Source organism: Nuphar pumila, chromosome 12 (assembly GCF_984573655.1).
Source record: "Nuphar pumila chromosome 12, dmNupPumi1.hap1.1, whole genome shotgun sequence".
Lineage (NCBI taxonomy): Eukaryota > Viridiplantae > Streptophyta > Magnoliopsida > Nymphaeales > Nymphaeaceae > Nuphar > Nuphar pumila.
In genome coordinates, this window is record NC_143260.1 from 19842825 (window position 1) to 19987003 (window position 144179).

At 36.9% G+C, this 144179-nt stretch overlaps 2 protein-coding genes across 3 annotated transcripts; both read right to left on the reverse strand.

Annotated features, from left to right (window-relative positions):
* Window positions 1-5207: 5207 nt before the first annotated feature.
* On the reverse strand, window positions 5208-20857 carry LOC149820222 (mitochondrial-processing peptidase subunit alpha-like). The gene is made up of 13 exons (XM_089983872.1): window positions 20698-20857; window positions 15665-15919; window positions 15271-15567; window positions 15020-15187; window positions 14776-14943; window positions 14594-14674; window positions 14379-14445; window positions 14080-14177; window positions 7751-7823; window positions 7597-7667; window positions 7473-7522; window positions 5508-5620; window positions 5208-5420 (listed from the first exon to the last, which is right to left on the reverse strand). Exons 1-13 carry the CDS (start codon window positions 20734-20736, stop codon window positions 5371-5373), a joined length of 1530 nt encoding a protein of 509 aa, XP_089839998.1. The 5' UTR covers window positions 20737-20857; the 3' UTR covers window positions 5208-5370.
* A 23630-nt stretch (window positions 20858-44487) lies between these two features.
* On the reverse strand, window positions 44488-113015 carry HAG2 (histone acetyltransferase of the GNAT family 2). Of its 2 annotated transcripts, XM_089982945.1 has the most exons (10): window positions 112892-113015; window positions 92350-92391; window positions 87292-87398; window positions 49580-49648; window positions 49163-49201; window positions 49004-49080; window positions 48831-48927; window positions 45786-45873; window positions 45516-45676; window positions 44488-45346 (listed from the first exon to the last, which is right to left on the reverse strand). In XM_089982945.1, the coding sequence occupies exons 1-10, from the start codon at window positions 112959-112961 to the stop codon at window positions 44666-44668; spliced, it is 1431 nt and encodes a 476-aa protein (XP_089839071.1). In that variant the 5' UTR covers window positions 112962-113015; the 3' UTR covers window positions 44488-44665. The 2 variants fall into 2 exon arrangements, with proteins under 2 accessions (XP_089839071.1, XP_089839072.1); XM_089982946.1 differs by lacking the exons at window positions 45516-45676; window positions 45786-45873.
* Between the last annotated feature and the right edge of the window lie 31164 nt (window positions 113016-144179).

The window sequence follows — 144179 nt, forward strand, 5'->3', positions numbered from 1 at the left end:
AATTAAATCTAAGATCACCATAATGATCTACATTTTAAGGGCTATCAAATTAACTATTTAAATGTCTAATTTGGTTGAGTCTTCATGTCTGTAGGTCTCTCGAAAGGTCACCCTATCACCAAACCCCATATAGAATTTCATGTGTGGATTCCAAGTGGCACTTTTCTTTTTATTTTATTAATTAAATATTTAATTATAAAAATTCCAACATATCTAATTAAAAAACCTATAAGGCTGAAAGGATAAAGTTTGGGATGAGGAAGGATACTTATATGGAAAGGGATTCGTTTAAAAATATTAAATAGAAAGGAGGAGAACCCTCCCGCCATATGAATTTGGCAATCTCCCTCTTTTTCCTTTTTCTACCTCAAGTTCTCATAGGTTCAAACCTTCATTAAAGGAGCTTAGAGGTCTATATCTAGTGTGATCGTCATTAAATCTGCAGTAAAAGAAAGAAAGGTTTCGTAATAGTGAAGGAAGTTACACATCCAACATCTAGCAATTTTTCAATAGTGTTCATCTACCCGATTTTCAAGGTAAGATTTACGTGGGCTTTTGCATTATGCATGCACCAAGCATGCATATACATGATAGGATATATTTTATTTGTATATTCACATTTGAGTTAGCCCTAAATCATCTGGGATTGATATCATATGGTCTAAATTTTTTATAAATCCTTTTTAGGTTTTTTACAAAAATCAGTTTTGAAGAAAACCTCATAAAACTGGTTTTATTTGGGGAAAACACGTTGGATCTATTTAGGGATAGTTCTTGTATGTTTTACTTTTTGAAATCAGCCTCTAAACTATTCTGAAACAGATATCATAATGTTTTGAGATTTATAAAACTTTAAAAGGGGGTTTTAGAAAAATCATTTTTGAGAAAACCTCAAATAAAACCTGTTTTGAAAGAAATTTATACTAAATGCATTTATTATGATTTCAAATATTATTTGGGTTTTCAATCAACCCCTAAACTATGTTAGAACTGATAATATATGGTTTGAGGTTTTTGTAAGGCCTTGAAATGATTTTTACAAAAATTATTTTCGGAAAAACCCTGATAACCCACATTATTTTGTTGAAATCCATGTTCGATGATATTTTATGTAGAACCATTTAACATTTAGATTAATTGATGGTTAAATGCAATGTGTTTCGTGATTATAACCCGCCCGAGATGTTTAACCAAAAATCCAAAATGTTTAATTGATTTCAAATTTAGAATTTTTGTTGTGTTTTTTAACATAATTAAAATATATTTTTGTTAATTGGATTCCCTTTTTTTAAACTTTATTTTTTAGAAGCTATTAAACACCAATGCGTGTGCAAGGCTGACTCTTTAGAGCTTAATTCAGTTAAGGCAATGTCATTGATGAGTCATTTTAGTTAATGATTCTTTTATGTAATGTGTTCAATCGATTTGATAATGGTGGTTTTATACTGGATATGGTACTAAAAGGCTAAGACATGCTCGTGCTTGCACTCAGGCGAAGGTGGTCTAGTGCTTGGTATTGTTGAAGCATATCTATTGGTAAAGCCGTTGCATTATTATATATTAGAAATAAAAAATTTTGTTACTGATGAATCATCGAAAAGAGTCACCAAAAATTTTTTTTGAGGGAAGAACGTTGGAGACCATTGGTTAGGGACCATAAAAAAACCTAGTTTATATGAAAATAACTTTGAAATATGAAGCACTACTTTTAAAAAAATAAAGAGTTGCATTTAATGCTCGTATAGGCATCTGCAAATGAGTTAGAAGTTTCGAATGTACAAAGCATATTCACGAAGACAAATGTGAAGGTCAGAATGGCATCTGCCCTCGATGGTCGCACTTTATTTGTGGAAGTAGTACCGTATTTTCTAAAGTCATATCAGAGTGTGGATGACGAGAACATTTACAACATGTATATGCAAATGTCGCCACATTTTCAGACCTCCTTGATGATCAGTTACTTAAAGGAGCTCCGCATGGCAGCTCATGCATGTCCCCGGGTAGGTCGGCCCCTTCCACTTCCTCTTCTTGGTTATTTTTCGAGTAGATATGTCTTTTTTCTGATTTTTTGTTGTTCTTGTGGTTTTGCTATTGGGACGCCCACAAGGGAGAGGACAACTCCGGATTTGTTATAATTACTCAAGCTTGAGATCACCACACATTTGTGGACCTCCTTAATGAAGAAGATTTGCATAGTTTCCTGTGAATGTCGTATTATATATGTGAATGCCACCACATTTGCGGACCTAATTGAGGATCAACTATTTAAAATACCTTTGCATGGTCGTACTATATATGTGAATGTCGTCAGAAATTTGTGAATCTACTTAGGATGAAAACCAGCTAGGTTCACAAATTTGGTTATGCAAAATTTGTGAGATTCGTGAAATTATCGTGTTTCTATTTTTTAGTGAGGTTGTGCACTTTCCTTAGCGCACTTGCATAGATTCGTGAAATTATCGTGTTTCTATTTTTCAGTGAGGTTGTGTACTTTCCTTAGCGCACCTACGTATAGTGAGAAGCATAAAAATGTTCTAAAAAAGTTGGGCATCCACGATTGTAGACATTGCACAAATTTTGCAAATTATAGAGCATTTCAGAAACCGTATCATTGACAGTACCGTCATTTATGTATATTTTTTCCTGCATCACTCTTTTTATATGACACATAGACATGCTGGAAGGACATGAGACATCCTGCAGTTTTCCACTAAAAACAATACATGGACGTGACGTGACACGGGAGTAAATTTGGATAACCCTGTGACATGGCTTTGTATATATATTTTATGCATATGTATATTTTATGCATACTTTCTTATATTTTATACTAAAAATATATATATATATATATTTTGTCTATTCGATCTCCCCCTAAACAACGCCATATACCGTGTTCGGGCTTGACTTGTTTAAGCTACACGAGCTGCACATGGCTTGGCTCGCCAACTATACGAACTGATCACTAAGGAGTTCTTGACGAGCCAAGTCATAAGCTGCTCGGTTTGTTTACCAGCCCCAGTTGTGGGAGAGAATGACTCGGTAGTTTTTCTTTTTACAGCAAGGAGGAATGGCTCAATGGCTTTTGCAAATTTGTTTGCATCTACATTGATTCTCAAAACCAGTGTCAGAGCATCTAAATCAACAACAAATGCTTGTGACTAAACTTACTATTAGAATCATGACTGCATCTAACATCTAACGTTTCATAACATCGCAACATCCCAATCAAACTTGTGCCACAAAGCTGGTCGGAGAAAATGATAATGCACGAAAGTATCCACATTTTGAATCCGGTCTTCCTTTCTTCAGAATGACAAAACCCTAGTGCTTAATAGAAAGCTGAAAAGAACATGGTAGGTGGGTTAGGTGCACCTCTCACCCAGTGATAAGTCATGCCCCACCGAATGAAAAAGTAGTGGGGCTGCCTTCCCGCGTATGTGCTTGATTTCCAATGGAGAATTTTTCTTTATCAATAATATATCTGGAAAAATGCAATTCGTCTGCCAGGGTGCACCTTGCCTTTTTTTGGTAGCTTTTTTATGCATATTCAGCATCATTGGTCATAACTTGAAAGAGATTTGAGAGGTAGGTCCGTTTACAGGTGAGGGTCATAAGGGCCTCTATGAGTACCATAAGCTATTGATTATGATACACAACTTTTGTTGTTCACACATCACATGTGCTGGATTTCTCATAGTTGGTGTTGCTGCACATGCAGCCATTTTTATGGTAAGAAGCTATGATCCAACTACTCGATACAACAATTTATTAGATCATGTTCTTAGACATCTCAATTGGGGGCGTGTATATTTTTAGGCTTTCACAAATTTGGCTTATATATTCATAATGATACTATGAGCACTTTGGGGCATCCCCAATAGTTGTTTTCAGATAATACTATACAATTATAACCTATCTTTGCTTCATGGATACAAAACACTAACGCTTTAGCACCTGGCGCAATAGCTCCTGTGCAACAATAGGCACTAGCTTGACTTGGGGGGTGGTGATTTAGTAGCAGTAGGCAACAAAGTAGCTTTGTTACCTATTCTATTGAGAACTGCAGACTAATGTATGGTACATCACATTCATGCATTTAAGATTCATGTGACTGTGTTGATATTACGAAAAGGTGTCATATTTGCTTGCCAGCAGTTCTCGTTTGATACCTTTTCAAGCAAATATTGGTTTTGGTTTTCCTTGTGACAAACCCAAAAGAGGGAGAACAAGTCAAAGTTAGCCTGGGATCATGTCTTCCTAGGTCTATTATGGATGTACAATGCTCTTTCTATAGTAATATTTCATTTCTACTAAAAAATGCAATCAAATAAAAGTAGTATAAGTTATCAAGGAGTAGTAACTCCGCTCATGAAGAGAAACTTTGGCCAGAGTTCCATTACCTTAAAAAAAGATAGGTGGCTACGAGATTCTCTTATTAGTAGGGGGCACAATCCTCTCAAATAATCAAAGTCTTATGGCTCTTTATTATCCACATGGTCTTTTTTTTTCTTAAGTGCTCATTTTGTGTGATCCTTCTGTTTTGCCTTTTTATTTAAAGATCGTGGTTATTGGCAATCACTCATTGAATCCATTGTCTAAGCTCATAACAAATAAAAAGTTGTTTTTTGCTACTCACTGTTAGCCTTGAACATTGTACATGGAGGTGTTGTGGTAGAGGATAATGGATAAGAAGATTTTAAAGGCATCATGGCATTAATCTTTCCAAGGCTTAGCTCAAGACCCAACTACTCGTCATATTTAGTTTGGTATTGCTACTGCACATGACAAAGAGAGTCATGATGTCTCTCAGAACATTATTGCTTATTATTGCCACTTCGGGCAGTTAGCAATAATCTTTGTGGACTTTCCACAATCTTTTTCACGTGGCTTGGCGGCAAGGAAGTATGGAGTCATGGGTACATAACCCCCCATGTAAGACCCATTACTCAACCTATTTGGAATCCTCATTTTGGTCAACCAGCTGTATAAGCTTTTACTGGAGGGGGTGCTCTCTCGGCCAGTGAATATTGCTTATTCCGGTCTTTTTTCTCAGTGGTGGTACACAATCTGCTTGCGTACCAACGAAGATCTGTCTACTGGAGCACTTTTTCTATTATTATTTTCTGCCATATCCGTCGTAGCACGATCCAAGCAGTGGACTAAAGATGGAGCGAGCAATAAAAGATTCAGACCAATGTTGCAACTCTATAGAAAGTTTGGCCAAGAATCACCAATTTAAAATTGCTACCAATAATGTGATAATTTATTTCTTTAGCAGCCAAGGCCATCAACAGAGGTACCAAAAATACAACTCTCCCAAAATTGCACAAAAAGGATTTCTTCCGAATTCATCAACTCCTAATCTTGCTAAGCCCGGAACTTGCTACTCAGAGCATCGTAACTGGGGACATTGATGACTGCAAAATGATTTTACAGAATCAGAAAAAATAATGAACAAGCATAAATGTATAGAAGAGCAGATAAATGTTCAGTTCAGTAATTACCATCTCCCCATGAGGCCATTGTCAGAGGCGATGAGACGATCTTTTCAGCAAGGATGGAGATATCTTTCAAGCTAATTGCATCAACAGCCTTAAGAAAATGCTCTACGGGCTTCCTGCAATGAAGTCATGAAGTTCTTGTTTATTAAGTGTAATTTCCATAAATTAACAGTTGAACCATCAAACCAAGCGCATAGGCAGCCATGACCCAAGCTGCTGATAACACATGTAATTGAGATGACTTTGACTCAAATAAGTGAGCAAGCAAGAGCACACTCATGGATGTGTGTGTGCATGCATGTGTTTCCACAGTCCAGACCTGACTACAAAACTTCAGTTGTTTCTTTTGAATCAGTTAAAAGCACAAGCATAATATAGGATTTTCACTAGATTGAACATAAAAAAAAAACTCAATTTTGGGATACAAATGATAATTCCGAGGTTGTTGCAAGGCCATGACAATTTTCACACACATACATATGGGGCATGTCTGCAATGCCCTGTGAATGTGATTCTTGGATCCTGTGATTGTAAATCACAATCACCATACTTTCTCAAGGTTAGTGAAACATGAAAAAATACAAGTTGTGATTGTGATTGCCTGCTGTGATTGTTTTCACCTGTTTTTGCCGTGAATCTTGTGAAAGTTGATCACAAGGTTGACTTTGTCACCAACAATCACAGCATCTACCTTCTCACCTCTGACCAAAGCAAACATGCCGAAGATGTCTAATACAAACTCTGAAAGCTCTGTTATATTCTCATAAGGTTATGTTTTATTTATCCAGCCAGTGAGAGCTGGGTTCATGTTAAACCGGAAGCACATTGATCCCATCCTCTAGCTCTAATACCATGAAATGATGAGTACAATTTGAAAGAGGAAAACATGATTCTTATTATCTACTAAGATATCAATAACAAGGCAGAACCAAAAGCATTAGCATAGAGACAACTTATAGATGTGAAGCGGCAAGATTTCTAGAATAACTATGTCAAAGGCATTAAGCACACATTGAGCAGACTACTCAACAGGTGATTGCACGACTAAATTGTGCTCTCACAAATAGAAAAATATATATATATGAAGTGTGCAGCTATCACCAAAAAGAGAAACAAAAAGAAAAGCAGTATCCTTAATCCTTAAGGGAGCCCAACACTGCATACAAGACGGGTGATTATCTGTGACAACCCATTGTGATGCATGATTGCCAACATCTATAAGAAAAGCACAAAAACTAAATTGTCAGAGAATACACTACAATCAGTATGAAATTGGTCATCATCTGTAAACACTCAATACATTGAAAAAACTTCTAATGTACTATTCTCTCTAAGGGTGCAAGCGGATCAGGTTTTGGTCAGACGGCCTATCCAAATCTGACATTTTATTTCTGGATACAGATTCTTAACATAAAATCCAAAAGAGTATTTGGACTTTACAGATTCAGATTGGATTCAGATAAACGTTGTAGGTTGGATCTGTGCTAGGATTCAACCAATTTGTTTGCACATTTTACATGTAAAACATTGATTCAATCTTCTTTTACGGCATCTAGTATCACCTAATTCGGATCTGGATTCAAGTTTCAATCATTGGATCTTGATCTGGACTTGTATTATGATGTACCATACAAAACAGACTCAGATTTGGATCAGGCAGTATCTGGCATGTATCAGATCCATTTGCAACCCTATTTATCTTTCAAATCTACAAAATGGAAAAGCATAAAAATAATGATGAATAGATGCAAATATTTTCCCCCAACTTCTGCCCAAAATAAGCCAAACGAAATCAAAATTTTCTGGAAGTAATTAGAATTGCATTTCTTGAACCTGTTAATAAATGACAATAAACTCATAAAGCAGTATTACAAAAAGCATAAAGCAAAAGGATCATGAGTTCAAGAAAGTATTGAAGACACTAAATATGTGGAAGTAAAGACACAAGAAATCAAACAATGATCTCACCTTTCTCCGTATGTCAAGATCTGGCGACCAATATCTTCAGCAACTATCATCTATTAAAGAAGGGAGTATAAGTACATTTGTAAATTGGCAAGGGAAAAGGAGGTGTGATTAGTAGAACACATACCCTTGATTCCAGGTTCATCAAAACTGCAGACTTTGTGGAGGTTTTGGCACGATCAAGCTGCACCTGATCAACTGTCAAAAGAAAAATCAAATAGTAGTATAAACATGCAATTACTAGGTCCCCAAGGAACAATTCTTTGTGAAGTTTCACATACCTTCTCCAGGAGTTGCTATTGCTAACAACTCTCTTGCAGCTAAATCAACAGCCTTGGATACAAAACCTGAACTCTGTATGAGAGAAAAGAAGAGTTCAAAACCTGAATTATGACAAATTTCAAGAAACTAAAATCATGTACTGACGTTCAGGAAGAAGAAAACTTTGCAAAATGATTTTTGTAAATACCGAGTAACAGCTATAATTGCCATAGACATAATGACAGCCAGGGAATACCATGCATATGTAATGAAACCAAGTGTTCCCCACACACCTCAAACAAGAGGCCAACACAGCCCACACAAAGGGAAAAAACACAATAGCCACTTAGGGGCTTAGAGAAACACACAACACTTAAAAAATATAATCTTTATTTCATACACAATGCACACAAAATGCATAGCATTACAAGAGGTTGAACCCCCATATTTATAAGCTAAAAGGGGAGTGACAGGCTCCCCAAAATATAGCTGTTGGGGCTCTCCAACCGCTAGAAATCTAGCTTTTGGGAGCTCCAACAGCTATATTCCTGTTATATTGTCAAGAACAGAAATGCCCTTGACAATATAATATTTTACAAATAAAAACAAAACAGCCCCTAATGGGAGACACCTATTACAGAAAAGTACAATGGTTTAAAAGACTAAAATACCTCTAAAGGGTAATACATATTACAACCATATATATATATATATATATATATATAAAACCCATATTTTAACACCCCCCTAAAACCAAAGTTGTCAGTCGAGGAAGCGAGAGCGGGAAGTGATACGAGAAGCGGAAGTGGAAGCGGAAAGCGAGGCACTTTCAAATTCAAAATTTTAGGAAGCAGGAAGCATGGGACGACTTAGAAGTGAATCAAGAATCGTCTCGAAAGCGACCAAGGAAGCGAAACGAAAATGACCTAGGAAGCAAGGGAGAAGCAAAAAAAAAAAGGAAAAAATGAAAAATAAAAATACAAAAAAAATGAAAAAAAGAGGAGAAGCAAGGGGGAGGGCGCTTCCCAATGCGTTTTGGAAGCACGAAGTTTCATTCTTCCAAAATGCGCTTCGGGGAAGCGCGCTTCCCCACTTGGCTAGGCGTTTCTGGAAACTCTGCATCAAACTCACAAAATGTCAACCGAGAGTTTGACAAGAAAGTGAAATCTGGGAGATGGTAGCACCTTAGTGAAAAACTCTGTCAATTGATACTCAGATGGTTCATATGGTAGAGTGATCGTTTTCTTCAGGAACTCTTTGCGGACACAATGGCAATTAATTTCGATGTGCTCCGTTCGCTTATGAAATGTATTGTTTCTCACGATATAGACATTGCTCTTGTTATCACAACATAATCTTGAGGGTGCATATATAAAAAACCCCAAGTCTTTGAGTAATTGTCGCAATCGCACCAACTACAGCAGACAAGGCAGGCTCAAGCCATCAGGTCATTAAAGGTACTTTGGACATCACTAACTTTTCAGGTCGAGTATTGTTTGATTCTGGTATGGTACATTCTTTTGTGTTGAAGTCTTTTACTTAATTGCTGGACATTTCAGCAGTCGAGATGGATTGTTGTGTGGCGATAGCCACACCCTTAGGAGCAAAGATGTATTGTGCGTTGCATATCCCCAGAATTGCGGTGTCGATCGAGGGTCTGGTGTTCCCTGCGAACCTCATCCTTCTCAAAATGATGGGCTTCGATGTCATTCTCAAGACGAATTAGCTTTGTGAGTACTTTGCTAGTTTGGAGTGTCGCGGGCACAAAATCTTGTTGGAGAGACCTGGTCAGCCCCTAGTCGAGTTTTGTGCGTTTTGGCCCCTCCAACGAGAGTAGGGTGATCTCTTCATTGAAAGCTTCGATGTTCGTGTGTTGCGGAGGTCAGACGTTCCTCACTAGTGTGGTTGCATTGAACCACGAGAAAGCATTGATGCACGACATAGAAGTTGTTCGAGAGTTCATGGACGTCTTCCCCGAGGATTTTTCGGGTTTACTGCCATCGAGAGACGTAGAGTTCTCGATAGATCTGGTGTCCGATACAACTCTCATATCTAAAGCACCATACAGCATGGCGTATGTTGAGGATTTGCCTGGTTTACTGCCATCGAGAGACATGGAGTTCTCGATAGATCTAGTGTTTGATACAACTCTCATATCTAAAGCACCATACAGTATGGCGTCTGCCGAGCTAGCAGAGTTGAAGAAGCAATTAAAAGAGCTTTTGGAGCAAGGTTTCATCCGATTGAGTGTTTCATCATTGAGTACTACTGTTCTTTTTGTCAAGAAGAATGATGGATCACTACGATTGTGCATGGACTATAGGATGCTCAATCAAGTGACGATTAAGAATAAGTACCCGTTGCTGAGAATTGAGGATTTGTTCGATGAGCTAAAGATGGTCAAAGTGTTTTCAAAGATAGTATATTGTATATAAATATAAATATAAATATATATACATTATGTAGAATGTATTTAGGATATTTTTGTACATTGTAAAATGTTTTTTTGTATTTTTTATTTTTTATTTTTTATTTTAGTATAGGGGTTGTTTGGTCATTTCGACCAACTAGCTGTTGGGCTCTCCCTATCTCCCACTCTTGTGTATATATATATAGAAAGTCCCTTTAGCATGCATAATTTGTGTATTTTATTATCAATAAAATTAATTATTTTAATTGTGTTTGTGAGTGCCCTTAGTGGCTTGTGATTGTGTTTTTTCCCTTTAGTGGCTCTTGTGTACTTACCTCTTTGGTGGTGTTGAGCTATTGCTCCTTTTGAAGAGCATTTCATTAAATGGTATCATATTCATTGGCTCTTAATCCTTGGAGTTGGCTAAGTGTTTGTGATCCGCTTCATACCAGTTTGTACCGCAAGATATCATGTTTAAAGGTGGTCGCAGTGCTTCCTCTTTGTTCTACATCACTTTTGGTGGCCTTCTTTACTTAATTGTTTCATCCATTTTTGCAACGAATCGAAGCATATCAAACCTTTTTGTCTCAAAAGAATAAGGGATGAAAGGAGTGTTGCCTCCATAGGAGTATCCTTACCTAGCGGTGCACCGCCTTTAGACTCACCCAATACCTCCTTAGCCACCTTTCTCATGCCACCCGCTATCTTATTCCACATAGATTCTGAATCCTCCTCGAGACACCAATCAACTTCCTTAACTACCCGCTCTACAAACATTCCTTGTTTAGCTCCTTTTAGTGCCCACCACTTAATTCTAGGATCTATCCTATGTCTATCCCTTTTGCGGCATTGTCTAACTCTAAGATCTAAAATTAAGACTCTATGTTGTGTAGCTACACTTTCTCCCGGTATAACCTTACAATCGATGCAACAACCCCTATCTCTCTTTCTAAATAGGAAAAAATCTATCTGACTCGTATTAACCCCACTTTTAAATGTTACTAGGTGAGACTCCCTCTTCCTAAACCAAGTGTTTGCTAAGATCATATCACAGGACAAACCAAAATCTAAAATCCTTTCTCCACTATCGTTTCTTTCTCCTATACCATAGCCTTCATGGATACTCTCAAATCCATCCCTACTAATGCCTACATGCCCATTAAGGTCACCGCCGATGAAAAGCCTTTCTCCATAAGATATCCCTTGTACTACTCCATCTAAATCTTCCCAAAATTGACGCTTAGTGGAATCATCTAAACCAACTTGAGGTGCATAAACACTAATAATATTAATAATATCTGTACCTAATACTAATTTAATAAGTAAAATCCTATCACCCTTCCTACGGACCTCAACTACATTATCTATAAACTCACGACTCATAACAATCCTTACTTCATTCCTATTCCTATTTATTCCTGTATACCAAATCTTATATCCCCAAGGTTCTATCACTTTTGCTTTATCACCTACCCATTTGGTCTCTTGTAGACATAAAATATCAATCTTTCTCCTACACATAACATCTACTAACTCTACCAACTTACCAGTTAAAGACCCTATGTTCCAAGTTCAGAAAAACTCCTAGTTCAGAAAAACTAAGAACAGTCATTCTTGCAGAGAAAAAAAATAGAATTGAAGACTTGTTAGAGACTCAAAAATTTGCATTCTATGTCGATTGTTTCTGATGGGTGGATTGATATACAAAGGCGACCATTGATAAACTTCATTGCTTACTCACTTAATGGGCAATCTTTTTGAAGACTGTTGATGCATCTGGAGAGTATAAAGATGCTGAATATTTAAAGAGATTATTTGTCGAAGTGATAAAAGAAGTGGGTGAAGAAAGTGTGGTGCAAATCATTACTGACAATGCTCAAGTTTGCAGTCGTGCAGGAATGAATTTGGCAAGTGAAGATACATATTCACATATTTTTTGGACTCCTTATGCAGCACACAGTTTAAATTTGGCACTTAAGAGTATATGCAATCCATCAAAAGATGATGCACATGCACATGAAATGTGCTTATGGATTGAGGAAATAAAGCATGATGTTCGAAATATTAGAAATTTTGTTGTAAACCATCATCATGCCCTTTCTATATTTAATAGGCATTCTGATCTCAAGTTACTGAAAGTTGCTGAAACTCGTTTTGCTTCTCTCATTGTTATGATAAAAAGAATTAAACAACTCAAGAATGCATTGATGATGATGGTGGTTGATCAAGATTGGGATTTTTATCGTATTGAAGATGATGTCAAGGCTCAAGCTATCAAAAAATGCATCTGTGATGATTTTTTGTGGGATAAAATTACATATTTTGTTGAATTTACAGAGACTACTTGGAAAATGTTGAGAGAAGTTGACAGAGATGTACCCATGCTTCATAGAATTTATGAAATGTGGGACAATATGATTGAAAAAGTTCAAAGTATCATTTTTAAACATGAGAAGAAAGATATTGCACTTGATGATTCAGAATTGTACAATCATGTACATTCAGTTTTAGTGAGAAGATGGGATAAAAGCAATACACCTTTGCATTGCATGGCACACTCTCTCAATCCAAAATACTATGCAAAAAAAATGGTTGACAGCATGTGTTGGTCGTGTTTCTCCAAATGAAGATCTTGAGATATCAAGAAATAGAATGATATATTTGGGAAGACTTTTTAATGATCCTCACATGTTTAAGGTTGTAAATAGTGAGTTTGGCAAGTTTTCTACTAGGAGATTTGATTCTTTAGCAGCACATGTGGCAAGGGATGAGGAAGATCCCCTTAATTGGTGGGCAACATATGGATCATAGACACCAAATCTGCAACGTCTTGCAATGAAGTTGTTATCCCAACCTGCTACATCATCTTGTTGTGAAAGAAATTGGAGTTCATATGCTCAAATTCACAACATTAAAAGAAACAAACTCACTAGTAAAAGAGCAGAGGATTTGGTTTATATTCACTCAAATCTACGATTAATTTCTCGCCGCACCAAAGAAGAGTATAGGCACTTTTTTTTCTTTGTATTCAAAATTAGTATTTAAATATTTATATTCAAAGTTTTAAGTTAGATACTAATATAGTCATTTTTTGATGCAGTTGTGGACCATCCAAGAATTGGAATGTAAATCCAGAAGATTTTGACTTGGAGGGAGAACATAATTTACATACTCTCAATATGGACTACCTCGATCCTGTTCTTCTCTCTAATTCAGACGATGAAGCAGATTTATGATAAGTTTTATTGTTTATCACACTCACAAGCTTCTTTATGTGTTATATTTTGGTAAGTTTGTGTTGTTAAGAATTGCTTTTTTATTTTTGCTTTAAAATTTACAATCTTTGTGTTAATTTATTGTTATATATATAATTATATATATTAAAAATATATATATCTTTTAATATATATATATAGCCGAGTCCCCGTGTCCAAATTTTTTGGAATTGCGCCGCACCCGTGTCGCACCCGCACCCATGTGACATAGGTAAAGACAATCTTTTATGCACCTCAAAGATGGACAAAAATGATCCAACATAACAGGCGATGGGTCAGGTCTGTGGATAACACCAGATCTGAAACCGGTCTGACCTGTATCCAAGTACAAGTACCAGTGTCTGCCAGTTGACACAGATACGCACCTTTCCAGAAGTATGCATATTACATGGCCAAAGACATAGATGAGGCACATTTCCAATAAATCAGCAATTAAAATTCTTGGAAGCACAAAGCATTCACCATCCATTAAGAAAACTAGAAAAAAAAGGAAGAAACTATATATTTATATATATATAGAGAGAGAGAGAGATGAAAAGTTCAAGCAAAAAACCTTCACTTTCTCATCAAAGTAAAATCCTAAGATATAGAAGCAATACAACAAGTTCAGGAAGTATCAAGAGTTTATCTATCCAATACCATCATGTCATAGGAAGTCACATACCGTGGTTGCATGAATACCAAAAATGCCAGTATTATTGTAAATACTGTTGAAGGCAGAAAATGACTGAATTTGCTGGAACTGATTTAAGATCCGGAGATCTGTACAGCACATAAAGTAAAAGAATCAATTCATCTAGATTCTAGACAGATATACAATACATAAAAAATGGGAAAGGTGCAGGTAAGAGAATTAAATAAATAGAAAAGTTAGAACATTAATCTTGTGATTCCACAACTTGCACAAAAGATATGGATGAGAGCCAGACATGAAAATTTTAAGATGTAAAGTATGCAACTTACAGAGCCGAGAATGCATCCCTTTCCCAGGTCCGCCAGCAGAGAAAGAACCCCCTCCTCCCATAAGCATCTGAAAGAAGAAGATCAAACTTGTAGACATCATTAACTCTAATCCTCATAAATGATGAAAGTGCAAGTAAACAAAAGGAAGCAGAATGATCATCGTAGAAGCCGAAAATGAAGAAACATCCTGGAAGGACAAGCGCAGGCTGCAGCACCTGAAGCACTGTTAATGTGATGGCTTCCTTCTCCCTATGCCATCCACCAGGAACTTCAAAAGCAAGAGCAACATGGGTGTTCTGCTTCCAAACATGCAATACAAAATGAGTATAATTGAAGCAAAATTAAGAACGGATGAAACAGTTTGCAAACAATAGATATCCAAATAAATGATACACACCAGTGAATCTGCTTGACACCGAAAATCACCTCCAACATACACAGACTTTGGAGCCTCAGGTGGAGGAACCTTTGGCATATCAGACAAAAGAGGTTCTGCAACTGCTAGCAATTCCTCATGGTCCACACCAGATGCTGCCAACACCATCCGTGGAGCAGTATAATTTTCCTACATGTTCAGTATAAACTGATGATTCCACGATTCAGGCATAAAGGAAGCAAATTTATCAAGGAAACAATCTTACATAAACAAAATCCTCCAAAATTGAACTATTCAATCTGTTTATTGCAGATTCAGAAGCCAATAGAGGATTTGCCAAAGCACCAGAATACCCAGCTGAATGAATTGCCTCCAATAGCAAACCCTGCGGGTTGTTAGAAATTTCTGCAATCTCTGCCTTCACCTTCTGCAACTGCAGCATGAAACACAATACCACAATAACTCATTGGACTATAATACCTAAGAACAGGGTTCCACAAATACTCCAAGATGTACCTGCTCATCAACCTCCCAATCAAGGAACACTGGATTTCTGACACTATCTATTAGCAATTCAACCATCTCAGGTACATAAGTTTTCAGGGCATCATAAGAATATCCCATCTGCTCTCGAGAAGCTGAAGCTGTAACATTGCCCCCTATCGACTCAACCTCCCGAACAGTGCGTAGATGGCTGCGGTTGGTTGTGCTCTTGAAAGCCATCCTTTCTAGGAGGTGTGTAGCCCCAAATGAAATGGGTGTTTCATAAACAGAACCACAATCAACATAGAGGCCAATGGAGGCTGTAGGACTCTGCTTGATAAACCACCAAACAAAAACCAATGCAAGAAAAAAATAAGCCCAATTCGTAGAAAAAAGAAGGAATTAATCAATTTTGCAACAACCATACTGTGGATGTCTCCGAAGTAATCTTGACACCATTTGAGAGAGTGGTTATTTTTGTCTTTCCTGGTTCTACATAATCTGGCAAAGGAGAGGGAAGTGTAACACCAGGAAGAGGAACATTCAGGGGAGGAAGAGGATTTGACCATTCCCCAGTAAGCCAGCTAAAAAGACCTCCTCCAGATGAGGACTTCCTTGCTATGCTGGTACTAGCATATCGCGCTACAGTTGCACCACGAGCCCCTGGACCACCAGCACAGCTCTGGAAATGACCAAAAACTGATGTCAATCACATTAATGATGTTCAAGATGCAAAATTAAAGCAGTAACACAAGAGCGGTGATACTCGTTATACAAAGTTGTTGAAAGCACTGAGCAGATGATCACAAGTAGGGGTGCACACGATCCGGGCTCAAGTGGAGCTCAGGCTCAAAAAACTCGGCTCGAATCTAGCCGAGCTTGAAAGAATGTGTACAAACTCCGCTCGAGTTCAAGCTCGAGCCTGGCACAGCTCAGCTCGCGCCGCACTAACTTATTTAAAAAAAAAAAAATAGTTATGTAGGGAGCGGGATTTGAACTCAAGACCACACACGTACACGGCAAACACGTTACCCACTTAGCTAAAAGCACATTTTACGAATATTAGCCAACAAAAATTATACATATCCTAAAAGTAGTCCCCATCTATGTCACAGGGACTCGGCCAACTAGGTGTCGCACCCGCGTCGACGCGACGCAGATGCGCGTGTGGGTGCGGCACCCGGTGCGGTCAACCTGACCCTGGGTGCAGTCAATGCACCCAGGGTTATTTATGTCCAACTTTTGGACTTTATATATATAATTTTTTATATTTTTTCCGCACCCCCGCACCCGCACCCACACCCATGTGACATAGGTCCCCATATATCTCTATTAGCAGAGCTTAATCGGGCTACTCGAGATTAATCAAGCTCGAACTCCTGATCAAGCTCGGCTCATTTAATTACTCGAACGAGCCTGAGTCGAGTTTAAATGAGTCAAGCCCAAGCCAAGCTCGAGCTGGCTCGGCTCGTTGTGCCCCTAATCACAAGCCCTCATGAGCTGAGATATTGGCTTCAGAGGACATGTAAATCTTGTGGGAAATTTTCAAAGTAGACGAATGGAGAACAAGAAAAGAAAAACTGAAATACCAAAATTTTGAGGGGAAATTAGGAAAACAATTGGAAAGAAAGATAATTATAGCAAATGAGAATCAGCTGAAAAAAAAAACAAAAAATATGCAGAAAAAAAAGTGAAAATTGTTTTGGAAAATTAAAAGAGGTGCCACATGTTCTAGAGAACTTTGGCAGGCCAGGTTACAAGTTATATAGTCAAAAGTACTAGCAGTGCCTAGTCAGTAGAACCCTAAAAAGACTGGTCGAGGACTAGGCGGAACTAGCCGGCACCCCAATTAAAATATAAAAAAGTACACAAAATTTACATAAAAAAATATTTAATTCTTTTACTAATAAGAAGTTTTCATTACACAAGTACAAAATTACACATGCTTTCACAAAATATATTAATATACATAACCAGAATATAGATAAATCTAATTGTACACATGCACAAATATACATACATACATATATATATATATATATATTCATGACATATTCAGTATAATCAACAAAAATATGCTTTCAACTTTTCACAGAAGCACAATAACACATACATATATAAATAACATATTATATAATTCATAATACTAAACATGTTGTCAGGCTTTTATTGAAAAATTCATCAGAAACAAAGTAACACACATAAAGAAAACATAATCAATTAAAATTAATTGTGCATGCTTTCAATGTTTTATAGAAAAATCCCAAAAGCAAAGTAGCACACACACACACACACACACACACATATAAATATAATAACTAAGCATGTTTTCATGATTTCACAGAACAAATCACACAAACACACATACATATATATAATTATATATATATATACAAAAAAATAACAATATATATAAGAATAATAAATGGTTAAACTGCCCCCGTGCCTAGGCGGAGGCAGCTTAGTCGCCGACTAGGCACCTAGTCGGCACAAGTTGGAATTGCAAAGCCTAGGCATTTTACTTACGCCTACACCGACTAGGCGGACTAGTCGGTGCCTAGTCGGGGCTTTTGATTACATAGGTTACAAGCTCTACCTAACCAATGAAAGGTATGGCATCCCAAACTCCAAGAGAGCACCGTGCTCCAACTTTCAAGATGAAGTACTCCAAAGATATTTAGAAGTGAGAGAGCGGAAGATAATGCCATCTTGTAAAGGTCTTATAGTGCAAGTCTGTAGAAATAAATGTAAGACAGTGTTGTATCTGTATATTTAAAGGTAAGAGGGCATCGTATCATCCTGCATCTAGGGAAAGCGATGTTGTATGCAAGTTGTCAAAGTTGAACAGAATTTCAAGCATTTTAGAAATATCCACTTGGAATGAGGAGACTATCAATACTAATGGTAATTTAGAAGAAAATAACAAACTAAATGAGCACGCTGGACAAGTGGACATATGGAGTGTCAAATGAGTAAAATCAACCTTGAAAACATCAAGGTTGCATGTGGTAACATGCATGTCAGAGGGTGTCAAGGAATCGAGGAAGTAGAAGATGGCTCAATTCTGCACCTTTTACCCATTGTATCAATGATAGTTAGAATTTATCATGATAGATTCAAAAAACTGCCTTTTTAATAAATCATGATTTTATGCCAATTGTAATGACTTTAAAGTTTTCATATATAATTTCTGGTCTTTTAGTTTCAAATATGACATGATTTTCCCCATAATTTCCAAGAGAAATTGCAAATCATCATGACATTTTCCCTTGCTGAGAAATCCTGATACCAAGATTCATCTCTAACAGAAAGCCAGAGAATAGAACCTAAAAAGAAATTGCCTCTTCAGCATCTGGCAAAGACCTGTCCACAAACCATAAAAGATATTTTACTGGCAACCTATCATAGTTACAGTGTATTGTTGTCACTTGGTAAGCTGCTGGAGTTTTTCAATCCCTATCATTTTCCCCCCTTCATCCCTTAAAATGGAACAAGAATTGGCCATTTGTAACCAGCTGAACAGCCTCCTTTCCACAAAACTCTTTCCTTGCTACCCACCCTACATGTTCCCAACTGCAGACTAATAAAATCTCTGATATGTATCATCCTCTGGTTCTTTATGTTATATGATGTATATCATCTAACAAACTATGGAACCAATACATCTAAATATCATTGGGTAATCTGTCAAAGAAACTGGTGTAAAGCACTTTGAAGCATAATATGAAAATATAGATCAACCAATCTGTAATTGGAACTTTTGGAAAATTATAGATTATATTCTTGTTGAAAGCATGACTGTAATGTTTCACACAGCTGTTTAGGACCTGAAAGCTATGTCACACAGATAGTCCATTTTGGCTCGTGTATCTTGTCCCCTTATATACTAGTGAATAGTCGTACTGAAAATTTCATAAAAGCGGTCATATCCTTGTATCCACAGCAGTATCCATGTGACATAGCCTGAAAGGAAACCAGAAGAGTGGGAAGAAAGTTCCCAGCAACAAACTTTGTTTGTAAATAATGTTAGCCTTTGAAGATAGCAAAAACAATAGAATGTAAGTGACCAAGGTCACAGGAAAACAGTCACAAGCGATCAAAAACTAGTGGAAAAATCAACAGGCACTGGACCCAGGCGCAAATGTAAAAGGACAAGTTTTACCATAAAGGTCAACTGGCTATTAGACTTTTCATGGGCAAAGCTTGATGATAAAGAACAGGCGGCACATTTAGAGACCAATAATAATACAGCTTGAAACTGACAATGTTTCCATGATTGCAAGAGCATAAAATGGCAATTGATGACAAGAATCCGGTGGATGACTCAATCAATGAACTGTTTCAGAGAGGAGCAAGATTGCAAAGGGGTCATCAAGGGTCAAAAGGCCCCAATAAAACAGGTTATGAAAGTATCCAGCTCAAGATGAATCAAATACTTACCACTTACTCTTTCTTGTACTAGTAGAGTTTTCATTTTTTTCAAAAAGAATTTCTCTCGTCCTAACAGAAGGTTTTATACTCTTTCTTCCACCCTTACATATTAAATTTTCCCCTACCCCTTTCGAGGTTCAGATTTTCTAATTTTCTCTCAATGAATTGTACTATTACTTCTCTTCATCAAAAGTGTTGGAGCTAAACAATGCAAGAGGTTTGCTGAAACAAGAAAATGTCCAATCGCCTATACAACAACTGGATTTCTGCCAAATCCAAAAAGACAAGTCTTTGTAAATAATACACTTCTGCATAACATCTTCAGAAAACCCCCAGATCTGGGAGAAGCAGCTAGAGGACACATTAATAAAAATAAAAATAAAGGATCACCTATCCCCAGTTTCCATAGGTTAATCGGTCACAGGTTGTACCTAATGGTACAGGCCAAAAAAGCAACGATTTTCTTGCCAGCATCAGATCACAAAGATGCCGCCCTTGTAGAAGGGTTAAATTTGTCAACGTTATTCCTCAGATCAGACTATGGTTACAAAAACAAGACAGATAAACGATATATTCCTGACAGAAACGAACCAATCGAATCACCATAATTATCAATCGCGTAGGATCATAAACCAAACAATCGTACGAGCCATAAAGAACCAGAAAATTTTCATAAAATCGATACCTATGGAACGAAAAGAATGAAAAGAAGAAACCAAATCCGATCAAAACCACATAGAATCCATAAACAACAACGACTTGAGAAAAATAAAATGATGAAGAGGAAGAAAGAATTGCAGATTTAGGTCGAATGAACAGAAAACACTTCAACAGAGTGAACCGAAGGCCCTGAACTCCCCGGCAATCGCATGTCAAAATGCGAAAGCCCGAACGACATGGACCGGAACGATTCTTGTTTGGAATAGAATCGTCTTTCGGATGGATGAAGAGAAGAGACGTGAAATAATCGGAAGGAGAACGAGAAGGAAAACAAAGGTTCGTAGGGGTAGAATAACATCTCGCTCTCACCTTCATAGCCCCGAGCCGAGAGGCCGCGCCCCTGTACATGGTCGAAACGGAGACGACGAGCAGAGAAGAGAAAACGCTAGTGGCCGTACGGACGCCTCTCTCTCTCTCTCTCTCTCTCTCTCTCTCTCTCTCTCTCTCTCTGCTTCCACTGTGTGCGTCCCTCGATGGGAGGAATGAGGAGAGTGGAGTGGAAGGGAATCAGTTAGGGGGCGCAAATGGATCAGTATAAGTCGGATCTTTATCTGAAATCCGAAGAATTATTCTCGGATATGGGTCCTACAAAACAAGATCCGGATGTGACTCTTTAACTCTTAAATTTTTGGGTTTAGACTTGTGTGATCGGGTTTTCAGGGTTGGATCGACTGTTTTCTGTCCTACCGATGTTCATACCCTGATCTAGTCCAATTCAGAGTCATAAATCCCGTCACGGGAAAATGTCCTAAGGAAAATACCGTGATATTTCTAAATGCATGTTTTTCTCGAGAGAATCCGAAGAAAATATTGGTTAATATATTATAGATCTACTCAAACAAGATATGTACCACTGTAAGGTATAATGGTATCAAACCACCACATATATATATAAATATATATATATAGAGAGAGAGAGAGAGAGAAAAGGGTAAGTATCTGACGCCTTTGTACCTACTGAGCTTGGATACGGGTTTTCAAGTTGCTTTTAAAAAATCTGACCTACGGATGTGTTCTGCATCATCCATTTACTAGGAAATAAAACTTGAATCATGTATTTTTCAGAAAAATGATTTTTTAAGCATTGAATATTTTTTTAAATTATAGACCGTTGATTTTTGAATTTTATAAAAACTTAACTTGGTGTTGGAATCAGAATCCAAAAGTGAAAATCTTTCCAAAGCTGGGTAGGAATGCAGTAGGCACAAAAAAACGTCAGGCACCTACCCTTTGTATATAATGGATAGGTGTTAAATGATACATGCTAAGTAGGTTTTTTCCTTTTATTTTTAAATTTTGAACGTAAAGATGTGATCTATGTACTTGATTTTATAGGGATCGGCTCTTCAAGTGTTCGATTCCGACACGGAGGTGGGTTTTTATAAGGTTTGAAAAATCAATGGTCCAAAATCTTTGTAAATTTTCAAAGTCTCCAAATATCATTTTTTCATTGAAAACACATGATCTAAGTGTGGATTCCTCATAAATCGACCATGCCCGACACATTTATGCGGTCAAAATTGCAAAAAAACACTAAAATAACAGAAAAAACACCAAAATAGCATAAAAACCATTTAGCATGTATCATTTAACATATTTTATTTAACACTTACCTATTGCTCTATATTTAGAGAGAGAGTAATGGGTAGGTGCTAAATTAGGGGGGGTGTTTTATTTTTAAATTTCAATCATACAAATGTGATCAATGTACTTGATTTTATAGGGATCACCTATTGAAGTGTTCGATTTCGGGTGGGTTTTTATAAAAATTGAAAAAGCAATGGTCCAAAATCTTTGTAAATTTTTTAAGCTCCAAATATCATTTTTTTATCAAAAACACATGATCCAGGTGTGGATTCCTCATAAATTGACCATGCCCAACACATTTATGTGGTCAAAACTGTACTGTATGAGCAACAAAAACTCATCTAGCACGTATCAATTTTGCACCTACCTCTCTCTCTCTCTCTCTCTCTCTCTCTCTCTCTATATATATATATATATATATATATATATATATATAGAGAGAGAGAGAGAGAGAGGGGGGGGGAATGAAAACCTATTCAATAAAAACCCTCCCAAACTTTTTCAAAGATTTTTTCTTTTGTGGTTTTTCAAAATTTTGACCATACAGATGTATTCAGCATAATTGATTTACTATAAATTGACACTTGGATCATGAATTTTGAACATAAAAAATGGCATTTAGAGCCTCAAAATTTTATGAAAATTGTAGGTCATTGATTTTGAAACTTGTAAAAATTTAATCATACATCGGAATCAAATGGTCTAAGAAATGATACCTATAAAAACAAGCATATAAATCAGGACTGTCATACTCTTGAAAAAAACAACAAAAATCCAATAAAACGTCTATTGGAGAGGTTTGAGAGGGTTTTCCATAAGAGAGGTTTTCATTTCCCTCTATATATATAATGGGTTCGTGCTAAACCCATTTAGTGTTAAAAGGCGTGCTAAATGGGTTTTTCAGCTTTTTCGGTGTTTTTATGTGGTTCTGACCCTATAAATGTATTGGGCATGGTCGATTTACTAAGAATCCACACCAGGATCATGTGTTTTTGATGAAAAAATTATGTTTGGAGCTTCAAAAATTTTCAAAGATTTTGGACCATTGGTTTTTCAAACTTTATAAAAACCCACTCGTGTTGGAATGAAATGCTTCAAGAGATGAGCCTTATAAAATCAATTACATGGATCACATCTTTATGGTCAGAACTTAAAAATTAAATGAAAAAAGTCTAAAAAACCTATTTAGCACGCGGTTTAGTGCCATATGGGTTTAGCACCATATATATATATATATATATATATATATATATATATATATATATATATATATATATATATATATATATATATATATATATATATATATATATATGAGTAATGGGCAGGAGCAAATGATAAGTGTTAAATGATATATGCTAAATGAGTTTTTCATGGGTTTTTTGTTTTATTTTTAAATTCTAACCATACATATGTGATCTATGTACTAGATTTTATAGCGATCAGCTCTTGAAGTGTTCGATTCTCACACATGAGTGGGTTTTTAGAAGGTTCAAAATATCAATGGTCCTAGATCTTTGTAAATTTTTGAGGCTCCAAATATCATTTTTTTCATTGAAAACACATGATCCAGGTGTGGATTCCTCACCATACCCAACACATTTATGGGGTCAGAACTATGAAAAAACACCGAAAGGGTAGAAAACTCCTATATGGTACTAAATTGCATGCTAAATAGGTTTTTTGGGCTTTTTTCATTTTACGAGATGTGCACTAGCTGCACCTACACATTTATGGGTTTCATTCCTATATATAAAAAGAGAGACCAAGAGAAATGGGTAGGTGCTAAATTGATACGTGCTAAATGGTTTTTTTTGGCATTTCTATGTTTTTTTTGCAGTTCTGACCCCATAAATGTGGGCATGGTCGATTTACGAGGAATCCACATCTGGATCATGTGTTTTTGATGAAAAAAATGATATTCGAAGCTTTGAAAATTTATAAAGATTTTGGACCGTTGATTTTTCGAACCTTGTAAAAATCCACCCATGTATTGAAATCGAACACTTCAAGAGCTCATCCCCATAAAATCAAGTGCATAGATCACATTTGTACGATTAGAATTTAAAAATAAAGTGGAAAACTCTGAAAAACTCAATTATCAAGTATCATTTCTCACCTACCCATTACTTATATATATATATATATATATGAAAAATACAAAAAAAGTGTAGTGATATTTTGAAAAGATCATGTTTTCCTCAGTATGCTCTCACCTTTTGAAAATATTGTGATTTTATCATAATTACATTTTCAAAGAGTCGACAATATTTATGACTATGATCTAATATGTTATTTTTGCACACAAAACTCTGGTTTCCAACCTAGGTTGTAAACATTGCCGATAGTTTGTAAAATATCATATTTTATCACGATATTTTCAAAAGTTGGTATATGATTAGAAATGGTTATTTACAAAATCAAGCACAACAATCTTTTATAATTCACATTGATGCTTAAAAAATTATGCAATTTATTTTTGTAGAGAGAGAATAAACTTTAATAAGAGCAAAAGTGGTATGGTTGAAAACTTTTTAGATACTAAATGTAACTAAAAAGGAGGATGGTTACCATGGATATGAATTTGGATAGCTAAAGAAAAAACTAAGTTTGATTCTGAATTATAAAGTTTTTAGGCATGAATTTGAATTATTAAGAAAAAAATGGGTTTGTTATGTAATATCGCATATTTTTAAACTTGGTTAAATTTGAGATTTTTGAAAATTTGGCTAAGTATAGAACAAAAATTGTTTGATTCTCGATTTTAAGTTGGTGCTTTGGAGTCTGGGCTTGGCCCAGATTTCAATATCAAAGCCTAAATGAGCCACTTAAAATGTGAGAAAAAGTTTTATTTGTTACCTTTAAATTCGAGCAAAATTCAAGTTATTTTTGGGCAAAATTCAGAATTTGATATTCGTGTAATATGTCTTTGGATGTGTCTCAGAATTCTGAGCCAGCAATATTTTATTTTTCTTGATTCGGGCTATGGTTGTCCCGAAAATTGCATTTTTTTAAAAATTAAGTAGTTTGTAGGTTCAGATCCAGATTTGGATCGAACCAGATCTGATGGATTTGATCCAAATTTATATGGATTTGGACTCTATCTAAGACATGTATTAATTTGGTATTGATCTAGCTCAAGACCCATTTGGATTTTTTAGATGGATTTGGATCTTAGATCTGAATCTATATCCAAATCTATGCCCAACGATTTTTTTAATTTTAAATTCATCAAAAACCTTTAAATCGGGGTTTATTAATATTAAGAAGCCTCCCAAGTAAATCTGGTAATTTTTTAAAGCTTCCATAAATTTATTTAATATTTAACCTTAAATAAATAAATAAATAATTTAATGTAATTCTGAAAACTTATTTTGATACTTGTTTAGGACTCTAAGTAGAGCCCTTAAACCCATGTAAAATCACTTAAGAAGTGTCCTAGTTCAATAAAATAACTGTGTAAGCTTCTAGGTATGTATTTATTAATAAATAAGAATTAATTAATTTTAATAAATTATGAGATTTATTTTTAGAATGTTTAGGACTCTTTATAGAGATCTTGTTCATGCCATAGAAGGTTTAAGAAAGACTTTTACAAACACTTGACTTTGACAAGTCAACACTTGAAGATTTTCAAAAAAATTAAGAAAGTGGGTGAGAGAGAAGAAAGTTTCAACTGGGGCTGCACTCGCTTTTCCCGCCCACCAAGAGACCTATAAATGGATAAAAAAAAAGTGAGAGGAAAGAGAGAGAGAAAGAGAAAAAGAAAGAGGAGAGAGAATGAGATGAAAAGAAAGGAAGAAGGATGAAGAATAGGAGGAGTTTGGGCTCCTCCAACCATCTAAAGACGTTTTTCAACTTTCACTATCATTTTTCTTCAATTTGTTTAGTCATGGTATGGGTTTTCTCTCTTAAATAAAGAGAGAAATTGATATATATTGGATTTTCATACAATAATTTGATGAAAATTCATGAAAAGAGTGTTTAAATTTATGTTTTTGAGAAAAGAAACAAAAAACACGTGGAGGTTGATGTGTAGATCTTCCTCCATGGTTGTGTTGTTAATTACTTTCACTCTTTTATGCAATAAAAATTTTGTAGATGTTAAAACAGAAAGTTTATTGGAAGTAGATATACTTATTTAGATGATTCTCTTGGTGATCTTTGATTTCCATGGATTTGTTTTGATTGTGTCCACCTTTTCAAAATAATAAATTTTGTGCATGCTTCTTTTAGGGTAAAATATAATTTATTTCATGCTAAAATGGTTTGTTATGTGTTGGCGTTATGATGTTATCGATTTTCATCATTGATTATCTTATAAATGTATGTAAATCTAAATGGTTTGGTGTTAAAAGCATGTTTATATTTTTACATTGTGTTATTTCATATGCATGATGCAGGTAATTGAAAGTTTATGCTTATGAGAATGTAAAAAGGCATATAGTAACATGTGTTACTCGAAAATCTATATATGTGTGTTTTGCATGTTGCATACATACGTTGTTTTTTTTTAATCTATATCTATATCTATCTATCTATATATATATATATATATATATATATATATATATATATATATATATATTGATGTATATAGATACATATAAAACAAAGTTTTTGGGCTGGTATGGTCGGCTGACCAGCCGAGCTTGGCTCAGCTGACCAGGCCCAGCCAGACCTGGTCGTAGGTTGAAAGGCTGTTCTGTCGAGCCAATCAAGCCTGTTGGGCCCAACCGAGTGGGCTCGGTTGGGTAGGTTTTGAAAAAAAATGGGTATAAAACAAATTAGTTTTTTTCACTTTTGGGGCTGATTGGCAGCCAGCCCAGGGTGCTGGACTGACTGTCAGTGGATGGTTGTGTGTGTGTTGGCTGCCAGACCCACCCGAATGAGCTCGATTGGGCTGGAGCCAAGCCTAGCCGACTGGGTCGGCTGGTGCCCTTAAGGAAAGGGATTTAAAAAAAAAATATATATATATATATATATATATATAAAAGAATAAAAATAAAAAGTTTTATAAAATTCTTCTAGTTATGACAGGCGGGTGGCCTGTCACACCCAACTGTTTGGGTTCAGTTGTGCTAGGTTTGAACCCCCTGCTGACACGGTCGACTAGGCTCAATAGGCCTACTTCAAGGGGATATATTTTTAGCACTTGGGCTTGTTGAAATCTGGAACTTTAATCTAAACATGCTTGTTACAATTTTCAGAATTTGTTATGTGAATGTTTTTTGATACATGTTAAGATCGGAATTTTTCATATGCATTGTCTTAATAGGACATGTATACGCAATAAGTTATTTTAAGTTTTTTCCCAGTGCGTGTGCACATATAAAAAGAATGTGTTCAGTTATGTAACTTAGTTTTCAGATTTGTTATTCGCATTAGTTTTGCATAAGATAATAACATTGTTGTCATGCGGGCTAAGCATGAAATTTTTACTCATTGGACTTCAGTATGCCATGCTTAATTCCAGGTGTAGTTGCAAAGTTCGATTCAACTGCATGTACATATAGTTAATAGACACGATTTGCTTTCATGCTCACATATTTAATGAGAATGATTCATGGATAAAAGCATGCATTTGACATGAATATGTGTATTAAATTAAATCATGCATTTGATATGAACATGTGCATTAGATGAAGACATGCATTTAATATGATTATATGAACTCATGAGCATGCTTATGAATATTATTGTTACATGCATATAGTTAAACTTGCATTCAAATGAATGAGATTTTTTCACATGCTTGATATATCATGCTTGCTTTGGTTTTCAATGAGATTGATTGTCATATGCATACATAAACTTATAATGTTGTGCGTTTACAATATGTGTTTGTATGATAGAGTATTATCATGCTTGCTTGGTGAATGAAGGCATGTAAGTGGCATGATGGGGTGAACACATGCATATGAATGTCTTGATTCATGCACATCTCTAAGATTGCACATGTGAATGTGCATTTGAAAAAGCACGTGAAATCATTGCATAAATGGTATGATGTTATGATTTTTGCACGGGATGCATCAATGATCGACTAATGGATCATTGTGGGTTGTATGAGCCTTGAGCTTGGATCGCTCTTTTACTTGTTTTTATGTATCGCAAAAACCACAGATTGACATTTTTCTCTATATTGCATTATTCTGCATTTTTCACGAGTTAGAGCTCTGTGATGAGACTCACATTTAGATATACGAAATTGTGATATTAATTTGGCATGTTAAATTATAAATTAATGAAACAATTATTAATAATGACATAAAGAAAAAGAACAGTGTAATATACTTTCTAAGATGTCTCATCGAGAGTACGGGACTCTTGGAGTTGCGATTTTGGGGAAACCGAAAGGATACAAAAACTCTGTGTGCATTGTTATTGCCACTTAATCCGATATTGAGGTTCTTCTCCTGGACACGGTTTTAGAGAGAGCCCACCACTTTGCCTAGGGGTGATGTGTAAACACAGTTGTTGTTTTGGTATACCAAGAAAAGTGACACTTGTGAATGAGTGGTCCCTGATGTCCCCGATATTAGATGGGTGATATAATGTTCTGAAAGTTGTTTCGGTCGAGGGCTATGTTTGAAACCCAGTAATCAAATATAATTGTATGCTAAGCAATCTTGGGAACCTAACTTGACATCAGAGATTTTACCCGTTTGGTGTATCCGCGGGCAACGGTAATAAAAAAAACTTAAATTGTGTGCATGTAATAGGGTCATGCACATGAAAAGAAATATCTAATAAGAGACAATAATTTACTTATATATTGCACTAAAGCTATGCATATTCGTGCTATGCATTAGATCATGCATGTTTACATGTTTCCTTAACTGTTACATGTTAGTGAATGCATAATGTTGTTCTCTAATGCATATTAAATGATTTTATTGCTTAAGTTGTGATTCATGTTATTTATTAAATGTTCTCTCATGCTTATTAATTATCTTTATTACATGAATACTTAATCAAATTTTGAATTTGTCATAATTGTTTACCTCTAAGTTATTGCATGAATTCTTATCTATATTCGTTATGTCCATTTCTTTTATTAGAGGGATTTGTACGCAGAATTTCTCAGATTTTTGACACCCCTACTTTTGTAGTTTTCATAGTCGCACGGGATTAGTGAAGTGACTCGCTTCTGAGAGAGCTACAAGTACCACATATTTACTAGGCAACTTCACAGATGGATATCGTGGCTCTACTTTTCTTTACTCTTTTTCACATTTAATTAGTCATACACTCTGATTTTTTGTATGCAATTGTCTCGAGACTACTATTTCTTAATTAATAAAATTTTGGTTTGCTATGGTGTGGATGATAAATGTAAGATCCCTTGTAGTTGGTTGGTTATCCAATTGTGAGTGGAACTGTAAAGGTCTCGGGTCTCTGAGAATATTTTCGTAATTGATTTTATAAAAAAAATATATATTTTTAAGGGGTATGAGTTGAGGTCATTATAGGTTTGGTATCAGAGTCCACCACAAAATCTTATATTCTATCATCTTTTTATACTAAAAGTCTATGTTGGTAATTGAGCTTTGTCCAAAAATGTCAATAAGTTGTGTCACATGCTTTAAAGCAGTCTCCTTCATCGATAAGGCTATTAAATATTTTTAAGAAAGTATGTGAATTTATTATGTGTTCATAGTTTAAATTTTAATTTTTGCGATATGAATTAAGAAATTTTGATGTGCTTGTATAATTGTACTTATTGTATATGTACGGGATCAATCCCAAGAGGGTTGGACCAATGAGGGTATCACTCAGTACGTTCTAATTTCGTGCACAAAATTCTTTGAAGGGGGCAAGAATGTAATATCACGTTTTTTTAAACTTGGTTAAATTTGAGATTTCCAAAAATTTGGCTAAGTATAGAATAAAAATCGTTTGATTCTTGATTTTAAGCCGATGCTTTGATGTCTGGGCTTGGCCCAAGTCTCATTGTTAAGGCCTAAATGAGCCACTTAAAACGCGAGAAAAAGTTTTATTTTGACCTTTAAATTTAAGCAAAATTTAGGTTATTTTTAGGCAAAATTTAGAATTTGATATTCGTGTAATATGTCCATTAGATGCATCTCAAAATTTTGAGCGCAATGATATTTTATTTTCTGTGTTTCGGGCTACGTTTGGCCCAAAAATTATATTTTTTTCAAAAATTGAGTAGTTTATCAGTTCATATCCAGATTTAGATTAGACCGGATCTGGTGGATTTGATGCAAATTTATATGGATTTAGACTCTATCCAAGCCACATATTAATCTGGTATTGATCTAGCTCATGACCCGTTTGAAATTTTAAGATGGATTTGGATCTGGATGCTGATCCAAATTCATGCCCAATGATTTTTCCAACTTTAAATTGATCAAAAACCATTAAATCAGAGCTTATTAATGTTAAGAAGCCTTTCAAGTTAATTTGGTAAATTCTAAAAGCTTTCAAAATTTTATTTAATATTTAACCTTAACTAATTAATTAATTAATTAATTTAATATAATTCCAAAAAATTATTTTGATACTTTTTTTTAAGTAGAGCCCTTAAACCCATGTAAAATCACTTAAAAAGTGTCTTAGTTCAATAAAATAACTTTTAAAAGCCTCTAGGTATTTCTTTATTAATAATTAATTGAAATTAATTAATTGATCTTAATTCATTAATTAATTAATTTCAAGATTTATTTTTAGAATGTTTAAGACTCTTTATAGAGCCCTTGTTCATTCCTTAGAAGCTTTAAGAAAGACTTTTAAAAACACTTAACTTTGAAAAGTCAATACTTAAAGAGTTTCAAAAAATTTGAGAAAGTGGGTAAGAGAGAAGAGAGTTTCAGCTAGGACTGAACTCTCTTCTCCAGCCCACCTAGAGCCCTATAAATAGATAAAAAAAAGTGAGATGAAAGAGAAAGAGAAAGGAAAAATGAAAGAGGAGAGAATGAGAGGAAAAGAAAGAAATGAGGAAGAAGAGGAGGAGTTTGAGTTTCTCCAACCATCTCTACCCATGTTTTTCAACTTCCACCATAATTTTTCTTCAAATTTTTTTAGTCATGGCATGGGTTTTCTCACTTAAATCATGTGAAAATTTGATATAGATTAGATTTTCATGCAATAATTTGATGAAAATCCATGAAAAGAGTGTTTAAATCTATGTTTTTGTAAAAAAAAAAGAAAACACATGGAGGAGGATGCGTAGATCTTCCTTCATGGTTGTGTTCTTAATTACTTCCACTCTTTTATGCAATAAAAATTCTGTATATGTTAAAACAGAATGTTCATTGAAAGTAGATATACTTATTTAGATGATTCTCTTGGTGATCTTTGATTTCCATGGTTTTGTTTTGATTTTGTCAACCTTTTCAAAACAATAAATTATGTGCATGCTTCTTTTAGGGTAAAATAGAATTTATTTCATGCTAAAATGGCATGTTATGTGTTGGCGTTATGATGTTATCGATTTCCATCGTTGATTATCTTATAAACATATGTAAATCTGAATAGTTTGGTGTTGAAAGCATGTTCATGTTTTTACATTGTGTTATTTCATATGCATGATAAAGGTAATTGAAAGTTTATGCTTATGAGAATGTAAAAAGGCATATAGTAGCATATGTTACTGAAAAAACTTTATATGTGTGTTTTGCATGTTGCATACATATGTTGTTTTTTCTTTTAAATCTATACATATATTTTTATGTATATAGATACATATAAAACAGAGTTTTTGGGTTGGTCTGGTCGGTTGACCAGCCGATCTTCTCGGCTCGCCAGGCCCGGCCAGACCTGGCCGCAGGCTGACACGCTGACCTGTCGGGCCTGCCGAGCCTACTCGGCCCAGCCGAGTGGGCTCGACTGAGTAGGTTTTAAAAAAAAAAGGTATAAAACAATATTTTTTTCACTTTTGGGCCTGACTGGCAGCCAGCCAAGAGTGCTCGGCTGACTGCCAGTCGGTGGCTGTGTGTATGTTGGCTGCCAACCCCAGTCGGCTGAGCTCAAGTGGGCTGGAGCCAAGCCCAACCGACTGGGTCGGTTGGTGCTCTTAAGGAAAGGGGATAAGAATAAAAGTAGAAAGTTTTATAAAATTTCTTCTAGTTGTGACAGGGGGGTGGCCTATCACACCCAGCTGTTTGGGTTCAGCTGGGCTGGGTTTGAACCCCTTGCCGACGGGGTCGGCTATGGTCAATAGGCCTACTTTAAGGGGATATATTTTCAGCACTTGAGGCTTGTTGAAATATGGAACTTTAATATAAACATGCATGTTACAATTTTCAAAATTTGTTATGTGAATGTATTTTAATACATGTTAAGATCAAAAAATTTCATATGCCTTGTCTTAATATGACATGCATACACAATAAGTTGTTTTAAGTTTTTTCCTAGCGCGTGTGCACATATAAAAAGAATGTGTTCAGTTATGTAACTTAGTTTCCAGATTTGTTATTCGCATTAGTTTTGCATAAGATAATAACATTGTTGTTATGCGGGCTAAGCATGAAGTTTTTACCCGTTGGACTTGAGTATGCCATGCTTAATTCTAGGTGTAATTGCAAAGTTTGATTCAACTGTATGTGCATATAGGTGATAGACATGTTTTGCATGCATGCTCACATGTTTAATGAGAATGATTCATGAATAAAAGCATGCATTTGACTTGAATATGTGTATTAAATTAAAGAATACATTTGATATAAACATGTGCATTAGATGAAGCCATGCATTTAACATGATTATATGAACTCATGAGCATGCTTATGAATATTATTGTTACATGCACATAGTTAAACTTGCATTCAAATGAATGAGATTTTTCTACATGCTTGATATATCATGCTTGCTTTGGTTTTTAATGAGATTGACTATCATATGCATACATAAACTTGTAATGTTGTGTGTTTAAAATATGTGCTTATATGATAGAGTGTTCTCATGCTAGATTGGTGAATGAAAGCATGTATCCGGCATGATGGGGTGAACACATGCATATGAATGTCTTGATTCATGCACATCTTTAAGATTGCATATGTGAATGCGCATTTGAAAAAGCATGTGAAATCATTGCATAAATGGCCTGATGTTATGACTTTTGCATGGGATGCATCAATGACCGACTAATGGATCATTGTCGTTTGTGTGAACCTTGAGTTTGAATCACTCATTTACTTGTTTTTATGCATCGCAAAAATTACAGTTTGCATCCATTTGCATTTGCATCAAATTTATACTCATTCAGGATAAGGGATTTTCCTGAGACCCCAGCTAGTTTTTCAAGTCATCATGAGGGCAAAGATTGAAAATCTTTCCTCACAATCATCAAGCGCTTTTAAAACACCAGTCTTTTTCAAATTCAACCTTCGGGTTGAGTATCTTATCAAAACCATTTTCGCAATCAACCTGCAGGTTAACCCTATTCTCTAAATCCAGTTTGCACTGGTCCAACTATCCCAAAATTCAGACTTCGCACTGATCGAGCTTTCAAAATTTAGCTTTCATGTCAATCTTCAAATTTAAGAATTGGTCTAGAAAATCTGAGTTCTGACTCAAACTTTCTTCCCAATCCAATTCGTCTAGTTTTCCTTTGAAAATTTGAGTTTCTACTCAAACCTTCTTTTAAATTCAAGAATTGGTCTAGAAGATCCGAGTTCCGACTGAAATCTTCTTATAAATCCAATTTGTGTAGTTTTCTTTTAAAGACTCGAGTTTCGAATCGAACCTTCCTTCTAAATCCAGTGTTCATGCTAGTACTTTTTCAAATTCCAGTGTTCGTGGTGATACTTCTTCAAAATTCAGTGTTCGTACTGGTACCTTTTCCAAAATCCAATGTTCGTGCTAGTACCTTTTCAAAATCCAGTGTTCGTATGGGTACTTTTTCAAAATCTAGTGTTTGTGCCTTTTTTTCAAAATCCAGTGTTCGTGCTGATACTTTTTCAAATTTCAGTGTTTATTCAGGTACTTTTTCAAAATTCAGTGGTCGTACTAGTACTTTTTTAAAACCAAGTGTTTGTGTTGGCGCTTCTTCAAAATCCGATTTTTATATTGGTCGCTCTTCCAAAATCCAGCTTAAACACAAGTCTTGCATTAGGGTTCAGGCTCAATGCCAATCTTCACACCTGCGAGTCAATCAATCTTTATCAGACCTTTGGGTCACTCAAGTCTATCAAACTGACCTTCAGGTCACCAATTTTGTTAGTCAGACCTCTAGTCACAAATTTTATCAAAATCAATCATTTTTAGACCTTTGAGTCAATCAATTTTTATCAATCACATCTTTGGGACTCCCATTTTATCAAATAGATCTTCGAGCCATCATTTTTTATCAAGAAAACCTTCAGGTTATCAATTCTATTAAAGTCATTATTTTCTAACCTTCAGGTTGCATCCGCCAATCATGGTCATCCAAGATTCAACCTTTGTGTCAAACTCGTTTCCAAATTGGCCCAAATCAATTATCAATCATTTTTCTTACGAGAGACCCTTTCTTATAGAGAGAGTTTAAGGGAAATCATTCTTTTCACATGCAATTATTGTTGGTTCGCTGAACTCCTTTTTAGGGAGAGCTTGAAGGGACTCATGTTTCGCGAACAGTCAACCAAAAGGATGAAGGAAAATCCTCAATATGACCGGTAAAGAAAAAATTCAACGATGTTGAAAAGCCATAAGTGAACTGATATTGATCATAGCTATGGCACATTTCTAAATATTATTCTTCTAGCTATAAAGCAATGAAAATATCCTGAGTGATAAAAAAGAATTCGCTCAATCTCAATTTCAATCTCTCTCTAATCAATCAAGCTACAATCAACTATCTGCAAAAGGGATCTCTCAATCATCGTCAAGTTGAAGACTGATGGATGAGTTAGACTCTTGGGGCCAAAGGAGACTCAAATCATCTCCAAGTTGAAGGAGTATGTGACGTGTCCTTCCAGGGAAAGTTCGAATCATCGTCAAGTTGAAGGTTGAAGCGATGAACCTCCTGACAATCCCTAAAAGATATTTGATCACTGTTATCACCAAGAGATTTACAAAAAGACAATTCTATCAATATAATCCTTGGGACTAAAGAAGACTCGAATCATCTCTGAGTTGAAAGAGTATGTGATGTGCCCTTCTAGGGAAAATCAGAACATCGCCAAGATGAAGGCTGATGTGATGAAATTCTTGTTAAATCTCAAGAGAACTTACTCTTCATATCTTAAAAGAAAGCACAAGATTATCAAGAGACTTCAATCAAAGAGACAACATCATTAATATAATTTTTTAGACTAAAGAAGATTCAAATCATCTCTTAGTTGAAGGAGCATGTGACATGTCCTTCTAGGAAAAATCAGAACATAGCCGAGTTAAAGGCTAATGTGATGAAATTCTCACCAAATCTCAAGAAAACACATTGTCTATGTCAAAAAAGAGTGCAAAAATATCATCATGGGTAAGTCCCAGATATCACATTGTCAGATCTGCCAAAAATCTTCTTTACTTATGTGACATTCTTTTATCAATGTCTTTCTATCCATTGCTTTTATGATACTGAGAAGAAATTTCTTTCTTTTCATATCCAGGAAATGGATAGCTTTCTTGAAGAAACTCAACAACAATAAATTTGATTTTGATTCTAGATTCTACGAAGTTAGCCCAGTTGGAGGTAATAATCTTGGTAGAAGAGGGAATATCTTTTAAACAAATGTGTTTACATTTCAATTATCTTAAATCAACTACAATTTTTATCTTATTGACAATATTTTTGAGTTATTCCGACATGAAGTGAGAGCTTGATGTCCATTTTGTTATATCCTAGCGTTATTATTATCCCTCTTTAGGACTTGATAATAGGAGTTTTCAAGATCCTTTCCTTATTGTTTTGATCTGAGCGTCTGGGCTCTCAGATTCGTACACTTCCCTGTGTTCCCCACTGTCCCACCATAGACAGTTTCCCGTTCAGGATAAGGGTTAAACCTGAATTGTTTTTGCAAAAGGTTATTGTTTTAAAAATCATTGTCTCAGCAATGAGACGCTCCCTTTTCAAGCTTTAAGGAACCTCGTTTTCTTCTTTTTGCAAACCCCTCTTGGATTTATTATGCAAAATCTGAAGGTTCCATCATGGTTTCTTCTTTCGAGGATTCCGTTTCATTTTTCTTGTTCAGGGTAAGGGTTAAACCTGAATTGTTTTGTTTTAAAAGTCATTCAGTCCCAGTAATGAGATACCTAAGATCACTCTTTTCAAGCTTTAGGGATCCCCATTTTCATCCTTTTGCAAACCCCTCTCAAATTTATTGTGCAAAATCTAAACGTTCTATAATAGTTTCTCCTTTTAAAAATTTTGTTTCTCGTTTAGGTCAAGGGTTAAGCCTGAACCTCGTTCTTCCATGAGGTATTTTTTGTCCTATCCAGGTTAAGGGTCAAGCCTGAGCCTCATTTTAATGAAATGAATTTTCTTCTCCGTTCTATTTTCCTCGTTCAGGTCAAGGGTCAAGTCTGAACCTCATTTCGATGAGGTGAATTTTCTTCTCCATTCTATTTTCTCCTTCACGTTAAGGGTCAAGCATGAACCTCGTTCTTCCATTAGGTATTTTTGGTCCCATTCAGGTTAAGGGCTAAGCCTGAGCCTCATTTTGATGAGGTGAATTTTCTTTTTTTATCTATTTTCCTCGTTCAGGTCAAGGGTCAAGCATGAACCTCGTTCTTCCATAAAGTATTTTTCATCTCATCAAGGTTAAAGGCTAAGCCTAAGCCTCATTCCGATGAGATGAATTTTCTTTTTCATTCTCCATTTCATATCTACCATTATCACTAGAGCTAGTTCTTTCACACCTAGTCAGATTCTTCTAACTGAGGGATTTTATAGCCCAAATTTGGTGTGTTTTTCTTTGCCACTAAGCTCGGCTTTCGACCGTCTTAGTAACAAAGAGGGCATCTGTAAACACCCCAAATTTTCACTGTCATTCACAAGCACCTGCCTCCTACCACTGGGACCCACTTTCTGAAGTCTTCAGAAGACCAATTGTTTGACATCTAAACTAGGGCTATTCGTAGCCCAAGTTTTACATCAAAATCCAAAATTTCATCTTGCAATCAAGATTCAATCTCTATTTTGGATCATATTCAATCATCAATTTTTGCTTTCGAACAAAAATGTTTAAATCTTTATCTCTGCCAGGGGTCCGGGACTTCAAATCCCTTATCCAGAGTTTGCCTTTTGCAATCAGTTCATAACATTGTATATCGTTGCATTGCATGGCATTTTTGAGATCCAGCACTCTGGTTTTTTTAAATCTTCATATCCAGAATCGATTTTAAAAGTTTTTTTCAAAATCAATTTCAAATACTTAGGTTTTGAATCAACATTCTGCCATTTGCCAACCCGTGGGATCTTTATTTCAAAATATTTTCTTTAGAAAGCGATCTAGATTCATTTTAAACTCAAATTTTAATTGATCTTAATTCTCATATGAGACCCATCTTGGTGTTGTCGCTTCTGGATCCCTTCTTTCATCCAAATTTCTTAAATTGAATCAGGACACTGTCTTTTTACATTTTGGACATTTTCAAAATTCCATTTTGGTTTTAAATCAGAGGTAGTCCCATCCCTCATCAATTTATTTCATTTTGACCAAAATCCCAAAGTTTCAGTCAGAATAAGACTCTATCACAGAGTTTCAGTCAGACTAGGACTGTATCTCGTATTTTTATTTTTATCTATTTTTAAGAAAAACTTTCAAAATCTTTTATTTTGGCCCAAAATTTTAGACTTTTAGTCGGATCAGGACTCTGTCACAGAGTTTTAGTGAGATTAGGACTCTATCTCGATTTCATCCTTTATTCAAGTTTTTTACTTGTTTTCAAAAACCTTCTCACCTGACTTTCAAAAGAGCTAAAATCTTAGAGTTTCGGTCGAACTAAGACTCTATCAAAGAGTTTCAGTCGGACTATGACTTTGTCTTTCATCTCTATTTTTACTTGTTTTCAACAAAACCTGTCAAAATCTTTCATTTTGGTTAAAATTCTAGAGTTTCAGTTGGACTAGGACTCTATTTCAGAGTTTCAGTCTAATCAGGACTCTATCTTTCATTGTCATTTTTACATATTTTCATGAAAATCTTTCAAAATCTGTAAAAACTTTAGAGTTTCAGTCATATCAGGACTTTGTTCTAGAGTTTCAGTTGGATCAGAATTCTAACCCTGACTTCATTTTTTTTAGAAAATCTTTCAAAAACTTCTTTATTTATCTTTCAAACAATCAAATTTCAAATTTCAGGACTTTATTGTAGAGTTTCAAAATTTTAGGACTCTACCCCAGAATTTTGATCGGTCGAGAACTCTACACTAATTTTACCTTTTTATTTTTATTCTACTTATTTTCCAAAAACAAATTCAGTTCCAAGAGTTTCAAAATTTTGGGACTCTATCCTACAGTCTCAGTCGATTAGGACTCTGACCTTGGTCTAGTATTTTATTCATTTTCACTAATCTTTAAGAAGATCTTTCAAAATCTCTTCGTTTGTCTTTCAAAAACCCAAATTTAAGAGTTTTAAAAATTCACAAATATTTTCCAGAGTTTCAGTTAGTTTATGACTCTATTTTTAAAACTTTTGATTCTCATCTGGTGATTTCAACTCTGTTTCAAAGCCCTTTTCAATCAATATTTTAACTTTTTTAAAACCCTGATGTGGGGCCCACACAGTTAGTGCCGCATCTGGAAGAGTTTCAATCCATTTAGGACTCTGGTTGATTTAGAACCTCAATTTTATTATTAAACTTTCTTTTAAAAATTCTCTTTTTAAAACCCTTTATTTCAAAAACTTGATTTTCAAATCAGTTTCAACTTTCTTCAAGAGGGGCCCACTCTGCAGGGGTGTAAAACCTTAATTTTTAATTTTTATTTCAATTTACAACCTTCATATTCCAAAAAAATACAATTATATATATATATTAGTTAGTTTCCCTTTTGAAGTTTATGAAAAAAATTGTTCTTAACCCCTTTATTCTCAAAGTTCTAAAATTGTTTTCTGAAAAACAAGTGGGGCCCACTTTGGGTGTTACCACATTTGAAAGAGTTAGGATTTAGCTTTGGATTAGTCAGTGTTCTAATTAGGTTAGGAGTTTATAAGAGTCAAATATTTGATTTTAAAACTCCATTTTCACTTTAGATTTTAACTTAGGTTTTTAAACTTTTAAAATGTAGGGTTTTATAAACCAAATGTGGGCCCACAGGGGCTGCCGCCACATTTGAGATTTGTTTTAAACAATTAGGACTCAATTAAGTATAATTAGGAGAGTTGAAAAGTCAAACCAAAATTGTCCCCCCCTCCCTTAATTAACTTAATTAAGGAAATTTTAAACAAACTAGAACTCTTCTAATTAATACTTGAAAAAATATATAGAAAATATAGAGAGAGAGGCTTCCCAGGCGAGGTCGACCCATGCTCTCTCTCTCTCTCCTCTTTCTTGCTCCTTCTCTCTCCTACAACAATCCCTCTCTCAAGTTCCTCGATTGTTGCAGCAGCCTCAAGGTAAAACTTCCAACTCTTTTCAAATTTTTTTAGTTTTATTATTCTATTTGGTAGTTTCACCTTTGTCGCCCCTTGGAAGAGATTCAAGCATTGCTTTCATTCAAGAACCATGAAATCAATTCAAGGAAGTGATCTAATGTTGTGTGAGGTTGATTTTCACTTTTCTAATCCGTTAAATCGTTTAGACTATCATTCTTTATATTTATGTGAAACAAAAGAAGAGATTCACTTGTTTAATGGGACGAATCCCTCTTTTAGAAGCTAAATCAAATTTCAACATGCTTTTTCTTGATTTTTTTTATTATTTCATTATTTTGATATCAGTTTTATTCATTTAAGCATCAAATCTAAATTCATTAGGTTATTTGTTGTTTTTTCTTTATTATTTTTCATGTTTAGATTAAGTTATTAATGCTTTAACGATAAATTGTGCATCTCGATCCCGGGTACACGGGAACCACGTTATTTTATGTTCGCTTTTCTGTCAAAAAATATAATTTTTTAGGGTTGATCCATGCATTTGTCAGTGATTTTCTATAAACAAATCGAATTACTTTGGGTTTTGTAACCCTGTTAAAAAAATCAGAAACCAAACCATGCTTTTTGAACCGTGAAAACATTACGTGGAATCAGGAGCGGCTTGTCAAAATGATATCTCCCTCATCGGAGATCCGATCGACAATTTGTAAGTTGCAATGTGTTTGTTATCATGTCTACTATACTCTGCAAAATTTCCAGATTTTTATATATTTGTTTGCTATTTTTTCTCTGTCAGAAATCAGAATTGGTTTTATAGAGCCCGTTATGCATTGTTTAAACCTTAGATCGACTTGTGTAGATCGTATTTCCCTCACCAAAGATCTGATCGATGATCCGTTAAAAAGAGTATCTTCATGAGTGTGTTTAATTTTTTAACACAGTTTGATATATTTCCCAATACCTGAAACCAGATGTATTTATTTTAACTCGTTACATATAAGCTGGAATCAAGCATATATTGTCAAAATGTTATCTCCCTAACTGAACATGATTTTTCTGATCTATAAAAAGAAATTTTTTTGTTTATCTGTCTAGTATCTCTCTAAAAAGTTTTATAAATTTCTATGGTGGTTTGATACCTGATTTAGGTCTGACACTGTGATAGGGACGTGTCCGCGGGCAAAATTATGTATTTCATGTTTTGTATTTAATTTTCATATCAAAATAATGTCAAAATTTTTATTTTTCAATTATATTTTAACTTTAGGGTTATTAAAAGTATCCATGTTAATTTTTACAGATTTTGAATTTATTTGCTAGGTTATTTAGTTAAATCACAAAAACAGGATGCCCGCGGAGTCCCGATTCAACTGAAATACGGGCAAAAATTGTTATTTTCATGATAATTTGATTTTTTAGAAAAAGTTTATATTTTTAGGGTTTGATCATATTTATAATCATGCTAGGGTGCTTTATACCAGATTTGGTGTTGATTTGAATCTTTTTGATCCTTAAATTAAAAGTTTTACAAAAATCTTTTCTGAAAACCCTGATTTCAAAGTCATAGTCTTGTTTTTAAGGGAATTTTGATCACTTTTTCCAAAATTATGAATTTTAAAGTTATTTATCTTTATTATTTATTAAATTTTATATCATCTTTTATTATGTTTATCTCAAGAAAATATGGGAAAAGGCTTATATCCGGATAAATCCAGCAATTTCTAGATATTGCTAGATAAATCCAGAAAAGTCGACATATCTTCACTAACAAGTTTGCTAGTTTTGTAGGAACATTCAAGACTGTATTTTCTTCATTTTCCTTTATTCTTTATTTTAATTTATTATTGATGTAAATTATAAAAGAATTAGAATAAGAATTTAATTTTCTGCTTAGGTTAGGTTGCATTGCATATAGTTTATTTTTATATAAATGTCAATGTGTGATGAATGATGATTCATGAATATTCGAACTCACCATGGTCTACACGAATGGCATGTGCACTAGCTTCCAAGGAGTTGATAAACTCTATGGGTTTCGTATTTGTAGTCATAGTCAAAATACGAACAAAACCCAGATTTATCATCTTTTTCTAAGCCACAAATGGCCTACACTCTTAGGTATTTTGAGAAATCATAACATATTTTCCAAACTTTTTTAAGTATTTTCTCTTTTTAGAATCAAATGAACTATATTCAATGCATATTCGTAGTCATAGTGAGGAATATGTGCTAGGTTTATTTTATCTAAGTTCTATAAGGCAAAAAAATTCTTTTATCAAAGATTTTTCTCAAATTATTTAAGAAATATTTTTTCAAATTGCATTCATACATCATCTAGGTTAGATTGCATCATGAATGGTTTTCACAGGGTTACACGCCCATCCTTTTTATCAATTCAAGAGTTCAAATCTCAGAAAAATCAATTTTCTCAAAAATCTCCAATGTTTCTTCAGAAATTGATTTTCCTTTTCTTTAGAAATATTTCTCAAATGCAATTCATGATTTTCAAAGTATCTCCTTCTTCCAAGTATTTTTCAATTATTCTAAACAAACATCATGTTTTCAATATGCATTTTCTGAAATTTATCGCACATCCTGATTCTTTATGCATTTAGGAATAAAACATCGATTTAGATAGAAGAGTATAGCAAAGCACATGATTGATCCTTGGTTTGATTACCTTTGGTTATGGTGCCAAGAAGGATTGAACCTCGTACCGACAGGCGAGTCCCATTCTTCAAAATTTTCTCGCATTTTAAAATGGATGTGAGTTATTTAAAAAAAAAATTTAAAGGTCAGTTTGACTTGTAGAAGTAAAATTTTGTAATGATAACAACATCCTAAATTGCAAATTAATAAAACAACTATTAATAATAATATAAAAAAAATTTAGTGTATTGTACTTTCTAAAATGTCTCATTGAGAGTATGAAACTCTTGGAGTTGCAGTTTTAAAAAAACTGAAAGGATAAAAAAACTTTGTGTATTGTTCTTGCCCCTAAACCTGATATTTTGATTCTTCTCCTGACCACGATTTTAGTGAGAGTCAATCACTTTGCCTGGGGGTGGTGTGTAAACACAATTATTGTTTTGGTCTACCAAGAAAAGTGACAATTGTAGATGGGTGGTCCTTGGTGTTCTCCCCATTAGATGAGTGGTCTAATGTTTTGAAGGTTGTTTCGATCGAAGGCTAAGTTTGAAACCCAGTAATAAAATACAATTTTTTTGCTAAGCTACCCTGAGAACCTAACTTGACCTCAGAGATTTTACCTGTTTGGTGTATCCGCGGGCAACGGTAATAAAAAAAGAGAAATTTTAATTGTATGAATTTAATAGGGACATGCACATGAAAATAAATATCTAATAAGAGATAATAATTTACTCATACATTGCACTAAAGTCATGCATATTCGTGTTATACATTAGATCATGCATGTATACTTGTTTTCTTAACTGTTATATGTTAGTGAATGCATAATGTTGTTCCCTAATGCATGTTAAATGATTTTATTGCTTAAGTTGTGATCCATGTTATTTATTAAATGTTCTCTCATGCTTATTAATTATCTCTATTACATAAATACTTAATCAAATTATGAATTTGTCATGATTGTTTACCTCTAAGTTATTGCATGAATTCTTATCTATATTTGTTATGTTCATTTCTTTCATTAGAGGAATTTGTACGCAGAATTCCTCAAATTTTTAACACCCCTACTTTTGTAGTTTTTGCAGTCACATAGGATTAGTGAAGTGACTCGCTTTTGGGAGAGCTACAAGTACCACATATTTGCTAGGAAGTTTCACAGATGGACAACGTAACTCTGTTTTTCTTTACTCTTTCTTTACATTTAATTGGTCATGCACTTTGATTCTTTTTATGCAATTGTCTTGAGACTACTATTTCTTAATTAATAAAATTTTGGTTTGCTATGGTGTGGATGATAAATGTAACATCCCCTGTGGTTGGTTGTTTATCCAATTGTTAGTTAAACTGTAAAGGCCCTGGGTCTTTGAAAATATTTCTGCATTTGATTTTATTAAAAAAAATCTGCATTTTTAAGGGATATGAGTTGGGGTCTTTACGTGTTAGCCCTTAAAATAATATTTTTAATATATTATTTATTTTGAAAATATCACATTTTAACCCTGATATTGATGTGATAAAAATAATATTTTTAGTATAATTTATTTGTTTATGTTTTCTTTACTATATATGTATCTTATATATTTATATATATTCCAATATTTTCTCAAAGAACAAAAACAATTTAATTTATCAAGAGATTTTCCTCAACAAGCTTTTGCCTAGAACTATATTTTAACATTGTTTTCCACAATCTCTTGCCGAAGTCAGTATTAGCATACAAATTTGGAATCCATATTTTAATTCTGCTACATTGGATCCAGACTTGGACTCCTTTGTAACCAATTCGGGTGGAAATTAACCAACGGATCATTGTGAGAGGATTAACAAAAGGAGGGGATTTAAAGAAAAGAGGATCTTGGACAAAATCAAGCCCTATGAAAGTCAAGTGAGGTCAGGCCAAAGCTTTAAACAAGTTGTGTTTGTATAACACGGAAGCAGGCACTGCACATAACTAGCTTCCACAGTAAACAAAAACCAGACCCTCCCCCACTCCTCCCCCTACCCTCCCAACACACGCACACAAACGAAAGCTTACCACAGAAATGGGCTCCGTGATTTTGGCACCCACTTTACATGAGAAAAGCAGGTGCCATGTTTGTGTTGCGAGTGCAAGGTTCACAAAACACCCCATTTTTTGCAGAAAGGTCGGATTTTAAGTGAAATGTAAACTGGCCTCGAACACCCATGGGATGCTTGAGAACTTATGGGCTTATAGTAGCATTACTATTAGAATACCCATGGGATCCACACCCTATGCTCTAGTTTTGGGCGGATAAGCAGGCAAGCTCTAGGAAATGCAGAGCGGCAACCAAGAGGAACTTTACTGATGAAGAGAATGCTAAGCCTGAAAATTGTGTGTAAATAAATACCATCATTTTGAAACAAATCAAATTTCAAGCTATTGTCATAAACCATGTCAACATAGAGACAAGGTAAACCTCCCGAAAAAATAGAGTTAAAAAAAAAAAAGATCAAACTCCCAAGTCTTCCCAATTCCTATCCTCAGAACCCTACATACCGAAGCATGGCCAGACTCTGACACCCAGAATCACAAGGAACTACTGGAAAGGTTGAATTCCAAGTGTCTTACAATGGGCAGCTACTCTATCAGCAACCTTTACAATCTCTTTCATTCTCTCATCAACCAGCTGCTTCAGCTGTTCTTCCTGACCCACCTTACTGTTAGCCACATCAATGCTCAATGTGCTCGCTTCCCCAGTGCTTCTCGAGCGAAACATGACAAATGTCTTCTCATTGCCATACTCATTGGGGATGTCAATTATGCGCTTAGCTCCAATATATGAATCCTTCTCAAAAACTTCTGAACTTAAACGGTTGGAGAGACATGCCTTGAAGTTCTCCATGCAGCAAGAATCCTCAGGATCAAAATTCATGTACACTAGAATATCCCAGCATCGGGTAAACTGCTTCTTGTTGATTTTAAGCCCTTTTCTTACTTCCTCAACAGTGCTTGCGGATGGGCGAAAATGAACCCTATGGTCTTTCTTTGTCAAATTTCCCTGCTTCAGTTTCAAGGAAACAGAGGATATGGCTAGTTTAATTGGTTCAAATGATAACATGCGCACTGTGTCAATGCAATCACGGATCTCTTGCAGGTACTCAGATGGCTCTTCTATTGTGACATCATATATGTCTTGTGAAGACACTGCAATCCCATTCAAAGTCTCCAGAAGCTGACGTCCATGACCTTTTCCTTGGTAAGGAGGCATGACCAATATCTGTAAAAATTGATTTCTTGAGTTTCATTCCATTGAAAATGAAAACCAGCAAGAGCATCAAATGGAGTCTTATCCGGTCAATTTACTGCATTATGCATCTAACAACATATTCTGCATTACGGCTTCAATGACCACAACAATATTTCCACTACAAGCACAAAAACTAAACCTGGCCAATCCGCAGTCGACTACTGTCTGGGTAGTGATAAAAGTGATAGACTGTAGCAAATCCAAGCAGCATACAGTGAACATCCCCTGATTGGTCGATCTTCTTTTTGACAGCAAGATAAATCTCCCATCTTGGATCAGTTGTATCTACAGGGCTGCTTGCTGAAACATGAACAATGGTTCAAACTGATATACTCTCTTAACTGAGAAAGTTTGATACCATCAACATAATAATCTAACAGCCACAAGCAACTAGCGTTTGTTACATTACCCTCAACTAAGAGAAGCAGAAGAGGTACCAGACGATTATATAGTTGGCCAACCAGCGGATTGTTCAGTTGTAGGCAAACAACTTGATCCTGCCATTACATGATATCAGTCACAATAGAAGCTAAAAGCCATAAAATGGAATCCTATTCTTCAAAACAGCCAGCTTCTATGTAGATGACACCAGCTACTATCAGTCATGGGAGCTTGTAACAATACCAGGTACATGCACAGGTCAGCAAGCATCCATATGCAAAACTGGTCCCATATTTATTAGGAGAAATTGGTTAAACATTTCAAGCAAACAGAACTTACTACATACATTGGTGGTGGATTAGCAGCAATAGTGAAGAAGAATAAAAAATCAGACCAAATTGTCAACTCAAAAGAATTTTTTGGTACAACTTAAAGGGATGGCCGTAGTTTCAAATAATTAAAAGGGTGTCACCGAATGAGGGGAAGTTTTGGCATTTCATTGTATAAAAGGGCTGTTGTTAAGGATAAGGTTTTTATTAGGAATAAGGGCAATGATTTGTTCAATTAAAAAAGACAGTTTTCACGTTCTTGTTGAAGTTGGTCTTAGTAGTCAAAACTATGCCTAGACACCTAGGCAATGTAGGTTGCTGACCTAACACCAAAGAACGCCTAGATGCCGAGGAAACCTAGTTAGGAGGCACCTAAAAGATTCCTAGAACCTAGGGGGGGCCTAGGAATCACCAACGATTTGAGTTTTGGCTGCTAAGCTTGGTGTCTGATATACAATATGGATGCTACAAACTGCCTAGTGCCTATATATGCTTTAGTGTATCTTTTGTGGGTGTGCAAGTGCATGTCTCTGTGTGTTTGTTTGTGTGGAAGTTGTAAACTTCAACCGCCTTCATAGATGTCAACAAGTTCACCCCAAATTTAAACAACACATTTATTAGTTATATTTTGGAAAGAAACATTTTTATTGATTTGCATACATTTATTAGTTCTATGGAAGCTATACATCTTCTTAGACAACTTATCGAGAGAAATAGAGAGAGGAATAAAGATTTGCATATGGTTTTTATTGATTTAGAGAAGGCATACGATAGAGAAACTAGGGACGTTCTCTGGTGGACAATGATGAAGAAAGGTGTTTCTCTCAAGTACATTAAAATAATTAAAGATATGTATGAAGGAATAGTAACCAATGTCCGCACTTGGAGAGGGGTGACAACCAATTTTCCTATAACGGTTGGGTTACATCAAGGATCTGCTTTAAGCCCTTTCCTATTTGCTATAGTGATGGATGAGCTTACGAGATCAATTCAAGAAAATGTGCCGTGGTGTATGTTGTTTGTTGATGATATTGTTTTGATTGATGAGTCTAGAGCTGGGGTTAATGCTAAGTTAGAATTATGGAGACAGACATTGGAAGCAAGAGGTTTTAAGTTGAGTAAGAGTAAGACAGAATACATGGAATGTCGGTTTAGTAAGCAACGAAGTAATGATGAGAGTGTAGTGAAGCTTGGTGAGCAAGAAATACCGGTAAATGATTGTTTCAAATATTTGGGATCTATCATTCAAAAGTATGGAGAAATTGATGGAGATGTAAATCATAGGATAAAGGTTGGGTGGATGAAATGGAAAAGTGCAACTGGAGTGTTGTGCGATCGTAGAATGCAATTGCGGTTGAAGAGAAAGTTTTATAGGACGACTATTAGGCCTGCTTTACTATATGGTACGGAATGTTAGGCTGCCAAGAGATATCATATTCAAAAAATGAGTGTAGCTGAGATGCGTATGCTGAGATGGATGTGTGGAAATACAATAAAAGATAAGATTCGGAACGAGGAGATACGTAAGAAGGTAGGCGTTGCACCCATTGAAAATAAGATGAGAGAGAATCGTTTACGGTGGTTTGGACATATTCGGCAAAGGCCTAATGATGCTCCAGTTAGAAGGATGGAGAAATGGGAAAATATATTAGTTAAAAGAGGTCGGGGTAGGCCTAGGAAGACATGGATGGAGGTGATAGGAAAGGATATGAATGCTTTGAACCTCACCAAGGACATGGCATTGGATAGAAATGATTGGAGGAGAAGGATTCATGTGGAAGACCCATAATGATTTTCCTTTTTGGTTCATATCGCCGACCCCAATTGTTTTGGGATGAAGGCGTAGTTGTTGTTGTTGTTGTTGTTTGGAAAGAAACATTTTTCTTAACATGATTCATATACAAAATTACAAAAATACCCAAATACCAATGGAGAGAGAGAGAGACTTCCAAGGCCTTTCATGGATGTTGATAAAATGACCATAAATTTATACACCCCAGTGACCCCACAATTTAAAAATGATAAAGTTATCTAATGTTTAGTTGTCAACATCATGAATACTATGGTAATTTTATAGAAAAAAGGCACATTTATCAGCTAGACTTTGGAAATGCACAAATGCTTTTTAGTGTGCTTTATATATAAAACTATTAAAAAAGTTCCATGATGCTGGCACATAATAACGATTGGCATCAACCTGAGCAGCTTGCGAGCCACCTTGTGGCACAACCTATGGCCACCTTTCCGTGACCTAGTTGGGATCAACTGAGCTTGAGCTCAGCCAAAAATAGACACAGGCCAAGCTCGCCCGACCTGGCTAGTCTCTCTCTCTCTCTCTGCACAGGGGTGGGTGGGCTGACATGCAAAACTTCAAATGGACATCAAGTAGGGCTGGCATTTGTCATATAGGTTCATACTAAGAAGTCCAATCCTGGAAAATAACTCAAATCTAAGTCCATATGGCACATAACAGTTGATGGGAGGAAATGGCCCAGTCTTGGGCCTCCAGCAATTTTTTTATCCACCGGATAATTGACCTATTCTTATTTCACATTCAGTTGCAAGCATGCGGTTAAGACAATGATCTCCCTTTCAAGAATAAACTATATGATTCAACTCCAGACCGCAAGCATGGTTGCAAGTTGTGAGGTCAAGCTCAAGCTCAGAATGCTTTTTAAACATCACGAACAGAACAGATATGTCAAATTTAACAGCATGTATGTGCAGAAGAAACTCAATGGCACCTCTTCAGAAGAAGCTGCGGACCCAGAATGGCCACTAGCGAGAGTACATATTTCGGCCGAATACCTCTTTACAACCTCTCCATTTGAGATGACGTCCCTAAAAGGAATATCAAAAAACTATGTTAACAACAATTTGAAAGGGAGGCTGAACAAGTAAGGGAAGGATCAAATACCTGATATAGTGACATTCACTAGGGAAAGTTTGCGCAAAAACATCCCTTTTCAAAAGCAGAGACTCACCAAATATATTCTGTAACAGAACTAAGATTAAAAACAGAAACGGGAGATTATTCATTGGACTAAAAGACACCACAATATCAAGCATTGAATACCTGCAGAACTTGCTCAATATCTGTGATCCCTTTGCTGCCCTTTAACAGAGGTTTACATATATCAACCAAAAGACACAAAGGTCAATAAACCAAAGTCTTACTGTCATACTAAGCTTGGTTTTGTGGTCATATAAAGCACGCTGCGAATAAAACCAGCCTTTTCCAAAAAAGCAAAATTGAAAAGCTGAAAATTAGAATCACAATATTCAAGTCCAAGGAACAATGTGAATGAATACCAACTTTACTGGCAACCATGATGAATCCAGTGAAAACATTTAAAAGCTACTAGGCTTGTTTCATGGTGAAGATTGCAATCGTTAATAGCCATATTTATTTAACATGTCAAAGTCCTACAGATTACTCGGGCTTCTACATAATATGCAACAGGAAGTAATACTTAAAAATATTCATACTCACATCAAATTTGCTCTCAAATGTGATAACCGCATAAGCATGATATGATATGGTGCTCAACCATATGTGAATCTGCATTCGCACATTAAAAAAAGGTTAAAAATGCTATGTTTCACTTTCTAAAAAATATCAACAACAAAGGTAGAATATCAAGCATTAGACTAACCAATTAACCTAGTTTACATGGCCATGCCTAAAAGGATAGGGGACAACATTTTTGCGTAGTTTTCCATTAGCAGTAGTATAATACATGGGTACACGACGTGGGACTAAATTGGAGTATCCTTGTGACAGCAATTAAGTGACACAGAAGTAAAAGAATATAGCACTTTTAAATACAGATCCACCAAACAATGGGAACTAGTAATCACAAGCATAAGAGTATCAAAACTTTTAAAATGAGACGACATAACTAGTAGTATCTATGAAAACTACCAAGCTATGTACAAGGCTAAGCTTCTCATCAAGCATGTGTTAAAATATAGTATGTGTATGGATCTGGATCCAAATCCATACGCACGTTAAATAAAACACATGCATATATTGTTTCATTAATGGCATTCTTGTAATACTCCTGTAACATTGTCTCATTGTATATCTACTCTTTATTATAAGGCTTAGGGCTTGGAGGTCGAGTGTGTGTGCGCCGCCCCAGCCATTGTGCATCTCCCTCTCTCTCTCTCTCCCTTTTCTTGTCTCCTGTGAAAGCTGAACCACATACACACGAAATCTCATATGGAATCAGAGCTCGTGGTTGCGGAATCCTATCAGAGGCCTATTCATCGAGATCTTAAGAACCAGGTTTTACATCCCTTCTTTTATTCTCCATCTTTCCCCTTTTTAACTCCTGCTACTCGTTCTTTTTCTGATTCTCAAAGAACCAGGTTTTACATCTCTTCTTTTATTCTCCGTCTTTCCCTTTTTTTAACTTCTGTTACTCGTTCCTTTTGATTCTCGTTCATCCTCACACTTCATAGTGCTTAATATCATCATCGTTTGTCTGTCTTCTCCACCATTAACGATTGTTGCAGCTATTACACCATTAACGTCTGTCATTTTTCTTCGATATCAACGACTGCAGCCATCTCACCATTAACGTTTGTCTTTCTTTCCTCGATATCAACGACTGCAGTCATCACTTCTAATAAAACACCTCTCTGATTGCAGCCATCACTTTTAAGTGTTCCTCTCTGATTGCAGCCGGTTTGATTCATCTTTGATTGCAATCTCCCTTTTTTATTCCAGAAGTTTTACTTTTATTGTTATTTTAGTGTTCTTTGTGCAACGCCTATAGGCAGAATATAACAGTTTACAATCTTGATTCTGAATCTACAAAAAAAAAGGGGTTTCTTTTCACCATATTGGTAGCACAGGTACATGCCTTATTGAAGTTCTACTAATTGATTAAGTAATCTCAAATCTGTTTGTTTCTTTTCATTCGTCTTGTTTGCAATATTTCCTTGTTCCATTGATATGGATTACTCCTCGCCATCCGGTCCCTCTGAAAATTTCTTGAGTCAACTCATTAAAGAAAAACTTACTCATTCCAATTTTTTGACCAGGAAGAGGCAAATACTTCCTTTTATACGGAGTCCGGATCTCGATGAACATCTGGATGCTTTAGTTCTTATACCACCACGGCTTATTTTTGCAAGAAACCAAGGATGAGAAGGGTGACACAATTACCATTTCTATTAAAAATCCAGAGTATACAACTTGGAGGAAGCCGGATCAATCTTTGGTTGCTTATATTACGTCAACACTCTCTCAAGAAGTGTTGGTTACTCTTTCAGATGATTGTACTGCGGCGGATCTGTGGAGTAAGTTGTCTCAGACATACTCTCAGATATCAAAAGCTTGAGTTATGTACTTAAAAAATGAGTTCCAAAGTTTGAAGAAAGGCTCCATGACAGTTATGGAATACATAGGCCGCTTAAAGAGTATTACTGACCAATTGGCGATTATTGGAAGTGTTATTGCAGATAAAGATAAAGTTCAACAACTCCTCAATGGATTGGGTCCTGATTTTGACATGTTTACCACAGCAATGTCATGCCTTCCTAACTTGCCCACCTTTGACGATCTTCAAGCGAAACTTCTCCAACATGAGATGATTATGAAGCAAAGGGCAGAAGGAAATGAATCAACTCGTTCTCATTCAGTTTTGGCCATGGACACTTCTGTAGGTTTTGGACGAGAGAATGGAGGGCATCAAGGAGGCAGAGGCCACGGACGTTTTGGGCGGAGAAGACGTGGTATCTTGCCTACACCTAACATTTCAGGTGCTTTTAATACAAGGAATCAAAGGAGAGTGCCCACTTGTTTCTTATGTAACAAAAGAGAACATGATTATTGGTTTAATCTACAGAATAGAGGAAAAATAAACAAAATTGAAAATAAGTCAGCTATTACTATGGACACGAAAGCGTCATCTACAGATGTGCAACAACTTTTGTTATCAGTATTGTCACAAATGACGATCAAGCAAAATGAACAAGGCGAGTGGTATGTTGATTCCGGTGCTGCCACCCATGTTACGGGTAATGCGGGTAAGTTATCTCACTTATTGCCTTATTTTGAAAAAGGTAGTATAGTTACGAGAGATGAAACTTATCACTCCATTAGTCATACTGGTAGTGCACATATCCCTATGTCAAAGTCCTCACTTGTCCAATGTCCTTCTTGCTCCTAATATTAAAAAGAACATTGTTTCTGTAGCTAAACTTGTTGACGATATAAATTCTTCCGTCGAATTTACTCTCTCTTCTATTTATATTAAGGATCTACGAACGAAGGAGACGTTTGTTAAGGGGGGCGACAAGGAAACATGTACGTCTTCAAGGAGATTCCTTCAGTGTCTTCGCCATCAGTCTCAGTCCTCCAGTTGAAGTCGTCCAAGCATTCTTCAGTGTCTTCGCCTTCAGAGTCCTTGTTTTTCCCTTCATTGGAAGTTTTTAATTCATCTCATTGTAATAAGCCAGATATTTGGCATAGTCGTTTGGGACATTGTAGTCGGGGTTTCGTTGAAAATCTTGTATTTAATGGTATTCTTCCAGAGTCTAGTTTATATTCATTTTTTGATAATAATACTAAATGTTATTCATGCGAACTCTGCAAAAGCCATGTTCTTCTGTTTCATATTATTAATAAAAGGGCCTCAAATCCATTTGAGATTATTTGTTCTGATGTTTGGGGACCTGCACCTATTACTTTTCCTTCTGGCAGCCGTTACTATGTTATCTTTATTGATTCTTATTCCCGTTATACTTAGATATATTTCTTGAAATATAAGCATGAAGTTTTCCAAATATTTCGGGAATTCCATTCGATGGTCAAAACAAAGTTTTCTTGTGATATTGTGCATTTACAATGTGACGGTGGAGGAGAGTATTCATCGAACGAGTTTCTTGCTTTTCTTCGGGATAAAAAAATAAGTCGACAGGTTTCTTGCCCTCATACCCCTCAACAAAATGGGGTTGCGGAGAGGAAATACAAGCATATTGTCGAGAGTGCGATGAGCATGTTACATGATAGTAATGTGCCTGTTAGTCTCTAGACAGAAGTTTTTCACACATCTGTTCATATCATAAATCGTCTTCCTATGGCACTTCTGGATCGGAAATCTCCCTATTATATTTAATTTGGGCAACATCCCTCTTATGATGAGCTGTGTGTTTTTTGTTGTGTATGTTATGTACATATTGATTCATCTCTGCGAAATAAGTTTCAGGACAAGGTCGTTAAGTGTAGATTTGTTGGGTATGCGGATGAATACAAAGGCTATCGATGCTATGACCCTACTACCAAACATATTAGGACCTCCTGAAATGTTGTTTTTGATGAACAAAATTTTCAGGTCAATGAATCTGAAAAGTTGCCACCTCGAGAAGTAGAGGTATATGATCCATGGATGAGCGCAGATCTTTTCGCTAATACAGGAGAAACATGTCAGGCAAATTATCCTTCCTTCAGCTTGAGTAGGCAGTTGAATGACTCACAGATACATGTCGAATCATCTTCAGTTGAGCCAACCCCAGTAGAACGCTTCTCTGGACAAATATACACTAGACGAGACAAAAATACAGAGCCGAGGAATGTGGAACGCCAATGATCTGGCTCAAAGGCCATCATGTATTAGGCATCCTATTCAACGATGGGTGAGTTATGAGACCTCTTCCCTTGATTTTCAGTTGTTTATGTCTCAGCTCACAAAATAGGATGAACCCACTTGTTTTAATCAAGCTCTTCAATCTCGTCATTGGACTGAAGCTATGAATGAAGAAATGAAAGCACTTCATGAGTGCCAAGACTTGAGAAATAGTACCTCGGCCAAAAGGAAAGAATGTAGTTGGCTCAAAATGGGTTTATAAAACAATGTATAAATGGGTTTATAAAACAAAGTATAAGCCCGAATGAAGTATTGACAGATATAAGGCGTGACTTGTTGCTCGGGGATTCACACAACAATATGGTGAAGACTACGATGAAACTTTCAGTCCGGTAGTCAAAATGGGTACAATTCGTGTCATCATATCCCTAGGAGTCGACCGAGGATGGAGGCTTAGCCAGATGTATGTTAAAAATGCATTCTTGCATGGAACTTTAAAGGAGGAAGTGTATATGGAGCAACCTCCTGGTTATGCCGAGAAGGATCCTACTGCCTGAGTGTGCAAACTAAGGAAATCCCTATATGGGTTGAAACAGGCGTCCCATTCTTGGTTTGAAAGTTTATCTATGCAAATTCAAAGCTATGGTTTTATAAGATGCTCTCTGGATCACTCGCTCTTTATTTACCAAAAGACAAACATTATTATACTTCTTCTTATATATGTTGATGACATTGCGATCACTGGGAGTTCAGATAATCATGTGAAAGACGTGAAGCAGTTTTTAATGAAAACTTTCAAGATGAAAGATTTAGGGGAGTTGAGGTATTTTCTTGGTGTGGAAGTCGACAGACAAGACACATTGGCATTCATGCAACAAAAATACACTCTTGATCTTTTGGAAAGAGCCGGGATGACGAATTGCAAACCAGTCAGCACTCCTAGTGTATTACATCAAAGGCTGAGCTCTGAAGATGACCATCTTTGTGCCAACCCTACAACATATAGAAGCCTCGTAGGGATGTTACAGTACTTGACATTTACCAGACCTGATATAGTTTACGCTGTCAATCAGGTATCCCAGTTTATGCATGCTCCAACGGAAGGTCATATGGAAGCTGTGAAGCGCATTCTACGCTATTTAAAAGGAACTATAGGAGACAGACTTGTTTATCGCAAGAACGATAACTTGCATAGAGGGCATAAAGTCATCACTTACACAGACGCAGATTGGGCAGGGGATCTAGATGAGAGACGCTATGTCTCTGGATATTGTGTATATATTGGATACAATTTAGTGTCCTGGAGCAGCAGAAAACAAAAGGAAGTGGCACGATCGAGTACAGAGGCTGAATACAGGTCGATGGTTGCAGGCACGGCAGAAGCTACATGGATTAGACACTTATTGAGTGATCTTGGAGAGACAATTATTCGATCATCTCTTCTATGTGACAATCAAAGCGCAATAAACATTGCATGTAATCCTATCCAGCATAGCAGAACGAAGCACATTCAGATTGATCAACATTTTATACGGCAGAAAATCGGATTTGTTTATCCAAACTCCGAAGGCCCCATCATGGTCTCTTCACTCTAGGATTCCATTTTGGTTGTCCCCTTCCGGTTAAGGGTTAATCCTGAACCTCGCCCATCGAGGTATCTTCCTTTTTCAGGTTTTGGTTAAACCTGAATCTCGTTCCAACGGGTTTCCCTCGTTCCGACGAGGTGTTTTCTTCCAGTCTCATCATGGTTCTTCCCATCGAAGAATCCATGCTTTGTATATCCATCTAGGACAGGATTCTACTTGAGCTTCATCTCGCAAGGCATTTTCGCAAAAATATCTCATCAAGGTCATCATATATTCCTTTCCCCATTCAGGTTATTTTGAGATATATTCGTCTCATCCAGGTTAAGGGCTAAACATGAGTCATTCTGAAAAGCTGATCTTGTCTCACCCATGAGACTTGATCAAAATTCTTATCTTTCATCATTTCGGGATCTTCACCCAAAGTCCCATCACGATTTCCTCATCTCTATTATTCAGTCATATCATTTCCGAGGATTTCGTCTCCCTCAAGTCATTCAAGGATAAAGTTTTAAACCAGAAAAACCATGTCTTTCAAATAAATTCTTCCAGACACAGTTCAGATCTGCTAAATGGGGCATTTTCAAAATTTGGAGTGTTATCTTTGCCACAAAGCTCGGCTTTCAACCGGCTTAATAGCAAAGAGGAGCATCTGTGAACACCCCAAATTTTTCAAAATCTTTTAAATATTCCCTTTTTGCCCCTGATATCATTTTCTTAGCAATTGAGCCACTTTAAAATCTAAATTCCAGTTCATTTCTAAAGTTTAAATGAAATTAAATTCGTTTTATATGTTTGACTCGATTTCGGATCCAGATCCATTGTCCAGATCCAAATCTGAGTCTCATTGTCCAACTATTAAATTAAAATTACAGAAAATACCAAAAATAGTTTTTAAATAGCTCGGACAGTCCATCCGACATCCGTTTGGATCCATCACGTTGTATTTCTCGATTCGAGTGTCAAAACTCGAACATTTTCTCAAAACCTGGGTCCAAACCCATTCTTCGGAAGAAATTTCCCCGAAATGGTCTGAAATTCTCGAAAAAACACTTTTGTAAATATTTCTCAGAAAAATACAAAAAAATTAGTGTTTAATCTTTGTTTTCTCGTACAATCTTAGATCTTTATTCCAAATATACAAAAAAATGGAAAAATAATGCAAAAAACCAAAAAAATCGAAAAAACTACGAGAAAAAAAAGTGGGTTTTGAAGATTTTTTGCCAAAAACCTCATCTTGAGCCATTTTACAAAAACTTTAAAAAAAAGGAACCCTCTTTTTGGAAAAGAGGGAAAGGGCGAACGACGATTTCCCGCGCACCCGCCTTCTCCTACCTCTGCCATTGATCTTCAAACGAACTCCCCTGGAGTCTCCCTCCACCATCCATCTCCAACAACCTCCCTCTCTGGAATCCTCCTTTCACTCTTTAACAGAGGAGCACGCAGAGAGGAGAGGGATCCGTCTTTCACCACTCCACTTTCCTCTCAATCGATCCATTTTCATCCCATCACCATTCTTCTTCTCAATCCTTCCTCTTTCACGGCTCATCCTCCCTTTTCCTCAGATCCCCTCCTTCTTCATCAGATAAGGAGCTAAAAAAAAGGGAATAGAAGGAAGCTCCCTCTGAATCCCTTTAGAAACCACGAAGAGGGCTTCCACAATACGAAGAGAGGGAAGGTTTCCTCTTATTCTTCAGAACATTTGCAGAATTACAGGAGTTCAGTCGCTTCAGTCGACTTCAATCATCTGAAGCCTCAATCAACCGGGTAAGAACCCTTCTCTCCTCCCCCTTTTTTTTCTTTTTTTTATTAGAAATTTTTTAGCTGCAAAGCCTTATATATAGCACCGATCTGCCTGTAGCAGTATCGGTCTATATCTGGCAATATCAATGGAATGCAAGGATTCCAACATTTTTTTTTCTTCTTTCTCTCTCCTTTTGCTATCTGTTTTTTAATCCCTTTAAGATTTTGCAGATTCTTGAACACCTGCCTAGCTTCAGTTTCATTTTAATTGATTACTATATATGATTTTCATTTCTGAATATTATGCTCTTTCAAATTTCCAATTCATGTTCGGATTCTCTGTTTCGTTTTATATACTGCATTGTACAGGGTCGATTAGCGTCAGCATCTTGATATCCCAGCTAATTCATCCACTAATGTCATTTGTCCACTGGACATTCTTTCTGATCATATGATTGTATCATTTCCCGTTGTTCTGCATCATCTAGTGTTTATAAACGATGAATTGCTTGGTTTATGTTACACAGTAGACATTTAGAGGTATCTCGATGGGATGATCAGAGCCACGATTAAGATTAATTACATTGGCACTGTGTCATGTTGCCATAAAATTTTCGTCCCCACGTTTTTCTTTGCAGCATCCATACCTTACAGTCATGTTAATTCTCCACCCATGTCGCCTCCGACCTTCCCTGCGCTCCATCTTCATTCAGCAGAATTTAAGTCACAGTGGCATCATCTACGACTCCTCTGCATGCTTTGGGGATGGTGTCTAAAGTAGCTCTTAACTTCTGGATCCAGTTCTGTAGGAGATTATCTTGGTGCTTTGAATTTGTATCGTTATTTTTCTTTTCCAAAATCTAATATGTTTGTTGAATCTTTAAGGTGGATTCTTGTTGTTTTAGTTATTCATTGAACTCCCCTATTTTGTCTTTGGTGAAGAGGATATTTTCGTTGAGTTTTGGATCAGATCATGGAGGAAATTATCCGTTGATGTGTTAAATTTGGGATGAGTTCAGAAGGTAACCTCTTGTTAGGGAGCTTTGAATCATGAAAGTTGATCACCCCCACCATGTGTGGATATATCTATTAATCTTAAACAGGGTAATCAAAAACCAAATGCGTGTTTAACTTTTTTTTTTGTTTTTTTTTTCTTTTGGTTGTTTTTTTTAACTGACGCACAGGCACATATTCTTGTGAAATCTGCTAGGGTTTCATGCACAGGGTATTTCTTTTTCATGAAACACATGCTTCGTTATTTTTCACTCCAATAAATCATCTTGATGATATGATGCCAACCTTCTATCATCCTAGTGATGAATCTTTTCAATCCTTAACGGTGGAAAATGCCAAAACAGCAAAAGTTTTAGTTCCAATGCAGGAAGTTGGAATCTGTAAAACTGTGGTATTGGTGAACGTTGTACTCTAGATATATGTTACATGCTGCCATATGATTTCAAAAAGTGGCAACTTTATGAAGATTTGGCATGAATCTTACCTTTGTGTTTTATGGGAACCATCTTAGCAAGCAGGTTAAACTTTATTTGTCTGTATCATGCATCTTGATTAGTTCAAAAAAAAAAAATCCTTATCTTGTTTTAGTTTATTCCCATCGTTAAGTATTGTGTACACCAGCCTTATTCATATCCATCAAAGAGTTTGATCTGGGTATTGTCATTTGGCATGCTATTAGGCTGTCTCTGAAAAGACAAATCAACCCATCATAGCCAAGTTACAGCCATATCGTTACCACTTCTGCCCACCACACACTCACTGCCTTAACCTTCATTACTCGATAGTCGCATCACTCCCTGCATTCTTTCCAGCACTAAACACCCATTCCCCCTACATCTCCTCTACTATTCATCGATACAGCAACTATTATATATCACCTGTGCTTCAGTAAACTTCGTATTTCCTGCTTCAACCTATGCTCGAATTTCATTCACTCAAATATATTGCAGCTGTTATCATATCCCTATATACCTCTCTTCATGAATATAAAAACCCCAAATAAAAAAAAATCGGTTTGGACCCGGGCCGGGTCGGGTCCGGACCCGACCCGGGCCCCCTTTTATTTTAGGGTTTTCAAAAAACCCGAGCAGTCGAGCGCCGCAACCCCCCTTCTCCCCCTTCGTTTCTGGGCTGGATAGGGAAACCCATCGAGGGTTTCCCCATTCGGGTGCCCCCTGCGCCTTTAAGAGAGAGGATGGAGGGCGAGGGGGGGGTCACGCCTCCCTCTTCTCTTCTCCTCCCTCTCGCAGCCCTCGCCCCCCCTCCACGCCGGTCTCCTCCCTGCTGCGCACGTCGCCGACGCCGGCCACCGCCTCCCAGGTTAGTACTCCCTCTTCTCCTCCTCACCCCCCTCCCTGTCACCTCGCCGGGAGGCCGGCAGGCGGCTCACAGCCGCTGCCGCGGCCTCCCACCGCCTCCCACCGCCTCCCTGTGCCATCGGCGCCCCGACAGGTGGCCTACGCAGCCCCTGTCGTCCCCTTTCTATCGCTGGGGGTGCGCCGGAGTGCCGGCAGGGGACCAATGGCCCCTGCGGCACTCCCTCACCTCTGTGGGTGACAGGGAAACTGACGGGAGGTCGGTTTCCCTCCCTGTCACCCCCACTGCGGTCTCTCTTTCGGCAGGGGTCAGTTCCCCTGCCACCTCTCGACCACCTATAGGCGGGGGCAATGCCCCTGCCGCTTCTTGTTTTTTTCGGCAGGCGGGGGCTCGCCCCGCTGCCTCTTGTGTTCTGGCGCGCAGGGGTAGTGCCCCTGCCGCCTTCCTGTCTCGGCTGGCAGGGGCAATGCCCCTATCGCCCTTTGTTTTGATTTTAAATGTGATAATATCGGCCTCCACATGCCAATTGCTCAGAAAAGCAAAACATGTCATGTAGGAACCAAAGAAATCATAAAACATTATCGTAGTTGTACCTCTAGGAGGGTATGATCGTACTTTTGGACAAGTACGTCCCATGTGGGTTACGATGGTGGGTTGATGAGGTTGTAGCAACCTCGATTAGTGCAATTAGCACATTGCTGAGATCACATAAATAGTGACCATTTCGCCTTCACAGGCAAGATGCTCGAGTGGGTCTAATGGACCAGAGCATGTAGGATGGGGCGGCGGTTAAGAAACCCCCGTCGTACCCATCCGATCTTCACGGTTCATCAAGGGAGAGGATGGATGGTACAAAGACTCTGATGGACAGGTTGTTAACAACCACCCCACGAGCAAAAGACTCGGTTTTCCCAAGTCATCGGAGTTAGGGGAATTGAGATTACCATAAATTATCCTAGGTGGTAATTCTCAGGCACTCCTACAGAAGTTGGATGCATCCATGGGCCACGAATGCCTTTGGGGATTTACTCTCTTGGTCACTGACCGTCCCCTTAGGAGCGGACTCAGTCAGCCATCCGGGTTAATGAAAACACCTGACATAATAAACCCCCGGATCGGTCTCGGCTGTTTCTACGTTTCGCGTCTGTGCGTACTCACAGGCCAGTTAATAGCAAAACTTAAAGAATATATTCATGAATAGATGTAGATGACTGAGACTTACACTGCTTCAACTAACCACTCTTTGCACTTATTACATTTGTTAGAATAGACTACAACTGCTTCAATTGCTTAAATATCATAACTGTTTATCTCATGAATGTCCTGTTTTATTTTCATTCTACTTATCTGTTCGTGCACCTACTGGTTTGTTATGAAACTGACCCATTTCATGGGCAGGTGAGGAGTAGGACTTCACTGGTGGCCGATGGCGTGGTGCAACGCGGATCAAGATTCATCTTCTTTCTGCTGGCGGCTTGGCTCTGGGACTTTTTGGAGTTTTCTTAGATTTATTGAACTTTGGAATAAAATGTTCATTTTGTAATAAACTGCATATTTTAATCGATTGCCTTATTTCTTAAATTCCTTAAAGTTGTTGTACATGTGAATGATGGTTTTTCAGCTAACGTACCCAGAATTGTTGACTTGTGTTCCTTTCTAAATGTCGTCCGCTGTCATTTTTAAAAGTTAAAACTTTAAATCTTTGAAAGGTTTTTCGATAAAGTTTTCGAAATCACAAGTCGAAATTTTGGGGCGTTACAACTTGGTATCAAAGCCAGATCAGAAAGAAGTGAATCTTGACTATTGAGCATCCCATCGCGCTGTAAGTAAGTCTTTGATATTTCATAGCATGTTTAGACTAAATTATATTCTTGTTTTATTCGTAGTACCGTTGGATATATGGATCCGTTTACTGGTTCTAATGGTAGTCGCGGTAGGAGCACGCGTAGTGTACGTGGCCGTTCCGTAAGGGAGAGGGGCGGACGTGAGATGTTTGGGGCTGGTTACTGGGCTAACCGCTCTCCTCTACCCATTTTTACGGATAAGCAAGGCTTCTCACTACCAATCGCCTACCAGATACCCTTGGCAGCAGCGTGGGCTGAAGTGCATGCTCGAGAAGGTGGTTTCGCGCCTTCACACATTCGGGTGCACCATCAGACACCACAGGAGTCATCGGGAGATTTTGTTCCCCCTGAGTTAGCAGAGGAGTGCGGTTTCTGCGGAGAAACTGGGCACACCGTGGATGCTTGCCTCCACAAGGCCGAGCATGACGACAAGATCGCATTTTCGACTGCAGGCGAGCAACCACCACCTCCGGCAGATCCAGTGGGCGGTGTATCACCCACATACACACCTGCGACGGATTCTTCAGATTATAGTCTTGGCTCACCGGAATATACTCCGGCGACGCCCCTTTACGGGCAGGAGCCCTCCTACGAGGAGCCACTTCCCTTCACCCCTAAGCGCAGATTCAGGCGCACAGGCAATAGAAGGGAATATCTTAGGAAGTACTTTAGCCGTCCCTAAGGGGAGGTAGCACATACCCAATTTTGTTGGAGTCTGTGAACTCATTTATAATTACGGAATAGAACTTTTGCTTATGAACCAGCACAGCTGGATTCTAAGGATTTGACTTTCGTAATAAAGATCTATGTTTTTGCTTTTGCTCCTATACTTATGCCTACTTGTACGTCTTCAGCATTTTTTACTTTAATCTGGGTTGCTTTTTAAGGATGGCGGGAAACTCAAGCCACAGCATGGCCGATGAGTTGCGCGAACAGAGGGGATTCATGATAGATACCCTCAACTCCTTAGCTGAGGCGATTCGTAACCAGGGTCGCCCCCATCAGGATCCAGGTTCCCTTGTTGGGAATGTACCAACTGTCACCTATGAAAAATTTCTGAAGCTGGACCCTCCTACTTTCTCGGGCAAGGTCGATCCTGACTTGGCGGAGAGTTGGGTTAAAGAGGTGGAACGGGTGTTCCAAGTGTTGTCTGTTCCTGATGATAAGAAGACAATGTTCGGGTCCTTTCGTTTGAAGGACGACGCTCGCGAATGGTGGGACACTACGCGGGAGGTGCAGTTTTCGGGTGCTGAGGTGATTCCGTGGGAGGCCTTCCGAAGGGTTTTTCTCGGAAACTATTTCCCTCCTCATGCGATGGAAAAGAAGAAGGTAGAATTTCTGGAGCTGTGCCAGGGCAGCTTAAGTTTGAACGAATATATCGCCAAATTTCAACGGTTGGAGCGCTATTGTCCTCACCTATTCGAGGATGATCATGAGCGGGCCGGAAAGTTTATTCGCGGACTGAAGGAAGGACTCAGGCATAGGGTTCTCACCAGCATGCCCGCGACTTTTTCTGCGGCAGTAGCAGCAGCCACCCTACTGAACGAGGATTGGGAGCGTTCAAAAAGTGTGCAAGCCAAAAAGTCAACCGCGTCAGGTGGTGAGCAGAAGAAGACATTTTCCGCCGGCCCAGGGCAACGACCACCTTTTCAAGTGAAGACTGAAGGAGGGAAGAAACAGTTTCCTCCAGCAAAGTGCCAACGACAGCAGGGCCCCCCACCACCCAGGCAACCGTCGAGTGATAACTGCCCCAGGTGCAAGAGGCCTCATGTAGGACAATCTTGTCCGTGGGACACAGGCGGATGCCTGTACTGTGGCAAGATGGGTCATTTCATACGCGACTGCCGGAAGAAAGCAGCAGATGACCTCAAGCGAACCGGCAACGTAGCTCAACCTCCTCGACCACCTCCTCAGCAGCAACAGCGAGCACAACCAAGCAGTGGCAGAGCGGCACTTGCCTGCTTGTGCTATCCTGCTGGAAATGATCGAATTTGACGTCATCCTAGGCATGGATTGGTTGCACATGCCAAGATATTTTGCCGTGATGGCAAGATCGTTTTATCACCTCCAGGCTCTTCGAGAGTAGAATTCAGAATCCCCAGACCTGTTCGAGCAAGCCGGATGATCTCGGCGCTTAAGGCGCAAAACTTTTTGCGGAAGGGATGCACTGCCTTTTTGGTTAGTGTTATCCAGTCAGATCCAATGCCTATTCCCATCGGTAAGCTAGATGTTGTTCGCGATTATCCCGACATTTTTCCTAAAGAGCTGTCGGGACTTCCCCCGTCTCGTGAGGTAGAATTCAATATTGAATTACTACCATGTACGGCACCAATCTCCAAAGCACCCTACAGAATGGCGTCAGCTGAGCATGAGGAGCTGAAGAAGCAGTTGCAGGAGTTGTTGGATCAGGGATTCATTCGCCCCAGCGTTTCTCCTTGGGGAGCTCCTGTGCTCTTCGTAAAGAAGAAGGACGGGACTTTGCTTTTGTGCATCGACTATCGAATGCTCAACCAGGCCACAATAAAAAACAAATACCCATTGCCGCGTATCGAAGACTTGTTCGATCAGTTGCAGAAGGCCAAGGTTTTCTCGAAAATCGATCTTAGGTCTGGATACCATCAGCTCAGAATTAGGAATGAGGATATTCCTAAGACAGCCTTTCGAACGAGATACGGACATTACGAGTTCACAGTCATGCCATTCGGACTTACCAATGCCCCGCAGCTTTTATGGACTTAATGAATAGGGTGTTCAAGCCATTTTTGAACACCTTCGTGATCGTGTTCATCGACGACATCTTGGTGTACTCAGAAAGTCGAGAGCAACATCGAGAGCACCTAACAGTTGTGTTGGAGACCTTGCGAAAAGAACGTTTGTATGCCAAGTTCTCTAAATGTGAATTCTGGCTCGAGGAAGTTATGTTTTTGAGACACGTTATTTCTAAGGAAGGAGTGTCCGTGGACCCTGCGAAGGTTGAGGCTCTGCTTAGTTGGCAGCAACCAAAGAACGCACGTGATATCAGAAGTTTCCTTGGACTAGCGGGTTACTACAGAAGATTCATTCAGGATTTTTCTAAAATTGTGTTACCCTTGACGAAGTTGCTGAAGAAAGAGACTAAATTCTTATGGGACGAGAAGTGCGAGGCGAGTTTTAAGTTGTTGAAGGAGCGACTTACCAGTGCTCCTATTTTGACCTTACCTTCTGGTAAGGGCGGATTCGTGATTTATACTGATGCCTCTGAGTCAGGCCTAGGGGTCGTGCTGATGCAGAATGGGAAGGTGATCGCTTACGCTTCTCGACAACTTAAAATTCACGAGAAGAACTACCCAACTCACGATTTAGAGTTAGCTGCGGTGGTGTTCGCACTGAAGATATGGCGACATTACTTGTATGGGGAGCAGTTTGAAGCATTCATCGATCATAAGAGCCTTAAGTACCTATTTTCGCAGAAGGAATTGAATATGAGACAACGGCGTTGGCTTGAATTCCTCAAGGATTACGACTTCACCCTCTCCTACCACCCAGGAAAGGCGAACGTCGTGGCTGACGCCCTCAGCCGCAAAGCACCGGAAGTTTCGATTAATGCTTTATTTGCTGGATGGAGGTTGGTCGAAGACCTAGCCTCATGGGAACCTTTCGCGATCACTCATGGTTCTATCGGTTTATCCCACCTTGTTGCTCAACCTGAGCTACTAGCGAGAATCATCAATGGGCAGAAAACTGATGGGCGCTACGAGAAGTTGAAGGCTCAAGCGATTTTGGCAGATACACTTTTTCGTCTGAAGGAGGATGGAAGTATATGGTTGAAGGAGCGCCTTTGGGTCCCTGACGACCCGATTCTTCGAGATGAAATTTTGGCGGAGGCCCACAAGTCTAGATACACCATTCACCCGGGTAGCACGAAGATGTTCAAGGACCTACAACGCAGTTATTGGTGGAACGGTATGAAGCGAGACGTGGCTGAGTATGTCTCGAAGTGTTTAACGTGTTAGCAGATCAAGATCGAGCACTAGAGACCCGGTGGGGTCATGCAGCAGATAGAGATCCCTCCATGGAAGTGGGAAGATGTTACCATGGACTTTATAGTCGGTCTTCCGAGGACGCGGAGGAAGCATGACGCGATTTGGGTGATCGTCGATAGACTCACCAAGTCGGCTCACTTCCTACCTATCTGTCTCAACCAATCATTGGATAGTCTCACTGATCTCTATTTTAGAGAGATTGTGAGATTGCACGGTGTCCCAGTCTCGATTATCTCCGATCGTGATCCTAGATTCACTTCAAGGTTTTGGGGACAACTTCAGTTGGCGTTGGGCACAAAGTTAAAGTTTAGTACTGCGTTTCACCCTCAGACGGACCGGCAGTCGGAGCGTACGATTCAAACCTTGGAAGACATGCTTCGAGCCTGTATGATGGACTGGAAGGGAGAGTGGGATTCCCACATCAGTTTGGCGGAGTTCGCGTATAACAACAACTATCATGCGAGCATCGGGATGGCCCCATACGAAGCTTTGTATGGGAGGCCATGTCGATCACCTGTTTACTGGGACGAGGTTGGCGAGCGAAAATTGGAGGCACCTATAATCTTGCAACACTATACTAAACAAGTGCAGATGATTCGGGAACGACTCTGTACCGCTTAGAGTCGGCAGAAGAGCTATGCAGATAGACGTCGACGAGAGCGTACATTCGATATTGGTGAGATGGTTTTTGTTAAGGTATCTCCGACGAAGAGCGTATTTCGGTTCGGGAAGAAGGGAAAGCTAAGTCCTAGATACGTCGGACCGTTCAAAATCCTGGAGCGAATTGGAGAAGCAGCTTATCGCGTGGCGTTACCTCCGCAGTATGCTCAGATCCATAATGTTTTTCACATATCCATGTTGAGGAAGTATGTTCACGATCCATCGCATATCATTCATTATGATGATGTGGACATTAGAAGGGACTTGACATTCGAAGAAAGACCAGTGGAGATCATCGACCGTCGTGACCAAGTGCTAAGATCAAAAACCATTTCCTTTGTAAAGGTTCGGTGGCAACATCATGGAATTGACGAATGTACTTGGGAAGAACCTGAGAACGATATTAGGGAAAAATATCCTGACCTGTATTTTTTATTCTTCAAGCTAATAAATATTTTGCGGAAGAAATTCTTTTAAGAGGGGTAGGATGTAAAAACCCCAAATAAAAAAAAAATCGGTTTGGACCCGGGCCGGGTCGGGTCCGGACCCGACCCGGGCCCCCTTTTATTTTAGGGTTTTCAAAAAACCCGAGCAGTCGGGCGCCGCAACCCCCCTTCTCCCCCTTCGTTTCTGGGCTGGATAGGGAAACCCATCGAGGGTTTCCCCATTCGGGTGCCCCCTGCGCCTTTAAGAGAGAGGATGGAGGGCGAGGGGGGGGCCACGCCTCCCTCTTCTCTTCTCCTCCCTCTCGCAGCCCTCGCCCCCCCTCCATGCCGGTCTCCTCCCTGCTGCAAACGTCGCCGACGCCGGCCACCGCCTCCCAGGTTAGTACTCCCTCTTCTCCTCCCTCTTCTCCTCCATACCCCCCTCCCTGTCACCTCGCCGGGAGGCCGGCAGGCGGCTCACAGCCGCTGCCGCGGCCTCCCACCGCCTCCCTGTGCCATCGGGGCCCCGACAGGTGGCCTACGCAGCCCCTGTCGTCCCCTTTCTCTCGCTGGGGGTGCGTCGGAGTGCCGGCAGGGGACCAATGGCCCCTGCGGCACTCCCTCACCTCTCTGGGTGACAGGGAAACTGACGGGAGGTCGGTTTCCCTCCCTGTCACCCCCACTGCGGTCTCTCTTTCGGCAGGGGTCAGTTCCCCTGCCACCTCTCGACCACCTATAGGCGGGGGCAATGCCCCTGCCGCTTCTTGTTTTTTTCGGCAGGCGGGGGCTCGCCCCGCTGCCTCTTGTGTTCTGGCGCGCAGGGGTAGTGCCCCTGCCGCCTTCCTGTCTCGGCTGACAGGGGCAATGCCCCTGTCGCCCTTTGTTTTGATGGGCTGGCAGGGGCTCACCCCCTGCCGCCCCCTGGCTTCTGCGAGGGCAGGGAATACCCCCTGCCACTCTTCTTTTGGTGGCAGGGGCTGAGCCCCTGCCACATAATTGTTACTGGCAGGGGCTGAGCCCCTGCCACTTTCATTTTGCCGGCAGGGGCTCAGCCCCTGCCACTTAATCGGTTCTAGCAGGGGCTCAACCCCTGCCACTTTCATTTTCGCAGGCAGGGGCTCAGCCCCTGCCACTTGGCTGTTGCTGGCAGGGGCTCCACTTGATTGTTCTTGGCAGGGGCTGACCCCCCTGCCGCCTCGATATTATTTTCGACAGAGGGCTCAGCCTTGTCACCCCGCGGCTGTCTGCAAGCAAGGGCTCGCCCCTTGTCGTTTTTCTGATTTCGGCCAGCAGCGGCACACCCCTGCTGCCTCTCTCTTTTCATGTAGGCAGGCTTGTTCCTTCTATTTTTTTCGCATGATAATTAACGTAGCACTGTTGCAGACCTCGCATCGGACCCCTCGCTCTGGCTCCGCGGCCCGAGCCTCGTATCATCTACACGTGTAGACGCACGCAGCTGCACGACATCCCGAGGTAGGGGAAAGTCGCACGAATAGTATGTATGAACAAAATAAAATAAGACTTCTGAGATAGAATAGTTATTTTGCATACTTGCGTATCTGAAGAAATATTGACTGGTCAAAGTTTACTCTTTGTGATTCTTTTGAAATTGCATAATGTAAATTCTTTGGGTAGACTCATCAAGTAGTTTAATTGGCATGCCTGTTTACGTGTAAGATTACTTAACTGATAATTGTTTATTTTGCATGCTTATTCCTTTGAAACTGCATACTTAAGGTAGACTTTGTGAATAGACTCAGAATGCACTGCAATTGCTATTGTAATCGAACCTTAAGGCAGGTACGGTATGAATTTTACGTAAGATCATGGAGTGTATTGAAGTGTGAAATTTACACTTTATTGATTTTAAATGTGATAATATCGGCCTCCACATGCCAATTGCTCAGAAAAGCAAAACATGTCATGTAGGAACCAAAGAAATCATAAAACATTATCGTAGTTGTACCTCTAGGAGGGTATGATCGTACTTTTGGACAAGTACGTCCCATGTGGGTTACGATGGTGGGTTGATGAGGTTGTAGCAACCTCGATGAGTGCAATTAACACATTGCTGAGATCACATAAATAGTGACCATTTCGCCTTCACAGGCAAGATGCTCGAGTGGGTCTAATGGACCAGAGCATGTAGGATGGGGCGGCGGTTAAGAAACCCCCGTCGTACCCATCCGATTTTCACGGTTCATCAAGGGAGAGGATGGATGGTACAAAGACTCCGATGGACAGGTTGTTAACAACCACCCCACGAGCAAAATACTCGGTTTTCCCCAGTCATCGAAGTTAGGGGAATTGAGATTACCATAAATTATCCTAGGTGGTAATTCCCAGGCACTCCTGCAGAAGTTGGATGCATCCATGGGCCACGAATGCCTTTGGTGATTTACTCTCTTGGTCATTGACCGTCCCCTTACGAGCGGACTCAGTCAGCCATCCGGGTTAATGAAAACACCTGACATAATAAACCCCCGGATCGGTCTCGGCTGTTTCTACGTTTCGCGTTTGTGCGTACTCACAGGCCAGTTAATAGCAAAACTTAAAGAATATATTCATGAATAGATGTAGATGACTGAGACTTACACTGCTTCAACTAACCACTCTTTGCACTTATTACATTTGTTAGAATAGACTACAACTGCTTCAATTGCTTAAATATCATAACTGCTTAGCTCATGAATGTCCTGTTTTATTTTCATTCTACTTATCTGTTTGTGCACCTACTGGTTTGTTATGAAACTGACCCATTTCATGGGCAGGTGAGGAGTAGGACTTTACTGGCGGCCGATGGCGTGGTGCAACGTGGATCAAGATTCATCTTCTTTCTGCTAGCGGCTTGGCTCTGGGACTTTTTGGAGTTTTCTTAGATTTATTGAACTTTGGAATAAAATGTTCATTTTGTAATAAACTGCATATTTTAATCGATTGCCTTATTTCTTAAATTCCTTAAAGTTGTTGTACATGTGAATGATGGTTTTTCAGCTAACGTACCCAGAATTGTTGACTTGTGTTCCTTTCTAAATGTCGTCCGCTATCATTTTTAAAAGTTAAAACTTTAAATCTTTGAAAGGTTTTTCGATAAAGTTTTCGAAATCATAAGTCGAAATTTTGGGGCGTTACAATGAACACCTCCTACTGTCAATATTTCCAGTTACCATATACTTCCAACACACCTGTACTGCTATTAATTTCGACTGCCAACAATACCTTCTTGCTACATTTCCCACCATCTGTTTATCATTCAAATACAGCGGCAAAACACTCCGTCCACTACTAATCTGCTGCCTTCCTACTTCAATATTCACCTATGCTCTCATTCTCAAACTCACTTGCTGAATATATACTTCAGCACCACAAGCACCTACATGTTTCATCTGTCATCGCCATTATCTTTTTCATGAACACCTTTTCCTTCCAGCACCTCACATCCACAGCTGTTGCTGTGATTTTCCAGCCCCTGTTACAACATACAGCCCCATTCCAGCGGTATTCCTTTCCTTCATTACTGCCCATACCCCATTACATCTTTTACTGTATACCAATCCTCACACCTGCTGCTACAGTCTCATTTGCAGCAGCAGGTGTACACCTTATCAACGCACTTCAACACTTGTCACTACAGCAGTAAACTTCACTCCCAGCCTCACTTTTCCAAAACCTTGTTGGTCATCATCATACTGTGTTTGATGAATTCATCTTCACAACCACCCTTAGTCATCTTCAATAACATCATTTCATAACATTTCCTTCTAGCACAAGCCACTGTTGCATTTATCATTCAATACATTTTCTTACTACCGCTGACATCCTTGCACCAACTACAGTCTCTCTTATACTCCAGTTGCCCCCACTCGGCAATGGCCAGCAGTCTCATAAGCATTTGTGTATCAGCCTCAACACTTACCAACACATCTCCTTATGAACCTCTATAAAACCATCTCATGCATCCATGACAGTCTTTAATTTGCTTTCATAGCAAATCTCAAGATTGTTGTAGTTCTTTAGGCATACATGGAGTCTCTCCCCTTAAACATATGCATTTGTTTTTCATAGGCATTAATGCTTTACACCCCATAAACCTTTCTCATTTAGTATAAATGTTATCATGTGCTTCATAAAAACTTGTTTTCTCATTAACATAGTTAGCATCTCAGCATCCATTCCATCATTTTCATATAATATGATATTTCTTTGTATGTATATCTTTTTGAGCTAACTTGAATTTTGCAGGAGTTAGACTATTTTCCTTCTCAATTTAGGAAATTGAATTTCAATTCAAGTCAAAATTTGTAATACCTAGATGATCAACGAGAATATTTATATTTTCCTGTCCTAGATTAGAATATATGAGCATGTATATCCTCTAGAATTGTTTGTTTCATATCATTTTTCTTTGATTTCAAAAACTTCACAAATGGGAACACGAATGGCACGTGCACCATTTCGTAAGAGGTAATTAATCCTAAGTTGATGATTTACATCAATGGCCATAGTTAGGATGTAAACAAAACTTAGGATTTTTATCTTTTATGAAATAACATTGGATCTATACTGGATCCTCTTCAAAAATCATCATATTTTCAAATATTTCCTTCTTTTTATTTGAGTTTAACTTAAAAATGACTCAAAATATATACCAATAGCCATAGTCGGGGTATATTGAGAGTTAATTTCATTTTAAACTCTATAAAAGCACAAAAATATGTTTTATTATTCACCTGAATTTAAATATAGATTATTATATAATATATTCAATGACCATAGTCAAGGATGTATTATATTTTCAATCTTATTTCAATTCATGTAAAGAATGAAATATGATTTTCAAAAATCTAATTTCAAAATTCTTTAAATTTATTCATCATTTAGGATAGAATTACATCACATTTTCAAAATTATTTTTCATAAATCCAAGTGATTTCCTTCAGATATCTTCTTCACTTCTCAAATCAATTTTCAACTCTCGTAAATTCAAATATCATTTTTAGATTCTAACTTTAAATTCGAAGTCCAATTTGACTTTGAAATTCATTTATATATCCAAAATTCAAATTCTAAATCAAATGAAATTTCAAAGTTCAAATTAACTTTGAAACTTTTGATTCATCTTCAAACTCAAAACCAAGTTTATCTTCAAATTTAAAATCAAAGTTTGAGATTGATCCAGAATCTCAAAAAGCTTGGCCTTTTCTAAATTTTAAATTCAATCTAGGTTTCCAAAACCCAGATCCATATCCAAAAGTCCCATTTGGACTTTCAAAACTCAAATCCAAAACTAGATCAACTTGGATCCAGTTTTCTAAATACAATTATACCTTTGGATCTTAGACTTCAGATCCAACTCCATTTTAGGATCCAGAACTCAATTCTACTTTGGATCCTAGACTTCAGATCCAAAATCCCTCTTAGGATCCAGAGACCAACTTCACCATGGATCTCAGACTTCAGATCCAAATTCATTTTAGGATCCAGAATTCAACTTTCATTTTGGATCTCAGACTTCAGATCCAAAATCCATTTTAGGATCTAGAATCCAATTTCACTTTGGATCTCAGACTTCAGATCCAATTTCATTTTAAGATCCAGAATCCAATTCTATCTTGGATCTCAGATTTCGGATCCTAAATCCATTTTGAGAATCAAAAAATCCATCTTAGGATTCAGAACCTAATTTCATCTTGGATTCTAGATCTTGGATCCAATTCTAGTTAAGATCTAGAATCCAATTCCATTCCGAAGTTTGGATTTCAAATCTAATTCCATCTTCAGATCTCATCTGAACTTCCTAAATCCATTTCTATTTTCAAATACCATTTGGATTTCTCAAGTCCATTCTGATTTCAAAATTGAAATTCAAATTCCATTTCAAATATTCATTTCCTTTCCTAAATCCAAGTTTAAAAATCAAAGTCCATTTCTAACTTTGAAACTCCATTCATTTTAGCTTCAAATCATTCTTTCCAAATTCAAAGATTTATTCTCCCAACTCTGATTATTTCAAAAGACTCAAAACTTCTCTAATCTATCTCAAGTTCTAAGTTAAATCCAATCATTTCTTAACTCCATTATCAAGATCATCTCAGAACACTTGGAAATTTTCAAAACCTTTTTCAAAAGAGCATACATCCTTGCATTACACACAAGCATGATTCTTTGTGCATTTAGATTTTGAATAAATTCTTAGAAAATATTTAGGCAAAGCAAAAGGCATAAATTCGATCCTTGGTTCGATTACCCCTGGTAAAGGCGTCAGGAACGGTCAAACCTCGTACCGACGAGCGAATCCCGTCTCCCAATTTTCCCGCAAATATTTCAAAACGGAGGCGAGTAATTTTCTAAATATTTTCAAATCAAGGTCAAGTGAGACCCCGCGAAAGAGTTCCTCTTCTCTCTTTTATCTTTCTCCCTTCAGAAAGGAGGAAAATAGAAGTTAGAAAGGAAAAGAGAAGGAAGAGAGAGAAACAACAAGAGAAGAAAAATTTTGCGATGATCACAATAGTACATCTCTCTCTCTCTCTCTCTCTCTCTCTCTCTCTCTCTCTCTCTCTCTCTCTCTCTCTCTCTCTCTATATATATATATATATATATATATATATATATATATATATATATATATATATATGAGATTACAAATATCGATACATATTTTAACACCCCCCCCTCAAACTTAGGGCATGATGACCGAAAGTTTGTCAAGGAGAAAGTTGAATCGTGGTGCACATAAAGCTTTGGTGAAAAAATCTGCCAACTGATATTCAGAAGGAACATAAGGTAGATCAATGATTCCTTTTAGATAGGCTTCACGAACATAATGGTAGTCCATTTCAATGTGCTTAGTCCGCTCGTGGAAAGTATGATTTTTAGCGATATAAATTGCACTCTTGTTATCACAGCATAGCTTAGTGAGCCCTTCAATAGTGATCACCAAGTCTTCAAGCAGCTGATGGATCCATACAATTTCCATGGTAGTTGTCATGGCACGATATTCAGCTTCAGTCAAAGAGAGAGAAACTTTTTGTTACTTCTTATATCTCCACGATATTAGTGAATCACCTAAGAACACACAAAAAGATTTTTCTCCTTTATATGCGATTTTCTTCCAAATATGTAGTTTTCTTCTTAAATATAAATGATTTTTATGCGCCAAAAATTACATATATAGGAGAAAATTTGCATATATTTAGGAGGAAAGGGCATATATTTAGGAGAAAAGCACATATATAGGAGGAACTCTACATATATTTAAGAGAAACTTACAAAAAATATATGAAAAAATCTAAGAGAAAATCACATATATAGGAGGAAAATAGTATATATAGGAGAAATTACACATATATTTAAGAGGAAATTGCAAAAAATATGTGCAAAAATTACATATCTGAGAGAAAATCACATATAATGGAGAAAATTTGCATATATTTAGGATAAAAACTGCATGTCTAGAAAAAATTGCATATATTTAGAAAAAAATCACATGTTTAGGAGAAAAAACACATATTTAGAAGAAATCACATATACAGGAGGAACTCCGCATATATTTAAGAGGAAATCGTAGAAAATATATGTGAAAATTGAATATATATTTTTTACAGAACAATATCTGTTCTTAGGTTTGTATATCTCTACTCTGATGTCAAAAATCTGTGTTTTTACAGTCGTTTGAAAGCTGAGACATTGGCCTATAACTTTCCTATTTTGAGTTAGAGATGAAAACCTATCTAAAGTTTCTATTTTTTAGCTCCAAAACCAGAATAGAAGCATGCTCAGCAGACTGAAACAACAAAAAAGTCTATGTTTTGGAGGACATTTTTTCTCAACCGCTCATTAGATCAAGGTGATCTTGGTGGCATTGGAAAGCTAACGTCCCGATCTATCTCTATAAATTTTTTTATTTTTCTCAGTTTTCAGCACATGTAGCTAAAAAATAGCATAGAACAGAGAGAAAAGGCATAGTTGCACCTGTTCCAGTCTGCAGAGCATGCATCTATTTCAGTTTTGGAACTTAGAAACAAGAACCCTATAAAAGTGACAAATATGTCACAATTATTGATCTTTAACGGCAATATCTATCGGCCAGAGAATATCGCCTTTATAGATCAATAATGGTGAGAGTCAGATCTCACCTTCATAGGGTGGTGACAGTTATGTCGCTATTATAGAGTGATGTCTATAATAAGGGCTCGATGCCTATGTCTCTGTTGCACGTTTGTTTACCTATATTTCTCTATCTTGATATTATAGGAAATTGTTAGTTTGTTTAATACAATATGCAAATTGAGAAGACTATGTCAGAGGGGTCCACACTCGGATCATCTTTTATTGTTAGTGTACAACAAAAAAAGCCAAAGGAAAAAATTTATGAATTGGATCATCCTTGGTATTATGAAATTAGGAAGTCGCTTGATACGTGGATAGAAAGGGTGTAATATCGCGTATTTTGTACATAGACGTTTCATGAGATTTTCAAAAATTTGGCTAAGTTTGAGAAAAAAATCGTTTGAGGTTCAATTTTTAAACGGATGTCTTTGAGTATGTGCTTGGCCCAGGTTCTATTGATAAGGTCGTAACGAGCCAAATATCGAAGCAAGATAAAGAGTTTTATTTTTTACCTTTAAATTCAAACGAATTTCAGGTTATTTTTTGGCAAAATTCAGAAATTGATATTTGTGTAATATGTTGTTGGATGCATCTCAAAATTCTAAGCGCAAAAATATTTTACTTTTCTGAATTCAAGTTTTGGTTGACCTAGAAATCGTATTTTTTTAAAAAATTGAGCAGTTTGTCGAACTGGATCTAAAGCTTGATCGGATGGGATCCAAGGCATATGATCCGAATTATTATGGATTTAGATCTTATTTAAGACCTACTTAAATTTGGATTTGATCCAGATCTCGATCCATTTTCGTTTTGGGTATGGGTTTGGATTTTTAGATCTGGATCCAGATCCAAATCCAAACCCTAGGATTTTCCCAGTTTTAAATTGAATATAAAGCTTTAATTTTGGAGTTTAATAAGGTTGGGGAGCCTTCTGGGTTAATTTGGCTATTTTTGGAAGTTTTTAAATAATTTTTAATTAATTAATATTTAATAATTAATTAATTAATGTTAATTCCTAATTTTATTTTAGGGTTGAGTAGGACTCCTTAAAAGAGTCATTATTCTTACTTAAGAGAGAGTTTTAAAAGTCATTGTTATACAAGGCATTATATATAAAAGACTTGGGTCCTCTTCGATTCTTCCTTGGAGTGCAAGTGGACTAGTAACCCGAACGTCTTATTCTTTTCCAGCAAAAACATGTTTGTTATATTCTACAACAAAATAGAATGTTACAATGTAAGCCCATGGATACTTCAATGGTTGTTCACATGTTTTTGAGTATAGACTCAACAAATGATACCTATTTGGAAGATCACGGAAAATATTGAAGCATAGTTGGATCTCTTCAGTATTTGACCTTCACTAGACCTGATTTAATTTTTGCTATGAATCAGGTCTCTCAGTACATGCATAGGCCTCGGACAAAACATATGGAAGTGGTGAAGCGAATCTTATGGTATATCAAAGGCACTCTTTCTGACGGACTTGTCTAAATGAGACCGACCCATGAGCACACGCATCATTCCATCCAAGTGATAGATTACTCAGATGCTGATTGGGCTCATGATCCAACTACAAGGAGATCAGTCACAAGTGATGGTGTTTATTTAGGTACTCATCTAGTCTCTTGAGCAAGCAGACAGTAGAAAACAATTGTGTGGTCTAGCACTGAGGCAGAGTATAGGGCCATAGCAACTGTGACAGTTGAAGTCACTTGGATTAAACATATTTTATGTAGCTTGAACCAATCCATCTCCAACTCTCTAATCTATTGTGACAACCGTAGTGTAGTTTCTATTTTGACTAATTCAGTTCAACATGGAAAAATGAAACATGTGGAGATAGACCACCATTTCGCCAGAAAAAAAAGTTGAATCCAAGCAGATTCATCCTATGTTTATTCACAGAGAAGATCAAGTGGCAGATTTATTCACCAAGGCCCTTTCAGTCAATCGATACAGGGATTTAAAATCCAAACTGTCCATTGTTATCCACCATGTAATGTGTATATCATAAATACCCAATCGAGTGAGGGGTATTATTGTAATCTCTGGTATTATATTATAAATACAAGATCACACCACTCACAATTAGGGGTGGCAATCGTGTCGGGTTGGCGGGTCGACCCGACGGATTGGCGGGTCAGCATACCTCAACCCGAACCCGACCCGTTTATTAAACGGGTCGGTTGTGGCAAACACGAACCCGACCCGTTTAATAAACGGGTAACCCGACACGACCCGCCAACCCATTTAATAAATGGGTTGGGTCGGGTAAACGGGTTCTAAGGTTCGCGGGTCAGGTTGGCGGGTTGGGTTGGCGGGTTGGCAGACGGGTTGGCGGGTCGGATTGGCGGTTTGACCCACCCGCCTAACCCGTTTATTAAACGGGTTGGCGGGTTGGCATACCCCCAACCCGAACCCGACCTGTTTAATAAACGGGTTACGCGGGTCGACCCGTTTATTAAACGGGTTGGCTTAAGCCCAACCCGAACCCGCCTAAGAGGCGGGTTGGCGGGTCGGGTTGGCAGGTCGTGTCAGGTTTTGCCACCCCTACTCACAATGGGTGACGTCTCCATTGGGAAACTCTTTCTTCCTTTTCTATTTTATTCTCTTTCTTTCTTATTTGTTGTTTGTTTCAGGAAGGCTTATTCCCGAGGCGTTCTCATAGTATACATGTTTGTTATTAATTTTAGCAGTTTGCTTACATAATTTGTATGGTTTTTTAATTTTTAAATTTGGGGTACCGACTAGTCCGCCTAATCCCGCATAGGGGCACAAGTCCTTTTAGGGGTTCATAGCTTAGGCTCCGCCTAATCCCTTTAACAACTAAGTAAGCAGCACATGATGTAGTGAGCATATTTTAATATCATTCTTCACGAATAACTTTTACTTTTCTATAGTTGCTTCCGTTATTAGTTACAATTTCAACAATATCTTTAGGTCCAACCACCTCTATTGCAGATAATAGAAACTCAACTATAAGTTATGCACGCATACTAATACATTTAACATGTTTTGCTTTCCAAAATATAGTTTCTCTTTGGAGATCTCACTATCAAATTTATATATGGTCTAATTTTAGTTGTATTTTCTCAAATATGGGATACAAGCTACGTCACAGGGATTCAGCCAACCAGGTGTCGCACCCGCATCGACGCGACACGGGTGCGTGTGCCGATGCGACACCCGGTGCAGTCAACCCGACCCTAGGTCATTTTGGTCCAGTTTTTAGATTAAAAAAAATTGCCCGATGAAATGGGCTGTAGAGGGGAGGATTAGGGCAAATTTTTTTGCCCTAATCCTCCCTTCGTCTCCTCTCTGACTCCATCTGCTCTCCGCTGACCTCGACGTCGTCGCGGACCGCTACGCCGGACCTCTTCAAGTATGCCCCGACTCCCTCTGCTTTCCTCCTCTCCTCTCCTCTCTGACTCCCTTTGTTCTCCTCCTCTCCTCTCTGTCTTCCCTCTCTCCCTCTTAGAATGTCGGGGAGGGGCCCGACGTTGTCATGGCTGCGAGAGGTGCAAATTTTCCACGAGGTGCTTGGGTGCTCGGCTTATCAACATGTCCATCGTGCACATGGTTGTGCGCACAGCTTGTGCTTTTTTGGGTCTTTGTGTTTGCTTTCCCTTTGCTGCAGCGGAATCATGTCCCTACTCGGTGCTAACGGCTCAACTGTAAGGTTCCTTGTGCATCTTGCCAAAGGGCTTGGACATGCGGTTTGGCAGGCCAAACTGCAGCGTTATGTCGTTGTTGGTTCCCTTGCCGCTATGTGGGCTTTCGGATGTTCGGTATGTGTTGGCTCAGGTGGGGAGTCGAAACAACTCTCCTTCCTGCACTGATATTTTCAATGTCAGAATCGACGGATGAATTGATTTATCAAAACGCTTCGCAATTTTTATGATGTAGTCTCGCAGAATAAAATTGTAGATTGTTACAACAAACAACAAACAACAAACAACAACAACAACTACGCCTTCATCCCAAAACAATTGGGGTCAGCGATATGAACCAAAAAAGAAATTCATTTTGGGTCTTTCACATGAATCCTTTTCCTCCAATCATTTCTATCCAACGCCATGTCCTCGGTGAGGTTCAAAGCATTCATATCCTTTCCTATCATCTCCATCCAAGTCTTTCTAGGCCTACCCCGACCTCTTTTAACTAATATATTTTCCCATTTCTCCAACCTTCTAACTGGAGCATCATTAGGCCTTCGCCGAATATGTCCAAACCACCGTAAACGATTCTCTCGCATCTTATTTTCAATGGGTGCAACACCTACCTTCTTACGTATCTCTTCGTTCCGAATCTTATCTTTTATTGTATTTCCACACATCCATCTAAGCATCCGCATCTCAGCTACACTCATTTTTTGAATATGATGTCGCTTGGCAGCCCAACATTCCGTACCATATAGTAAAGCGGGTCTAATAGTCGTCCTATAAAACTTTCCCTTCAACCGCAATGGCATTCTACGATCGCACAGTACTCCAGTAGCACTTTTCCATTTCATCCACCCAACCTTTATCCTATGATTTACATCTCCATCAATTTCTCCATACTTTTGAATGATGGATCCCAAATATTTGAAATAATCATTCACCGGTATATCTTGCTCACCAAGCTTCACTACACTCCCATCACTACTTCGTTGCTTACTAAACCGACATTCCATATATTCAGTCTTACTCTTACTCAACTTAAAACCTCTAGCTTCCAATGTCTGTCTCCATAATTCTAACTTAGCATTAACCCCAGCTCTAGACTCATCAATCAAAACAATATCATCAGCAAACAACATACACCACGGTACATTATCTTGAATTGATCTCGTAAGCTCATCTATCACTATCGCAAATAGGAAAGGGCTTAAAGCAGATCCTTGATGTAACCCAACCGTTATCGGAAAATTGGTTGTCACCCCTCCACAAGTGCGGACATTGGTTACTACTCCTTCATACATATCTTTAATTATACTAATGTACTTGAGAGAAACACCTTTCTTCATCATTGTCCACCAGAGAACGTCCCTAGGTACTCTATCGTATGCCTTCTCTAAATCAATAAAAACCATATGCAAATCTTTGTTCCTCTCTCTATATCTTTCAATAAGTTGTCTAAGAAGATGTATAGCTTCCATAGTTGATCTTCCAGGCATAAAACCAAATTGATTCCCCGATATCATGACAACCTTCCTCAACCTAGACTCAATCACCCTCTCCCAAAGTTTCATAGTATGACTCATGAGTTTTATACCACGATAGTTTGTGCAATCTTGTATATCACCCTTATTCTTATATAAAGGCACCAAAGTACTTTTCCTCCACTCATTAGGCATCTTATTTGTTCGCCAAATCAAGTTAAAAAGATTTGTCAACCATTCTAAACCTTTCTCTCCCAAGCATTTCCAAGCCTCGATAGGTATACCATCCGGGCCAACTGCCCTTCTTGATTTCATTTTCTTCAAAGCCTCTGCAATATCTTTCTTTTGAATCTTGCGCATGAAGTCACGATTTATCTCATGAAAAGGAATGGAGAAGTCTCCAAGATCTTGAGCATGACTATCATTAAATAGCTTATCAAAATAATCTTTCCATGTCTCCTTAATCTCCTCATCTTTGACTAAAACCCTTTGCGTTTCATCTTTGATACATCTAACCATACCCAAATCCTTCGATTTCCTATCTCTCATCTTTGCAAGCCTATAAATATCCTTCTCGCCTTCTTTGGTATCCAACTTGTCATAAACCTCCTTATATACCTTAGCCCTCGCGTTTCGAACAACTTTTTTAGCTTCCTTCTTTGCTATCATATACTTCTCCAAATTCTCATTATCACGACTCTTACTTAGATTTCTATAACACTCTCTTTTAACCTTAATAGCTAATTTGACATCCTCGTTCCACCATGATGTATCCTTACCTAGTGGTGCACCGCCTTTAGACTCACCCAATACCTCCTTAGCTACTTTTCTCATACCACCCGCTATCTTATTCCACATTGATTCTGAATCCTCCTCGAGACACCAATAGAATTGTAGATTGTTAATTTGATTTATTGCATGCATGATGAATTGATTTGATGATATTGTGATAATTGTTTTTTATTTCATTAGTGTTAATGGTGTTAACTGATAAAACTTAAAAATTATATAATATATTTTTTTTTTGCCGCACCCCCGCACCCGCACCCATGTGACACAGGATACAAGTGTACATCTAGTTTGAGACCATGTAGATTTCACTTCATCAACATATGCTCCTATTTTCTTCACTACCTAGTGGAAAATATCATGAACCATGATTTGAAACAACAATAGAAAAAATCTTTAACTCTTTAAATTGGAGCAAATTAAAGGGCACATTATTCATTGTCATACAATAAAAAAGAAGAGGATCAATGTACTCTTCTTGCTTTCCAAAAATCCCAACTATCTATTGCTTTGTTTGATTTACATTTGTCCCTTGAAATGAACTAGTAGAAGAAAAAGGAGTGCTACCTAAAGAAGATGCACTTGCTTGCCCACTTGAAGTGTTGAAGTAGCCATGGATTTTCACATCTTAGAAGGTTGACTTTCAAGCTCACGAGTTGCTCTCAGTGTTGTTTCTTTCACATTATTTGGCACTTTTGGGCATGACACAATATCCTTGCATGCTATACCAGCTAAATGATATTTAAAACATGTGAACCCTCTTGAAAATTTTCCTTCATAATATAAGCAAAATACCTTCCATCATCAAGTTCACGTGCATAATTTCAAAAACTTTTCCCTAGGCATCTTGGGATTTTTTTTTCACTTCTTCCCTCTTTTTTACTTTTTACTTTTTCCTTTTTTGCCTCCTTCCGCTTCTTTCTTTCCTTCTCCTCTTCCTTCTTTCCTTCTCCTCTTTCCTCTTTCTTTTTTTCTTCTCTTTCGTTTTTCCTTTCTTCCCTTCCTTCACATCTTTCCTTCCTTTCTTCCCTTCCTCCCTTCCATCCCTCTCTCCCACTATCCTTCTCATCTTTTCCCCTTTTTCTCCCTTTCTTCCCTCCCTCTCCCGTTGTCCTCTTCTTTCCCTTTTTTTTCTTATCTTCTTTTCCTTCCTCCTCATCTTCCCTCCGTCCTTCTGTTCCTTTCCTTCCCTTCCATTCTTTCCTTCCTTCTCCACTTCTTTCCCTCTCTCGCTGCATTTGACTGCACCTCTTTAGAAACCCAGTCAGTCGAGCGAAAGGGCTTCGTAAATCCATTTATGAGCATTAAATCATTGGTTTTTGTTTTCCAATTTTACCCTTAAAAAATTAAAACCCATACTAACATTAGTATTTTAGTTTCCTTTTTTACCCTTTAAAACTTTTTAAAACCCACAGTTTTAAACCTTTACAAAGTACTGAAGGTGACCCTCTTTGAAAATACCTATCAAAACCATTGTTGCTCTATTTGGGATTTTCTCAAATCAGTACAAAAGTCCATTTTTGGAATTTCATACTGCTTTGATTAGTAGAGAACAATAGATTAGTACACAATAATAGTTTTCTTAGTTTTTAAAATCCTTTACCTTTGATATTTTTTTAAAACTAAGAAGTTCAGAAAAAAATCCCAAATCTTATAAAATCTGTATTTGATTTGGTTTTCAAACCAAATAAAATCAAATTTGGAGTACAGGACTGCTTTTCTTTTCAAATTTTTTTACCGTTTCAATTTTTAATCACTAAACAGTTTGTTTCTTAATAAAAAGGCAAAAACGAGCATTGTTGTTATGCCATTATATAATGCAGTATATATTTTTTGCTGATATTTTGACAATACCATGAGATTTTCCTAATACTTTAGGTTTCATTCAATTTGCCAATATTATTGTGATATTTTCAAAATACCAGTGATATCAGTGACTGTGTCTGTAACGACCCCAACTAATCCTCGTAAAAATAGTAGGAAATTTTTTAAAACAATTGCAAAAACAAGCTCAAGGATTTGGGGTTTCACAGATTTAATATACCAAATTGAATAAAAGAGGAAAGAATCAAACTTTATTGATTAATAAATAAATGTCAAATAAACTGAAACAGTAAAATTGTTTAGGACATAATGAGTCACTTTGTGAGGGAACCCAAAATTAGTCATAGGTTTGCAGTCTCCACCAGCTAACAAGTCAACCTATCACTGATCACCAGGCCCTTTACAACAGTTTTTTGAAAACGGGTATCTGCAATAACAAATATCATGTGAAACAGAATAAGCATGAATGCATAAACTAATGCAGAACAGTAAATATGCATGAATAACTTATTAAGTTATTTATAAGAGTTGGTTTTGCATGCATTTCTCTATTAAATGCACACAAATTTAGTTTCCACTTTTTCATAAACTTGCAGATACTCAACATGGGCACAAATTCTTGAAGTCCAAATTAGGTTCTCAATTGTAGCTTAATATATAATTTGTATTTTATTACTGAGTTTCACACTTGTTCTTTGACCGATATCAAGAATCACCATCATCCATCAGAACATTAGAAATCATCACATAATGTCGGGAAATCAATAAAAATCCTCAACCATTGACGTCACTTTCTTAGTATACCAAAACTACAACTGAGTCAACAACAACACCATAGACAAAGTGGTTGAAATCTTCCTAAAACCGTGGCCGGGAGGTAAACCACCACATCGAGTTAAAAGGCACAATCGCACACGAAGTTTTAGTATCATCAAGGTCCCCCATGACCGTTATCCAAGATTCTCACACTGTAAAAGGGACATCAAGGAAGAGATTAATTACATTGTTTAGTCACTTTTACCTTTTAAAATAATTTTAAGTTTTTTACACATGAACCGTTTTGCAAATCCACATGCAAAACCAATTTTGGGACTTAGCCCGCTACATTTTAACAATATAATTAAATTTTGAAAAACCAACAATTTTCAAAAATAAATTTTGCAATGCATAAATAAAATCAACAATAATAGAGCAACACATGCTCCTGGCCTACTCAGCCCGCAGTGGTTCACATCTGACCACCAAAGCATCTCAAAAGTGATTTATGCATCTTTTGCAAAATTTTAGTGCACATACAACACACACATTGTTTCAAAACATGTTCACAATACATATTCAAACACACAACATGAATGCACATAAAGCCAAATGTTAAAGCATGCAGACAGATGCCTGCAAGACACATTATCATGATCAATTTCATGCATAAACACTCAAACATGCATATGATCATGTCTATGCAAACATCAAAATAAACTTCAGATTTATGTGTATGATATGCACATTTGAAACATGGTATTTGAATGTATAAGCATACATAACCAAATCAAAACATATAATCGGATACATAATCCTGCAATCAACATGAATGCGGGTCTGAACATAGCAAAACTTTTCAGATTTACGTAGCATTGCAAACACATCGGACTAGTAAATCTGACAAGGTTACAAGCACACAACATAATTTACCTATCTGATCGGACTACACATACTCAACATATCGCAGCCAGATCAGATTGCACATGCACAACACATTGCCAAACCTGATCAGATTGCGTAAACACAAATCATTGGAAAATCTGATCAGATTGCATAAGCATACACTGTGAAGATCTGATCAGATTGCACACATGCCACATGGTGCATCGAATTTCACACAAGTCACATGGTGCATCTGATCAAATTGCACTCACGCGATATGGTGCAGATCTGATCTGATTGCACGCACACCATAAGGTGGCAAATCTGATCAGATTGCACAAAAACGATATGGTGCAGATCTAATCAGATTGCACACACGGTGTAAGGTGGTAGACCGGATCAGATTGCACACACGGGATATGTGCAGATATGACCAACAAAATGACATACAAACAAATTTGTTAACAGCTAACAAAATCAAATGTAATCAGATTGGATAACAGCTAACAAAATCACATGTAATCAAATTTTATAACAGTCAACAAAAAGAACACAAACAAATTCGATAACAGTCAAGGTGATAACATAAAATCAGACTTGATAACAGTCATCAGAAATATAACATAGTCAATTATGATGATAGTCATCAAAATGACACATAATCATATTCGTCAAATCTGATGACAGTCATCAACATGATACATAATCAGATTCGATATCAATCATCTAAAGATAACATAATCAAATCGGCAAACGGTCATCAAAATAACATAATAAAAAATTGATAGCAGGCAACGAATTCGCATGTAATCAGATTTTATAACAGCTAACAAAATACCATAAAACCAGATATGATAAGAGTACCAAAAAATACATATAGTCACATCGGCATACAATTATCAAAATAACATATATTTGAATCTAATAAGTCATCAGATAACATAGTTTTGAATCTAATAACAGTCATCACATTACATATTTTTGAATCTGATAACAGGCATCAAATTACATGTTTTTGAATATGATAACAATCATAAAATTACATATTGTTACATCTCATGACAGTCAACAAAAATAACCATATAGTTAAATCTGATTCAAAAATGACACTTAAGCAAATCGGCAAGTCTAAATCAAATCCAATATTGATCCCAAGCAATATTATATATTTCTTTCCAGAACATAGAAAGAACCATCAAATATCAAGATCGATCCACACACACACACATATATATATTCAGCATGCTTAACTAAAAGAAGAAATCAACAGCATGCATCTATGCATAACGAAAATCAACAAAGGTTAACACATACTTAAACAGCATGCTCATATCAAATAAAAAATATATGAAATCGTAACTTAATACACATGCTTATACATATTTTTTAATCAGATTTCGCATTCCCATCTAAACTTACACATGAACCATATTTAAAACTATTTCTTCCTGTAAGAACCCAGAGAGAAACCCGTACCTTAAATCGAAGCATAGAAATTTTTGAAAAATCGACGGATGTGGAAAGAAAAACTGGATTTTCCTCCTCTTTCCTATTCTTTTCTTCCTTTCTTTTTTTCTCTCTCTCTCTCTCCAACGAATTTGGGTTCTCTCTCTCGAACTCTCTCCCTCTCTCTCTAGAATCACGAATCTAGAGAGAGAGGAGTCCAACCCCTCTTTTTATATTCTTTTCGGAATTCATTTTTTTATCTTATTATTTTTTTTTATTCTTATCTAAAAGGTCTTTCTAGAAGGTGACGTCCCCTCTAAAGAACTCTATTAGAGAGTAGAGTTCTACCAAATTTCTAGATAATCCCCCTTTTAATTAATTATTTTTATTTTATTATTTATTTAATATTTAATTATTAAATATCATATTCTAAGAATATTCCAGAGGGTGTCGCCCTCCTCTGGAAGTCTTCCTATAATAGAGTTCTACTCCAAGTAGAACTCTACCCAACCAATTTAAATTTTGATTTGATTTTAAAGTTTTAAATTGGCCATATATGGATTCAAATCCAAATTCAATATCTATATCCAAAATTCATATGGATCCTACATGTACCAGACCCTAGTTAATATGGGTCCTGGACTGGGTCCAAATCCATATTAACTTGGATCAAACGGAGTGAATCCAGTCCGATCCAATCCAGAAAAAGGGAAAAATAGAGATGGGTAATTTTTTTAAAACGCAATTTTTGGGCCAACCGTAACCCAATTTCAGAAAAACAAGACACCAACATGCTCTGAAATACAAGGCGCATCTAATGGTATTCATACCTTATTTTTGCCTTCGAATTTTGCCTGAATTTAACTCGAATTATGCTTGATTTTTGCTTAAATTTAAAGGTTAAAAAATTCACAAACTTTAATTAGCTCATCAAAGTCTTGCTAGCAGGATCCGGGCCACGCCCAGACCCAGTTGACGTCACCTATATTTAAAGATATTTTCGTACAATTTTATCATTTTTATTAAATACTTAGTTAAAAAAAGTCAAATTTTTCAAATTTAAAAATCATAGAAAAATACACGACATTACAGTGTCCTACCACCAGCAGTCAAACTGTATTTTAACATAAATATGACCAATTATTGCTCTTTTTTTTATGAAAAATAAGTGAAATTACACATATACAAATGATACTGAAGGGTCTAAAAAATGAATGCAGATCACAGCAAAATGTCACTATTTTGATGGGTTCATATTCCATGCCACATGACTTAAAACCATCTTTGATACTGATGCAAAATTCAAGAACAACTTTGTCTGATGATATTAACACAATGATTAATAGAGACATGTTACTCGTTTTTGGTTTCAAGGAAAAATACAAATAACTGGTGTTTGATGGCCTGGTAGATGAACGCAAGCCCAAGTTAACAACTATCAAGATTGTGACGTCTTCATCTTCTCCATGATTCAAAACCCAGCTATGACCTATGTGATGATTTTGGCAAGAAGTAAATCATCTAAAAGACAACAGCTGGGCATTGCATGCATGATTTTAAAATCCACATGATTAAGCAGTTAATAGTTGATGTGTTGTTAGAAAAGTATCAGAATGCCTACTGAAGCTAAAAACAAAAAAGTATCAGTAACATGTAGAAGAGAAAGGATGAAAAGCTGGTGGACAAGCATAGGATATGAGAAAAATAACTGCAATGCTATAAGAAAAAAAGGGAAAAGGGAAAAAAGAAGATTACAACTAATAATATTAAATCATGAGAACCATGTCATACTGGCACAAGAAGTCATCCAAAGAAAACATTTCTAAGAAAATCACATAGCATGTTATAGAACTGTATAACATTTCTAGCTTTGATGGATGTGTCCCAAAACAATTAAAAACAAAAAAGACATTTCTATGAACCACAGTGCAACATGGTAAGAAGAAGAAAAATATATAAATATTGTACAATACAAGCTAACAGGCCAATTACAATCCTGAATGGAAAAGCACATATTCCCTTAGAAGTTAACAAAAGTGAATCACCTTCAAACCTTTGTAACCATATATCTTTCCATCTTCCCCGAAAAACTGATTCATGTCAAGTTGAACACAAGAACTGTCACTTCGATCTATCTCTTCATGGCTACTCACTGAAGCACAAACAGAAAAATGAAAGTTTCATAGTTCAATACAAAACCTCTATAATTAAGAATTTAAGATATTTAAAATAAAAAAAATCAAAATCAAACTAATCTACTTGAATACAGTTGCAGCTCATAATGTTGTCCCTTCTATGAAAAAACAACAAAAAGCATAATTTCAGAAAGGGCAATTTTAACGATATGTTGCAGAAATCATAAAATGAAAAACTAGCAGGGTAGGATCTGGCTAGAGAGGAGCTATATTTGGTGCATATGATGGGAAAATAAATGAGAAGCGTCTGCCAAATCTTATGAAACAAGGGATCAAATGAGATAGCTGGATTGTAAAGTGACACCATCCTAATTGAGGTGACTTGGGTTCAAATCCCATGGAGGCCATCCCCCAGATTACTTATCGAAAACAAAACTTATGAAGGGAGCCCAACTAGATATAAGGTGACAGTATCCTCATTGAAGCGACTTGGGTTCAAATCCCATGGAGGTCATTCCCCATATTGCTTATCGAAAACAAAACTTATGAAGGGAGCCCAAATAGATATTATTCATCACAAGCAATTTTCCATCAATGATGTGCAATTGTGATATCCAATCACAATATGAATGGGCTTTATTTATGTGTTCATGCAGTATTGGGTGCTGATCAGACCCGAAAATACCCAGTTTTTGGGTACTAATCAGACCCCAAACACATGTAGTATTGGGTGCTGATCAGACCCGAAAATACCAAGTTTTTGGGTACTAATCAGACCCCAAACACATGTAGTATTTGGTGCTGATCAGACCCGAAAATACCCAGTTTTTGGGTACTGATCAGACCCAAACACGTAGTATTGGGTGTTGATCAGACCCAAAAATACATGCAGTTTTCGGGTGACAGATCAGACCCAAATACGTGTTGTATTGGGTGTTGACCAGACCCAAATACATGTTGATCAGAGTGGTTTACACGATGATGTTGATTTTAATAACTATGTTTGCAAGACTGTCATCAAGTTGTGTTTATATATGTGCAGAAAATTAGTGACTGTCAAAAATGATTTCAGAAATAATTACGTCTGAATAACTATATGCATGTATGGTATTTCTCTGCATAAATATGCATCAGCAAAGTATTTCCAACATGTTATTTTTCTGCATTTTGCAGTTGGTATATATATGCATCGGTGCTGACCAGATCAGAATACATGCTGATCGGACTGGTTCACACAATGATGTTATTGTTCCCAATAATGTAGCCACGACATGCTGATGATAGCATGTCGACGTACATGGCCTTAAAGTTGTTTAAGGACCAGATTTACATGTTATATGGGTGCAATCTTGACCAGATTTGACACTGATTACGTATGTGCAATCTGGACAAGATTTGCCACTTGTTACACATGTGAAATCGAAACCAGATTTGCCAACCCTTGTTTGTGTGCAAACCGATCATATTTGACATGGTACAAGGTGATGCATGTATTGAATATTGATGGGGCATGGCATACATTTCATTGGTACGTTGTGAATGTTAGGTCATACATATTGAAAAATCTGAAATGTAATTCGATGTAGGCATGAAGATGTCCATGTGCATATTTGAGAGTTTATACATTTGATGGATCATGAAAAATGCATGTTGCAAGCATTTGTTCGTGTGCATATGAAATTTGTTTTATATGTACATTCTTGTTGTGTGTGAAACAATGTGCATTGTGGACATGTTTGAATAATTATGTGTTTGCATGTTCACTGAGGATTTTGCATAAGATGCATCGATGGTCAGATGTGAACCATTGTAGGCCATGTGGGCCAAGAGCATGTGTTGCTCCAAGATTTGTGTTTATGCATTGCAAAATTTACTTTTGAAATTATTAGCTTTTTAATTTAATTGCATTGTTAAAATTGTAACGGGTCAGGTCCCGTGTTGGGCTTTGCATGTTGATTTGCAATATAGCTTTTGTGTAAAGAACTTGATTTATTGTTAAAAAGATAAAAGAGATAAACAGTATAATTAATTTTATTCCTGGATGTCATTTTCATAGTACGAGAATTCTGGATGGTGGTTTTGGAGAAACCGTGAAGATACTAAAACTCCGTCTGTGTTTGTGCCCCTGAACCCGATATGGTGGTTCGCCTCCCGGCCACGATTTTACTGAGTTTTCAGTTATTTTGCCTTGGGGTGGTGTTGTGACAACTGTTATTATTGATATACCAAGAAAGTGGCATCAGTGAATGTTGATTTTTCTGATGTTCCGACATTAGATATTGATTTCTAATGTTCTGATGGATGGTGTTGATTCCTGATATTGGTCAAAGGATAAGTGTAAAACTCAATCACAAAATATAAATTGTGTGTTAAGCTACAATTGGGAACCTATCTTGAACTTCGAGAATTGTTGTGTCTGTTTTGAGTATCCACGGGTTTAATGAAAAATCAAACTAAAACATGCATGCAAAAGAGAACTTTCATAATGACTTAATAATTTATTCATGCATGTGCATTGAATCATGCATTTTTATTGTTCTGCATTAGTTCATGCATTATTACTTATTCTATTTCACGTAAAAAATTGTTATTGCATAATACTTGCTTTTAAATGCTTGAATAGTAAATGGTTTATGAGATTGTTGTTGTTATATTCATCTGAATATTTTGCATGAATTTGATTTATACGATTCTTTTCTACTTGGATTTTTAGAAGAATTCGTACAAAGAATCTTTGATTCTTACCTAGTATTTCAAATGTTTTTCTCAAGACCTGCAGCTTAGTGATGGAACTGACTGTCACAAAGAGCCTGCGAGATCACGTGACTAGTTTTGATATTTCTTGACAGTGTGGCTCTGAATTATATTCATTATTTTAATTTTGTTCTAAGGCATTTATTTATTGATTAATAAAATTAGTTATTTGATTAGTTGGTTCAATGTAAAGATCACTTGTGGGATCATTGGGTTTTGGTTTCCGCAATTGTTTTAAAAATAAATAAAAAAAACACTTTTCATAGGGATGAGTTGGGGTCATTACACCTTTGTCCGCTTTTTGTGTTGTCCCTAATGGACTTGTGACTGTGCACATTGAATTGTGCTTTTGTATGTCCTTAGTTGGCTCATATTTATCTTTCATACGTTGTTTTCTTTTGAAAGGTTTTCTTGTACGTGGTCCAAGAGTGACTTTTTCATTAATTCTAAACTATTGCATGGTTCATTTATTTATGCATTAGTTGCATGGTTAATATTGCTTCTAAAAAGAAATAGTTGATTGATTCATGTTGGTCATATTTGTCTTGTCTTGATCTTTATTGAATGATTTGAATCATTATATTTTCCACTGTGTAAAAATGTTTCGGTCTTAAAAAGAAATCTATCTATTAGAAATTTACTCTCCTTTGTGGGATTTTATGAGTTAAATTCTTTTGTGAGTTACTTATTGATGTTGTTTTAAAAAACTATATTTCATGCCTTTTATGCATTAATATGTTTTTCATGATAAATATATGTGTGTATTGACTTTGAATAATGCATGTTTTCATGAATGTTTAAAGTAATTAATGATTTATGAGCCGGATGTATTTCTTTCCCTTTATATATGCAATTATGTTCTCTTGTGAATTAAGAACTATGATTTCTTAAAATTATCTATTGAAGTGACTCTCAATGACTTGTGTTTTGAAAAAATAATGATTTTTTCTACCTTAAATAATTTTGGAAAATGTTAAGTTGTCTTATTAAATATTTTCTATATATTGTATTTTTGGTGTGCTTGGTCATCCTCTCTCCAATATATATAACTAATATAGTTATGTTTTGAAATCTTCTTATGATATATATGTGTATGGTTGGGATCTTTTGTTAACTCTATGTATAGGTTCTCAAGAATTGATGATATTGAAGATCCTAAAGATCCTCTGTATAATTATGCATATGTTTGAAGATCAAAAGCACCCTTTAACAAAGGAACGATTGGAAGAACTTGATGAAATCAAATGAAAAACTTTTATGAAATGGGTCCTTAGTTTGTATTTGCAAATTTACATTGAATAACTGAAAGTTTGAGGGGGGTGTTAAAATGTATGTACTATTTGTATTACTTTATATTATATATATATATATATATATATATATATATATATATGTATGTATATATATGTATATATATATATTATATATATTGTTTAAGTCAACCTAAGTTGACTTTATCTAGTCATTGGAGACTAGTCCAACGGCTAGATATCTAGCAGTTGGAATAGGTCCAATGGCTAGTCAAACTAGGCGTTGGAGATTGGCTCTCCTTTAATCCCTCTCTTGTCCCCTCTTCCCCTATAAATGTGGGTGGGTAGGTGTTTTGTAAGGTGAAAGAGTGATGGATAGTTTTAGGCTTTTTGTGTGTTTTTTTAGTGTAGTGTACTGAGGATTAAAATGTATTTTTAATGTTCTTTATTAATGCAGTTATTCATTCACATTCTATTGTGTTTCATTTTAGTACTTATGTTTTTTATCCAAATGTATTATGTTTCAATTCTTAGAGTTCATTATGGAGTGCATTGGGATCCGTGTCATTTCATGGCATTTAATGTTTGGGGACCACACAAGCTTTTGACCACATAGGCATCTCTGCTACACTCACATTGACTCTAGGACCAAGGCCCCATTCAGAAAATCCCAACCACCCTCACTCTCATACACAATGTATATTTTCTAAATTAATCATATTTTCTATTTTTAATATATTTTCCCATTATTCTTCAAGTACTTTTCTTATTTTAAAAAATAAGTAAAAGCTAAGACCTAACTTGCCTAGTTTGCCAAGTCAATCAATGCAATTCTGAGTGAAAATGACCTTTTGGGTTCCAACTACCATGTTCAACTACTGAACCCAGCAATAGTTCCAAAAAATATTATAGAGCGAAGGCAAAGATAAAACATAGGAATACAAGTTATTGGACTCAAGCATACCAAGAAAAACTTTTATACAGTCGTTTGCATCAACTCCAACATCTGCGGACAGCAAATATGGAATAAGTTCAAAGAAAATGATCAGCCTCTTTGCAAAAGCATTCACATACTAAAAAGGGAAAAGAGACATGCAAATAGGCAGCTACTTGTATTTAGGATTTGTTGTAATCATCCCAAATCCAACTCAAAAGGCATGAAAAACACTAGAAATTTAGGAAAAACAGAGGCTACAAGTTATAACCAACAAGCCTATGGTGAAAATGCACAAGTACAAGACAAAACCATGGTAAAAAAACTTAATTAATTAATTTAATATTATCTAATAATTGTTACGAGTATTCACATAAAAGAAAGAACCAAAGGAATCTTAAAAAAATAGCTGAGATCTCAGCTATAACCTAGAAGAGAGAAAATTTAGTGCAAGACAGAGACCTAGCACATTATAACATGAGAAACAGCTGATAAGAGGAGCAAGACATCAGAAAACAATCCAGTTTTGCAACAGAAAAGAGGTCTAGTGTCAGCAGTGATAGAACAGAGCATGAACAGGACACAGTACAGACAATATCTGATGCCATAAAGTGAGATACTCAGGAATAACTCGACCAAGAAGGGAAGTAGCAGGGACAGACTAAGCAGCATAAGTAACCAAAAAGACAAACAATCAGGTCAAACAATAGTAGTCACTGGATATAACACTAATGCAATATCACATGTTATCAGTGACAAAAGAATTTACCACACAGTAGAAATGGATCACTTTATGCACACACAAACAGGTGAAGTATTAGTAATCAACAGACATGATAACAAGACAGTTTTCATTATCTGAGATTATCAGAAACAGAAAAGCCAGTGCAATAAGTAGAAAGATGAATCTATTGCATTACTACTATAAAAACTACCACTAGTCACTATTTTTTTTAGATGCAGTGAAAGTTTTGAGTGAAGTAGATCAAAGGCCAAAAAGGTGTAAGCTGGTAAATTCCTTGTAAGAGGGATGGCAGATATTAAGGTTCATTTCAGATAAACAAAATTTCAGCTAAAATGCCAAGTTAAGTAGCCCAAAAGCCATAGTTGGCAAACCTGGAGACCCGACTTGGGAATCGCCCGAGTCAGATCGGATCACCCATTAACTGGGCCACCTATTCAGGACAATCCTGTTTTGACCAGGATCGAGCATGAATCGGCTGGGAATCGTCTGACTCGGTGACCCACCGATTCAGGATTGAGACGGCATGAGCTGATTCGGTCCTGATTCATCGAGTCAAATTGGGTTTTGTACCGGTTTGTTTCAATATGAACCGGTTTTAACCATATTAAGGATTTTTTTTCGAGAAAGGTCTCGATGATTGACCCTTCCAATTGCTTCTTGCTCTCCAGTCCACGAGCCCTAGCAGCAGCAGCGAGGCCGGCGACCACCGTCTGCTGCCGGCAGCCAGGCTCTCTCTCTCTCTCTCTCTCTCTCTCTCTCTCTCTCTCTCTCTCTCTCTCTCTCTCTCTCTCTCTCTCTCTCTGAAGCGAGGCCCTCACTCGTCTTTGTTGGGCCATAGATTTCTTCTTCTTTTTTGTCCACATTATTGGGTGTTTCCCTATATCACAGTGTGCACGATGCACACTATTGGGGGTTTATTTTGTCATCCCAGTCCACGCAGCACACACACAAACATGGTACAGAAAATGGTGAAAACCCCCCAATAGTGTGGGGTTTCCCTATAAGTTTTAGGGTTTTCTAACCTTTTTTTCTTTATAATCATTAAGTATCAATGTTATTCAAAGCACGCCACAAGGCGCAAAAAGCGTGCCTCGCCTCAAAGCGAGTTATCTTTCACCTTGAGACGCACTTAAAAAGTGTAAAGCCCCCAAGGCGCACGGCTTGGGGGCTATGAGGAGCACGCCTCATGCCAAGGTGTGCCTTGGGCTGAGGCATGCACCTCAGTCAACTGGGGGGCAAAGCCCCCATTTGACCCTAAATACGAGGGGAGCCCGATACTTATGGCACTCTACCCTTTTCCCTCTCGTCGCTCGCTCTCACTGTCTCTCTCTTCTTTGCCTTTCCCTCTCTTTTTCTCTAGTCCCTCTCGCTCTCCTCTCTCTGCCTCTCCCTCTCGCTCTCCCTATCTCGTTGTCTCTCTCGCTCTCCCACTCTTTCTCTCTTTCTCTCTGTCTCTCCCTCTCTCATTTCTCTCTCTCGTCTGTCGCTCTCCCTCTCATTGTCTCTCTTCCTCTATGTCTCTCTACCAAAAGGAAGAAGAAGAAGATTGTCGCTCTCTATCTCTAGAGTTGGTTCTAATTTTTCTTTCCATTCTTTTTTATGTGAGCCATTCATTTATTTTTTTTGTTTTTGCGAACACAAGAAGTGTTCTAATTATTTGTACTCTCTTCTATTTGGATAAGATTGCATTTTTTGTCCCTATATACACATTTATATGAAGGCAGTAATTTGTGAAGAGGAGTTGCTTTTTTATTTATTTATATTTTTAGATATTTTTTAAAGTTTTTTTTTTAAGTTTAAAAAATATGAGGCTTACGTCTCGCTATGCCTCAATGCTTTTCATAACATTGTATGCAATGTGCAGTTTTGAACAATTGGGGATGTTTGCACAAGTTTTTTGGCCTTCGTGTGCATATTGCATCCTGCTAAATTATATGCTGCACATTTTTTGGATTTTTTCTAAAAATTGGCATGTAAAATATGGGAGACACATCAGAGGTCCGCAAGACAAAGGATAAAGATCTTGGTTGGGTACATGGACTCATTGACAAGCAAAACAAGAGAGTTAGGTGTTGTTATTATGGAAAGGAGATGTCTGGTGGCATAAATAGGTTAAAACAACACCTTGTATTGAGAATGTACATATTGTTTATTATGTATATTGTTTGACGGGTCTCGGTATGGACCTAATGTCTTTATGTATTCTTTAGATGATTGATGTTATCGGGTCTGGACTGATGTAACACAGACCCGATCCAACCTGTAACATATATATTATTGAATATAGGACACGATCCCACATTGGGAATTGTATGACTCATTGCCGCCCCTCTTTCTTTTAATCTTCTTTTTCTTCTGTAGTGGTTGAACACTGGTGCATGACTTCTCACATGGTATCAGAGCAGGTTGAGGCGTAATCATCAGGTCGTGTTCTTCTTTCTTCTTTCGATTCTAAATCAGATTTCGATTTCATCCTCTTTCTTTCCTGAAAATTGATTTGATCATATTGGGTCAAATTTTTTTCTTAAAATCGTTTAGTCATCTTCCTTCTTTTCTTAAAATCTCTTATTTTTCTTAAAATTGAATCTGGTCAAGTCAAATCGATTTTTTTTCAGCAGCGTCAAATCAAATTTGATCATATCAGATCAGATTTACATCCTTTTAAATCTCGATTATTCTTCTACACTCTAACATCGGATCTGATCATTCCAAATCAGATTTTATCATTCCAAGTCATATCAAATCAGATTTGATTGATTTCTTTGAATCTTGACTTCTTTTTTTTCAAATCCCGTCCTTTCCTTTGTCTATATCGTTGATGTTAAGACTAGTCGACTATTAGTTAGTTTCAATGTTTTATCTTTAAATTTATTATTTATTCTTAAAAGATGGCTCTTTAGAATTTTACAAATAATGAGGAACCTCTTTGTAATTTTTTTATTATGCTAAACCTCTATTTAAACAAGAGGTGTTTAGCCCTAAATGAGTGTTACGATTTTCTCTCTCTCTCTCTCTCTCTCTCTCTCTCTCTCTCTCTCTCTCTCTCTCTGTGTGTGTGTGTGCAGTATTGAGTTTCTCTACATGGTATCAGAGCTGAAGGTCATGGGAGCGTAAATCAGAGTTTGATCTGCGACAAAAAAAAAGGTGCGTGCTCTACCTTCTTTAATTTGGGTGGCATAGATCTGAAAACAGATCTATTGTCTGACAAGAGTCAAGACATAGATTTGTAATCAGATCCATAGAGCTCGGCAACATTGCTGTCATCTGGACTGTATATCGTCAACTGTGATGTCTTCATGAGCTGATTTTATCAGCTGGACCTAGATTCAGTCGTGAATCTGAAGCAAATCTTATAATGTTAATCCTGGGTCTGGATGAGAAAAGAAATTTCTGATTAGTATGGTGGAACACTTCGATCGATCTGGGGTTTTCGTGAATGGAGTATCGCAACTTCTGTTTTTTTTGTACTATGAGCAGTCTTCATCGGAACTGTGTTGCCGTGAATGGGGTATCGCTTGGTTCAATATTTTTTCTGACGTGAATCCTGTATCGTGAGCAGTCTGCATTGGAACTGAGCCTCTAACATAGTTGTGATTAAATACACAGATTTTTTTTGTGTGGCATGGAGTTTTTTTTTTGTTGGTTGCTCCTGTAGAGGAGGTTGGATCTGATCTCAGATCTGATCTCAAATCTGATGTAGTGTTTCTTTAAAATATCGTGGGGTATCGTTGCTTATGCAGTGTGTCGAACTTATTGTGGGTTCGTAACATATTCAGATTCAATCTTATAAGTTTTTTTTTAATTTTTTGTTGTCGTACATTGCAGCAGTGTTATCTTTTCCTGCATAAGCTTTCTTCATTATGGCTGAAACTCAGAAGGCTGATTCTAAGACTGAATCTACTGGGGAATATAAGGCTTTTGTGAATCCTTTTTCATATGGGTCTTCGGTGAAATTAAATGAAACTAAGTATGCCAGGTGGTCTTGAACCTTTATGATGTCGGTATCTGGACATCGTAGAAAACATATTTTGCTGAAAATTGAACCAAGTGATAAAGTGGAAAAATGTTACTTGGGATGAAGTTAATGACATTGTTATGTCAAGGATCATGAACAGTGTTGAACCTCATATTGCAGACGGTCTAATCTATTATAATAGAGCTAAACAGATGTGGGATAATCTTCGAGATACTTACTCTCAGGAAATAAATGTGAGCCGTATTCTGCAAGTGGAACAACAAATATATAATTTGCAGCAGGGAGATCAAACATTGGCCAAGTACTATGCATCTGTTAAAGCTGCCTTTGAAAGGCTTAATGCTCACAGGCCTTTGTGTTGTTCAAAGTATAAGGATCATCAAGAACAGACCATGGTTGCTCGGTTCCTCACAGGGCTATCTTCCGAATTCTCGGTTGTTAAAGTCCAAATGTTAACTGGATCTGATGTACCTACTCTAGCTTATACATACAATCGCTTGAGCAGACTTGTTTTTTCTCTCCCACAATCTCATCCTATATCCCAGACATCTGCCTTAGTTGTTCCTTCTGGTTATGGTCGTGGAAATACTCTGAACATTAGAGGACGTGGTCGTGGAAGAGGTGTGGGAGGTAGAGGTAAACTTCAATGCACATTTTGTGGAAAATTCGGGCACTTAGAAGACCGTTGCTGGGATAAACATGGACGGCCTTCCTTTCCTGCATCGAGGCCTAATACTCCAAAAGCTAATGTTACAAAACTAGAGGTAGCAAATGCAAATGAAGCCTCGTCTCCCAGTGACTGCATTTCCATGAGTCGTGCTGAATATGAAGAATTGGTTGCTCTTCGTCCTTCAAGCTCCTCCTCCCCTGTAGCCGGTGTGGCCTATGCAACCGGGAACCATCTTCATCTCAATGATAGTAAGTGTATTATTGACTCAAGTGCATCCAGACATCTATGTGGAAATTCTCATTATTTTTCAGATCTAAAGGATATAACTACTCATCAGGGAGTCTCATTAGCAGATGGGAGCTCTTCTCTGGTAGTTGGTCAGGGAAATGTTTCTATATCTTCCTACTTGCATTTGAAAAGTGTTCTTCATGCTCCTTCATTTCCTCAAAGTTTACTTTCAGTGAGTTGTCTTACAAAAGAGCTAAATTGTAGAGTGATATTTGATCTTGTTGTTTGTCATTTTCAGGATTTGCTAACGGAGAAGAAGATTGGTAGAGGCTCTGAAGAAAATGGAGTCTACTACTTACATCATCCAATAGGGCACAGTTTTGCTGCAATCGACTATTCCTCGAGTCCTGTTCAGTGGCATCGTCGTCTTGGTCATCCATCATTGTCAAACTTCGTCATGTCATTCCTTAAATTTGAAGTTCCTAGTATTATTAAGTCATTGATTCTTGAAATAAAAACTCAGTTTGAATCTGTTGTTAAGATTATCCGCACTGATAATGCGCTTGAGTTCAAAATAAAAGCCTTGTTGCAATTTTATCAAGACCATGGCATTCAACCTCAAACCTCTTGTGCTTATACTTCCCAACAAAATGGGGTGGTTGAACGAAAACACAAGCATCTTCTTGATGTAGCACGTACCCTAATGATTCAATCCAATGTTTCTGCTTTCTATTGGGGTGATGTTGTTATCACAGCCTGTTATCTGATCAACCGTATGCCTTCATCATCCATGGACGACAAAATTCCTTTGTACATCTTGAAGCCCAATGCTCCTCTTTTCTCTTTCTCGCCCAAAGTTTTTAGGTGTATTTGCTTTACGCATAAACTTGGACCTGACCGTGATAAATTAGCAGCTCAAGCAATTAAATGTATTTTTATAGGTTATCCAAAGAACCAAAAGGGTTATCGATGTTATGACTATTTCTCATCGAGAGTATGTCAGTGCGAATATATCTTTCCTGGAGTTCGTTCCATATTATTCTCATACCGGATCTCAGATGCAAGCTTATCTAAATGACTCTTTTCCCCTTCCTATTCCTCCTTTCCCTTTGGAATTTGTACCTCCATTACCGGGTCCCACTCTACCTTCCTCACGGTTTCATAATCCCCCATTGGTATATGTGCATAGAGCTCCACCTTATCCTGAGCCTTCTCCTTCTTCTTCTCTTGAGGTAAGTATTCCTGATGACAGTGATCCTCCTGTTGATGATAACAGACCAATAGCTCTACGTAAGGGGACACGACAATGTACCCTATATCTTATATCTCATTTTGTGTCTGATGCCAGAATTGGAAGTCAGATGAAAGCTTTTATTTCCGCCTTATCTGCTGAAACTATTCCTTTGAACTATCAACAAGTAGAGCTTAGATGGAAGCAGGCAATGCAAGAGGAAATGGATGCCTTATTGTCTCAACAGACGTGGGACCTGGTTAATCCCCCAGTGGATGCAGACATTGTTGGATGTAAATGGGTATATACCATTAAGTACCACTCAGATGGTTCTATTGAAAGATACAAGGCCAAATTAGTAGCAAAAGGGTATACTCAGACATATGGTGTTGATTTCTTTGAAACTTTCTCTCCTGACGTACGAATGAGTACCATCCGTCTAGTTCTCTCTGTAGTTGTTCACCATGGATGGTGTCTGTGTCAACTAGATGTGAAAAATGCATTTCTATATGGGATCTGTCAGAAATAGTATACATGCAGCAACCTCCTGGGTTTAAGGTTGAGGGGGAGTGGCAGTAGGTGTGCAGGTTAAAGAAGTCGATATATGGTCTAAAACAAAGTCCTCGTGCATGGTTTCAAAAGTTGTTTGACGTGATGTCAAAGTTTGGCTTTAAGAGGTCAGCGTCAGATCACACATTATTTATCAAGAAAACTAACTCAAGTCTAGTTGTTATGGTGGTATATGTGGATGACATCATCCTTACAGGAGATGATATGAACGATATTGCAACTACAAAGGCTCATCTTCAAAAGCATTTTGTTACAAAAGATCTTGGTCCTCTTAGATACTTTCTGGGTATAGAAGCTGTCAGAAGCAGTGAAGGCTTGGTTCTGTCTCAACGTAAGTATGTTCTTGATTTATTAAAAGAAACAGGAAGGTTGGGAGCCAAACCAGCAAATATTCTCATGGATCACAAAGTTAAGTTGTTGGAAGAAGGGTCGAAACCTGTGGATAGCAAAAGTTATCGCTCATTAGTAGGGAAGCTACTATATGTGACTGTGACTAGACCAGATATTGCTTTAGCAGTATGCAAGATTAGCCAGTTTATGGAAAATCCGAATAAAGTACATTGGAATGTTGCAATGATGATTCTCAGGTACTTAAAATCTTCCCCTAGAAAAGGGTTATTATTTAAGAAAGGGGGAACCCTAGAGATAGTATGTTGATTATGTTGGATCTGTTAAGGATAGAAAATCTACCACTGGATTCTGTGTGTTTTATGGGGGGTAATTTAATTTCATGGAGAAGTAAGAAACAAACCGTGGTTGCTAGGTCGAGTGCCGAATCAGAATATAGGGCTATGGCCCAAACAGCAGCTGAATTGATGTGGATTCGAAATGTATTAAATGATCTTCAAGTGAAGGTCCCATCTCCTATGGTGATGATGTGTGATAACAAGGCAGCTACGTATATAGCAAATAAACTTGTGTTTCATGAGAGGACAAAACATATTGAAGTTGACTGCCACTATGTAAGAGATATGGTTCAAGCTGGACATATCTCTACCAAGCATTTGAACTAAAAGGATCAAGTTGCAGATACGTTTACAAAGCCTCTTGCTAGGCCCAGTTTCTCAAAATGTTGCAACAAGCAGAGCATGATCGATATCTATACTCCAGCTTGAGGGGGAGTGTTAAGACTAGTCGACTATTAGTTAGTTTAAATGTTTTATCTTTAAAGTTATTATTTATTCTTAAAAGATGACTCTTTAGAATTTTACAAATAATGAGAGACCTCTTTGTAATTTGTTTATTAGGCTAAACCTCTATTTAAACAAGAGGTGTTTAGCCCTAAATGAGTGTTACGATTTTTTCCTTCTCAGTTGCTCTCTCTCTCTCTCTCTCTCTCTCTCTCTCTCTCTCTCTCTCTCTCTCTCTCTCTCTCTCTCTCTCTCTCTCTCTCTCTCTCTCTCTCTCAGTTCTTGTGCAGTATTGGGTTTCTCTACCGTTGAATCATATTTGAATCAAATCCTAAAAAGGCTTCTAAGTTGATTTGTTCATATCTGACCTAACCCGTCATCCCAACGTGAAGTCTCCTTTCTTACTTTCACGTTTGTTTCTTCTAAAAATCAAACCAAGGTTGCGACCCAACGAAATTTCAGATTGTCATCATGTTTTGTTTCTCAAGAACATAAGGGAGCACGGACGATTATTCCTGACTGCCTGCAGCAAGGTTGTCCGCACTTAAAAAAAGGAGGGCAAATTTGTATTGATGGGCCATTAAACTGTTGGACAGAGTGTTCCCTCATATTGTCTTCCTTTCATCGACTCCTGTTTATCTTTCCTCATGGATTTTCCTTCCATTCCGTCCACTTTTCTTGGTCAACTCATATCTGAGAAATTGAACAACACGAATTACTCAACCTGGAAGAGACTAATTTTGCCTTTTATTAAAAGTTTGGATCTCTCTGGTCACCTCGATGAAACAATTCATGCACTGCCAGAGTTTGTCCTGCAGGAAGAGCGGGATGATAAAGGGGTGATTTCCAACAGATTGGTTCGTAATCCAGAGTTTGTAACATGGAGGAGAAAAGATCAGGCGATCGTGGACTATGTTACATCTACTTTCTCCCAAAAGGTATTAGTAGCCATTCCAGATGAATGTTCGGCTAGGGAGTTGTGGCAGATATTGGCGCAAACCTATTCACAGAATTCAAAGGCGATGATTCTATATTTAAAGAGAATTTCAGCTCTTGAAGAAAGAGAATTTATCAATTACAGAATACATGAACAAAGTCAATGGTATCACAGATCAACTAGTCATGGTGGGTTGTAAAATTCCTGACAAAAAAAAATTTCAACAGGCACTAAATGGTCTTGGATCTGACTACCACATGCTGGTCACCTCCCTTCTATGTCTTCCTTCATTGCCAAGTTTTGAAGATCTACAAGTGAAACTATTGCAGTATGAAGTCACCATTAGAGGTGAGAAGATGGCTTTGAATTCCAGCATACATGAGGTACTTGTCACAGGAATGGTGTCAGGCCGAGGATGTGGGGGTTTTCGAGGTGGACGTGGACAAGGAAGAGGCAATCAAGGAGATCGTGGATTACTTCTCATGCCCAACATGTCACCTAACTCGTTCCCAAGAAACCAACACTCTAGAAATATACCAACATGTTTTCAGTGTAATAGAAAGGGGCACATTAAAGCAAATTGCTGGCATAATCGGCAAAACAAAGGCAAATTTAATGGTGCTGGATCTTCTTCTAGAGGACAAGCAGGGGAAGGCTCTAAAGGTGATGAAAAGGAGAATGTGAAGAATCTTTTGATTTCTTCTCTTTCAGGGTTGAGCTTCAAACAGACCGAGCAAGGGACTTGGTACATTTGACTCCAAGGTTGATGCACATGTAACAGGTGATGTTGGTAAGATTTTGAAACTCATTCCTTATCGTGGTAAATTTAGTATTAAAACTGGAGATGGTGCTCTCCATCCTATCTCTCATGTTGAAAATATTTCCCTTTCACTCCCCAATTCCTCACTACATTTATCTGATGTTTACCATTCTCCCAGCATTGTCAAAAATATTGTTTTTGTTTCTAAACTTGCCGACGATACTAATTCTTTTGTCGAATTTACTCTTTTTGTATGTGTTAAGGATCTTCTCACGAAGAAGACGCTCGTTGAAGGAGAACGATAGGGAAATATGTATGTCCTCAAGGAGTCTCCTTTTGTTCGTGATGCTTCGACAAATTCACAGCCAGTTCAACCAATGTCATTCAAAGATTGTTTAAGTCTATCTTTGTATAATAAGCCAGAGATCTGGCATCATCGCCTGGGTCATTGTAATCGTTCATTTATTGAGAAACTTATATCCAATGAACTTGTTCCACAATCTAGTTTGAGTGTTGAGTCTCATATTTCTCTTTGTTCCAGTTGTCAATTATGTAAGAGTCATGTTCTTCCATTTCACTCAATAAATCAAAATGCTTATATGCCTTTTGAAATTGTCTATTCTGATGTTTGGGAACCGATCCCACAATCTTCTTTATCAGGCAGTCGTTATTATGTTGCATTTATTGATAGTTATTCCAAATATACTGGGATTTATTTTATAAAACATAAATCTGAGGTGTTCAAGCTTTTTCGCTCATTTTGTGCTTTAGTTTGTAATCAATTCTCGTACAAAATTCAACATTTCCAATGTGACGGTGGTGGGGAGTATTTATCAAAGAAATTTACTGATTTTCTCCAAGATAATGAAATAAGTCGTCGAATATCTTGTTCACAGACACCATAACAAAATGGTGTGGCGGAAAGGAAACACCGACATGTTGTAAAAAGTGCATGAGCATGTTACATGACACTCATATCCCTTTGAGCTTGTGGACGAAAGCTTTTCATTCCGTTGTGTGTCATAAATCGATTGTTGATGAAATTGCTAGCGAATCAATCCCTTTATTTTACACTCTTTGTGGTTTACCCTGACTATAATGAATTGTGAGTGTTTGGCTGTATGTGATATGTTCATATTGACAGTTTTCAACGTGACAAGTTTCAAAACAAAGCATGCAGGTGTAAGTTTGTTGGATATGCTGATCAGTACAGAGGTTATCGCTGCTATGATCCCACTACTAGTCGCATTAGAGTTTCACAAAATGTTGTGTTCGACGAGATTCATACTGAGGGCTCAGGAAGTGTAGAGGGACACAGTAAGGACGTTGAAGGTTATTAACCATGGCTCGCTGCTAAGGTGTTTGATCAAATGGCGATGCACGACGCTCCCTAACGTCATACAATATCCGCTTAATGAAATAACACAGATGTACACCCACAAAGGGAAGAGTCACCAAATACACATGATACTACTATGCCCGTCATTTCAGATGTTACAAAGTTTCAAGGGGCTATCTATGTGCCGCGAAACAAAGACAATGCTCAGTGACCTATTGTGCAGTGCAGGAGGCCTGAGAGGATTCGTCATCCTATTGAAAGATGGGTCACTTATGACAACTTCTCTACAGACTTATAATTGTTCATCTCCCAGATTAAAAAGCAGGATGAACCGATCAATTTCTCACAAGCATCTATGTCACTCAAATGGGTTGAGGCTATGAACGAGGAAATGGAAGATTTACATGAGTGTGGGACTTGAGAGATTGTTCCTAAACCATTAGACAAAAATGTTGTAAGGTCTAAATGGGTCTATAAAATAAAGTATAAACCTGATGGATCCATTGAACGCTGCAAGGCGAGGCTAGTAGCGAAAGGTTTCACTCAATAATACGGGCAAGATTATGACAAGACATTTAGTCCTATGGTCAAGATGGGAAATATTCGATTAATTTTGTCTTTGTCAGTTCAGTATAGATGGACTTTCAACCAGCTTGATTTCAAAAATGCATTTTTGCATGGCAGTCTGAAAGAAGAGGTATATATGGAGCAGCCCCTTGGTTATGCAGAACATAGCCCCAACACACATGTTTCCAAACTACGAAAAACCATCTATGGGTTAAAGCAGGCCTCTCGTTCATGGTTTGATAGTTTCTCCCTTGAAGTTCAACGACATAGATTTAATTGATCTCACCTCGATCATTCAGTGTTTATTTTTCGAGATCGTCAGGTACACACCTTGATTCTTATATATGTGGACGATATTAGTCGACAATTTAAGATGAAAGATTTGGGGATCTTGCATTATTTCTTGGGGGTTGAGGTGGATCGACAGGATGGATCTTTTTCATTAATCCAACACAAATATACTTTGGATCTATTGGATAAGGAAGGCATGAATGATTGCAAACCACTATCCACTCCTAATGTACTAAATTATAAGCTCAACTCCCAAGATGGGGAAGCATATGAAGATCTTAGGCAATATCGCAATCTTATGCTTCAATATCTCACCTTTACCAGACTAGACATTGTGTATGCAGTGAATCAAGTCTCACAATTCATGCATGACCCACAAACAGAGCATATGAATGTTGTTAAGAGAATCATTCGATACTTAAAAGGAACTCTTGGGGATGATCTAGTTCATCATCAGTCCAAATCCAAAGGGGAGCGACATCAACTGGATGTATATACAGATGCAGATTGGGCTAGAGATCCAAATGACAGGCGGTCGGTTTCTCGATATTGTGTCTTTCTTGATAGGAACTTGATAGCGTGGAGTAGCAAGAAACAACGTGCAGTTGCACGATCTAGTACTGAAGCTGAGTATCGATCTAATGCAGCTGCTACAGCAGAGGCTACATGGCTGAGACATCTTTTGACTGAGGTCGAAAAATCTATTCTGTTACCACTCTCTTATGCGATAATCAGAGTACCATACAGATTGCCTTCAATTACATTCACCACAGTCGCACAAAGCATATAGAGAATGATCAACACTTCATTCGACAAAAGATAGAAGATAGAGAAGTTGAACCAGCCTATGTTCCCACGGCTAATCAAGTGGTAAATTTGTTCACTAAGGGCCTTACCAGTATACGCTTTTGGTTCTTGAAGAAAAAGTTGTCCATGGTGCAAGACCTTGCACAACTTGAGGGAGGGAGAATGTATATACTGATTATTATGTATATTGTTTGACGGGTCTGGATCTAGACCTAATGTTTTTATGTATTCTTTACATGATTGATGTTATCGGGTCTGGACTGATGTAACACAGACCCAATCCAACCTGTAATGTATATATTATTGAATATAGGGCACGATCTCACATTGGGAATTGTACCACTCATTGTCGCCCCTCTTTCTCTCAATCTTCTTTCTCTTCTGCAATGGTTGCTTAGTGGTGCATGACTTCTCACACCTTGCACATGTGAAAGAAGAGGTTTTTCCATGTGAAAAAGTCCCAAAGGAAATTAAAGAAGCAATGTATGAAAATCTTTCAGAGTATAAATCTGCAAAATGAGACATGAATAGAAGGATGCAAGAAATGGCTTCATTTGATTTGGATGATAGTGAAGATGACAGCATAGATGTATTGAATGCGTCTAGATTGAAAAAAGGAAAATTTGTTGTAGAAACTCCAACTCCAAGAGCACTAAGACTTGATTCAAACACAAAAGAGAATACGCAGAAAGGTTTAAATATTGGTGAATCATTGGACAAGTTTGTAGTGGACAAAATGCGTAAGTTTACCCCTCCCAAACAATTAAACCTAAAAATTGCAATGGATAAACAAGCAAGACAAAGAATGTGCAGAACAATTGCAAGGTTTTTTTATCATAAAACGCAATCCCATTCAATGCAGCCAATTCTCCCTATTTTCATGAGATGTAAAGAGTTGTATGTGAAGTTGGACATAGTTTGAAACCTCCAAGCAGAAAGGAAATTGCAGGAAGGTTTTTGAATAATGAAACAAAAAAGATTGAAAAATCTTTAAAAGAGTTTAAAGAGTCATGGAGCTTAATTGGTTGCACAATCATGGCTGATGGTTGGAAGGATAATAGGTGCAGAACATTGATCAATTTCTTGGATTATTGCTTTTTGAAATCTGTTGATGCATCTGATATTATTAAAGATGCAAACAATCTATTTAAGATGTTAGAGCAAGTGGTGCTTCATGTCGGAAAGGAGAATGTTGTGCAGGTAATTATTTCATTGTTTCAACTTTCAAACCTTCTAATTGATAATTGTTTGCATTTTCAATTTTCAGTTTACTCTGTCCTGCTCCAATTCAATATATTGCATAATAATTGTTATCTTTTAATCCTTTTTCAAAATTTTAATTTTATATGTTAATGCTTTCATTTTTCAATTTCTTGATTTCTTGCAGCAAATTTTGCTGCAGCTAGAAGAACGTTGGAAAAGGATTACAATTTATTTTGGACTCCTTGCACCACCCATTGCTTTGGAAAGATGAAAAGGGTGAAGAAATGCATAGATAGGGCAATAAGAGTAACAAAATTTATATACAACCATACATTGTTGCTACACATAATGAGGAATGATTTTACCAACAAAAGGGAGATCTTAAGACCTGGAGAAACAAGATTTGCAGCAAATTTTATTTTGCTTCAAAGCTTACTTGAACATAAAGCTGCATAAAATGTTTGTATCCGATCCATGGGTTATTTCTCGATTCTCAAAACTTGAAGGAGAGGCAGTAAAAGAGATCATCATGGATACATGCTTTTGGAAGACAACATTTGGCCCAGTAAAAACTATAGAACCTCTACTTCAAGTCTTGGGGTTGGTGTATAGTGATGATTAACCAAAAATGGGGAACATATATGAGGCAATAGATAGGGCTAAAATGAAAATTAGAGATATTTATGGTGGAGATGAAAGGAGGTAAAAAGTTTATTGGGACTTGATTGACAAAAGATGGGAGGACCAACTCCACCACCCTCTTTATGCTGCAGGATACTTTTTAAATCCAGCATTTCAATATGCACCTGAATTCTCAAAGATAAAAATAAAAATCTATATCAAACAAATGTTTTTGTTTTTTATTAGTATTTTACTATTTCGATTAATATGATGTTGATGACATGATGACTTGATGTTTTTCTCAGCATCTTGAGATTCGACATGGGTTGAAGCAATGCATTTTGCGCCTAGAACCTGATCAAAAGAAAGCAGTGGTTGCAATCCTTCATGTACTTTTTTTGTAAAACTTCAAAGTTAAAGGTATTTATTATATTGTAACGTGCAGATATATTCAATTATTCATAAAACATGAATATGAAAATTATTTATTTATTTCATAATTTTCTGTAGATCAAAGATTTTACACGTGCTAACTCAGATTTTGGTCAACCTTCGTTCGGTAGTGAAGACTAGAAACAAAAAACTACCAGGTGTATGGCTATTGTGTTTGTAATTTATATTGATATTAATTTTTCAATTTCCACAAAGTATGTAAGATGTAACTTGATGGTTGTTCCATTGTTTCATAAAAATATTAACTTATACCTAATTATTCATTTTTTTAGCAATATGGTGGGAAGAACATGGGGGATGTGCTCCGGAATTACAAAAAATTGCAATATGCATCCTTAGCCAAACTTGTTCCTCCAATGGATGTGAGCATAATTGGAGCACATTTGACCAAGTGCATAATACAAAGAGGCGCAACAGGTTGCAGCAAAAACGATTAAATGATCTAGTTTATGTTCAGTACAACTTGAGACTGAGGGAGAAGCAAGTCTTGAGTGTTGAAAACACCAATCCTGTCTCACTTGACAATATTTTCTTAGACAATCCAGTTGACTCTTGGATCACGCAAGATGCAGAAAATGGTGTGGCTGGTGAAATGTCTGTTATTTGTTTATTTTAATTTTTATCAATTTAAGGATTTAAATGTATAATACATTATTACATTAATAATTTAATATGTTACCCTTTTGTTAGTTTAGATTCTGTAATGAACATTTGAGTAGGAGTATCTTTGAAAATTGAAATATTTCTTATGTTTTTCTTCTCTTACAAATGTAGGATGATGATTCTCAACAAGAGAATAGAGAATATAGACATGGAATTGGTAAGGTGTGAAGAACAAAATAATGAAGATGTTGGTTTATTAGCACAAGTGCATGCTATTAATCACAATGAGAATGAGGACTCAGTTTAGATGATGGATTTGGTGTCTAGTGGAGTTGATGGAAAAGATGATTATCATGATTTGTACTCTTAAGTTCAGACATAGGTCCTTTTTTTGAGATTTTGAGTCCTTCATTTGATAATTTGACATTTTGGACTAGAAGTCTAGGATTGATTAGGAGTTATAACTATTAAGATGATGGCTTCTTTTTTGGGTTTATGACTTTTTGGCATTGTGCATTACTGCATTGTGCCATTTTGGTGCTTCTATTTCTAAATTGTGACAGGTTGATTGCATATGATGGCACGTATGGGATTATCAAACTGAACTAAAATCTAAATTCTAAATTTCTGAAATTAAGAAGTTGTAAAATGTGAAACATTTACTAGTTATTTTGATGTTTGATGATAAATTGTTAATTGTTTGCCCATTTTATAATTTTTATTAGTGCCAAAATATTACAAAATGATGCTTGAAACAGGTTGATGTTTGAAATTTGAAAATTTCAGTTATGTTTCTTTATTAGTTTATTCTGTTATGTTATGCATTAATTGTATTTTATGAGTTTCAATTTTTAATGCACAATGCTCTTAGAAATTATTAGAACTTAGAAAGGTAGTGATTACTAGTTTACTTGATCAATTTTTGCTTGTTTTATTTCTACATGTGTAGCTTAATTATTTATTTCATTATTGTTCTTATGTATGTGCAGCTAATCAATAAAGCTTATTTTATTTTTTATGCAGATATTTTGTAGTTTCTAATATTTGATGATTTGATTTAGTGAATTTGCTGCTTGGAGTTTGATTATTTGAATTCACATTGTAGAAAACAGTGTTATATTCAATATTTAAAGTATTATTAAAAAAGCACTAAAAAATTTATGTTCTAACCTGTCCGAGTTACCGAGTCAACCCGCTGACCCGTGAATCAAGGGTTGGGTGACTCAAGTCTGAGTCACGGGTTTGCCAACTATGCCAAAATCACACTGCATAACGCTCCACACTCTTCATGAGTGAAAAAACTCATCCTCAACTCTGAGAATTTACACCCATTGAAGCTTCATCTTATTGAAAGTTGAAGCTTTAACCATTAATCCGCATTCTCAGACATCAACAGTTTCTTCTAATGGATAACCATCTCGGATTGCATCTATGATGTATCTTCATTTCCATCAAATAACCAGGAAAATTCCCCAACAAATAAATTTTAAACTTCAAGATCTTCAAGTCATTAATCCTTCTTGAAACTTGCCCTTTAACTTTATGATAAATAGACAAGAAAGGAAAAGGAAAACCCTCATCCATTGTGATTCTATTGTTCATTCAACCACACATTCTTCATTATGCTCATAGACAGTTTTTTATGGCTACCTCATGGCTTCTCAGTTGTCACTAGTGTCATAAATTCATACCACCAAGAACATTACATATCAGTAAATTTTGTTGAATACCAGCTATGAAATGATATACATAAGATGAGTTCCCTTATGAAAGTATTCACACGAGCATGATGATGTCATTATTTGACTGGCACCGCCCAAAATGCAGCTAGATAAACCATATTATCCACTTGTTGACTCACTTTTCCCATAAAATTCATTTGCTGATTTATTTTCCCTTGCAATTCCAAAAAATGGTTCTTGTATGTGGATGTACACTCAACATATGTCACAGGTTCAAGCACCTTATGCAACCAAGGGACATTGAACTATTCTCAACCAATACTGCATTGACAAAAAAATAGATCAAGAAAACAACAAACATAGATAGATCAGTCAATATCAAGGGGTTTTTTCGTAAAAAAAAAACTTATCAAGACTTCAAATCAAAACTCAATTATCATCAATAAAATCAACAACGATAACAATGCATTGACCAGGATATAGCAAAACAAAGTACATATTATTGTGAATCAACATTTGGCTCAAATTAAAGTCTCCCCACCCAAAACACTCCAAACAAAGAACTAAATGCATTCCTAATTTACCATAAAATCCTATGTCACAGGGACATGCCATTTAGGGGGGTGAATCTCATGTCAATACGACACGACACGAAATCGGACACAGGACATGTTGTGATTCGCGTAGGACACGGTGTCTGACATGATAAAATATGCGTATAAATGTTTTTTATTTTAATGGATAATATATATATATATATATTATAAATATAATATATGTAAGATTGTGTCCCCAAATCCTAATTTTTGAAAATTGTTGTTCATACCAAGCAAATCTGCATCGTATCTCACACCTGCATCCACATCCATGTGCCATAGATAAAAACTATAACTAGATATACAAAAACCATGGAGAATGGTTAAGGGCTGTAAACCCTTCTTCTAAACAACATTATCAAAGAATCAGCTTGAGTCCCAACCATGATTGGCCAACAATCAACAAACATTAGAATACCTTTATCGGCTGATAGCACCTGTTACTTTTCGGTGTGGGTGTCTTCAAAGTTGAAACCAAAGGTTAAAAGTTTCATGTTAGGAGCTTGTGTGTGGACCCAAGATCTAATGGAAAACCAATAGTATAGGTATACTAGTGGCTAATCTTTCTCTAACAAAGTTGTGTTTTTATCTTTAAGAGTGCACTACCTGGAATTGGCTTTAAGGTGTTTTCGGGTATCAGCCGTGTGACCCATTGGTCCTAAGCAATGTCTTTTACGAAGCGACCAACCTAGAAAAAAGCTCTCCTTGGGGGGGCGATGTTTAGCTATGTATAGGACTTTTCTTGGGATGACTGATTGAATGTAATGGGAATGAAAAGCCTCTTACCCTAAACAAGTGAGCACAATAGAGCTTACAATTGCCATCTATCCCTACTAGTGCTCTCGCTGTTGTAGATATAGGGCCCAAACCTGAAAAGAACCCCTCCTAATGAAAAAGTGCTAAGTCCTAGATAGACCAGGGCAGAACACTCTTGGATGGGCCAGGCGACCTGGATAGACCAAGACAGGAGTTCTACTATGGATCGAGATTATGGGGAAGTACTTTTTTATCATTTCTACCAAAATCTGAACTGATTCTATTCATTTTCTTGTTTGTACATCTCAATAAGGTCTCCACTCACTTTTCCCGTTGGTTTGGGGATGATTGGCCAAACTAAATTTGAGCTTGGAAAAAGGGAAAACTCTATGAATGCCAAAAGTAACTCAGCTTTCTTTATTGGATAGGACTAATATAGCAGGACAACGCAACAAGAGGTCACTAACTCATTTTGGCTCTTACTACGAGCTTACATTCCACAGCTTTGGAAGCATTCAAATAAAATGCATTAGGTTAGTGGACACCAATTTCTTTGCAGGAACTGCTTCACTTTAGGAGCATGTCCAACATAACAAACCCCATCACAAAGACAAATCGACTCAAACCATCAAATTGTACTCTCTGTGAAAGGAAAAGGGCAATAGGTTCCCAAATTAATACGTGTGTAACTTTTCATTAAGCTTTTACAAATGAGTCCTAAAAGGATCCTTTATACTTGATAGACGTAAAGGTTGCAGTCATCCAAAGGTGTTTCGTATGACTTGTAAACACAAAAAGTGTTTTGTGTGGATGCGGATATAACCAATTACTGATATCAAGGTGGAAATTGTTCGTAAGAGAGGATCTAACAACAACATAATAGTAACAAACTAGGCCCCTCTATAGTTAAGACATTTCATTCTCACACATACCATACATCATCATCATGAAACCATATCCCACACACATGGGCATGGCATCTCAGGCGTACTATACATTCTTTCAATTTTATCATCACTAACCACAATGCCCTCATTTACCATCCCTATCTGTGGGCCCATACAGCTATTGATAACAAAACGCGACAAACTTCATGTATGGAATCCTTAACCCTAAACTTCTATCGTTGTGTAACTATCCGCCTGTGCATTTTCCATGAAATCCCTATCAAACTGAGATACATATCCAACTAAAATCCGAAAACTGTCAACAAAGCAAAGGGTAGGCAGCATAGCAACAGATCCCCAACAACTTCGTAATTTCAGAATAAAAAATAGCGAAAACGCGTAAATTTAAAGAAATTGTAGGTTTTCGAGTATCAGAGAGCCAAAACACAAACCCCGCACCGAAAGGTTAGGAAATTTTCATCAAAATTGCGGAGGGAAAAAAGGCGACGAGAAGAGTTACCGATTGTCGAGAAATTAACCCTCCGGCGCTTCTTCTCCAAGCTCGGATCGTCGTCCTTCTTCAACGCCATCTCTCTCTCTCTCTCTCTCTCTCTCTCTCTCTCTCTCTCTCTCTCAAGTTTGGGAACGAGGGTTTCTAATTGCGACGGAGGCGGGAAAAGGAGGGAGGGAGAGATAAAAGGGTCGTAAGATATTTATACAGGGAGGACGGTCTTTACGATGATATCCACTTTTTTTTAAGACGTTCAAGTCCCCGAATCGGTCAGATACAAACGGATCGGATTCTGTTCGGACGCGACCCCTAAACCTAATGCCTCCAACCAATGTCATTTAGAGTTATTAGTAATTTGGCTCCGAAAAAAAGTAAATGGGCCCATTTACACCCAGCATTTCATCACTCTGATTTTTAGGAACCGTAAATAATGTAAATTAACTTTCCCCACCAATTTCTTTTGGGCACGTTTGTTTCAATGTTATCGGTATCCTTGCAAATTAGTCAATTCGTATCTTATCAGTCAAAAATTCATTCGACGCCAAGCTGTTTCTGTTTATTTTTAAATGATTTAAAAAAATGGTGTAAATTATTTTTCAATATTTTTTATGATTCCAATATTACTTTAGTGTTTTTTGTGAAAATTGACGGATTTAGTTTGATTCAGTTCAGAATCGAAAGCCGCCTATTCCCTAAATCATTTTGAAAATCCATTCATACTCTCACACGATTCTGGCAACATTGGTTTGTTTTAGTCCCATGAAAGCAAGGGTTTTTAAAAACTCGTGTTAGCTCTACTTTCATGAAAGTCCTTACTTTTTTTAGTAGTTAAGCTGAGGTTAAGCAGACCCCACCAGTTATACAACATACCATTGGGTTTTGAGCTTGCAGCATCCCAATAGTGATGTGCACTAACAGTTCCTACCAAACAAGCAGAGCCCTTGTTGGTTTCACTAAAGTCCTTTAGTAAAGGAGAAAGGTAGGAAGAGACGTTCGGCCCCTCAACTCGCACTCTTATTTGGAATCAGAATGAGGGCAACCTGTTAAGGATGAGAGGGTGTTGTGTGTTTTCCCTGAAACACAAATTCACGTGTTCCGGTGTGTATAGAGGAATATCTTGTGACCTGCAATAATTCATATACCAATATTGCCCACGATGACTTTATAATAAAATAACATACAAAAAAGGTATATATGCTTTTGACGGAAATGTCCTCCTGTAAGATAGATATGCACTGAACGAAAATGCCATCCCGCTCCTCGTAAATAGATTTGCACGTTCCACCTTTGTTTTTAGCTTGTGTTACAACACATGGCCGCCTTCTTGTTCCGGCGTAGTGTTAGATAAAAAATATTCCCGGGTTCGTTCCTACCTTGTCGAGATAACTATAAATCGAATGACTAGTTCGACCATTGGTGGGCATCATAGAGGGATTTGACGGCCATCTCTTTTTACTGTCATCTCTTCTTCTTCATTTTCGTTAGGCAGTATGAAAAAAAGCAATAACGCACAAACATTTCAACAAGTGTCATTAAAGCGTGGTGAGTATCTTTCCATGTCATCATGCTATTGTTGAAAAACGTATATCGTCGTGAGTGTCATTGAGGCGTTGTTTTGTTATTGCAGGTAGATTTTATCGTTTCGACGATAGAAAACTTAAAGATATTTGTAAGACGCTAGGACCTGTTGTCAAGAATACTTTGTTACAGATGCGAGCAAGGGCCTCTAACCCATCGAGTATCATTCATTCACTCAGTATATGAAATATAACACAAATCGCGGTTGTAGTAACACATATATTGATTTTTGATATATTATTTTGTTTATTAATATCGATTTACAATAAATTATGTTGAATTGTCGTATATCGACTTGTAAGATATTATGTGTTTTCTAGTGTCGATTTGTGAGATATTGTTTTGTTTGTTAATGTCGATTTGTAATATATTATGTTTAATTGTTGTATATCGATTTGTAAAATATTATGTGTTTTCAATTGTCGATTTGTGAGATATTGTTTTGTTTGTTAAATTCAATTTATAATGTATTATGCTAAATTATCGTATATCAGTTTGTAAGATATTATGTATTTTATAGTATCGATTTTGTGATATTTTTTGTTTGTTAATATCGATTTATAATATATTATGTTCAATTATCGTATATCGATTTTAAATATATTATGTGTTTTCTATTATCGATTTGTGAGATATTGTTTTGTTTGTTAATATCGATTTGTAATATATTATGTTAAATTGTCGTATATCAATTTGTAAGATATTATGTGTTTTCTAGTATCGATTTATGAGATATTGTTTTGGTTGATAAACTCGATTTGTAATATATTATGTTGGATTTCTGTATATCGATTGGTAAGATATTATGTGTTTTTCAGTGTCGATTTGTGCGATATTATTTTGTTTATTAATATCGATTTGTAATGTATTTTGTTGAATTGTTGTATATCGATTTGTAAGGTATTATGTGTTTTCTAGTGTCGATTTGTGAGATATGGTAACTGGTTGTGAATATCAATTTGCAATAGATTATGCTGAATTGTCGTATATCAATTTGTAGGATATTATGCTAAATTGTCGTATACCGATTTGTAATATATTATGTTGGATTGTCGTATATCAATTTGTATGATATTATATATTTTCTAGTGTTGATTTATGAGATATGGTTTTGTTTGTTATTATCTATTTATAAGTTATTATGTTGTTGCTTTGATATTGTGATTCATTCAATCATTTCTTTGACTTGCTTAACTAATCGGTAGTCGTTGTTATATGCATCTTAAATAAATAGTAATAAATGTATGCGCCGGCTAACGCAAATTGATATCTTGTTCATGACAGTGTCGAGCATATCAACTAGTTGCAGTGAAGATGATGTATCTCAATCTCTGGAAAGTCATGGAGCAATGGACATTCGTACTATTGATGCACCTGAAGAAGTGAATATGTGCACTAATGATGCACATGATAAGAAGGGTATAGGCATTGGATTCACTCTTGACTCGAATATCCCAGCTGACGAAATACAATTTGATAATGAGGTAGACGATCATGACATTGCACTTGACAAAGGTGCAAGTACCTCAAGTCTACATGATAGTACTCTTGACTCATTTCCCGTAGAGGAAATGCAGTTTACAAATGAGGAAGTTGCATACAAATTTTACAATGATTATGCGGTGATACTTGGCTTCAGTGTTAGAAGGTATTCTTAGGCAAAAAATGCACAGTGTGTCGTGGTGAGAAATACATATGTTTGTTCTAAGCAAGGTTAGAAGAAGTCAAGTGGAAATCCACCAAGAAGCAAGCCAGATTTAAGATGTGGTTGTTCAACGAGAATGGTGTTAAGAAGACTTTTGAATGAGAAATATATAGTTTATACTTTAATCAATGATCATAACCATGAATTAGCTCATTCATTTATGACTCTTATATTAAGGTCACATCGTAAAGTAACTGAAGTGCATGCTGCGATTATTGAAATAGTTTATAGTGCTGTCATTGCACCAAAAAAGACATATAATTTATGCGCGTACATAGATGGTGGTCGCGAGAATGTACTATTCACACCTATGGATCTAAAAACCCATTTGAAAAGGAAGAGGTCAGACAATATGAAGAATGGATGAATATGTTCTTTGGTTGATTACCTACAGAAGAATTCAAGCAATGACCATGGTTTCTTTAGTGCAATGCAACTAGATGAAGATGAGTATGTTGTGAATATGTTTTGAGCAGATTCAAAGTCAAGAGTAGATTATAAATGCTTCAATGATGTGCTTGTTTTTCATACGACGGTAAAGATTAATATGGAACAATGGTCATTTGTGCAGTTTGTTTGAGTGAACCATCACTCACGGAGTTGCATATTATGCGACATTTTTTTGTATGATCAGACCAAGAAAACCTTTGAGTGGTTGTTCAGAGTGTTTACACAGGCAATGAATGAGAAGCACCCTAGAGTTGTACTTATAGATGGTGATCATGCAATTGCGGCTGCAGTGTCTCATGTATGGCCATATGCACATCATCGCCTATGTTTATGGCATATCTTTCAAAATGCAACAAAGAACATAGCACACATTTTTTATTAGAAGATAGAGTTTGATAAAAAGTTTGAAAAGTGTGTACTTGAGAGCATAGACGAGGTCAATTTTATATCTGATTGGGAGCAAATGATTCAGATGTACGACCTTAAAGACTGTGTGTGGTTACAAAATTTATATGTGGATAAAGAGAAGTGGGCATTGACATATGAAAGACAATACTTTTATGCAGGTATGATAAGCACACAAAGAGTTTAATATATGCATGCCACACTGAAAAAAACCTTGTATTCATGTTTAACAATGTTTCAATTCATGGAACAATATGAATTATTTATAGACGGTCTTAGACAAAATGAGCATGAACAAGATGTGAAATGCTTCAACACCTGCCTTCTAATTTTAGGCTTGAAAATATTGACGCAACCTGCAGATCTATATACAGTAACTGTATTTGAATGGACTAAGAAAGAGGTTATACAGATCATGGATTGTAACATAGGATGACGTATGCAATATGAGAATATGCACAAATACCATGTTGTATGGGAGGGCGAAGAGCAACAAAAAAGGAAAGAAACACATGTTACGTACAATATTGACAACATAACAATTGAATGTACGTGCAAAATATTTGAATTCAACGGTATTTTATGTCGCCATGCATTAAAGGCACTTAATCAAAAGAAGATACAAGAAAAACCTGAGTCATATATAATGTGAAGATGGACGAGACAAGCAAAGATTGAACTGTTGGATACAAACAATGTCAGTCCATCTGGTATTAATGAGAAGTGCCACATAACCTCCCATTACCAACAACTATGTAGGTCACTTATGCGTATTGCAGATTTGGCATCGAAAAGCAAAGAAGCCTATATATGTATAAGAAAAGTATCAAGAAAAATACTTTAAAAAGTACAATTAATTCATCATTAGTCTATTGCAACTCATGAAGACCAATCTAAGAAAACAAAATCGAACAACATAGGTGAAAATCATGCTTCCCCTGACCCTTATGATAAGTTGCGCAGAAGCATCAACATCATCTTCGACAAGTCTGGAGTAAACCTTGTAGATTATGATGAAAATATTCACCTAGCGAAGGGTATCAAAAGGAAACATGTCTCTGATCGCAGTCGGAGGAAGACAAAGGGTGCATTGAAATTGGTTTGCAAGAAAATGTCTAAGAAACAACCAAGCCCTTCGCATGAACAAGTATGTAATACAGTATAATGTTTCTCATGTAAATTGTATTACATGCAACTTATCAATGTCTAACTTATGTAATTTCCAACATGCAGCAATACCCTATAGACGTGTATTACAACGTTGAAACCTAAACTCCTCCCAACCTATTTGAGTGGAACGATGGCATGAGTTTGACAAGTCTTTTGGTATGTAACAATTTTGGAAGGATGTTTGCATTTCTTGTTGAACTTAATGTAGTGTTTGATATTGTTTTGTTTAATGACATGCTCAGTTTAATTCAAAAGTGAGCAACACAATATAAGAATCATATGTGGATTCTTCAGCTACAAAATAGTTGTAGCATTTAACTTTCATTAGTGTAAACCATTGTAATGTTTAGCATTCTATAATTATTTGTTTTAATTCTATAATTCTTTGTTGTGATTCTATAATTCTTTACTGTAAATCTATAATTATTTGTTATAATGTTATAATTCTTTGTTTTAATTGTATAATAGAAATCATACAAAAAACATCATAAAACTCGACACTAGAAAACACATAATATCTTATAAATCAATATACAATAATTAAGCATAATATATTGCAAATCGATATACGAAAATTCAACATAATAGCTTACAAATCGATATTAACAAATAAAATGATATTTCATAAAAATCGACACTAGAAAACACATAATATCTTAAAAATCTATATACGATAATTCCGCATAATAATTTACAAATCGATATTAACAAACAAAACAATATCTCACAAATTGACACTAAAAAATACATAATATCTTACAAATCGATATACGGTAATTCAACATAATATATTACAAATCGATATTAACAAACAAAACAATATCTCACAAATCGATACTAGAAAATACAAAACATCTTATAAATAGATATACGATAATTCAGCATAATATATTATAAATCGATATTAACAACCAAAATAATATCTCACAAATTGTCACTAGAAAACACATAATATGTTACAAATCGATATACGACAATTCAACCTAATATATTACAAATCGATATTAACAAACAAAATAATATCTCACAAACTTGTTTGTTCCGAGAAAATACTTAATATATGATTTGCTATCTCAGTGAGTTTCGTGTAACCATGTATTTTTATGATTTATGAAGTTACAATATCTCATAAATTGATACTAAAAAATGCATAATTTCTTATAAATCAATATACGACAATTCAACATAATATCTTACAAGTCGATATATGATAATTCAACACAATATATTACAAATCAATATTAACAAACAAAACAATATCTCACAAATTGACACTCGAAAATACATAACATCTTACAAATTGATATACGACAATTCAACATACTATATTATAAATCGATATTAACAACAAAAACAATATCTCAAAAATCGTCACTAGAAAACACATAATATGTTACAAATCGATATATGACAATTCAATATAATATATTACAAGTCGATATTAACAAACAAAACAATATCTCACAAACCTGCGTGTTCTGAGAAAATACATAATATATGATTTGTTGTCTCGGTGAGTTTCATGTAACCATGTATTTTTATGATTTATGAAGTTACAATATCTCATAAATCGATATTAGAAAACACATAATATCTTACAAATCGATATACGACAATTCAACATAATATCTTACAAATCGATATACGGTAATTCAACATAATATATTACAAATCGCTATTAACAAACAAAACAACATAAGATATTATGTGTTTTCTAGTGTCGATTTGTAAGATATAATTTTGGTTTTTTTTGGGCTTTAATCATGTCTAACCGTTGATCATGAAGTTGGTGAAAAGGAGGTTGATAATGACAATGCATGTGAGGTATAGTGAATTAGAACCTGGTCTGGTCAATACATTTGTTCATCTGCGTGGTTTTTAGTTTTTAGTGTATCATCAACCTTGTCTGCATGATTTCTATAGTTTATAGTGATTTTGAATACGAAGTGCCATTGACACCGTCGCGGGTAAGAATCAAGAACCCCTCATCTTCTCCACCCTTTGTTCTGTCGTTGTCTTATCGTGACTTACCAACATCGTCGAAGAAACCGATGCTGGAGGAGCCAACCCCACCAAGAAGGCGGTTGCAGTTGAAATTGGAGGAGCATCCATACAAAAGATTGAAAACTTGAGAACACAAAATATTATGAACAAAAAAGTCTCAAGTTAGTCCATCGATCCTCCAAAGAGTGCTAGTCCTCGATGTCGCTCCTCCCCCGCTACATTGACTGGCCTATACCTGAACAAAAACTCATTAATGGCTCAAACTTCTAATAGTTTGGTAAGTATATACCAATTATGGTAATTCAGAATATTAAATATATTTAGACAATTCAGATAAAGCATTTTCATTGAAAAGTAATACAAAATACAGAACAAAACTATTTACATAATTAGGGCATATTTTTATTTCAAATTGTGATTCAAAAGGTCTTTGTTTTGATAATTAACCATCAATTCTAGTACATGGGAGAAGACAATCGCTGACAACCAAAATATTCCAGGGGTATATTATTCTCTGATATTTAAAACTTGGGTACTTAATTATAGCATAGCCAAAGTGGGCAATCTGTAACAAGGTGAATCACCACTAAGGCATTACAGAAAGTAGGATGTATCTTAAACTACTGCAGTAGTTGAGGATTTATTACCTAGGATACGTGGATAACTTCGACCTTTAAAGACCTACGAGTAAGTGGAGACCATTGGAACACCTCACTCTAAAAAAATAGAATAGAATCACTCAAGGTTATACCATCTACCTTCTCTAAGGTAGAGATCAGAACAGAATGGGTCAAAAGGATTATCTTTATTATAGGGATTATTTTAAGTGCCTTATAGTGTGTAAGCCTGAATGGGGTTCAGTAACCCAAGTATCTATTTTTAGGGTAATAACCAGAGTATTGTATGTGTACCCAACCCAATCAGTACTTGCTCTCTATATACGAGCACTTCACTAATGTGGTAGATCAGTATCTTAAGTTTTGTGTGTAGGCATATTTTATTTATCAGATAGTGTTTTGTTTTGCACTTTGAGCATTAATTTATTTCAAGCTCATACACGAGCCAATCCTAGAATGTAAGTATGTCATATGCACTACTGTGTACTTGTGACACCAGAAAGGTCTCTCAGAATATTGACCTCTTTTGGGCCACAACCATGTTCTTTTTATTCGGTGCAAAATATTCTATTGTCAATAGGGTTTTGTAAACCCAGAGCTCTATTCTTGAGCTAAGCAGAGATGCATGTTATTTTATGCATGCTTCAAATATTTTATCTTTGAAGAGGCAAGTATGCAGAAAGTATTATTTTATCTGAAGTATAATGCGTGCATCTTCAAAATATTTTATTCGAAGTATGATGTATACCAAACTATTATTTTATTCAAAATCTGATTCGATGCAAAAACTATTATTTTATGTGAAAAAGGTCTACAAAAACTAATATTTTATTTAGAGAGGTATTTTAAAAAACTATTAATTTATTGGGAAATGTGTAAGAAAAACTACTACTTTATTCACAAATCATGTATATACATATATATATATATATATATAATTCAATCAAAGGCGAGCATATACATATCGAAGATATATTTACCTTTTCGCAATTTGCATGCATTTGGCAATAGAACTTACTTTAGAAGTGTGTTGGTAAGAGATGAAAAAATTCTCAAAAGTCTCGGGGGAATTTTTCCTCCAAAATAAATCTTTGATGTGCGAAGATGAAGCAAGCAAGCTTTGGTGGAACCAAAACGTGATGATAGCGATCGAACCAGATTGATTTTGCTTTGAAGGAAACCGGTGAGGGAATCAAGTTAGTTATGGTATGAATCGAGTCAGATAGGTATAGTGACTAGGCTGGGCTAGGTGCACAAGGCTGGGTGGTGCAAACAGATAAGCTCGAAATGGGTGCAAGCCAACTGCACTCAACTAATCGCAAGACTAAGGGGTGCAAAAGGTGGTGGCAAATGGTTGTGGTGGTGGTTCAATCACCATTCTTGGGAAAGAAAGAAGAACTTAATGGTGAGGTGGGCAAGAAAGAGTGAGGGAGTGAGAAGGAGAGGAGAGATGGTTCAAATGACGCAGTAGGGGGGTGGGGGGCAGCTTGAGCCCTTTAAATAGGGGAGGTAGGTAGGACCTTATGTTGTCACGAGCTAAATTTTAAGGCCCAACTTTTCGTGCTTGCAAGACAAGGAACACTCGTGTCGCACTAGGCCTCGCGACCTAGTCAGCCTCACAACACATGTTTTCCTATACATAATTTTTTTACACAACAAAACTTCAGCTTAACTATCTTTTCTTTCAAGGAATTCATTCGATCATGATCGTCGCACATCCGATAGCTACTTACGTACCTAGCGATCCCATGCTGGCTAGCACTTTCAACCAAACCGAAGGGCCAAATGTGCCTTGCCTCTCCCATAGGCAAGTACACACTGTCACATGAGCTGAAACATACATTTGCAGCACTACCGACTTAACCAACACCCAACGCGGGTCATGAGGAGCATGGCGTATCCCTTAGCATTATCGACGCGTACGTACGGATGCCTTAGCCTCGCTTGCCATGGAGTGTATTGCAACCCTATGGGCATACCCACAATATAACCTCACCACCAAAGAGATAAGTTTTTTTTACCCATGATTGCATGCCATAGCGAACAACACCACACAGACTCATTCGTTGGCATCGTGCAGGCACACGCACGACCTCTTGTCACCATACACGGTTGGGACCTCACCGCCGCATCCAAGGCCATTGCCCACATCGGATTTGCACTACACACAGACACCAAACAAGTGTTGACACCTTGTTAACACTTGTGAAAACCCATGCAAACCATGAGACTGAAAGTAGTCGACGCCCCATGCCTTTGTTTAAATAGGCCTTGGGGCTTTGGGTTGGATCTTGGTGATCCAACCCTAGGTCCAGCTGGCCCAACACTCAACTGGTTGGTTAGTTGCTTAGTTACACTAACTAAGTGAGAACTTAGTTAATGTAACTAAGTCTGAATAAGTTTAAATTATATATATATTTATTTATTTATGCCCCCCTTTAATTCATAAAACATGGTTGACTGTCAACTAGGGGATGGATGAAAATGAACTTACTGGTCATAAATGCCCCGTGATATTTATAGAATGTCAATTTTATCCTCGAACTTGCAAAGAGAGTTTTGAGAGCATACGAGCTCCGTTTTCAACGAAATTAAGATCGTCTTTTTTAGAATTTGATACAAATTCAACAATGTGTTCAAAACTTATAAAATAGATCCTTAAAAAATATGATTTTGCCTTTGGGGTTGTCGGGCAAGTTTTGCGAGTGTACGAGCTCTGTTTTTTTGACAAAATCACTTAGTGTTCTCAAAATTTTGATGCAGTTGCAACTGTGCAATCTAAAATGACAAAATAGGTCATTAAAAGCATCAATTTCATTCGATATTTGAGCAAAATGCCCAAAAAAATGTTGAGTATTACAACTCATATCCTTAATCAAAGAGATTTACTAATTATTAATTGTAATTTCACATGCAGTGGATGCCTCTTGATGAGTTCCTAGGGCCACCATTTTATGAAGATGAACACGTCGGGGAAGGTGTATGAACTTTGTGTTGCAAGCTTTGAAGACCGTTACAGAGGATTGGTGGCCCATCAGTTGTCCTCAAAATTTGATGGTACTTCTACTTATGTTTATTTTAGCAATGCTGGCAGTAGTACTGGGGATATTCAAGTGTAGTTTGCTTACAAAGTAATGGAATATGTTTACCTGTTAGCTCTCTGATTATCTCTACCTATTTCATTCCTCATTCTTTATCTGAATATACGAGTTGTCACCCCATAATATGGCAATCCCATGTTTCAAACCTGTAAAACCTCGATATGATGTCAAATTAGGGAGACAAAACCAATATAGACATGAAAATGCAGAATCATGTCCTACTTTCTTCGTAGAATTTGAAGTTCTGGGAGAAATAATCCATAAACGAAAATGAAAACAAAAAAATGAAGGGAATACTGACAACCTAAAAGTAAAACCTGAATCAATGTGCTGCCACTACTACAAAATAGATGAACGATATTCTTGACAGCAAAGTAAAACTTTCACTCATGGCAACAAAAAACTGCACTTATTGTTCAAAATGTGGCAGATCTTCACAAAATTATTTGCCTACTTGATTAATATTTAAAATACAATATCTTGGTTGGTATAACTGAAAATTTTGAAGCAAGTGCCCTTTGCAATTGGTATACAGACAAACTGTAAATGTAGAACCCCTGCACATACTCTCCCTTTTCGAGCTCATGACGGAAATCAAAGATATTACTAAATGTAAAGAAAGTAAAAAGGGTCTTATTCCCTAAAAAAGAGACATTCTTGCAGTTTGGAAGGATGAAGGAGCATATGTTAAGGAGACAATGTGTCAGCTATAACTTGTATCATTCCCTGATGAGATAATATTCAACTTTCTGCTTATTTGTGCCTGTGAAGTTTAGACTTGTGGAAATTTGAGTAGCATTTCTGTGAGTACAAGATAATGGGGTCACTCTTTGGGTCAAGAGTAACATTGCAGAGTGTAGCCAACTAAACAAGTTGATGTTTACAGAATTAACTGAAGTATGGCTCTCAATGAGTTCGCCTTGAGGGGGACCATGGTCCAGATGACCAAGTTGGATTCAGATCAGGATCAGATTATCTATCTTTGTACTGGAAAACCAACCTGCCTTAATACAATGTAGAGGGGGACCATGGTCCAGATGACCAAGTTGGATTCAGAGCAAGATCAGATTATCTATCTTTGTACTGGAAAACCAACCTGCCTTAATACAATGTAGAAGATATGGGCCCAAAGGGCTCCGTGCACCCGGCTAGGTGGGTTGGCTTGTGAAGTTCAAGTTGAAGGGCGTCACAAGTTTGATACTCGGAAATCGGAATGCATGTCTTTGCGACATGGCCCAAGCCAATGGAAAACTGTCCTTGGTAGGACTGGGAAAGTGATCGCAGAGTTCTTACACCAACGGGTACCACAAATAGGACCAGTGTCAACGTGGAACCTCTCAGCTTGTGACAGAATGTCCAAACCGAACCGGTGGCTTCTCCCCATTATCAAGAAAGAAATGTAGAAGACATGGTAGCATCTATGTCACAGCGACACGCCATTCGCCATTTTGGTGGCGTTTTCCCCATGATGTGTCTGGACACGTGGACACTGACACTGACACGCACTGATGATATTTTAATATTTGTAAATAGTTAAAAAGTCATTTATCGATATTAAAAAAATCAAAACATTAGTTTTTATTGATTATTATTTTTTTTTTTACAAAAAACCGTGTCCTCGTGTCCTGTTTTTTTTTAATTGAACTTGAGAGTCGAATTCGCATCCTGCCTCCCCGTGTCTTTGTGACGTAGTGTAGCATAGACTGTTAAGCTCTTCTTGCCCCAACCAAGGCCTTGGATCAAATCCCATCAGCAGCATTATATGCACTTGAGCAGAGATGTCCTAGCAGATGTTCATGCACACCAGAATCTGGCCTGTTTTCTATTCAGATTGTAGACTATGATACCATCACCAGTGAACTCGGATCCAAGTTGATTAGGAAACTGACCAAATCCAACCAGTTAATGGCCTAGTTACAGGCTACAATCTACATCCCTTCCTCCTCGTGCAACATGATGTTGCTTTCATACAAGGAATGGCTCACAAGAATTCCCATCTAAATTGCACACAATTAATTTGATTAGTTGAAAAGGGTCACAGGTAGGGCTGGTAAACGAGTCGAACGAACCAAACAGGGGCTGTTTGGGCTCAGCTCGTTTACAGCTATGACATGTTCGGGCTTGGCTCGTATGGCTCGTGTGAGTCGAACCAAGTTCAGCTCGCATCTGCCCGAGCTGATCTCAAGCTGGCTCTCATAATAAAAAAAACTATTTTTTATCAGAGGGTACATCATGAGAATGGAACCCTTGACCTGATAAAAGCAAGCATAACTGTTCACCCAGTTAATCTAACATGCTTTTCTTGGCATAGTCACAGGATCCGAGCACAAACGAGTTTGGAACGAGCCGAGCCATGAGCTGCTCGGTTCATTTCGCAGCCCTAGTTACAGGATTCTGCCAATACGACACACTCAAAAGGTGTAGCCTATTACTTGATTCTCTTGGTGCAATGGGCATCCCATCTCCTATCCAGAATGCACTTATGGTTGCTTAAATGGGTTCCTAGGCACTCTTATCGCTATGAGGCAATCAAGCGATGGCTTACTTGCCGCTTGTTGGGTAAATGTCATAGTCGAGCTAGACCATAATGCCTCTGTCAGAGTGACTGCGTGTGCATGTGCGTGTGAGAGAGAGATTGGTGACCTTGGTTTCATTTCTTTGTTGATTTTTTTTTTTCGATAAAAGGGAAGAAATCTGAGTGATAGAAGATAAGCTCTATTTTAAAGAAACAGTCAGTATTTTGTTTATGTAATGTAATTTTTTTTCTTGAAGGACTGGAAAACCACTATCCAGATTAAAGACCTAATCGCACTGGTTCAGCCTGTCATACTTACGGTCACTTTCCCAGACAGTGTAAACCCATAGCGCACCCCTTGTCCTCATGCAGTTAGCTTTGGCTGAGCAAGGGATAAAAGCCAAGACCCTTTCCACTTCACCAAACCCCTTGGACATGGTTTAAAAATCTATCGTTCAATCTCTGTCTCCCTCTCTCTTTCTGCATGTGCGTGGCAATATGATGTACATCTCAGCATCAACTTATGGCTTGCAAGTTTCCTTTATCAAGTGATTTACCGAACCGAAAAGATAAATGCTATAGCCACCACCAATGGAGTTTATCCATTTGGGAGGGCCTCTACCGTAGAGCAACTTGAGAGTCCCAAGGTGGTCTCTTTCTCTTGAGTCTGACTATCAGTGATGGTTGTTGCCAGCTTACCACACAAGAAATTTTACAATAATAAAAAACTCTCTTTCAACCTATTTAGCCACACAAAAAAAGGTTTACCAAAGTAAAAATAAATAAAAAAAACCTCACTTGCTCTCTCCCTCAATATGAATCTATAAGCCCACAAGGGCTGCGCTCATCTGGTAGCTGTGACTTGTGAATGTCACCAAGTTCATGGGACGTCACAAGTTCAAAACAACCCACGGATGGCATCCCTTGCTGGAAGGTCCAAGCTGGGTGTGCTCTCCGGTGGATAGGAGTCAGGAGGGGGACCTCAAGGGTTTTACCAACTAGAGGCTAGCCAATGTATTTTTCTTGGATTATCCAAAAGAACATATATGAATCTATAGCCACAAGAGGCAACCCTATATATATTTTTTATTTTTTTACATTAAAAAAATTGTGAATCCTAATTGGAACCTAGGTCGAACCCAGATCTGGTATGAAATTTAACAAACCATATCTGGCTCCAAATTTTACTACAATAAAAGTTTACCACAATAAAAAAAAAAGAAAAACTCTCTTTCAACATGAATCTACAGCCACACCAGGCAACCCAAACAATTTTTTTTTTTACATTGAAAATTTGTGAATCCTAATTGGAACATAGGTCGAACCCAAATTTAGTATGAAATTTAACAAACCATATCCGGCTTCATTGCTAATTGGACTGTTTGGGTTCTACCCAAATTCCAAATGAAACAGGACCCATTGATAGCCTCTTCATATTACTATTTGTCTTGCAAGTTTAAGAGAGAGAGAGAGAGAGAGTTTTCATGTAGTAAACCTTTTTGAGTAATTAAATAGGAGATGCTAGAAACAGATTAATTATCTCTTTTTTTTTTATTACTGTAAACTTTTTTCCCCAAGTAGATGGTGAAAAGATCAGGTGCAATATGATTGTACAAATATTTGTGCATTACACCCTCCATCTTGGGGACAGACCTGTCAGTTTTGAGGCCCACCGCCTGAGGGAAGGCAATCAGGTGCTTAATGCACAAATTTTGTGGCATGTGATTGCACCTGATCCGGACTCAAGTAGATGGGAGATGCTGGCAACGTTTGGTATTCCCTTTATTGGCCAAACGATACAGGGCTGATACCCACAACATTGGGCTAGATTCATGAAAAATAAAGACAAAAGAAAAAATAGAAAAAAAAAAACGAGACATTTGTACCTCATAATGACAGTAGCAAATAGCATACAACTTTTGGGTATCGCATGAAGCGTATAACCAAGTTCATGAAATCCAATATCTCCGTTAGTTTGGCATCACCAGACAATCAAGTTCTTGAATTTAGAGTATTTACTAGCAATACAAAAGGTGGACGTCATGATATTGGTCACGGAGCCCAAACAGGCCCTTTTGGGTGGTAGGTTGGAATCTTCACGGCCATGATCCCAAACAAAGGAGCGCCCAGCAAAATGAGTTGCCGCTGTTTTGCCAAGCTTGACCATTAAGGGAGGCCGTTAGACTTTAGTACATGTACCAAATAGTATAATATGCCATATGGTATGTTTCCTTACCATATTCCTTCAATAACTTGGGGGCGATATTAAACCCATGGGCTCAAGTTGGGGTCCTTGGTAGATACTCAAGGAAGGTCAATCTTTGACTTTTAAGTAGGGGTGGCAAAATCTGACTAGACCCACCAACCCGCTTCTTAGCCGGGTTCGGGTTTGGCTTAAACGGGTTCATGTTGTAAACGGGTCGACCTGCCTAACCCGTTTATTAAACGGGTCAGGTTTGTGTTAGGGGTATGCCAACCCGCTTGACCCGTTTAATAAACGGGTTAGGCGGGTGGGTCAACCCATTTACCCAAACCCGACCCATCAACCTGCCCGTTAACCCATCAACCCGTTTACCTAACCCGACCCGTTTATTAAACGGGTTAACCGTGTCATGTCGGATTACTCATTTAATAAATGGGTCAGGTTCGTGTTTGCCACACCCGACCCGTTTAATAAACAGGTCGGATTCGTGTTGAGGTATGCTGACCTGCCGACATGCCCCGCCAACCCGACCCAATTGCCACCCTTACTTTTAAGGGCATGTATTTGAGTTGGTTAATTAAGATGCTAACAATTCCTGTTGAATGTGAAAGTGAAACATGCCATTAGTTTGGAAGCACATCAGGTCATGCTGAACATGAGCGTTTTTGCTCATGTGGCATTCATCCAAAATGCAAACAGACGGCCACGATGTCAGCATGAGCAAAAACGCTCATGTTCAGCATGACCTGTTCTGCTTCCCATTAGATATGATGGAATATTTAATGCCAACATATCCCCATCTATGTCACAGGGTCACGCTAATTTTTAGCTGCGTGTCTCATTGACACGAGCAGGCACAGACATAGCTACGATATTACTGTAATATTTTTAATTTCATTTAGAAAAAGTAATTTTAATGTTAAAAAAGTTTTATTTAATAAAAAAAAAATTCATGTCCTCGTGTCCCATTTTTGAACAAAAAAAAACCGAACTTTCGAGTGGAATCCGAATCCCGCATCTACGAATCATTGTGACATCACATAGAAACTATTTAATAGCCTCAGCTGTAATTATTAAATGTCAGTGACCAAACACTGGCATAGAGCATTTTTTTACGGAAGCGGATCTGGTCATGCTGAACATGAGCGTTTTTGCTCATGCTGACATCGTGGCCATCCGATTTGCATTTTAAAAAGATCAAAAGTCAACAGAACCACGTGGCATTCATCCAAAATGCAAACAGACGGCCACGATGTCCGCATAAGCAAAAACGCTCATGTTCAGCATGACCTGATCTGCGCCCTTTTTTTGCAGACGGTAAAATGTAAAGGGCTTTATGTCCAGGGCATTTTTTTTTGGAGATTTCTGGACTCGGAATATGTAGCGTTTATTCTTTTACGCTTTTTGCAGGTGAGAACTAATGAATGCAATTAACTTTTCCTTAAAAAAACAAATCATATCTCTAGTTAAAGATACAAAAAAAGCTTAGTTAGATGACAATTAAGCCCTTGTTTTCAAGAAAGCCTGACGATTGAAGACTATTCAGATTTGGTAAAAGGCGAAAAAGGACCGTAATTTTCTTTGACGAAAATAACCTTCATATTATAAACATTTCACGAGTCCGAAGCTTCTAAGAAATCTTGGCGGCTATTCGTTCCAGAAGGAAAAACCGTTTCTGAATGACCCAGTTTTTGGGACGTGATTTTGGAAGTTGTTGGATACCCTTTAGTAATTTTGTCATGCGGTCGTCTGCCCTTTGACTGGTGGACAAAAGCGACCTTCTCTTGCAGCCCAGCTCCCCCCTCTTTCCTTTAGCCCACATTTGACCGTACGGTAAGTTAAGATTGCGCCCGGATCTCTTGAAAACTACAGAAACGCCATCGGACGTAGAGGAGGGTTTTGTCATTGGGAAAGAGCCTAAGATAATTCACTCCAAGAATGTGGACTCCGTGAGCGAGGCGCTCACTTGCCCAGGATGAGCGCGTGTTGAGCCCCTTAGTGTCTGGAAAATAGTATGGTTTAGATTTGTCAACCGTTTGGGTACTTATATACATGTGTTTACACTCAATTATTTATTATTAGGTTGATCACGATTTAACTTTTTTTTTATATATATTACTGGCTACATGGTTTATTTAATAAAACACGTATTTTAGACTTGTAATCACATTTCATGAAAAATGTTAATTAAAGATTCAAAACTCACCATAATTTTATCAATCACAACAATGTGTTATTTGATCGAGAAAACATGAGCCAAAAGCCAATCCTTCCACCAAGTAAGATTGATATGAAAAGCTCGCATTTTGTGACTTGTTGCCGGTTATGGATGTAAACAGTTTGGATTCCGATAGGATGCAGACAAATACTATATCCGATTAATAGGATGTTGGCTAGGGGTGGCAATTTCTGACACGACCCGCCAACCCGCCTCTTAGGCGGGTTCGGGTTGGGCTTAATCCAACCCGTTTAATAAACGGGTCGACCCGCGTAACCCGTTTATTAAACAGGTCGGGTTCGGGTTGGGGGTATGCCAACCAGCCAACCCGGCTGACCCGTTTAATAAACGGGTTAGGCAGGTGGGTCAACCCGCCAACCCGACCCGCCAACCCGTCTGCCAACCCGCCAACCCGACCCGCCAACCCGTCTGCCAACCCGCCAACCCGACCCGCCAACTCGCCAACCCGTCTGCCAACCCGACCCGTCAACCCGACCCGCCAACCTAACTACCTGCCAACCCGATCCGTCAACCCGACCCGCCAACCTGAAAACCCGTTTACCCGACCCAACCCATTTATTAAATGGGTTGGCGGGTCGTGTCGGGTTACCCGTTTATTAAACGGGTCGGGTTCATGTTTGCCACAGCCGACCCGTTTAATAAACGGGTCGGGTTTGGGTTGAGGTATGCTGACCCGCCAACCCGACCCGATTGCCACCCCTAATGTTGGCTAAATGAATTGGAATTCACATTGGAATTCGGATGGTGAAAAAGCTCACATGATATTCGCTTGTTTACATATAAACATATTTCAGATATCTGTAGGATAATAATCAAAACTATATCCGCATCCGATTTTAGTCAGGCATTGTTTTGACTTACCAAATGCAACCAAGGGTGTAGCTAGGGGGGCAGGACTGGGCTGTAGCCCAGTCCTGCCTCCCGAAACAGTTAATTTTTTTTGTTTGCTTTTTTTAAAAGCCCAGTCCTAGCCCAGCCCTGACTGCAGCAAATAGTTTGATTTGTCCATATGAAATAGATTTTTATTAATATTTGTAGCCATTTTTTATTTTATCTAAAAAAAAAAATTGGGGGCACTGCCCCCAAAACCCCGACTATTGCACAAATAAATTTTTTTTTGCTACACCCCTGTTTACCCCCCCCCCCCCCCCCCTCACATGAATCCTAGCTACGCCCCTGAATGCAACTGAACACAATCAAATTCGATCAGATATACAAAACAAAATCTGATTCATAGACATTTTTAAATATAATTGAGAGGTACTATGTTACTGCATAGGGTAATTTGCATGCATGGTTCCATGTCGCTGAATTATTCAGGTGGTAAGCATCAAATTTTTTTATGAATTCATTAGCGTGTCATTTGCATGAGATGGGCCAGAATTTTTGTTGTGCAATCACATTGGCTCGATAGGCCCTCACTTTTATATGAGGCAAAAAGTTCAAGCTACCAGCTTTTCAACTTGTTTTCCTATTTTTGACAAATAATTGGCAGCTACACATTTCTTAACTAAAATGTCTTTCACCTCATTTTCTTCAAAAAAATGGCATAAAATGTTCTTTTAAGGCAATGTTATTAAAACATAAAATGATCGTAGTGTACGACAAATTTGACATGTTTCTCAAAATGCCCCACAATTTACCAAATCTGCCAAATGGACAATTTCACAGGTTTCCATTTTTTTGGGGCACTTCAACCCTTCACAACTGCAAATTTCTGATTTTTGCAGGTCACGATGCTAAAAGTTGTTAGGCTGACAAAACTTGTTAACAAATTACAATTGCAATTCCGATGTTCAAAAAATTATTGCGAAAATCCTTTACCTTGCAAAATTACTAAAAACTTGCGAAAATCCTTTATTATGAAAATTTTAAGGAGTATCGCAATAGTATTGCAAAATTTCTATCTATATAAATAACGTTTTGTTTCTCAAACCCTTATTTGCATGCAGATGTCCTATTTTTGCAATTTTAGGGTTTTTTTGGTCCACAATCCTTTCGGTGACATTCTGACGACATTCAGACGACATTTCGGCTTTTGTGAAAATTGTTCATCAGTGGCAGTTCATCCGCAACGGTTCATCGACGGTGGAAAAGCTTGAAAGCATGGGCAAGACTTCATTGACAATGAGTTTTTTTTGTTAAAACATGGGCAACACTTCATCAACTGTGAGTTTTTTTGATAAAAGCATCAATAGTATCATCGATGATGATTTTTTTCAATAAAAGTATTGGCAGTGAAAATATCAGTGACACGTCATTGATAGTGAATTTTTGTAACATTCCATTATTCTGTAACCATAATTTTCATATTTTAATATAATGATGTAAGTTTTTACGTGCAATTCATGCTTAATATTATCAAATATTAGATTTCTAGAGAGATTGACCCTGAAATCATTGAAATCGAGCTTGAATCGGATCCAATTTGATCTAAAGATAAAACCATACTTTTTTTGGCAAGGGATGTGCTAATTTTTTTTAGAAAATATGAAGGACTATTTTGTCAAGAGATAGGTTAGGGATTTACTTAAAAGATCTTGGTTTTTATGAGTAATGACATCTTGATAATTAGAGGAGCAATTAAGGGCAAAATTGGTTGAAGAAGGTTATGATGGAGAATTTAATTTATAATAAGGACACTTTGGTATTTTTGGTAAGAGCAATTGTCATTAAAATGCATAGTTCAACCCCCACTGATTTGCTTCATTTGACATGTATTAAGAAGGTAATGATGTGGGTTAAATAGTTTTATTAAACCTAATTTAATCTCTCTCATTCTCTTGTTATGCATATCATCTCTCTCTCTTCTCCTCACTCTTCTTCTCATCCCCCTCACCCACCCTGCACTCTCTCTTCCTCTGATTTCACCTCATTTCCTTACATTCTTCATGTTTTAGTTGAAGATGAGAGGTTTCATCCTTCAAAACTCGTGTTTGGTAGTCTTAACTGGTGAGTTTTCAGAAGATTCACCAACTAATTGGGAGTCTACAAATTTGAGTGCTTATAGCTCGCAATTTGGTTGATTTTTTGATTTTCTTACGATTATCAAGGTGCAATCCTTTTACTCTATGAACCTCTAGGGGCATGTAAGCATATAGATAAAGTTTTGTCTGAAACCATACTAATTTATTTGAATTTTTAGCATGTTTGAGAGGTGATTTAATGTGTGCATCATGAGTGTTTTCTGCTGAGAAATTCGTGGTATGCTACTTAATTTTATGAAGTTGACAAACCATGTTTAGATTTGAGTTTTGCAGAAATTTTGCAAGCCCATGTCTGTTGTATATTTAACAATTGGTGTTTTTAAAAGCATACATGTGTGTTTAAGTGGGTATGAATTTTAAATGCTAATTTTAAACTTGTTTCTCATAGAATTTTATTCTAGAACTATTTATCTTGTGTTTTATGACAAAAATCCATGAGATTTCTATTGATATTGCTATTTCAAAATTTGGATTTTTTGTTTAATTTTAGTCGAGGCTTGATTCTCTCATGTCATGCTCTTTGTTTTGTCCCTAAAGGTCAATTCCTGCAGATTTGGAGTCGCCTTTCTCAATTCTTAGTTGTTTGTGGTTTTTGAGGACAAAGAGTCGACTCGTGCAATGTAAGAGTTGACTCTTGTAATCAAAGAGATGACTTCTGTAATATAAGAGTTGAGTCCTGTAATCAAAGAGTCTACTCCTGTAATGTAAGAGTTGACCCCTGTAATCAAAGAGTCGACCCTTGTAATAAAATAGTTGACTCTTGTAATTAAAGAGTTGACCCTTTTAATCAAGGAGTCGACTTCTGCAGTGTAAGAGTTGACTCTTGCAACCCAAGAGTCAACTCATGTGTGTTATTTAAGTTCTGTTTGGCTTAAGGATTGACTCATGAACTCAAGAGAGTCGACTTTTGAGTAGGTTATGTAATTTATATGGTGGACTTTTGTGCGAATAAGGGTTGTTAAGTCTGAAATCATAGGGAACCAACTGAAACCATTCTGTATGCATTGATGGTACAAATGTTTGTTGATATGAGGTACTAATTTGATTTTGATTAGTCAAAGAGGGACGTAGTTTATGCATAAATGCATATTTCTTATTGTATTTTGTGTATTGCATTGGGATGTGAAGTCTCACAATTTCTAGTTATGGCAATTTCTCCTGCTTGTTAAGTTGGCGCAAACCAAATAGTGTAGCAATACAACCTCTAGAAAAGTGCAAAAGCTCGATGGTTTCACCGATACTTCAAAAGTATACAACTCCATCAACGATAAGATTTAGGGTTTTTCATTTATGGATCTGCTGACATGCAACTTAACTAAAAGAGCAATAGTTGACTAGTTAACACTCTTTTACCCTGTAACATGACTTGACTCCAAGGCAAAGATAGATACCCACATAATGTGATTATGCAAAAAGCATATGCCACCATTTCTCTTGCAATGGCACTTGATTCAGGTGCAACTGAAGCCCATAGTATGAATTCAATAGGTGACATTCAGCAAGATAGATTGACATATGTTTTTTATGCAAACACATTGCACTTGATGAGCCCTTGACACATACTTGTAAACATAGAGCGAATGATTGCCATACATGGTCATCAATTTCACAAACAAGTTGCAAATAATTTGTTTATACTTTCTAAAGATTAACGAAAAATGATTGTACTACCTCTAAGAATAATGACATTTCAAATAACAGTCAGAAGTTATCACAATATTATTCACATACCCACCTACCTATTTTCTACTGATTTTGAAGGCATTTATAGCAATTTTACCCTTTTGCTAAAACGTGAAAGTGACCTTCGCTGTCATCGATTCATCGAAACTCATAGTTTCAACAAAACTCGACTTTCACCAGTGAAACTCGACTTTCACCAGTGAAACTCGACTTTCACCCATGAAACTAAGATTTGCCTATACATCATGTTAAGGAAGATGAGACATACATGGTGGACACGTTGGACTTAAGAGGGTATGAGAAGGAAAGGAAAAAAATGCTTGATCCTGGTAGTTTGGTGAATCAAGCAAGTGGTCTTGGTGATTTGGCAAGTGGTTCGACAATATATGCCTATATCCATGAAAAGGAAAGAATACTATTTTATTTTCTTCCTTTTCTCTTTTCTCTCTTTTCTTCTTCTCTATCACTCTTATATATTTTTGGAGTGACTCCATTAATATACAAAAAGACTACATGGCTCAATAAATGAATTCTTACAAGACAAACTTCCTAATTTGCATTGAATCTTTGTTACTATATTTTTCTGAGATTGCAGTTTCCATAATGGGTGGGACGTGCCATCTTGGTATTCCTACCATCTTGTAGGAAAGCTATCTTGAATCACTTGATGCCTTTCTTGTTTGGATGTGCTGCCCCACTGACCTATTGCTCCTACATGGTTGCCATAATGTATTTATCTTTTTTCTGCAGGTGATGGTTATTGACAATACTTTCTCCTTTGATTTTCTATGTTGCAATTACTACTTCTTCTGCTTTTCTCAACTATTGCTTTTCTTGACTACTTGTATTTTTTGAGAATGCTTATACATGTTTGAAACATCTCTCTAAATTTTTAAGATTTATGGATTTACCATTTTGGAGCACCATAATTTTCTTTAAAACTAATCTGAATTAAAATACAGGACATGATGTAATTTTCAAGAAGCCACTTCAAGAACTTTAGTTTTTTTATCAAAAACATCAAGAACATGCATACAACGAATTTGATTCATCAAAAATACATCCAAATCATGCATACACACATCCAAGCATACTGTAAATACAAAGATCTAATTCATAACATGAATCAAACATAGGATCTAATGTTTCTAAATAAGATAATATGTTTCTCCCAAAACCGATTTTCGAAAAATATATTGTTCTTATAAAATCCTTCAAATAAATTTCTAATCCATCAAAACCATATTAAATTCATACATAAACACACATAGCATGTTGTAAACACAAAATATAACATAAAACATGCATTTAATCATGAATCTATATTGTTTTTCCTCGATAAATAAATTAAATCAATCATATGATTAAAAATGATTAGATCAAAAGCAAAATAGGGTTTTTAAAATCAATATAGCATAAATCAAACTATAAGAATACGATCTCATGCTTGATCAACCTATACTAAACCCTAAACATACTGATTAATGAGAAACCATGTACCTTTAATGCGTAAACGAATGAATAACACAATGAACATGTAAACGTGTATCAAACCATGATAAAAAATACAGAAAACACCGTAAGAACCCGAAAAGAGATTGTAGATCTCTCTCAACTCAAGTGAATGTTATCTAAAGCCAATACACAAACCTTGTATGAGACCATACACTTTAAATAAAAAGGAAAAGCAAGGGTGATCGACTCGTACGACTGGTCACAAAAAAAATATGACACTCATCTAGGGTTTTGATCGGTCTTCTTCTTACTTAGCCTCCAGTCCAAAACTGTGTTCCCTTCTCTATCTTTATCTCTTTACTTTCTCTAAAAATTATGGGAGTGGTGTTCATAGGTGCTGGACACCTACTTAAATAATAGAGGTGGGTTAACCTAGTCTTAACCCACTATGGACTCCTCTACAAAAGCTCACCCCCGCCCCCTTTTGATTGAGTTTTCCAACTAGGACTCTACCTAATATCCTATTGGATATTCCCCCTTTAGGAATATTTCACTTTGTTTCCTGATTGGACTCTAATCTGAACTTACAAATATGCCTAAAATATCCCTAATGCAAGTCAAAAAGTCAAACTAAATCCACGTCATCTAACTAATCAGTTTTCTTCTTAATTAAGCCTCTAACCAACAAGTCCAAGGTAGCACCCCACACAAGTAAGAGAGATATCCGCTAGGGACATCCCCCTATCTTCTCTCTATAGGTGACTCGACTCTAAGGTTGATTGGTCAAACTCCATCCTAATTTAGAGATTTTAATTAATTTTATTTAAATTTATTATTAATTATTATGGATTATGGAATCCTAGATGGACTATGGATTCTATCTAAAAGGTTTAGGATCCAATATAATATCTACTCCTATGCTCCAACGTGCCATCTATTTAATTAATTAAATACTATTAATTAATTAATTAATACTAAATTTATATTATAATTAAATTAAATATATTTTTAAATTTCTGAAAAGTGCTAAGTATTGCATTCCTACCCCCTTAAAAGAATTTTGTCCTCAAAATTAGAATGTATAAAATGAATGAGAATATCGCTCACACAAATCGTCCTTAGAGAGTGATACCCTAACAAAAATAAAATCACCTACGATAAAATTGAGTTTCCTACTCCTCAAAAACCACCTTCGTAAGGTTCACCCTGGTTGTCCAGCTCTGCGGTCGTGGTAGCATACACACACCCGTTGTTCCTCCTCTAAGTTTGTTGTTGTTAATGCTGGTTGCCTCGGGCTCCTTGGTTGGTCAGACAATACCGAACAATATAACCCAATTGCTCACATTTAAAACAATTGCCAGTAAAAAGAGAGAATGATTCACTAAGATGACTAGTTACACCGTGGACAAATCCAAGGGTGTTCGACATCTATCGCTGCCTCTACTACGGTTGGGATTGGTAGCATTATTGCTCAAATTTTTGACTTTTGAATGGTGGTTGCTGCACCTTACCACCCAAATTCTATTTCTTGTGGCCTCCAACATTGCCAATCGATATCTTGGATTTTTTCACCCTAGATTTCTCCCACTCTTTGTTCAAAATGAACACCAACTTGATCACGTCATTGAAGGTCATCAGGTGACTAGTCATCACATGAACCTGCAACCCATCCTTGAGTCTCCAGACATACTTAGACGCCCTCATCTTGTCATTGTTGAACAAGTTCGAACTTTAGCGTCCAGGGCTCTGAAACTTGGTAGAATAGTCCACCAAACTCATGTTTTCCTAAACTAACTCTAGAAACTCTTGCAACTTCTTCTCTCGGGAAAACAGAGGAAAGTACGTCTCTAAGAATACTTCTTGGAAGGCTTTCCAGAGTATGTGAATAACCCCGATAAATCTCACCTCCCAAACCGTATCCCACCACTTCTTGACTTCACCCTTCAGGCAGTAGGTGCCAAAATTTGCCTGCTTCTCCTCAGGCATGGGCAATACTCAAAAGGCTCACTCAATCTTCTTTATCCATCTTTCCTCAACTTTAGGGTCGGCTTTCCCAAAAAATATTGGCAGATCAAGTTTTAAGAACTTTATATAGGTTACTACATCCAGATTATGGTTCTCACCTATAGGCAAGTGTTGGTCATTCTGGTTTTAAGCATGAGTGTTCATGGCTTGAGCCATGTTTTTAAGGACATCCATAATGAAGCCCCTCTTTTGTTTTCACTCGGTCGCATAACGAGACATCTACAAATCAGTTACGATCTTGCTTTTCTTATGAACACCTTCACCCCTTAAAAAAGACCAATAATTTTGTATCCCGACAAAATCTATTGCGATACACCCTTAGGTCTAACCTACCTCCTTAGATTTGATCCCATCATCAAATACTCATCGAATCAATGAAAAGGTTATACTATGTATAACATATCAACAATCACACGAATGCAAGCATAAGAAAATAATTCTTATCGATGAAGTGGGTATTGTTTCTGGAGTGTGAATTTATGAATCATATTGTTGTTTCTAAACCTGCTCTAATACTATCTCTGTAACGACCCAAAATTCACTTCAAAAAATACATAATTTTTTTATAAAAGAAAGTGAATGACATCAAAACTAATCTCTGATCCCACTCCAAACAGACTAAGCCATAGGGAGACAACTTGTATACAAGCGCGAGCATTTAATAGCCCACAAGAACTCAGTTAGAAAAGGAGATACCAAAGACAAGATCCCTTAGTCAAAAGTGCCAAAATGAAATACAAATTTATTTTTCAATGCGGAAAACATCCTATGGATCTTGAGTCCTTTATAGATTTATATCTACCATACAAATCATACATTTAAAACCATAAATTAAAATAAAATAGTTTTAACCCATAATAAATTTTAATAAACTTTAATTTAAATTCACATGTTTAAAATTCAAATCCACCCAAAATGTTTAGAACCCAACCACTAATTAATAAACATCACCACTACCAGCAAGTCAGTTCTGTCATCACACCATTTGGCTAAGCCTGAGCCTCATCATCTGAAAAATGTTAAATATAATGGGTGAGAACTCACAATTCTCATACAAAATCTCACATTATCCAACGATAAAGGACAAAACATAAATCAACCAAATATATATTTTAGAAAACATTAAAACATGCATAACAATTCAGATATGCTTGCACACAAACAAATTCAAGTATACAAACAATACAACATACACAACAATTTAGATATGTTTGTAACATAAATCAAATCAAACATACTTGCAATATCATATAATACAAAATCAATGTGTATAAGATGCATGAACCAAAGCATAACAATTTCAGTACGAGAGTAGTCTCACATGATACAAAAACCTATGCATATCAATTCAAATTTGCATGCCACCTTACCTCATATATATGCACCTATGCATACATAATACATAAACCGATTACACACATGCAACATGAAGCAATGCATAATGCATGAGGTAACTTTTATCTCTATTATTGACACTAACTTTAAAATGCATGAACATCTCACTTATAATTAAATTAAGTTTCATCTTGACTCCTCGGTAGGTACTGTCATCAGCAAAAACCCAAAGTCTAAGGCAGTTTCCAAGATATCTTAACCATATACAATTGTATTTTATTAACTAGATCCCATATATGTACTTTGATCGATGTCAGACATCCTCACCCTAGCTAGAACATCGGGGCATCCACACCCGAATGTTGGGACGATAAGGGCATTTATACCCATTGATGCCACTTTTCTTGGTATACCAATATGGTAACAACTGAAGCCAACCCTCATTGTCTTCAGTCCAAAACAATGGTTATGTTCCCTACTACAGTGGTTGAGAACACAAACATCAATATTGAGTTCTTAGAAAAAACAATACCACAAAGTTTAGTATCACGTTGTCCCCCATGACAACACCCTTTCAGGTCCCATGAAAAAAATAGGGCAACCAAGAGGAAATTAAGTACATTGTTTATGCATCCTTTGCCTCTTAAATATTCATTATTCTCATCACCCATAACACATCTGGATCCACAATTTTTATAGCACATCATCATGCTACATGATCTCCATATTAGCTCAAACATGAACATCATCATGCAACATCCGATTGGGCAATTCTTGCTCGATCACAATAGTGTATCATCGTGTGCCAACAAGTGCAATTAATCATATGCATCATAACATAACATAAATAAAGCATCTACAAGATTATTACAAAATCAATGCACTAACACATAGCCTCACTTAGGCTCACACATAGCTCAACCATAAGCCATAATAAAAATCTGATTCCTTCTTTAAACCATTTCATACACAGAAGTAAACATTTTATATCATGCGATATTTACAAACCACATATCATAATCACAAGCTACACATAATCATCATAAGCACATATATAACATGACATCGTGATATATATTACCATTATGTTGTATAAACAAGATCTGGTCCATACTTAGAACCTTCATATGCAAGTAATTCAACACATTATATACAATTAGGCCAAAACAATTTACATACAAAACTGTAAAAAATAGAATTTCTATTTGTCAGTGAAAATTTCATCATGCATAACATCAAATGAAATAAATTTTCAGATTTGTACTGTAGATGCACATGTGTTGACTATCTACTTGAGAAACTCTAGATCCAACTTCATTCCGGATCAGAGAATAATAAATTTTGTACTGAAACTTGTTTCCTGTTCATAGAACATAACTATTTGGTTTGGCCTTACCAATGAAACATTAACCAACAAATTTACAGAATGAAATAAATTATGTAATTTGCTTGATGTGTCTAATACAAGCTTAAAAAAAATTAAGTCTAAATTTTATACCACAGAGAATTTTAAATTATACACTGCAGTCTATTTTTGTTCTTTAACAAACTGCTTTTCAGAAATTATAAATTCTGGAACAATATTGCGTGATTTTTAATTTTCAAACCGTGACGAATCAATAAATTTTTTACCATGTAGTCTTCAATATACAAATTAACACACATAAAAAACTCAATAATAAATCCTAAATATATTGGGAGGAATACATTTTAAAATCATGTAATGTACACAGAATTTTTGTCGAGACAAAAATTCCGAGTCAACTTGCAGAGGTCGTATCTCCTAACTAGGAACTCAAATGAGCCCAACTTTTGTCTGAGATTGCTCCTACATGTCTGAAATATATCTCTAAATTTTTAAGATTTATGGGTTCACCATTTTGGATAACCATAATTTTCTTTAAAACTTGTTAGAAAAAAAATACAGAACATGATATAGTTTTCAAGAAACCACTTATTAGTTTTTTCATAAAAACCTTTAAGAACATGCATACAACAAATTTGATTAATCATAAACACATCCAAATCATGCATACAGACATTCAAAGATACTGTTAATGCAAAAATCTAATTAATAATATGAATCAAACATAAGATCTAATATTTTTGCATAAGATAATACAATTTTCACAAAAATGATTTTTGAAAAGATACCGGGTCTAGCATACAATAAACATAAGATATAACATGCAACATGCATTTAATCATGAATCTATATCATTTTTCGGTAAACAGTTTAAATCAATCATATGTTTAAAAATAATTAGATTATAAGCAAAATAGAGCTTTTAAAATCAATATAACATAAATCTAATTGTAGAAATACGATCTCATGCTTGATCAACCTATACTAAACGTTAAACATGTTGAATAATGAGAAACCTCATACATTTGATGCGTAAGCAATCAAATAACACAGTGAACATGCAAACAATTATCGAAATGCAACGAAAAACACCCAAAACACCGTAGAAACCCAAAAAAAGACCTTAGATCTCTCTCTCACAACTCAAGTGAATGTTGTCCACGACCAACACACAGACCATGTATCAGACCATACACTTAAAATAAAAAGGAAAAGCAAGGGTGATATACACTTAAAATAAAAAGGAAAAGCTAAGGTGATTGACTCCAACGGCTGGTCATCGAAAAAACAATGGAACTCAGATAGGGTTTTGGTTGGTCTTCTTCTTCTTTAGCCTCATTCTCTCTAAAACTGTACTCCTTTCTCTCTCTCTTCTCTTTTTCTGAAAATCATGGGAGGAGTGTTCATAGAGGCTTGACACCTACCTAAATATCCTTAAGGTTGATTGTTCAAACTCCATCCTAATTTAGGGTTTTAAATTAATTTTATTTAAATTTATTATTAATTATTATAGATTATTGAATCCTATTTAGACTATAGACTCTATCTAAATGGTCTCAGATCCATTATAGGATCCACTCCTATACTCCAAAGTGCCATCCTAATCTATTTAATTAATTAATTCTTAATGAATTCACATTAAAAATTATTATTAAATTAAATAAATTTTTAAAATTTTGAAAAATATTAAGTATTACATTTTCAGTTCCAACTCAAAACATGAAAGTTATATGCCTCCATCTTAGCTTTTCAACGATTATAAAAACACAAGTTTTTGACATCCGATCATAAATACATATATGAGAAAAAAAAATGTTTTACAAAAAATAGTCACATATTTGGAAATAATTAGTTAGTATATATAGGAAAAGTTAGTACGTGTGAAGGCTAACCAAAATCTTTTTAAATTTAGATATTTATACATGAAGATAAGGTTTTTTAAAAAACACATAAAATTGCCCATACAATGCCATTATTTTCCGCCCATTACAAGTTTCGTAAAAATGCAAAGCCACACAAAAATTACTAGTGCATTTAGTGATTTGTAATTGACGTGACGCCATGCAACCATCATTATTGTTTTTAACGATTTGCAAAGGCTGATTTATTCAGCAATCAAGCGACAATTTGTAAAATCGTTAGAGGGCGAAAAATTAGTAGGTATGTGAGCGTGCTATCAAAATGCCTGGCAGCATCACAGGCAATGCCACTTAGCAGAAAATACTTTGTTAAGAAGTTTTTTTTTTAATTTTGATAATTTTAAGGGAAAACCGCTCATCAGCGACCGTTCGGTGACATTCACAAGTTTTCCTTTGCAGTAGAGCTAGCCATTGTTAATGAAGTTGATCCCACTATTTTATTCTGCGATCTGCTATCCAGTTAGGGACGTCAACGGGTCGTATGTAACCTAAATTCAAATCTATTTAGTTGGATTTAGTAGCTGAATTGGTATCATAATA

What these genes read in the sequence shown, in the direction of transcription:
- LOC149820222 (XM_089983872.1), bottom strand. Translation starts at nt 20,736, where the DNA reads ATGTACAGGGGCGCGGCCTCTCGGCTCGGGGCTATGAAG. An exon ending in ATTGGGAGGTTGATGAGCAG is followed by an intron (nt 15,188 to 15,270) that starts GTACATCTTGGA and finishes TTCATGCTGCAG; the next exon opens with TTGCAGAAGGTGAAGGCAGA. An exon ending in TTGGTATTCATGCAACCACG is followed by an intron (nt 7,824 to 14,079) that starts GTATGTGACTTC and finishes TCTCTCATACAG; the next exon opens with AGTTCAGGTTTTGTATCCAA.
- HAG2 (XM_089982945.1), bottom strand. Translation starts at nt 112,961, where the DNA reads ATGGCGTTGAAGAAGGACGACGATCCGAGCTTGGAGAAGAAGCGCCGG. An exon ending in CATTTGAGAGCAAATTTGAT is followed by an intron (nt 49,202 to 49,579) that starts GTGAGTATGAAT and finishes CCTCTGTTAAAG; the next exon opens with GGCAGCAAAGGGATCACAGA. An exon ending in ATATTGAGCAAGTTCTGCAG is followed by an intron (nt 49,081 to 49,162) that starts GTATTCAATGCT and finishes GTTCTGTTACAG; the next exon opens with AATATATTTGGTGAGTCTCT.